This window comes from Lactuca sativa, chromosome 2, assembly GCF_002870075.4.
Source record: "Lactuca sativa cultivar Salinas chromosome 2, Lsat_Salinas_v11, whole genome shotgun sequence".
In the NCBI taxonomy this organism is placed as follows: domain Eukaryota; kingdom Viridiplantae; phylum Streptophyta; class Magnoliopsida; order Asterales; family Asteraceae; genus Lactuca; species Lactuca sativa.
In genome coordinates this window covers 44627035-44771213 of record NC_056624.2, presented here as the reverse complement: position 1 = coordinate 44771213, position 144179 = coordinate 44627035, and the positions used below count along the sequence as shown (strand labels likewise).

At 37.1% G+C, this 144179-nt stretch overlaps 6 pseudogenes; all 6 read left to right on the top strand.

Moving 5' to 3' along the window:
* Nucleotides 1–34579: 34579 nt before the first annotated feature.
* On the top strand, nt 34580–89955 carry LOC111887172 (uncharacterized; annotated as a pseudogene).
* A 409-nt stretch (nt 89956–90364) lies between these two features.
* Nucleotides 90365–91361, top strand: LOC128132296 (AUGMIN subunit 2-like; annotated as a pseudogene).
* Nucleotides 91362–106298: 14937 nt separating this feature from the next.
* LOC128132295 (uncharacterized) lies at nt 106299–107277 on the top strand (annotated as a pseudogene).
* Nucleotides 107278–107686: 409 nt separating this feature from the next.
* LOC111887171 (AUGMIN subunit 2-like) lies at nt 107687–108683 on the top strand (annotated as a pseudogene).
* A 14965-nt stretch (nt 108684–123648) lies between these two features.
* Nucleotides 123649–124627, top strand: LOC111887170 (uncharacterized; annotated as a pseudogene).
* A 409-nt stretch (nt 124628–125036) lies between these two features.
* On the top strand, nt 125037–137115 carry LOC111887169 (AUGMIN subunit 2-like; annotated as a pseudogene).
* Nucleotides 137116–144179: the final 7064 nt, after the last annotated feature.

Genomic DNA, 144179 nt, shown 5'->3' with positions numbered 1-144179 from the left:
AGAACTATCTCATGAATCATAGTATATAAACAATTTCAATTATAATACCATAGACTAAACATTTGGGAAAAGAGTTGTCTTTTGATCTCATGAATAGTATTAAGGGCTTGACATTCATGATCAAATTATATTCTCCATGTTTCAGTCTTCTTACATCATTTTAGTCACTGCACATTCTTGCAAATGTCAGTACTTAATCCTTAATAAAAATACTGAAAGGATTTAAAGCAATTTTCAATGGTATTATCAATTAGTATATCTGATTAAAAAGCAAACATATGAGAACTAGTTGTGTTTTGATCCTATGGATAGTAGCAGTAGCTCGTAATCCATGATCAAATTACTTTCTCCACATTTTAGTCCTTTCACTTCATATATATATATATATATATATATATATATATATATATATATATATATATATATATATTGGGCATGTATGCTTTCTTATTCTTATCTTATTATGGAAAAGAATAGCTATCAAAACAATGATAACAAATGTGAACCAAAAATGTGAAAGAATGTATGATGCTTATTCAATAACAACAAAACTTCCATCAAAAACTTTATACAAGCACTACAAATAGTCAACAAAGAATTGGAAATCCTTGAAATCCCGGTTTAAATCCATTTTGGACTAGGATTCCCTTATTGGGCCCAATAGGCCAATAAGTTTCCAATTTGACTATTTTGGGCTTAGAACTCTTAAATGGGCTCTAATTGGACCCACTTCCATTTATTTTAATAATTTGGGCCATATTTGGCCTAGATTGAAATAAGTACCCTAATGGACCTTATTGGGCGATAACTAACCTAATTAGCCCTAATGAGCCATAAAAATCATTTCTTGATTTATTTTGGGCCGTGAACCCTCTCCCAAGACCAATTAGGCCGAAAATAATTTAATTGGGCCATAAAATGGACTTAAGCACAAAAAGTACAAAAAACCCAAATTTCTTTTCTTCCTTCTTCTCTCGGCGCAACCACACAAATGAAGGAGGGAGAGTTTACGTTCCACTTGCCACCTCCTTATTATATTATGGTTCTCCATGCAATTTCTCATATTTCCAAGCAACCATCCTATCAACACTCTCTCTTCTCCTCTCTCTTTTTCTTCTTCAGCCGAGAACCACAAGCGGAAATACATACACACACAATTCACTCAAACACTCTCAAAGAAACACTCTTGCTTGTTCATCCACAAATTTCGAGATTTAAGGGCACTTCAAGGAAGTTATTCTACAAAAATCATCATCTTAGGTAAGTTCATGCTTGGATCCATGGTCTATATTCTTTGTTTTATCAAAAATCTCTTCTTAACTCATTTAAACTCATGATTCCCATCTTAGAAACCTCTAAGTTCGAGATCTTCCAAGAAGGCTTGCTAGGACCAAATTTTATTCATTTCTTCCTTCTAAATTAAAAACAACAAGCAAAGGTGAGTTCATACCCCTCTTTTTCGCTTTTTACAAGTTTTATGGGGGATAATACAAGTAAAATGTGTAGATTAATGTGTATGTGTGTGATATGTATGATTTTATGCATGTATGTGTGATTGTAAGTGTTTATGTGGTAAATATGCAACAAAAAGAGAAGAAATCGCGAGATCTATGATATAAGAAGGAAAAAAAACATGATCTAAGGTATACCACACTAAACAAGTCAAGAAAAATACCTTCTAAGATTTAAAATAGACATATTGTAACATAAAACAAATTTTTGGAGCTTAAATTGTCAAATAAACAAAAGTTGGGTGAAAAGTTGCCATTCATGGTTTTCTTTAGGGTTAAAAGAGTCAAAACAGTTAAAATAAATGTTTTTGTGACAATTATGCTCTTCCAAGGACTTGAAATGTAAATAATAGCTCAATGGGCCAATTTTTGGGCTTTTTGGCCCATTAAGCCCAAAGTTGCGAAAATTCTGTTTTTCAAAGGGCTACAATGAAAATTTTCTCAAAACAGGGGATAAAAAGGTAAACAAAATTATTTCAAGGGTTAAAATGCGTTTCTTTACTAAAAAGGACCAAAAATGTAAAGTTTTTGGATTTTGGGCCAAAATTGTAAAAGTTGCAAAAGTTTGGGCTTTGACCAAAAAATACTTTTCTGGAAAGGCTGAAACTGTCAAAGAGTAAATTTTGGGCTAAAAGTATCAATTGAGTAAGTCTATAGGTCGAGTGTTTCAAGAAAATGATTTAAGGACTTAAAATGTCATTTTTTTATAAAAGGGACTAAAATTGTCATCTTTATTAAAGAAGGGCTAAAATGGGTCAAACCAATATTTAGAGTCAATTATTTTATCATTAAGATATTTGGGTCAAAAATACCAAACTACAATTTATGAAAAATGACAAGATGAATATACATAAATTTCTAAATATTGTTATAAATGACCAACCGGTCTCGTAACGATACAAATTTAACGATTGTTCAATTAAACGCTCCGACAACTATACTATACCTAAAACAAGTAAACATTAAATTCTTTGGGCTTGAAAGTTTCCAAACATGCTTATTGGGCCTTTGTGAACCATTAACATGATCTTTGGGCCTAAGGGATAATTATAAATGTTACTGGGCCTTCTATGACCCAATTTCATATTTAAGGGACCCTCAATGGCTTTTAAGTGCTATTGGGCCTTAGTAGCCCATTAGCATTGCTAGTAAGGTCCAAGTAATCAAATGCGAAATGGGCCAACGTGTCCTTCATATACCCAATAGCCTAAAATAACTCACGAAAGTAGCAGGGCTTTGTATTCCTCTTCTCCTCGTTTGTTAGGCCTATGCGTAATCAAAGTAAACAAATACAAGTTGATAATTCATAGTAATCAAAGTCAATTGGGATTTAGTGAGTAATAACGGGTGGCACCAACATGTGTCGGTCGTAGTCTGTAGTTATAATCAAAGTCTCGTGGGGGGAGAGCGAGAGTTTGTGTATAGATCTATACGGGGGTGACTCCCCCACACCTCTACTGTTCGCTACAGTTAGACTTGGCCAGCCTAGGGTGACAAAATCTTAAGATCAATTCCGATGTTCACCAGAGTGCCAAGATAGACGAACTAGTCATTATCATGCATGGTTATAACGAATTACATAAATAAATCCAATATAAATCAAGTAATCAAGGTAATTCAAAATCATTCACGTGATGGATAACCATTCAAACCGTTATATGATATTTCTATTTTGGAAAACATCGAGTTTTCCGGGGAAGTTCAACATTTTCACTTGTACGTTTAATACAATGTTTTTCAATTATACATGTTTTGAAATCATCATGTATATATTTACGGATCTTCACACCTTTTTATAAACAATGGTCTTTTCAGAAAATATCGGATTTTCTAGGTTGTTTTCGTTTAAACTACACAAAACATTTTCATATCAAACATGCTTATGAACTCACCAACATTCCACATGTTGACCATTTTTCAAAATAACTTGTATTCTCAGGTAATAGGTAAGCTGAGGAATAAGTACCAAGTATGTCAGTGTGTTTTGCTTTTGAAAACTATCAAACAATTTATGTGTCGATTTGAAATGTTAAAACAATGTACTTGATGTGAACAATGTCGGTTGTAATATATTGATGCATGGTGATGTTTATGTTATGATTCATGTACATTCATTGTGATGATATTAATTTAAGTCACATGAGCCCTCGGACATTTCCGCCGTCTGGTTCGGGGGTGTGACAGGTTGGTATCAGAGCTCTGTTTATAGTGAACTAGCATATGTAACCACACATTGATATCAAAACTATAAACCAAAGAGGGACAAAACAACTCTGAACAAAAAAAAACAAAACAAATAAAACACAACGATAAAAACACTCCTACTCGTAAGACACAGAAAAAATAACATAATACCAAATCAAACAAGATAATGCTAGCATCTCAGTTAAGCAGTGACTGTTCATAGTCGTATTAAGGAGTGAATGTAGCCCGATCAACTACGTTTCCTCTGAGGTACAACTATCACATGCCCCGAGGAAATCGCGATGGTAGGTAAACCTAAAAACATACCCCTTTATTACCAAGAAGAGAACATCAACTCAATTTATACAATAGTTAAAACATCTTAGGAGTAATAATAGTTTATTCATATACCTCCTTTCAGTCTCTATGGAAGGGGAGCAGTAGGGCATTCAGTTTTATCAGGCCCTAGTGGCCCACGGGATGATCGAGGATGAGCCCGAGGGAGAAGCACACGGCGTTGGGCCTGACGAGTACACAGACACTGACTACGAGTTTGATGAGACCGATGATGACATGGAGGAAGGACAAGACTCAGGTGAGGACTCTGCCACATCACCTATCAAAGTGGCGCAGCAGGACCACCCCGCCCCACCAGGAAATCCCACAAGGGAGAATTTCTCTCTAGAATATGAGATTGCTGCTCTACGGCAACAACTATTCACCATGGAAGCATGAGCAGTGCAAGTTGAGCAGGAGAGGGATGAAGTCATTGGAGAAATGACTGAGATGGTCCAGTTGTTGGCACAACACTTCGGTATATGACCTCCCTGCAGTCATAGGGCACCCATAGAGTGTTAGGAGTAGACTTACCTTATTAATACTATGATCTATACTATGTACCATCGACTCTATGTTTAAGTTATTACACTACTCATAGAGTCGTTACGCTGCCGAACTTGCACCATTTATGTATGCTCGTTCGAGTAAAATTTTCATGTATCAAAGTGCGGATAATATTAATGGAAAATTTTATGTGTTCTACTGTGAGGTTGTAATCTGCTATGTGTTATATATCCATGAATGTATGCTAATTTGTGAAATTACTTAAGTTCGTGCCACACACCTAGTTTATAGGACCACAATCTCACAAAAACCATAGGCACTCAACATCTTTCTGTTCCATGACAGAAAGATGCCTCAACGACCAACCCGCGGAAACCTTGGGCTAACCCCACCCGAAGTCAACTCAGTTGCATTCCAAGCTGCTATATCTGCTGCGGTCACTGCAGCCGTAGCGCAAATCCACCAAGGGAACAATGGTGGAGTCAATGGACAAGGGGCTAGAAGTTCAAACACCGGGATGAATCAAGGACCTACCAAGGCATGCTCCTAAAAAGATTTCACCAATGCCAAGCCACGAACCTTTAATGGCACTGGGGGAATGTTAACTCTAAAAAGATGGATCGAGAAGATGGAATCGGTGTTCGAGATATGTGAATGCCCTGAGGAAATGAAGGTGAAGTTTGTCGCGTGCACTTTAATTGATCAAGCTCTCACTTGGTGGAACGGACACGTAGAAGCCATGACTCTTCCCGTAGCCAACTCTATGTCGTGGGCGGAGATGAAAGAAATGTTGATGGCCGAATACTGCCCGCGACGCGAAATTCAGAAGATGGAACAAGAGTTGTGGAATCTCACTGTCCGAAATTCCGACATTGACGCATACATATCAAGGTTTAGCGAACTGTTTCTGTTGTGCCCTGGCATGATTACTTCGGAGGGAAAGAAAATCGAACGATTCATCTAGGGACTAACCTCGCCAATCCAAGGAAATGTGATAGCAGCAAATCTCGAAACTTTAAACAGTGCCAAGAGATTGGCCAAGAAGCTGTACGACCATAATAACAAGAAGGGTGAGAAACCGGTGGAGGCTGAAGGCAAGAAGGAGAGTGACAACAAGAAAGGAAAAAACAACAATAGGAAGGGATGTCAACGCTCGGAATCATCCAAGAAGCAATAAACAGTGACGGTCAATGCTGCAACCACCCAAGTTCCCTCCGCACCACATGCTCCAGTCTCAACTGCTCCAAGTGCTCCTAGACAGTATTCTGGAACTCTTCCAAAGTGCAACAAGTGCAGTCTCCATCATAATGGAGAATGCAGAGAGATGCATTGCACCAGCTGCAATCGAAAGGGTCACACATCAAAATATTGTAGGACCTATCCTCCCCAGAATCAGCAGCAAGGAAACAACAACAGTAACAACCGCAACAACAACACCAACAACAGTGGCAAGAATGCAGGACCGAGCCACACCTGCTATAGATGTGGAATGACTGGGCATTTCCGTCGAAACTGCCCCAACAACAACAACCCTGGGAATGGATGAATAGGAAGAGTGTTGACCATGGGACAGGGAGAAGCGGTTCAGGATCCCGCTGTTGTCACCGGTACGTTTCTCCTAAATCACACTTATGCATGCATGCTATTTCATACCGGAGCAGAACGAAGTTTTGTGAGCAATAAATTTAAACACTTGTTAAAACAACAACCCCAGAAGCTTAGTGAAACCTTTACGATGGAAATGGAAAATAGGAAAACAGAATCCACTGGGGAAATCTATATCGGATGTACCCTAGCCTTAAACCAACACGTCTTTCGAATAAACTTAATGCCTGTTTCCATTAGGAGTTTTGATGTGATTGTTGGCATGGATTGGTTGAACCCCCACCATGCTGAGATTATGTGTCACGAGAAGGCCGTTCGCCTTCACCTTCCGAATCACAAAACCCTAATATATACGGAGACAAACCTAGCACAAGCCTTCGTCTTATATCGTGCATTAAGGCACAGAAGTATCTGCGAAAGAAGGACTGGACGTTTCTGGCTCATATAGTGGATAAATCCAAGGAAGAGGTCAACATTCAAGACATCCGAGTAGCTTGTGAGTTCCCAGATGTCTTTCCTGAAGATCTTCCGGGGATACCCCTAGAAAGACAAGTCGAGTTTCGAATTGGTCTTGTGCCAGGAGCTACTCCCATCGCCAAATCGCCTTACAGATTGGCTCCTGCAGAGATGTAAGAATTGTCCAGCCGACTCATTGAACTTTTGGACAAAGGATTCATCTGACCCAGTTTCTCACCATGGGGAGCTCCAATTCTCATTGTTAAGAAGAAAGAAGGATCTTTTAGGATATGCATTGACTACAGGGAACTAAATAAGCTCACTTTCAAAAATCGCTATCCACTCCCACAAATCGACGATCTATTTGACCAACTTCAAGTCTCAAGCTATTTCTCTAAGATAGATCTGCGATCTGGGTACCATAAACTCAAGGTCCGAGAAGAGGACATCCCCAAAACCGCTTTCCGAACTCTTTATGGACATTATGACTTTGTCGTAATGCCCTTTGGTCTAACGAATGCCCCTACCGCCTTCATGGACCTAATGAATCGAATCTGCCGACCATTCCTCGACAACTTTGTCATCGTTTTCATTGACGACATTTTAATCTATTCTCAAAGTGAAGAGGAGCATGGCCAGCACCTCCGGCAAATTCTGGAAACCCTGAGAACTGAAAGGTTATACACGAAACTCTCTAAGTGTGAGTTCTGGCTCCGTAGTGTGAACTTTTTGGGTCATGTTGTTAGTCAAGAAGGGATACACGTGGATCCTTCTATGGTCAAAGCCATCAAAGGATGGGCAATCCCAATGACACCCATAGAAATTCGCCAATTTTTAGGCCTTGTAGGTTATTACAGGTGGTTCATCCAGAACTTCTCTAAGACAGCCAAGCCACTTACCACGCTTACACAAAAGGGTGTTCCCTTCGAATGGACAGATAAGCAAGAGGTTGCATTTAGAACTCTGAAACAAGCACTATGAAGTACACCAATACTATCACTACCAGAAGGAACACATGACTTTGTAGTTTACTACGATGCGTCGAATCAGGGTCTACGTTGCGTACTTATGCAGCGTGGGAAGGTGATAGCTTATGCATCCTGACAACTAAAAACACATGAAGTGAATTATACAACCCACGATCTGGAATTGGTAGCTGTGGTCTTACCCTTGAAAATTTGGAGGCACTACCTTTATGGTACAAAGTGCATAATTTCACGGACCACAAGAGCCTCCAACACACCCTAAATCAAAAAGAGTTGAACATGAGGCAACGAAGATGGGTCGAGTTGCTAAACGATTATGAGTGTGAAATCAAGTACCACCCAAGCAAGGCTAACGTGGTAGCTGATGCCTTGAGTAGGAAAGAATACTCGAATCGTCGAGTGAAAACTCTCTCGATAACCATCCAGTCCCACCTGACCTCACAAATCAGAACAGCCCAGTCAGATGCCATGAAGGCAGAAAACATAACGAGTGAAGCGTTACTTGGAATGGAAAAGAATCTCGGAGTGAAAGAGGGCGGAGCATATTATTTCATGAACCGCATTTGGGTCCCTAAACTTGGGGGATTCATAGAGGTAGTCATGAATGAAGCCCACAAGACACTATACTCTATCCATCCGAGTTCAGACAAAATGTACTTGGATATTAAGCAACACTATTGGTGGCCCAACATGAAGGCAGAGATTGCCACCTATGTTAGCAAATTCCTTACTTACGCTAAAGTAAAGGTGGAAGATCAGAAGCCCTCGGGATTATTACAGCAACCAGTAATTCCCGAGTGGAAATGGGAAAGGATTACTATGGACTTTGTGACCAAATTACCTAAATCAACAGATGGATTGGACACCATATGGGTAATAGTCGACAGATTGACGAAATCCGCTCATTTCCTGCCAATAAAAGAATCCTAAAAGATAGAGAGGTTGACAAGGTTATACATCAAGGAAATTGTGAGACTCCACGGAGTGCCAGTATCTATCATCTCGGATAAAGATAGTAGATTCACTTCACACTTTTGGCAATCACTTCAAAAAGCACTGGGAACACATCTCGACATGAGCACTGCTTATCGTCCGCAAATGGATGGTCAAAGAGAGCGAACCATTCAAACGCTTGAAGACATACTTCGTGCATGTGTGATAGACTTTGGAAAGTCATGGGATACCCACTTACCCTTAATCGAATTCTCGTACAACAACAGTTATCACTCGAGCATCAAAGTTGCTCCTTTCGAGGCGTTGTATGGGACGAAATTCCCTTTAACGGGGGGATGATGTCACAACTAGGAATATTGATGCTTTGTAACAACAACAATGATAACAAATGTGAACCAAAAATGTGAAAGCACGTATGATGCTTATTCAATAACAACAAAACTTCCATCAAACATTTTATACAAGCACTGCAAATAGTTAACAAGCAATTGGAAATCCTTGAAATCCCGGTTTAAATCCATTTTGGACTAGGATTCCCTTATTGGGCCCAATGGGCCAATAAGTTTCCAATTTGACTATTTTGGGCTTAGAACTCTTAAATGGGCTCTAATTGGACCCACTTCCATTTATTTTAATAATTTGGGCCATATTGGGCCTAGAATGAAATAAATACCCTAATGGACCTTATTGGGCCATAACTAACCTAATTACCCCTACTGCACCATAAAAATCATTTCTTGATTTATTTCGGGACGTGAACCCTCTCCCAATACCAATTGGGCTAAAGATCATTTAATTGGTCCATAAAATGGACTTAAGCACAAAAATCCCAAATTTCTTTTCTTCCTTCTCCTTCTCTCGACCCAACCACACAAATGAAGGAGGGAGAGTTGACTTTCCACTTGCCACCTCTTTATTATATTATGGTTCTCCATGCAATATCTCATATTTCCAAGCAACCATCCTATCAATACTCTCTCTTTTTCTTCTTCGTCCGAGAACCACAAGGGGAAATACACACACACACACAATTCACTCAAACACTCTCAAAGAAACACTCTTTCTTGTTCATCCAAAAATTTCGAGACTTAAGGGCTCTTCAAGGAAGTTATTCTACAAAAATCATCATCTTAGGTAAGTTCATGCTAGGATCCGTGGTCTAGATTCTTTGTTTTATCAAAAGTCACTTCTTAACTCATTTAAACTCATGATTCCCATCATAGAAACCTCTAAGTTCGAGATCTTCCAAGAAGGCTTGCTAGGACCAAATTTTCTTCATTTATTCCTTCTAAATCAAAAACAACAAGCAAACGTGAGTTCATACCCCTCTTTTTCGGTTTTTACAAGTTTTATGGGGGAGAATACAAGTAAAATGTGTAGATCTATGTATATATGTGTGCTATGTATGATTTAATGCATGTATGTGTGATTGTAAGTGTTTATGTGGTAAATATGCAACAAAAAGAGAAGAAATCTCGAGATCTATGATATAAGAAGGAAAACACACATGATCTAAGGTATACCACACTAAACAAGTCAAGAAAAATATCCTTTAAGATTTAAAATAGACATATTGTAACATAAAACAATTTTTTGGGGCTTAAATTGTCAAATAAACAAAAGTTGGGTGAAAAGTTGCGATTCACGGTTTTCTTGAGGGTCAAAAGAGTCAAAAAGTAAAAATAAATTTTTTTGTGACAATTATGCTCTTCCAAGTACTTGAAATGTAAATAATAGCTCAATGGGCCAATTTTTGGGCTTTTCGGCCCACTAAGCCCAAAGTTGCGAAAATTCTGATTTTCAAAGGGCTAAAATGAACATTTTCTCAAAACAGGGAATAAAAAGGTAAACAAAATTATTTCAAGGGTTAAAATGCGTTTCTTTACTAAAAAGGACCAAAAATGTAACGTTTTTGGATTTTGGGCCAAAATTGTAAAAGTTGCAAAAGTTTGGGCTTTGACTGAAAAAATACTTTTCTGGAAGGGCTGAAACTGTCAAAGAGTAAATTGTGGGCTAAAAAAATCAATTCAGTAAGTCTATAGGTCAAATGTGTCAAGAAAATGATTTAAGGACTTAAAATGTCATTTTTTATAAAAGGGACTAAAATTGTCATCTTTATTAAAGAAGGGTTCAAATGGGTCAAACCAATATTTAGAGTCAATTATTTTATCATTAAGATATTTGGGTCAAAAATACCAAACTACAATTTATGAAAAATGACAAGATGAATATACATAAATTTCCAAATATCGTTATAAATGACCAATCGGTCTCGTAACGATACAAATTTAACAAGTGTTCAATTAAACGTTCCGACAACTATACTATACCTAAAACAAGTAAACATTAAATTCTTTGGGCTTGAAAGTTTCCAAACATGCTTATTGGGCCTTTTTGACCCATTAACATGATCTTTGGGCCCAATGGATAATTATAAATGTTATTAGGCCTTCTATGACCCAATTTCATATTTAAGGGACCCTCAATGGCTTTTAAGGGCTATTGGCCTTAGTGGCCCATTAGCATTGCTAGTAAGGTCCAAGTAATCAAATGTGAAATGGGCCAACGTGTCCTTCGTATACCCAATAGCCTAAAATAACTCACGAAAGTAGCAGGGCTTTATATTCCTCTTCTCATCGTTTGTTAGGCCTATGCATAATCAAAGTAAACAAATACAGGTTGATAATCAATAGTAATCAAAGTCAATTGGGATTTAGTGAGTAATAACGGGTGGCACCAACGTGTGTCGGTCGTAGTCTGTAGTTATAATCAAAGTCTCCTGGAGGGAGAGCGAGAGTTTGTGTATAGATTTATACGGGGGTGACTCCCCCACACCTCAATTGTTCGTTACAGTTAGACTCGGCCAGTCTAGGGTGACAAAATCTTAAGATCAATTCCGGTGTTCACTAGAGTGCAAAGACAGACGAACTAGTTATTATCATGCATGGTTATAACGACTCACATAAATAAATCCAATATAAATCAAGTAATCAAGGTAATTCAAAATCATTCACGTGATGGATAACCATTCAAGCCGTTATATGATATTTCTATTTTGGAAAACATCGGGTTTTCCGGGGAAGTTCAACATTTTCACTTGTACGTTTAATACAAGGTTTTTCAATTATACATGTTTTGAAATCATCATACATATATTCACGAATCTTCACACCTTTTTATAAACAATGGTCTTTTCAGAAAATATCGGATTTTCTAGGTTGTTTTCGTTCAAACTGCCCAAAACATTTTCATATCAAACATGCTTATGGACTCACCAACATTGCATATGTTGACCATTTTTCAAAATAACTTGTATTCTCAGGTAACAGGTAAGCTGAGGAATAAGTACCAAGTATGTTAGTCTGTTTTGCTTTTCAAAACTATCAAACAATTTATGTATGGATTTGAAATGTTAAAACAATGTACTTGATGTGAACAATGTCAGTTGTAATATATTGATTCATGGTGATGTTTATGTTATGACTCATGTATATTCATTGTGATGATATTCAATTTAAGTCACAAGAGCCCTCGGACATTTACGTCGTCTGCTTCGGGGGTGTGACAACACGTCTCAGAATAGGCCTTCCTTTGTGATTGGCATTTAGGCCTAGATTAGGTTTACCAACACTAATCGCCTTTGAACCCATGGGCAATTGGCTTTCTTCTTCTTGACACTTCTATTCATGATAGCAAAAATGTGGGAGTGTTTTGAAGTTTGAGTTTCTATGACTGGCCATGTTAGTTCTAGAAATAAACCTCAACATGCTCATAACTCCTTCATGGACATTCCAAGTTGTTCATATCAGAATCAGAGTGAACTGATTATATGTAGACGTTAGCAAGTCAACTAACCCTAGTCAACTCCTAACTCAAGGAAATTCCATTTTTCTTCAATATGTCAGTTTACAATGTACACTTTATAATTGCTCTTTCTGATTGATTAGAATGCAGTGATTGGATGAACCTCAGGAAGAGCTTTGCCAAAGGAATGATCTTTCCTTTCGTTTATGAGAATTATTCCCAAACTACGAATTTGGACAAGATTGATAATCCTAATAGCTAATCCTTTTGAAGGCTTTAAAACATTAGACTTTAGTGGATAAGGTTATAAACATCATTCAATATCAAATTCCATTATAGTTTGTTTTAATTATCCTTAGAAAATAATCACCCTAAATAAAATGATTTAAGAAGGCTACGATCCATATTTGGCTTCATGATGTGTAAAAGGATGCCATAAAAACACCATAAAGTTATTTAGGTAGGCAAAGCCCTTTCCCAATATCGATCACTACAAAATTCCTAGATCTTTGAGATTCATTGACTATCAATGGCATTTAATCTTGGATTATGTTCATCTCGAATTCAATGACTGGGTCGTCACAGATCATTAAACAGATTGTGAATCGACCATACAAAATCGCATGGTACCTGGCTCAAGTTACGCTTGATATTTGCGAGTTCCACATCATTCTCTACCTATACCTTCAAATTGACGTGTCGGTTAACCACACGAGCTCCATCAACAAGTTATAAAGAGAATGTACAACTTTTATGGATAACATAAAATTCACATTAAATAGATTATGAATTAACCATGCAAAAATTTCTTGGTCCCTGGCTCAAGTTATGCTTGGGATTTGCGAGTTCCATATCATTCTCAACTATACTCTAGATTGATGGGTCGGTTAACCACATGAGCTCCACCAACAATATATAAAGAGAATGTGTGATTTTCATGGATAATATGAGACTCACATTCTATTAGTAAAATAGCATTTTGTTTTATTCTTGTATCTAGAATACTTTTAGATTGACCATTATTACTATCAAACCCTTTCGGTAACTCCATTCTCAAAATGCAATAGGGCGGTGAGGGTGGTAAGCGAGAAGCATATTAAAAACCGACCTCATTAGGAATCATAGAGACCTCCTTCAACCCATGCATCATAATGGATGAGCGTAGTCATGGTAAGGCTAATGATGTTAATATTTAAACTTGCGAGGACAGATGTTGTAACTTTCTTATACATATAATAAATACAATTCTAATATATATATATATATATATATATATATATATATATATATATATATATAATTAAAGTGTAAATTTAAAAATCTTTAAATTTAGTTTTCTTTTATTAATTCTAATTAATTTCGAGGACGCGATGTAAGAATTAATAACTCACGAGGGGTTAATATCCAAAATTATAAATCTCTATTATAAATAATATTAAGTATTTAAATTCACTATTTAAATAATAAATAAATAAATATTCAAATTTAAATATCTATTAAATAATATTTATTATTTTCCAAATTGAAGACATTTTAAATTTCGCATTTATCCATATTTAACAAACCTCCAAATTTGAAAAAAGAAAAATTAAGCAAACCCTAAAATTTGTCAAGCTCACGTCGTGAGCTCCTAGCTCTCACGTCGTTAGCTACAACTACAAGTTTTATTAATTACAAAAATTTCAATTTTCTTTCTTTCATTCAATTTCAAACAAGTATTTTCAGAAAACATGGATCTAGGGTGAATGTAATCATGAACCAATGGCTCGGATACACTGTTGGGTTTTCTATGCATCAAATACACTCTAAGCAGGTAGTGAAAAAATCGAAACAACAATATACCTAAGTGTACATCAAACATATGGATCTATGGTTTCATGCTAATTACATCTACCTTAGAAAACAAAAAACATAATGAAGAAAAACATACCTCTTATGTAGCCCTTTGTCTCCATGCTTGAGATCTTGATCCTCCATGAAGTTTCTTGGATGAAAGGACCCAAACCAGAATCTCTTTAATAGTATGACACCTAATGACACCAAATTGTGGAAAAAAATAACTAGGAGAATGGTCAATTTCATAAACCCTAAGAGGGTTAGAAATCGTCCCTAAGAAGGGGAGGAAGAAGGGTTGGCGAAACTTCAAGCCAACGTGCTAGAAAGAATGAAATCCGTATGACCTTATTTATAATCTTGGATCTCTTCCTAGGTTTTGTACTCCCTCTCATGTGGGATAGGAGGCTAACAACGAAATTCACTCCTTTTACCATGTGGAATTGAGTGATTTTTATCCGACCCTAATTCCATAAGGCATCTGGAACATTACTAATTAACCAACTATCGATTAATGAATATTCAACCCTTTGATTAATTAAACTATTAATTAATTTCCCCAAAATATATTTCTAGTTAGTTTCTAATTAACTATTAACCATAATAATTAATAAACCAATTTCTCCTTTATTTATTCTACTCAATTTGGGTCAGGAGGGCAACCTGAAAGGACCCTGTTAAATATTGACAATAGTTAATGACCTTAGATACATTTTCCAACACTTATTTACATGTTTACCCATAAATTAGTTTTATATTATTTTTTGAAAGAAAAAAGAAATGTATTAAAGACAATGTTAAAAAAAACAGAAAAGAGAGAAAGTGCCTTGAATTTTTTTTACCATTTATAATAGTATCTAGGTCTATAAAAAAACTCAATAACACATATAATATTATATCGAAAAGTATGTTGATTTTATTATTTTTAACACTTTCAAATTTTTTTTTCCTAAAAACGGACCCTTAAGGATAATCTTACCAGATGAAAAGAATAAATTGTATTATACAATGAACAGGAAAAGGAACTTTTTAAAGCTATTTCTTTCTCCAATCTCTTTCTCATAAAGGAATTATTGATAACATTTTGTTGTTTGGTATAAAAACCGAATTCTCCCTTCAAAATTTTAATCACCGTAAATTATAGTTTTGGTCGTGTGGTTTATAATCTTTATCTAGTTTTAGTTTTGTTTTTAAACTTTTGACATGACTTGTTTTCATGGCTTTCAATTGTTACAAGTCTCGTTCTTGATGTTGTTACTTCTAATGAAATCCATAAAATGTTTGTAAAACGCTAACCCATCACCCACATGTTGCCGGAAAAACATATCGGGTAAACTCAACGAAAAAAATCACCAACAAATCAGAAAAAGTCGTCGGAAAAACTAGCCCCAAAAATGATAGAAAAGGTGTGTCATTGGTTGTTGGAGAGAGAGAGAGATATGGGTTACAATGTTGATGTTAGAGATAACAGCAGATGAGAGGAACTATGGATCTACAAGAGATGGAGATGTCAGCGTTGTAACATTGGATATGCAACGTTGGAGAGGTCATGGGGACGAATGCATGTGTAGTGAAGGTGGGTCCTAGGACCCACCAAAATTTTTAAAATGTATTATATATTATATATAAAAAAAAATATAGACCATCCTTACAAATTACCAAGGACCTACCTATTTATGTCTAAAAAAATATATATCAAACTTGTTGAAGTCATATCTTATATCTCAATCCATCACATCATATCATATCATATCATATCATATCATATCCTATCATATCATATCGTATCATATCATATCATATCATATCATACTATATTATAAATGAAACATTTTTCTTTTCACGACATTCATTTGAAGCTCCCATGCATTTTTTCTTTCACTACATTCATTTGAAACTCCTATTACTTTTCAATTTTTTTCTAATAATAATTATAAGTTGGTTAATAAGGTTAAATAAATATCAATCTAAAGTGTAATCATATATAAACTAAATTTCAATATTAAAATAATATATTTGCTTCTACTTATAAAGTTATGTTTTTTTTTCACTTTTAACATATTATACTTAATTTATTAGTTTTAATATATTGTTGGACGTAAACCATTATCATTTTAAAGATACAATTTTGGAACAATTTGTATAAAATATTTACATTATTAATTTGAATATAACATTAAATGGTCAGCTTAAATATAAATTTTAGTTTAACTTAAACAATACAAAGAATATTTTGTAAATAGTTAAAAGTGATTAATTGTAGTGTCTCTCTAATAATGATTATCAGTTGGTTAATAAGGTTAAATAAATATCAAACCTAAAGTGTAATCATAAATATACTAAATTTCAATTTTAAAATAATATCTTTACTTCTACTTATAAAATTATGTTTTTTTCCTTTAACATATTATACTTAATTTATTAGATTTAATATGTTATTGAATGTAAACCATTATTAGCTTAAAGCTACGACTTTTGAACAGTTTGCACAAAATACTTAAATTGTTAATTTAAATATAACATTACAATGTCAACTTAAATATAAATTTTAGTTCCACTTAAAAAATCATAGAATATTTTGTAAATAGTTCAAAGTGATAAATTGTAGTGATAAATGCAAAAACTAAATTATAATATCAATTTAACTAAAATATTCCCTAAAGATATTTTTATAATCGTTAAAAATTTTCAAAAAAGTAGCTTAAAATAACATACAATAACAATAGTTAAAAATAACTCTATATAAATGATTATATTGTTACCTATAAAATCAAAAAACAATGTTTGATGTATTAAATAATTATAATGATAGAAATTAAAACATTAATCAAATAAATTTTAAAAAATTAATTAACAATAACAACAACTATAAATAACATTAAACCATATATTATATTTAATTTTATTCATGTGTAACTCGTAGATAAAAGTCATTCAAACCATTGAGATTATGCAGTTATAATAGATGTATATATTATCATATAATTCAAAATAATCAATATATTATATCAATTTAGTATATGAATTATTATATCAAATTTAACAACAACGTTATTGCTATATTTAAAAAAAAATTGTAAAGACTTCAACTATATAGGTGTTTCTGTGCAACGCGCGGACATTCGCCTAGTTTAGAATAGTCTAATGCCACATTTCACTTAAAACTTAATCAATTGGTAATAGCCATGTCTATTTAAACTTAAACAAAAGATTAAAAAAAAAAACTAACATATTTTTTTTGTGAAACGTCGCTTATCAGCAACACCGACTTCGAGACATACATGCGACAAGATGCCTTTGATTTAGATAATATAATGAAAATGACTATAATTGTTAGAACTTTAATATAAATTTTGAAGTTATGTTTAAATATTTTAAGACATTTGATCTGGCCCGCTTTTATTTTGTTTATTTTTCATTTTTTTATTTTATTTATATAAAAAAACCATGTGATTTTCGATTCTAAATTCACCACTGCATGTCACTGTAAAAAAATGAGATGCGATAAGAATCACACCTTGGAGTTGTTGTCGTAAAAACAATCCTAAGAGGCTAAGAACACAAGGTGAAAAAAGGGGTGTTGAATGGGGCTGATCTCTCTTCTAAGACTTTTTTAGTATTTAAATGGTCAGATAACAATATATATATATATATATATATATATATATATATATATATATATAAATATATATATATATATATATATATATATATATATATATATATATATATATATGTATATATCATTTTGTAGCTATTTCACGAAGACCCATTCAGAGTAACTGTCTTAGGGACTATCTGTGCAACCTGTTGGAAATCATATCTGAATGGTAACTATCTTAGGGACTATTTGTGCAACTTGTTGGAAAGCATATGGAGGAGCCATGTCAAAATTTAAATATTGGACTAAAACTACATATTGATGTAAACCATACTTTCACGGGATGACTCAATTACCGTTTGCCACATAGTGTTTCTTCGACTAAGTCAGATTAACTCGACGATCTATACGTACCAACGAACTTGGAAATCAACAGACATGACAAGGAACACTTCAAGTATGAAAAAAATTTCCTTTTATAGGACTCAACTTCTTTACAAGGCAACTTTTCGATGATTTTGAAACAAATGACTACACCCCTGTTTATAGGGCCATTACACCTCTTAATTGGAAGATTCTAAATGCTACTACTTTTAATTTTTCTTTGTACAAGACTATTCTAGATTATTCTATCTAGATATTTACATGCTTACATGCTTCAAAAAAGATCTATCTAAGTCTTCAATGTCCTAGAGAATTCTAGGACGTTCCATGATCTTTCGGGTTAATCTAGCATGCTTCATCGGCTTTTCGACTACTCCGGAAAATTTTAGATATGGTATGTGACACCCTCCCCCACCCAAGTCCTTGACATCCTTGTTGTGCTTGTCTTCTTTTAAAAACTAGTATTAGATCATATGTATATATATATATATATATATATATATATATATATATATATATATATATTATAGGTACTAGTGTATGTATAAGTAAATTTTGGTAAGGAAATCTATGTATTTCAAGATGAAATAAGTTTTGGGTTTTATTCAAAAATTAATTTCAAAAACAAGATTTTAGCAACGGAATATTTTAGTATTTTTGAACAATTATAAACTAGTTATAACCAACCATAGATCTTTTTGCAATGTTTGAAAAGAAAACAAGCACCAAAGAAGAAAAAGTGTTTAACAACCTTTGTAGACTTACGATCTTCTAAGGGTGGTTTGGAAGTTGATGGAGAATGTGGAGCCTTTGAGAAACCAACATGAAGCCAACTTGATTTAAGATGCTAGTCTTGTAAAACTCTTATAACTATTAACCTTATAGGTCATATCCAAATATGAACTTCAAGAGAGTAAATAAACAATTTCTCTTTCAAGTGTTCCTGTAAAACTAGAGAGAATGAGAGGGAGAAAGGATGCTACGGTTCTAGAGCATAAAACCAAAGAAAGATTAAAGCTAATCCTTGGAACATAAGTCCTTAACATTTTAAGAACATTATGTCCATATATCCTAATTGTCCCTCATGCCTTAAGACATGTATTCTTTTCATTATTATAAGCAAAAGTCCATCACTTGTTCTCTAAAGAAACAAGCCACTGTTTTATAAATAGAAAGGTAGTCAAACTCGGTAATTTTATAAACTCTTTTATAAAATATAAACCTTGACCTTTTACTAAAAGACAAAAGTCCTATATTCCAAAAAGTTGTACATGACTAGATAAATCATACCATATGATGTGTGTGTGTGTATATATATATATATATATATATATATATATATATATATACATAATGTTACTTGCTTATGAAAATTATTATTTCAATGAAATAAATAATTTCCAATTAATTATAAGAGTTTATTGAATATTTATTAAAATCGATTTCGAATAAATAATCAACTATATCAAGTTGTTGTTACTGTGACCCTTAGGATCATACGTTAATTACTAATATCACTTTAATATGACTATTGAGCATACTAGATCTTTCAAGAAGTGTCGAATAAAGATAGCATGAGTATGGTAGCTTTAAGTTTTAAAACATAAGAAAAACTCATTATGCTATAGCCACGACGTGATGAAGATTGGGTCACGACATAGCAAAAGAACAATGATTTAAAATACGTAAGTTAAATGGTGGAGGCAGTTTACTTTCAGAAAAACCACGACGTGGGGATATTTCTCACGGCGTGGCCAAAGTTATTTGTGACGATCTGCTGGTGACGAGAATAATAAGGCGTCAAGATATGTAGCCAAAGTTGATTACATCCTTTTATGTGAAAAGGGTTAGAGTTAGAAGGATAACTTATACTAATGAATTCTTGGTTGCAAAAAATGATGTTTTGTGCGTAAAAGATTAATCTATGTAAGCTAAGTTATATGAACAACTTGATTGGTGATTAGTGTAAGGAATGTTTGATTAGGTAAACGAGAGGAGGAAGCAATTAAGGAAGGAAGTAAAAGTTTTGGAATATCACCCGCACAATCCTTAACAACTTGAGTAATCTTAACCCTTTCCTACACTGTTGATGATTTGTAGGTAGCTTTAAGTTTTAAAACATAAGAAAAACTCATTATGCTATAGCCACGACGTGACGAAGATTGGGTCACGACGTAGCTAAAGAACGATGATTTAAAATACATAAGTTAAACAGTGGAGGCAGTTTACTTTCAGAAAAACCACGACGTGGGGATATTTCTCACGGCGTGACCAAAGTTGATTACCTAAAGTTATTTGTGACGATCTGCTGGTGACGAGAATAATAAGGCGTCAGGATATGTAGCCAAAGTTGATTACATCCTTTTATGTGAAAAGGGTTAGAGTTAGAAGGATAACTTATACTAATGAATTATTGGTTGCAAAAAATGTTGTTTTGTGCGTAAAAGATTAATCTATGTAAGCTAAGTTATATGAACAACTTGATTGGTGATTAGTGTGAGGAATGTTTGATTAGGTAAACGAGAGGAGGAAGCAATCAAGGAAGGAAGTAAAAGTTTTGGAACATCACCCGCACAATCCTTAACAACTTGAGTAATCTTAACCCTTTCCTACACTATTGATGATTTGTAGGTATAATATCTATATAAAATACTTTAGAATGAAAAGTTTGTGAATAATATCATGATTTGTATATTGAAGATTTATGTTAAAATTTCGCATGTTAACATTGAAATTATTATTGTTGAAATTTCACAAGTTGACATCTAGATTATTGTTGTTGAATTGTCACGGGTTGACATCAGGATTGTTATCGTTGAAATGTCACAGGCTGACATTCAGTTCATGATTGTTGGGATGTCACTGGATGACATCAGGTTTGATAATGTTAGGATGTCACGGGCTGACATCGAATTCGTTATTGTTTAACTGTTATGAGATGATAGATGACAAAGATAATTATAAAGTAAAAGAGCTATTGTGAATAATGTATGTGTTGTACTTTATAAATATCAAAATAGTTCTGATTTATGGGTTATTACTCAGTAAGCAATTAGCTTAATTGTTGTTAATTTGTGTTTTAGGACTAGTCCATACATATGAAGGAAATAAAGCGGTGGAGTAGCCTTATAATGGAACTTAAAACTAGTATAAATAGATATTATAATCTTTTGCAAAAAAATTGTAACCCAACTTGATCCTGATAAGTTTATTTTGTTGTAAATTGATAACTACTCGCTAATGTTGGGCTAAATATTTTGTAACCTCTTTTGATATGTATATAAAAAAAATTTCGGGTATACTTTATATTTTTTCCAGGTGTTACATTCCTAGTCAAGCTTTGGACTTGCATGCTTTAATCTTGTCTCGGAATTTCCACAAGCCATGTTCTCGTTCCTAACTAGATTCTGCATTGTTTTGTCCCTTCCATAGAACATAGTACTCGGTCTAGTTGGGTAATCCTCTTTTGCGAATTACCCGGTCGACTAGAATTTCGTCAACTTCTTTATCAAATCAGATCACATTTGCGAATGGAGCCTGATGTGACTTACTCCTAGTAGATTTCCCTTTATCTTAATTATAAGCTTAAAGGAGACATACATGGAATACAAGGTGGATCTTCAGATGTGATGGTAAGTATAGCTTATATGATCGGGTCCTATATTTTTGTATCACCTAATATGGCCCTTCGTTTCTTCGTGTTAAGACCTTGTGCACCTTTCGGGTGGCTTTAAACATTCTTTATGGGAATTTTACCATTACCTCATCGCCTACTGAGAATTCATGTGGCTGCCTCTTCTTATCTGCGCATTTCTTCAAATGTTTGGCTGCCTTTTTTAAGTATGATATTTCTATATCAAGTTCTTTGTTCCACCATTTTGCAAATTTATATGCAAGCGAACTAGTCCCTTTATAAGCTCTGGCCAACTCCTTGGGTGTCAATAGTTGTTGCCCCATTATGATTTGGAAGGGACTTCATCCTATAGCCTCGCTCCACTAAAAGTTATACGAAAATTAGGAGACATCTAGTAACTTCACCCAATCCTTCTTACTTGAACTAACAAAGTGCCTACAGTAAATTTCTAGAGGATGGTTCACCCTTTCCATTTAGCCATTAGTTTGTGGGTGGAAGCTTGTTGAGAAGTGGAGATTGATCCCCATGAGTTTAAATAACTCCTTCAAGAACTTTCCTGTGAATCACGGGTCTCGATCACTGATAATAATTTGAGGAAGTCCCCAATACTTTACTACATGCTTGAAAAATAACCGACCGGCTTCCTCAGTGGTGCAGTTTCTTGGAGCGACAATTAAATTCATGTAGTTTGATAAGTGATCAACAATCACCATTATCAAGTTGCATTGTTCTGATATGTGTACGGCCGAGATGAAATCAATTGTAATTCTCTCCCAAGGACGTAAAGCAATCGGAATTGGTTCTAACAAACCTGCTCGCTTGGCTTTCTCGACCTTGTCTAGTTGACAGATAAGGCAAGTTCATACGTAAGCATCAATATCATCTCGCATTCTTGGCCAATAGTAACTTCTTTCTATGATGCCATTGGTTCGATGTGTTCCTAGATTCCCTTCCCACTTTGAGTCATGAAATTTTCTTAAGACTTCCCACCTTAGGTTATCCTTCTTTGGAACGTACATATGATTTTTTATTGTGAGTAGAAGTTCATCTTCGACCCCGAACTTCCTGGTTTTGCCATCCCTAGCCATCTCCATCAAGTTTTTTTATAGGATATTGGCTCAAACCTTTCTTAATTTGATCAACCAAATCACATATTACTCGTGCAAGGATTGCTAACTCCGACTTACGACTTAGTGTATCTGCAATTATGTTGGCTTTTCCTGGCTTATACTCCATGATATAGTCAAATTAGGCCAAAAAATCTTGCCATCGAGCCTGTTTGGGAGTATGTTTCTTCTAATCTTGAAAATAACTCGTGGTCACATTGTTTTTTGGATTACGAATCGGCCTCCCAGCAAGTAATGTATCCAAACATGAAGCCAATATATGATGGCTGTCATCTCTTTGTCATGTATCGGATATCCTCTTTCAGTATCATTTTGTTTCCGACTTTCATAAGCAATCGGGTGGTCATCTTGTATTAATAATTCAGATATAACAAAGTTGGAAGCGTTAGTTTGTACTTGGAAGGGCCTCAAATAATCTGGAAACTTCATAATCGGTTCCTCCATGGTTGTCTTCTTTAGCTCATCGAACATTGATTGACACATTTCCGACCATTCCCATTTTATGTTCTATTTAAGAAGGTCGGTCAACAATGTAGCTTTAACTTAGTATCTCTATATAAATTTTCAATAGTAGTTGACCAACCCTGGTAAAAATCGCAACCCTGACACGTTCTTAGGTGATTCCAAATCTACGATGGCTTTCACCTTATTTTCCTCCATCCAGATCTTCTTGTTAGTGATCTTATGCCTAATAAACGTTACTTACGATTGAGCAAAGGAGCATTTTTTGATTTTCTCGTAAAACTGATTATTTTTTAATGATTGGAAGATTGAACACAAGTGTCCAACATGTTCCTCTAACATCTCTGATTAAACTACAATGTCATCCAAGTGTACTACTACAAATTTTTCCAAGAACGGGTGGAAGATCTTGTTGATAAGGGTGAAGAATGTTACGGGTACATTGGTTAGTCCAAAGGGCATGACCAACAATTCAAATAATCCATTCCTGGTCATACATGTTGTCTTTGGTTCGTAACATGCTGCTATTCGAACTTTCCAGTACCCCTAATATTAATTCTATCTTCGTGAACCACCGTCTAGTTGTAATACAATCGAAGAGATCAACTAGGGATGAGCAACGGAAGCAGGTACATGCTTTCGGAACCGGAGTCGCCTCAGAACTGCTGGTTCTGGAACTAAAACTACCATAGGTAGTTCTGGTTCTGGTTCCTAAAGTCTAGGAACCACCTTAATCGGTTCCAGTTCCAATTCTCATTTTTACAAAACCGATACCCATTGGTTCCGGTTCCAACACTTGGTAGCCGGAACTCAAGGTTAACCAGAACCGGTACAAACGGGTACCTGCCTTTTTTCTTTTATATATATATATATATATATATATATATATATATATATATATATATATATATATATATATATATAGTTTTTATATTTTGGTCATTTTGTATTTAAAAATATGGAAAAATACTTATACTTGATTACCTTAGACCTTACTAGTTTTTAGGGGTTTTGTGATTCATTCTTACAAAATAACACCGACACCCTAACTCTCTTCTTCAGTTCTTCTCGTCACTCTCCCCTCTCAAACCAGTCATCGTCGGCGCTCACATTACCGATTAACTAGAAATACCACATTGATCTCTTTTCAATTGTCATACAATCAACATCAAATGCCATCCGTTGTCACTCTCGTCAAAGTCGTAACCTAGGATATCCAATTGCCACTGAATTGAAGGTTTAATCTGCAACTATTCTCCCAGTCCAGTTATCACCACACTCCACTCACATCGGTTAGATTAAAGACGACCAGCTCATAAGACGTCAATACCTGTCTTCATCTCTCTATCCTCCCCAATGTTGTTAAATCTCCGGTCATTGTAACATCCCAATACCAGGATATTTGTTTCATTTTAATTAAGATTTATAATCATAAATTTGTTCCGAAAATCCATTACATAATCATCATATCAAATCATTAGAGTGACAATATCAATAAGTACGGAAAATAGTGGGGAGTGAATATACTGGGCAAAAGCTTAGTGAGTTTTCCTAAAGTACCACATACCAAACATACAATTGGGCCTACCTCTAGGTATATTCAAACCCAATAAGCAAGTATGGACCCTGCTCTGCAATATATTTTAAGTCAATCGTATGATAGTGGGCCCCACCCTGGGGTATACTTCAACCCGAACATGCCATAATGGGCCCCGCCCTGGGGTATATTTCAACCCCATATGCTATATTGGGCCCCACCCTAAGGTATATTTCAACTTGGTTATAAACACACACACACACACACACACATATATATATATATATATATATATATATATATATATATATATATATATATATATATGTCACACCACAGCTAGCATTCTACATAACCGAATAATGGGCCAGCATTGGTGCCTTTGACCCATGGATATAGGGAGATGACTCACCTCGGTCTTCTGGTAAATACTATCTGCTCGGCTACTGATCCGGAAAATCCCACACTAAACATACACAAATTACCGTAATTAGGAATGGTTTAAAAATCATGACTATGGGCCTAAATTCCAATCCAATTCCTAAGGCTAGGCCCCCTACACCTTACCCATAATGGACTTAATCAATCCTGGCCCATAACACAATAACGAGTCCTAAGGCCCAAAAGGCCCAACTCATAACACTTAAGGACCACAACATAAATCCAAGGTCCACTTACCTTAAACAGGCAGAGGCCTAAAACCAAGCTAAGGCCCAAAAGCCACAAAATTCCAATGATTTTCAAAAGGCCTACTGGGGCATACGCACGACGTAATTACAAGTATGCTTGGCATACTTAATCCTAAGCAGTACATGTGGCGTACATCTTAGTACACTCAACTTACTAAGTTGTTAAGCACTTTCAGCTATTAAGTACTTAATCCATGCAATCACTTACGCCAAATTCCAGATCTTGATCATTTAGGGGTCCTAGGGCATAAATTTGGCAACTTTAACCCTTTGCATGCCTTATGGGAGTCCAACATCCAATTTTGTCCATCAAGACTCACTTTAAGGTCCTAAATCTATTCATGGTGTCATAACAACCATCAAGCTAACATTTTTATGCTTCTAACATATCAAAAGGACTAAGATTTAGCATTTCAAGCCTCTGGAGTTGCCCAAACTCATGAAATAGAATCCATGGACCCAAAAGAACTCATAAACACCCTAACTCTAGATATCAAAGGAAACAACAAGGTATGAGCCTTTTACCTTCAAAAGCTTCCTAATATGATGTAGATCAGGATCTTGAAGCTCAACCACGTCCAGTGCTTGCACACCAAGTTCTTCTTTTTGCAAACACACCAAAAAGGCCACCAAAGTTACTTTCAAGCTCAAAGATCACTCTGAAAGGAAAACTAGGGTTTTAAGGACGTTAATAAGTAGTAGAGGCTGATAAGGGTGAGGGTCCAAGATTCATAAGTGAGCTTAAATAGGGCCCATGCCCTAAAATTAGGGTTTTAGCATTGGCCACATACGCCCCATGTACGTGGCTCAGGTTCTCGCTTCCACCTGCCCATGTATGCTAAGCATACATGAACGTATGTCCAACGTACATTGAGACTCCTTTCAAAATTTAATTTTTGCTTCAAGGGTTAAAAGGGGAAATACCTAGGTCTCAGTGTTACAAATCTCCCCTACTTGAATCAGACTTCGTCCTCAAAGTCCGCTGATGCAAATAAATCTATGTAGTGCTCTTTCATCTCGTCCTTCAGCTCCCATGTCCACTCAGAGCCCTTACGGTGCTGTCATTGCACCTTTACTAGGTTCACCACGTTGTTACTCAGATTTTTAGTTTTCTTGTCAACAATCGCGACTGACTTCTCCACATAACTCAAGCGCTCAATCTACATGAATATCATCCAACGAGATCACCAATGAATCATCGACTACACATTTCAATAACTGGGACACATGGAAAATGTTATGGATCTTATTGACCTCATCAGGAAGATCCAATCGGTATGCAACCCTACCCACTCGAGCAGTAATCCTAAATGGACCAATGAATCGGGGATCCAACTTTCCCCGCTTCTAAAATCGGATGACACCTTTCCAAGGTAACACCTTCAACAACACAAAGTCTCCCACCCAAAACTCAAGGACCGAATGACGTCGGTTAGCATAACTCTTCTAGTGACTCTACGCAACCCGCAACCTGTCACACACCTGCTGAATGAACTCAGTGGTCTTAAGCACCACCTTGGTGCTCCCCATGACCCAATGACCAACCTCCCCCCAACAAATCGGGGTCCTACACCTCCTTCCATATAGGATCTCGAATGGTGGTCAGTCAATACTAGCATCATAACTGTTGTTGTAGGAGAACTTCGCCAATAGAAGTTAAGTATCCCAACTCCCTCCAAAATCAAACAAACAAGCCCGAGTTAAGTCTGCTCGCTCTGTCCGTCAGTATGGGGGTGGTATGTTGTACTGAAATGAAGCTGAGTTCCCAACTCCTCGTGGAGCTTCCTCCAACATCGGGAGGTGAAACAGACATCTCGATCTGAAACCACTAACACAGGCACCACATGCCTAACCACCACCTCCCGGATATAAATCTTAGCTAGCTTCTCAATGGATATACTCTCGACAATCGAGATAAAATGTGTACTCTTGTTCAGTCTGTCCATAACAACCCAGATTGACTCAACACCCTGCACCGTCCTGGGCAATTTGATGATGAAATCTATAATGATCTCCTCCCACTTCCACATAGGGATGGGAAATGGCTGAACCTTGTCGTAAGGTCTCTAATGTTCGGCTTTGACCTCCCTATAAGTCAAACACTGCTCAACAAACCAAGCAATAGGGCCACCAGTAGCATAATCTTAACTCCCAGTACATCTTCATGGCCCCAGATTGATAGAGTACTTTGATTTATGTGCCTCCTCTAAAATCGTCTGTCTCACCCAACCTGATTACAGAATCAAGACCTTACCACATTGAGTCAATAACCCCCAACCGTCCCTAACAAAAAAAGATATATGCCCTGTAATTCACTCAGTCTTCCAATTTTCATTTTTCAATCCTTCTACTGAGTCTCCTTGATCATATCCATCAAAGGTGAAGTAACAGTCATCCTCAAACAAATATCTCGGATCAATGAGCACACCGCCTTACGGATCAAAGCATTGGCCACCACATTAGCCTTCCTGGGGTGGTACAAAATCTCACATCCATAGTCTTTTACCATATCCAACCACCTCCATTGCCGCATATTCAAGTTTGGGTGATCCATTAAATACTTCAAACTTTTATGATCGATGTAAATAGTGCATCGGAACCTGTACAAATAGTGCCTCCATATCTTGAGGGTAAACTAAAGCCTCTCCCTCCTCAAGGTCTCCAACACCTCTCGTAAATGTTGCTCGTGTTGCTCCTTGGTCTTAGAGTAGACCAGAATATCATCAATGAAAACAATCATAAACCCATCCAGCATCAACCTGAAACTCGGTTCATGAGATCCATGAACAGTGCTGGTGCATTGGTGAGCCCGAAAGGCATCACCACAAACCCGTAATGACCATAACGAGTTCTCAAGGTCGTCTTATGTATATCCTCATACCTGATCCTAATATGGTGGTATCTTGACCATAGATCAATCTTGGAGAACTAAGATGCACCCTGAAGTTGATCAAATAGATTGTCAATCCTCGGAAGTGGGTAACGTTTCTTAACCGTCAGCTTGTTCAATTCACGATAATCGATACACATCCTGTATGACATGTCCTTCTTTTTCATGAATAGGATCGGTGCTCCCATCGGGGAATTGCTCGGACAGATAAAACCCTTGTCTAGTAGCTCCTACAGCTGCGTAGACAACTCCTAAATCTCAGGCAACGCTAGATGAGATGGCACCTTGGACATTGAAGTCGAACTAGGCATCAATCAATCTGAAGCTTGACCTGCCTCTCGGGAGGTACTCCCGGCAACTCCTCGGAAAAAACATCGGGAAAATCTCGTACAATAGATACCTGGTCAACTCTGTCATGGCCTCAACCTGTGAATCTGAAACATAAGCCAAAAATCTAGAACAACCCTGTTGAAGAAACCTCCTAGCCCTAGCAGATGAATAGATAGCTGGTCCATACGAAGCCCTCTCACCAGGAATGACCAGTTCTCCCCCGCTTGGGGTTTGAACTCTCACCAACTGCCGCTCACAATCAATCACGACCCCATTGGGCCCTAACCAGTCCATCCCAATGATCACCTTCAAACCCCTCAAGGGGATCAGTACCAAATCAATAGGAAACCATTCACTGAACATGTTCAAAAAACATCCTCAAAATACCCTCGCAGCACTCACAGTATGATCATCTGCGATCTCCACCTCCAGAGGGGAGTCCAAAGTCCTCGGAGCGTCTCGAAGCTTCATGTTGAGTGCAATAGATACAAAGGATCTGGTAGCCCCCAAATCAAAAAAACATGAGCACACAACCCATTGAACAAAAAGGTCCCTATACAAGATCATAATAAACATGATCATAACAAGAAAGCAACAACAGATATAATTAAGTCACATAATAGTAACTACATCTGGCACTACACGGGCCTCATCGATGGTCAACTGAAACGCCCTACTCTTCTCCACAGGAGCCTCCGCCTTGCCCTGGCGGCCATCAGTAATCCTCTAGGTGGCTAGCGTAGGCGCCACCACTGCTCCACAAACCATCTCGGACAATCGGCCTTTTTATGGTCGGTTTGGTTACAATGAAAACAAATCAGAGTCCTCTTGAGGCAGTCCTTTTTATGGCCGGTTTGGTTATAGCTGTCAATTCAGGTCATTCTCGGACTCATGCATCTTTATAAAAACCATTCATGCACAACCTGCCATGGCCTAGTAGTATAAATTAGGTCAAAATCTTGCATAAACTAGGATCCAACAAAAATCTAGGACTAATATACTTGACTCTTACGATTCTAGTAAGTTGTTTAGGTACAATAGCAAATGCCAATACCATAATTAGAATAAAACTCCAAACATTTGTTACAATTGAAAAGGGGTATAAAACCCTAAAAATAAATTAAAATATTCTAATTTCATTCCAATATGATGGTGAATATCAAACAATGTTCCAAAAACTCTAAAGAGCCAAAAATCCAAATTTCTAAACTTTAAAGCTTAAAAACTTTATAAAATTTGCTATAAACTTCCTAATATAAAATTTTTATTAATCAAATTATGGATTATAATCAATGAGATAGAAATTTAAATTATCATACATTAATCATAATTTATTAGTTAAAAACAAGATTTTTAAATAAATCAAGAATTGCTTAAAGAAGCATTTTTATAAAAATTTGAGTTTTATAAAAATTGAAGGGAAATTTATTTAATTTGAATTAGGAGAGAGAGGGCCTCTCTTACACTCATAAAATCTGCCACCCTCTCCCCCATGCTCTCTTTTCCCCAAAAATCTTAATCATTTTATCCTTCTCTTACACTTCAACTTCCCATTCTCTCTCTCTCTCTCTCTCTCTCACACACACACACACTCCACCCTTACAACTCTCAAACTCTCTCTTCCTCTCTCCAAACCCACGAAAATAAGCAGCCAAGAACACCTCTCCACACTCAAATCTTCATCTTCTAAAGTTGTTCTTCAAGGTATTCATGAAAATCCTTCATCTTCCCTTACTTTTCTTTCTTGTTTTAAAGAGTTTTCTTGTACTTCTCTTCCTTCTACACCATTCTTTATGAACATTCATGAACATTTTCATGAATGTCGAGTTTGATGATGATGGTGGTAGGGTTTCACCCAAGAACAACGTGCATGTTGTTTAATGGTGAAATCCAAGGACTAAAACCTATGTCAAACACTAAAGTTCGGATTTTTACAAGTTTTAAAGGTTCATACACCTTATGCATTCAAGTATTTCCTTTAAAAACATCACTATGACAAACATATGTCCATGCATGGTCTTCAAACCGTGATGCATGTGATGAACACCAAGCTAAAGAGCTTGATGATCAAAGTACATTGTTAATAGTGCATGTAAATGATTTTATTTATAAAAATATCTAAAAGTTCTTTTCTGTTCAAAATAAAAACTTTCCAGATTCCCATTAAGATAATATGAATATCTGGAAAATTCCAAGAGTTTTTATCATTTCCTTGATTTATTAAAATTGTTACAAGAAAACAAGGGCATAAATCACATAAAATACTTTCAGAGGTCTATAAATTCTGAATAAATTCTTGGATTACCCCTATGGTGAATAATGACCTCTCATTAAGTTTCATCGATTTATGTTTCTGTTTAGTATGACTTTTGATTTTCTTTTTGTTTGGGCTCCAATAAACCACAAAACCACTTTATAGAGTGTAAAAATTGTATCTAACAGTTTCCGCAGCTCTTTCCTAAGGTTGGAGACTCAGAAACATAATTTCAGAATTTTTCATCATGCCTTTCTATTTTTCCCAATATTTGGTGATTACAATGGCCTAAAAATAGGAAAAATAGTTCTGATTATCCACAATTCATGCACATTTACCAGAACATCATGTTGTACATTAGGAGGTTACATAAAAATTTTTATGATTTGTCTCTTCTGTATAATATTTTTCTCCTATTTTCTAAGGGTAAATACACTTAAATACCCAAAACCGAATTATACAATTTGAAAACCACCTTTGGTATTTTTCCTAGATCACTTACACTGTAAATGATGTTATAAAATTTTTTGGTGTTTACTTTAACTGTTTATTATTTATTCTTCAATTAATGATTATTTAAGGGGATAAAAACAAAGAAAAATAGAACGACCAACTGAAAAATATCTTTTATATTTTTCCCAGCTTCTATATGTACAAAAACATTAAAGTAAAAAGTTTGGGTAATTTTGAAAACTGTTTTCTATTTATTTCAATTTTTATTGGAATAAATGATCAAAAATCATAAAATTGGGTTAAACAGCTTGGAAATCCATTTTTATATTTTTCCTAGCTTATTAATGTGTAATAACAGTAATATAAAAAGTTTGAGAATTTTTATCCTTTGGATGCTATTTTTCATGAATTTATGTTGTTATGAAGGCTTAGAAATTTGGAAAAATAGTTAACCATATAAAAAATTCAAAGGAAAATTTCTGGAAGACCTCTACTGTATTTAGAATGAAAATACAAGGGTTGACAATTTTTGGAAACTGTTTGATAATATTTTACATTTTTAGGAATTTAAAACACCTTTAAATGTGTTGAAATACCGACAATTTATATTACTAAATCTGGAAAATTAATATCCAAAATTGTCTTAATCACATGACTTGTAGAATTTCATCATTTTAGAAAAATTGTAACCAATTAATATAAAACCGATATTAGAACATAATTTTGGCATTTCTCTATATGTAGAGTTTAGTATATTAGCATTAGATTTCGACATGGAAACTCACTAGTGTGTGTTTGATGTCGTAGGATCCCGGTATTAAGACGTTGGTGTATTCCGAGGCACCACTTGTACCTACTCGAAACATTGTGAGTATTCACACACTCCTCTATTTTTAGTTTTTATGTTTTTGGGGTGGAAAAGCATAACCAGAAAAACTATTATTTACATGTTGTATTTAAATTGATTTGTATCAAAGACGATTGCTATTGTATTGCTATGTCTCTCTATGTATGTCTATGCAACACGGAACATGAGAACTTATCGTACTAAGGCCCTTCCCTTATCTCTAACCGTTAACTCTTTGAGCCAATGGTCATTATGGATAGTGCTATTAGGAATTGACAACTCCTCACTCGCCCTATTGCTGGAGTGCATGATACCATATTCATCTATGGAACGATAAGCATAGATCTTGATAGGGCTTCAGTCATAGGTTTGGTTGAGACTCATTGTTTGCTCATACACATACAAACTCGTTTCTCGTTATAGCAATAAACTTGTTATCAATAATAGCAATCAACTTGTTTCTCATTAAAGCAATGTACTTGTATTTATGAAAAGCCTTATTCCAAATCTTGATTTTATAAACTTGTGAACTCACCAACTATTTTCATACTTGACGCTCGTTTTACATGCTTTTTCAGGAAATCATTAGTAAGTGGATATAAAGATTCATCATCATAGAGCATGCTGCATCGTGTGGAAGTTATTTTATTAAGTTATATTTTGAACAATGTTATTTTGGGAAAACTTGTACTTTGTTTTGTTTAAGCTATGGGTTGTAAAGTTTTAAATATTGCTATGGTGATGTATATTTATCTTTTGCAATGAAACCGTTATCGCTGTCATATCTTGCGTTTCTGCTTTAGCGGGGCGTGACAGAGTCCGAGATGTCCTGTGGAAATCTTGGCTCAAAATGACCTGAGCTACTTCTCCATGATCTCCATAACCGTCTCCTCTACGACACCAAAAATCACCAAGATGTCATGTGGAAATCTTGGATTTTCTAAGTTTGCAATCGTCTTGGGTACAAGTCTCGTGCTTCCAGTAGTACGGGCCCAATACTACCTTCCACACCTACATGTACCTTCCTCAAGGTCAGACCTGATTCCTCCAATCCGCCATACTACACTTAGAAACATAACTCATACAACACATCACACACATACTAGACTCCTATAGAATTTCTCAACCCCCACAGAACCGGAAACCTCAATCAACACTAATGGTTGCCTTGTGCATGCAACTTATACACAAATAGAATCACATAGACTGTCAAATAAAGTTTCTACCCTAAATCCACAACCAAATAAGGAACGGGAAATGAGATAGAATACATCATTCTAGGGTTATGCAATCCTAATCGTATATAACTTTCAAAGCATACACTTAGCAAATACAGAGTCAACATCGATTCCAAGAAATATATGGCATATAATTTTCCTAGGCTATAAGGCATCACACAAATCATTCAATTTCCCGTTTTAGCCCTACTCTAGCATGCCATTCACATATCAAGCATACTAATCGTAATACATAAGCATGCGTAATTTGGGAAACACTTAGTTGAGCTCAGCCGACCGCACGCATTGCACTCTCCCTTTTTACTTAAGAAAACCTTTTTTTAGAAAAATTCAATTCTTTTTTTCTTTTGGAAAGATTATCGTTTCCTCAGTTTGAGTTCTGACACACCTGAGAGAACGCCTCGTACGCCCCGCGTATGTGGCTCAGGTTCCTGCTTCTACCTGCCCATGTACGCTAAGTGTACATAAACGTATGCCCAGCGTACGTGGGGGCTCCTTTTGAAATTTAATTTTTTCTTCAAGGGTTAAAATGGGAAATACCTAGGTCCAAGTGTTACAATCATCATCTTCAATCGCCGACTAAACCTCGTAAATCAGTAAGATTCATATGTTATGTAATACCTTTTTTATATATTTTACTTCCATATCAAAGATACAATAATCATAATTTCTATTTATTAATCATATCACTTGGTTTTTACTTGCATGTCGAAGGTACAATAATTTTTTTTGTTCTATAGTATGTAACGACCGAGTAGTTGTTTTGGTTTTTACACACACAAACAGACACATGTGTGGATTTTGTATCTTCTTCCATTTTAGGCTTGTTCAATATTTGGTAGAAGATGTAAGGTTGAAATGATGCATTTTGGTTTGGATTTCCATGACAATACTTTTAATGGAACACACATAAAGCCTTTAGGTTTTTAAACTTTCAATGCCTTTTACTAACCTACCATGGAGTCAAGCTCTAATTGTGTTGCAATAATTCCAGGGTATCGCTTCTTTGAAGAACTGGTCATATTTACTGAGATATGGGTGCATAGGGAAGCCACGGTTCTTCCCCCTTTCAAATTTCTAATGTAAGTCCATCAATCTGATGTATCATAATCATGGATTTTCTAGTACAACTATGTTGCATTATTAATGGGTGATTAGATAGATATGTTTTTGTAGAACAACCTTAAACAATTTTGAGCTTTGTATTTTACTTTAATACTTAGAGATCATTATAAATAGGGAGCTAATCCTTACACAACAATTTTTCTCCATACACAACAATTGGTGCTTTAAAATGTTGTACTATACAACTATATGATGAATAAATTATTGTGTATGGCTAAAAACTATTGTGTACGAATAACTTCACTTATAAATATGCTTATTTTGTACTACTAAGTAGCTTATAAAATCTTATTATCTAGGATGAAACAACACTAATGTGGTGTGTTAAAAGGGAGGAGAAACAACTTCCATTGATTCAGGTTTACAAGGTTAGGCCTGGACAACGAACGGTAAACTTATACACATTTCATCTCCATGTTAATACAACACATCACCTCATAATACACTATGCCAGTTTTACTTTTTGAAGAAAAAACTTTCATGTATATGTTTTTTACTATGTTTCTTTATTTTCATAATGTTTAAATTGTTTTTAGTTCACAAACAAGTTGAAAATGGTGAGCCTAAGTGTAGTGCTTGTTTCCACCTTCTTGAGTCAAAGCATCTAGTCCAGTTGACCAAGAGGAGTCAAAGCAGTTGGATTCACTTGTTTTGCTTTGTTTAAAAGATGCTCTATGTTTACATCGTTTAAAATATGTGATTCAGGTGTGACTATTGCCCTTTTTCAACTTTTTTATTTCATTATTTTCGTGGTGATGATGATCTAATAACTTCTATTTTTTTGTAAGGGAATGAACAAAATTTATGCAAAGTAAAACTTGCAAAGCCTTTTTGTTGGACTTCAACTTTTAAAAAAGATGAAAAAAACTTGTTGATTGGTGTTACTCTATCAATCTGGAGAATTAGAAATCAGGTTTCTCTCTCGCATAAGTGAAGGTTTTCTCCATCAAATTTTCATTTTATTTATGTAGATAAATGGATCTGAAGTGGCGTTTATCTCTGTACTAAATAGTGGTGATGATTTCAGGTATTGTAACTTTCTATCTATGTCTATTATATAATCCATTTAAAATATTTATAGCATAAATTTACTCTTAATATATAATTATGCAGACGACATTGAAATTGATGAACAGTCATCCATGCCTATGCCTACTACTTCATTGCATACAAAACAAAATGAGGAAACTGGTATGTATGTTTAGAAATCATTCTTCAATCCATTATATATTTTTAACCTCTAATGAACAGATTAAAGTTTATGGAATGTTTGTTGTTATTGCTTGCTATTTTTGCTGCTGCTGATTGTTGTTGTTGTTGTTGTTGCAATTTTTCGATGTTGTTGTTTTTGTTGTTATGTATTGTTGTTGTTGTTGCAGATTTGTGTTGTTGCTAATTTGTGTTGTGGATCTTTTGTTGTTGTTGTTTTTTTTTTTGCGGTTTTTGCTTTTATGAATTACAATTTCAGTCTCCTGTTTCTATTTTATAGTTTGTAGTTTGTTTTTTTATTGTTGTTGTTTATAGTTTGTAGTTCGCTGTTTTTATTGTTGTTGTTTTGATTCTTGCTATTGTGTTATATAAAAGTGGGAAATGTTTTTAATAGCTTGTTATTTAAAAGACCAATTTTTTTTTTTTGTAAATGTTTTGGTTTTATATCTTGTACTTATTTTGTTTTATAAGTTAATTTACATAATTTACATGACATGTATAAAATAATAAGTTTTAATACTCAAGAAACCGGGTACCCGAAACCGAAACCGGTTCCGACAGTTTCAGGAGCGATTCCAATTTTTCTAGGAACTGGTTCCGGCGGTTTCGGTTCCAATACAAAAAACTTAAGAACCGCCGGTTCCGGTTCCAGCTAAAATAGGCGGGTACCCGGTTATGCTCATCCCTATGACCAACTACTAGTGGAATGGGATATTTGTTCTTATCGTCACTTTGTTCAACACTCGATAGTCTATGCACATTCTTATACCATCATGTTTTTTATGAAATAATAATGGCGAACCAAAAGGGGCTTTGAGGGCCTTATAAATCCAGCATCAAACAAATCTTTTAATTGCCTCCTTAATTCCTCTAACGTGGGAGGTGCCATTCGATAAGGCCCTATTATTAGTGGTCTTGCTCCTTTTTCTAATTCGATTTCATGATCAACTTCTTGTATAGGGGGTAACTTATTTAGTTCTTTGGTAACTCCAGTGACATTACATCTTTAAATTATCAAGAACTTTATTTATCTCTATCGGTACTTCTGTCTAGGATGCGAGTCTCTCCTCTTTAAGAGTTGCCAAGAATGTCATTTCACCTTTTTAGAGTGCTTTCCATGAGTAGCATGGGTGATAGGACTTGAGACTCTGTTTTTCTTCTTTCCAAGGGTACTATGTGTATCGTTGAACCCTTGGTGATACGCATAGTCTTATCTTCGAATGAAAAAGAGGATACATGGTCAAAGAACTCCATTTATAGCACCATGAAGTAATCATCTATTGGTACTACAGTTAGATTGATAGGATCCTTCCATCCTCCTATCTCGATGACTACTCCATAAGCGGCTGCAAGAATAGGCTCTAAAGGAGAGTTGACAACTTTCAACCAGCCTACTTCGATATTCATATTTTCATCTTAACGTTTTGAAAGGAAATTATGGGACGCACCTGTATCGATCAAGGTTATAGTGACTTGGTCATTTGCTTTTACTTTCACAAACATTAGTTCTCCTCCTTTCTTTTAATGGGTTTCTTCTTTTGCCACCAATTTGAGGAGATGTATGGAGCTTAGTTGTGCTACGTCCTTTTCCTCCTTTTCATCTTCAAAGACCATGGCAATGAAGCTTTTCTTCTTAGGAAAAATCCCTAATAAGATAGGGGTTGTTACATATGTAGCACTTTAGCTGCCTTTGGGTTCCTCCTTTAATTGCCTCTCCCTTAAAGGTAGAGGGTTTGACAGTGAGCCTTTCTTCCCTTAGTGGCATCCTAGGTGTGGTTTTATCTCCCCCACTAGTCTTTCTAGTCGAAGCATCTCTTTGAAAATACATAAGCTCTTCCGTTACGACTATAGCTTCATCAGTGTCTTGGACATTCCTCCTCTTGAGCTCGTTATAAGCCGAAGATTATAGTCCATACTGGAAGTAGAATGACTTATCATTCTATGGTAAGTCGGGAAACTTAAGCATCAAATTCATGAAATCAGCATCATAAACTTTAATTGACCCAATGTGCTTCAACCCATGAAGTTTCTTTATTGCAATATCCTTAACGTTATAGGGACATAATTGTTTTTTGAGTTGATTCTTGAACCCATCCCAAGTGTCTATGGTGTATAGGTCATTATCTATGTCGTTATATTTCTCATCCACCCAAGAGCATCATTTTCACACAAATATAGGATGACTGTGTCAATCTTGGACTTGTCATCCTTAACTCCCATATCATTAAGATAGCATTCTAGGTACCATAAGAACTCATGTATTAGTTTAGGGTCGCGCTTACCTTCGTATTTCAATAGCTGAGGTGCCTCAGTGTGTGGCCACGTCTTCAGAACAGCCATCTTGCTATCGCTGATTTGCCTAGATTTACATCGGATTCTAAGTCACCTATTTTCTCCCTTGAGGTGGATCTAAATAGATCATAAAAACATGTACAAGACCCATTAATCCGTCACTTGCATCACATAACATGTGAACAATGACTTTGTCATAATTTCTCCAATGAACAAAACTCCCATGCATCATCCAATTCAAATTGTATGACTCCAAGCACAATATTTTAAGAATCACATCCACAATTAATAATTCTATTCTTAGAAACACACCCATTAATGCCAGTGAAGGGAACTATAAAATAACAAAACTTCATTTTATTGATAAAAGAAAACTGGAACTTATCCTTACAATGCATAAAAGAAAACTATGTTTTAGACATCTCCGGAGAATAATAGTAAACTATTAAAGCTATCATAACTCCTTAGTAGTAGCTAAAATTCAGACCATCGAACCATGCAACAAAAGTCCATTTCTCAGGATCAAATTTAGCTTCCTCTGCTCAAGCTTCTTTCTTTCTCTTATATCCTATAATATCATCAAAATGTGATCATCACATCATGTATTAAGATTCTATGAATATGAACTTATAAAACAATAGAGTTAGATAACGGATGTACCTGAAGTAGAGTCACATGACTTGACTTTACTATCTCTACGATCTCTCAAGTATATTGGACAACTTCGTTTCCAATTTCCCTTCAATTGGCAATAAAACAAATGGACTCATTGGAGGTTAACGCATTGAATGACCTCAGAATGTGCCTTTCTCTTTAACATATGATCAAACTATTTGATCTTGGCCGATCCCTTTTCATTGGGAAGGGAAATCTTTTCTTGATTACCATTGTTAACGTCCAATGAATTCTTGGTATTAGATCCTTCAAGCATTTTTCTTTAGTTGTACTCTTAATAATTTTTTCTTCTATAGCTATGAACATCTCAGTTAGATCAATTAGGGTCACATCAAGATTCCTCATATGAAATTTTTCAACAAACTGACCATATGACTTAGGAAGCGAGATAAGAACCAAATCATTGGCTTGCTCCTTTGGAAACTCAATACCTATTCTTCTAGTTTTTCAATGTACGAATTCATTTTTAGAACATGTTCACACATAGAATTTCCATCTTTGTGTTTACATGCCAATAGGGCTTGAATACTTTGATATCTTTCAACTTAAGGAAAATGTGATGTTCGGAGAGTCACTGGAGGAGGAGGTGGAAGATTTGAAGAGATATGGTGTACATTTCTACCATTACCTAAGGAAGGGAAGACAATTTTACCTTTACTTGCATGTGAAAGGCCATCTCCAGAAGATTGAGGAAAACCATTTACATAAGAAAGAGGAACACCATTTCTATCTTCATAAAACATTTATAAGCGGGAAAAGAAAGAATTCATGTTATTTGATTTTAATCCTTAATTAATAACCCAAACTTTAAATTAAGGCTAGGATCCATATTTATAATTAGAAGCTTGAAGAGGGATGTCGTAATCAAATTCCAAATATGTTTTAGGTAGGTAAGGCTTTTACCAAGTTTAATCTTATGAAACTCCTCAATCTTTTGAGATTAATTGAATCTTATCAAGCATGTTTAATCTCGAATTACGCTCTTACCAATTGTGATTGGGATGCCAAGGATCACAATTAAGATGTGAATAAGCATGCAAACCCACTTAAACACCCTCGATCAATTTACAATCTCTCATTGATGTGCCCGCTAACCACACATGCTCCGTCAAAACTTATAAACATGAGTTGTTTCATCATTTCATCTTTATAGTTCCAAATTCGTGTATCGGTTAACCACACACGCTCCACTAACAAATCATAAAGAAATGATGTGCTTTTTCATGGATTAGCATAAAACTTTAAATTTTTCCTAAGTAAAGAATGGGGTTTTAAAAGAAGGTTATAGTACTTTATAGATTATACTTTTAATCTGAGTGTCCTATCGAATCCATTCAGCTAATGACCCTCCAGCACATAGGAGAGTGGTTGGTGAAAAGAACCCCCATTCAACCGTCATTGTATAGTCTTTATAGCATGGCTTCGTGAATGAGGCTTACAATTGATTCAACTATCTTTTCTTACGTATATAGTATTAAACGTTTAATATATATATATATATATATATATATATATATATATATATATATATATATATATATATATATAAGGTGTATTTTAAACTTTTCAATATACAAGGTTTAAATATTAATTATCTTAATTAAATATTTAATTAATTTTTTAATCAATTATTATTTATCTTTATCTTTTAATTAAACAATTATCCTTAATTATACTATTACAAATTTACTCCCTATCCTTCTAATTTTTGAAATTTAGGTTTAGGGTTACCAAGTTTTAATTATTCAAATTTTAAAGCGTTTAAAATAATAATTAAGGAAACTAGAAACCCTAAGACATTTTTGAAAATAAGGTAAGGAGGATAGGGTTTCAAGAAACCCTAGCAAAAGTCAAAATTTGCAATAACAAATGTTTAATTTTGATAAACTCTAATCATGACCAATTCATCTCAAGCACTAGTCAATAGAAAACAATTGTTTCGATACTAATGATGGGTTTTGTAAGTTACTAAAACATCTAAAGCATAAAATCTTAGCCCTTAAGCTCACATGCAACCAACTTTGCTTCTATGTTTTCTCCAATTGATAGCAATAATCAATGAACATCAAGAACCCTAAGAATCCCTGGTATTTCAAAAATATAAGAAGGATTTGGGTTACATACTTTAGATTTATTATAGCAAATAAATATTATTCCTTTCCTTATTAGTCTTTAGAAGGCAAGCACCAAAATCTTAGTGCTCCTAATGGTTTGTACCCAAAACCCTAGAATGAAGAGAAGAGGGATAGAAGTTTCGATTCAAAGCTTGTAGGTAAAGGTATGAACGAAATTTGTTGGTCTTGGGATCCTAATTATAGTTTAGGCAACTTGAAGGCAAAGTAAATTCGAATTAATTAAATAACAGATTTAATTCCAATTCCAATTCTTTCCTTATCTGTATCCAGGAGGCTTCCAGAAACCTTGGGAATCAAGCCAAAACCGTCCATACCCTGGATGGTTCTAGAATTGTTTCTTTTGTTAAACTATTGAAAAATTACTATTCACTGGTTACACCTTTAAATAATTCCAATAATCCCAAATTAATTTTAGATTAATTCTTATTAAAAATTAATTAATTCTTATTGCGTTTTCATTAATTTGTCAATTAATAATTTTTTATTTAACTATTGATCTCAAGTTAATTTGTTAATCACATAACAAATTAACAGATCAATTATCTTATATATTAATCACATATATCAACAAATCATATCTCTCTCCCACCTAATATCATCTATAGCTATTTATAGTTATGATGGAATCCCAAAAAGGACTTTACTTCTATTTCCAAGTTTATACCAATTTAGTTATGAGCTTAGACACCTTAATCTGTAAAACCTAGATCCATGTATTTTCCATTTATACCCTTACTGTGAAATTTATTTGTGAATTGGTCCCTTTGGCTCTTTAAAGTGAAATATGTGGGTTTGTTAAGTACGTTGGGTGTACTCAATGTATACTCGGCGTGCATAGCTAAAACCCAAACCCTAATTTTTAGGGTTTGAACCCTATTTAAGCATCATTATCCCATTGAGACCCCTTCATTCATCAGCTTCCATTCCTTTTTCATCCCTAACAAACCCTAATTCCTTGTGTGAGCCTTTGTGAGCTTTAGAGTGCATTTGTGGCGTTCTTTAAGGAAGGTGACGGAAAGTCATATAGTTGGAAACTTTATGACTTATAATGTTAATTAGAACTAGATATGAGTTTAGGACGTTGTAATAGCCCAAAAACAATAATAAAATTTTTCATTGAAAAACCATCAATTAATTGTTTCAAAACCATCACTAGATATGATATCTAAAATATCATAGTACAATTATTCAAAATGCAGAACTTGTGAGGGGAGGATGTTGTGTCATCACGTCAGACCCTTCCCTATTGAACCAGAAGTACTTGTAAGCACAAACTTTAGTGAGTTCCCCAAAGTACCACATACCAGACCTACGCATAGGGGCCCCACATTAGGGTATATTTCAACCCAATAAATAAATATGGGCCCCTCCATGGGATATATTTCAATCCAAAAAGGCTATAATGGGCCCCACCTTGGGGTATGTTTCAACACGGCATAACATAGTAGGCCTGCCCTGGGGTATATTTCAACCCGATCAATCAAACAAGATACATCACATAACAGGTAACATTCTATATAACTGAAAGATGGGCCATCATTGTTTCCTTCGACCCATGGATATAGTGAGAAACTCACCTCACAGACAGATGAAAAAACGAAAATAGCATGCTGCTCTGAAATCAACTCTACCAGCAACCTTTACAAATACAGTGACTAATTCCCCTAGGCCAATCCTTAGTCAAAATCCAGGTCAAATTCAACCGGGTCAACTCGATAAGTACGATAGGCGTACTCAACACGTACGCGAGGCATACTGAGTGCTTGACCAAACCATGAAGGGTTGACCACGTATGCGCAGTGTACCCTTTGGTATGCCCAGCTTACACGGATGTCACCATCTCAACCCATTAAGTGCTTAATCCTTAATCACTTTTGTCGAAAATCCAAATCTAGACCCTAACAGGTGTTCTGAACCATAAAGTTCTCAACTTTGTGGTTTTGCATAGCTAATAAGACCTTAACATGAAAAACCCTAGCTTCTTAACCCATTAAGACAACCTGTATCGTGCATGGTAAGAAAATAATGTACACGATCATATTTTTATGACTTCACACACCTTATAACATCTGAAAGGACAACTCAAACATCTTGGAGTACACCATACTCACAAGGATCATTGGGACAAAAAGGTGCCAACTTTATGCTTAAATCTAAATGAAATACTCATCAATGTTGGATCTTTATACATCCAAATGGTGCACAAGGGAGTGTAGATGTTGGATCCAAGGTCTTGAGGGAAACTCTACAACTTCAAAGCTCTTCCTTCACCTCCAAAAGCTCCAAAATGGTACCAAAAGACTCTCCAAGCTTCAAAATGCACTCACACACTTTAAGGTTTCGAAATGAGGAAGGATGTTGGACTTAAGAGAGTGCATGATGCCATAAAGACATTTAAATAGGATCCAAACCCTAAAAGTTAGGGTTTGCACCTTGGGTACGTACACCCAGCGTAAGCAAGCCTTACCAAATAATTATGAAATTGCCGTTAGGGACTAGTTTTGCAAATCATTCGGAAACCAAGGGTCAATTATAAAATACTTGGAAATCAAGATGTTACAGACGTTGTTTCTTAATAGATTAAGCATTGAATATAAAGGAAAAGGTGGTAGTCTAGTATGTTAGGCATACTTGAGGGTACGTTGTGCGTACCTGGTCGAGATCATGTAATCTGGCCAAGTGAATGCACTACGCGGGGCATAGTGGCTGAGTACGCCAAGCGTACTCAACCTTAGTTAACTCGTTGAATTTTTGACTTTTGACCTTTGACCAGGATTTTGACCAAGTATGACCTAAGGTTATTTTCGGTATTTTGAACTATAGTTTGAGTTTAGGTTACTTTTTTTATATAGGTGACCTGTAGAGTTGACTTTCGGAGCAACATTCTTTCCTGCTATCTTTTCATAGTATGAGGTGAGTTTCCTAACTATACTTGTTGGTCAAAGCACGAATGTCGGCCCTGTAGATTATGTATCCAGATTTAGGATGTTGTTATGCTATAGTGATATGTTAGATGTGTATGATTATCTATTTGTTGTTTATATGTTTACCTATTGCATATGTCGACGTAGTGTGGTTGGGTTGAGGCAATATTGCTTTGTGCGGAATTCAACAAACTTGAGAGCAAGTCAGACATAAGTTGTGGGCCAGAAAGGTAAGCCAGACTTATGTTGTAGGCTTAGGAGTAGTCTAGACATGAGTTGTGGGCTAGAAAGGCAAGTCAGACTCATGATGTGGGCTCAACGGTAATCCAACCCGATGGTTGTGGGCCCGGTATCCATGCTTTTATATGTTTGTGTAGTAGTATTTTGGGGAACTCACTAAGATTTGGCTTGCATTTTAAGTATTATGTTTCAGGTACTTAACATGATCGGGGAAAATCAAAGGTGTGAGCGTACATATCCTACAGCGACATATTTTGGAGTTATTATGATACATTAATTTTGGAACAATTATACTTGATATTATGATTTTATTACTTGGGTTTGATTAAAAACAATGATTTCTCTTTAATTAAAAATGAAAAAATTTGTTGTGATTGTGGGATGTTACAAATTAGTATCAGAGCCCCAGTTTGAGAGAATTTGATGAGCATTCATGTTAATGCAGACTCAAACTATGGATCTATAAAAGTTTTAAAAATAAATTATAAAATTGTTTTCAAGGATGATCAAGAAGGATGAGATGCGTACAATCAACCGGACCAGGAAACTATACCCCAAGATACCCACACTGTTATTTATCATGACATTTATGATAGAACTAAATGCTAGTAGTAGGCTGGGGATCTTCAAAAATTCCATGCTAGAATTGCCTAATATATGATGCATAATATCCTATGAGAATTTATTATATGTTAGATGGAATTGACATCACTACTATAATGGCTTAGTGTGTGCATCATAGTTGAACATAACTAAGATTCTATAGCTTAAGAATGTTTGATTTAGCTTTATTTCTTGTTCCTTGTTTAGTTGTGGGATTAGGGTAGAATCAAGTATTTGAATGTCTATGGAATCCAGTATTGTGTATGATTAGCATACATGAGCGGATATAGGGTTGGTGGAAGTTTCATGAGTTAGTATGTGAGCAGTCGGCCAGATGAGGAATTATTAGCCGCTCTCGAGAGTGTGAGTATAGGATGCATGTGTATCCTAGTTATAGGTTTGTTTCGGGTAGTTAGTGTTTATCCAAAGAGACAAATACGGGTAGGTGTATAAGGTAGTATGGCCTCGTACTACTGAAAGCACATGACCTATACACTTAGCAAGGAAGTCCAAAACCCTGAGGGTTTAGTCCTTCTGTGATGATTGTAATAGTATGAATTGGGGAATTTATGATATATTTTTGTTCATTTTTAGTATGGTGTTCACGAGAGGATCTGGTGGCTAGGATAGGCCAGGATTGACAGATGATGACATCCATCAGTTGATCGCTACTGACGTAGTTGCTGCTCTTCGGGGTGCGATCCCCTAGGTTTTTGGGTATATCAATACCGCTATGATCGAATTGTTTGATGATCAGTACGCCGCTATGACTAAGGCGGTTGCTGCTGCAGCTACTGCGGCTATTGCTGTTGCAGAGGTTCAAGGGGGGAGATCATTCCAGTACCAGGACTTCAACAACACGAAGCCCCCTAGATTTTGACGGGGTCAAGGACCCGATTATGGCGATGAGATGGTTGTCTGATGTGGAGGGTTGATTATTCACATGTTCGTGCCCGGATGACCAGAAGGTCAAGTGCGCTCTGAACCTTCTTCCATTGGGGGCGAAGGATTGGTGGAGGCTAGCGACTAGCACTTATTCTCCTACGGAGAAGGCTATAGTGACTTGGGAGTTGTTTATTGAGATGTTCCACACTATGTATGTTCCTTTGGTGGATATATATATATATATATATATATATATATATATATATATATATATATATATATAGAGAGAGAGAGAGAGAGAGAGGTTAGGTCAAGAGTATCCCTCTTTGAGATAGATGACAAAGACGGTAATAGAGATCACCAAGATGTTTACTGAGAGGGCTCTCTTGTGTCCTGTTTATGCTTCATCAGAGGAGGCTCAGATGTCACGATACTTGAGCATGATCAAGACCCAGATTTGGGATTTTATGTATACCCAGTTATATAATACCCTCGTCGAGCTTTTTGATGCTGCGAGGAGGCGAGAGATTGTGATAGAGACCCAGACGAGGGAGCAGCGTCAAGCTCCGGTTTAGTCCTAACCTTCAACTAAGCGGTTCTAGCCCGCTAATTAACGATCAGGAGGCCAGAGGGGCCACACTTGTGGCAAGTGCGACAAGGTTCATGAGGGTGTTTGTCAATTTTCTTTAGGGTGGCACATATGTGGTAGGGAGGGACATATTTCTAGGGATTGTAGTCAGCAGGCCCCAGTACCGAGCACTAGGATTTGCTATCACTATGATTAGGTTGGTCATGTGAAGGCCAACTACTCCTTGCTCATAGCAAGACCGGTCCACGCTCCAACATCAGCTACTTTGAGGATCATGGATGAACACCAGGGACTGACAGAGCCCCCGAGGGTTCGAGGTCATGCATTTTAGCTGATAGTAGAGGAGGCCAGGGCAGCGCCAGATGTTGTTACTAGTATGTTTTCATTTACTATTAAAATTATTTTATGGTATGCTTATGTTTATAATTTTATTAGGTACCTTCTTAGTGAACTCATTGCTTGCTCTTGTAGTTTTTGACTTAGGAGTGAGTCGGTCCTTTATGTCTCAGTCCTTCAGTAGGAGTTTCAATATGTCCCTTAAATAAAAGCAGTCTTCTACCAAGACCCGACATACTTATGTTTTAAGGAGTAATTTTCCCCAAAATACTATCATTATCAAAATACGGTGTTGACTTTAAGTAAAATATGAGAATATCACTAGTAAAAATACTAGGGGGAAAATAACATATCTCTCAGCAGTAATACTGCTGACTAAGGCAAAAGAAATCATAGAATCCAGGAGAGTATCGAATGAATGATACACCTGGCTCAGTCTAACAAAATGAAGCAAAGTCTAAAACAAGGAAATACAGACTCTAGACAGTATAGAATGAACGACACAGCCAGCAAAGTCTAAAACAAGGAAATACAGACTCTAGACACTATCGAATGAACAACACAGCTAGCAAAGTCTAAAACAAGGAAATAACAGACTCCAGACAGTATCGAATGAACGACACAGCTAGCAAAATCTAAAACAAGGAAATACAGACTCCAGACAGTATCGAATGAACGACACATCTAGCAAAGTCCAAAACAAGGAAATACATACTCCAAACAGTATCGAATGAACGAAACAGCTAGCAAAGTCTAAAACATCCGGTAATCCTAAGTGGGTTGTTTCAAAAATACCGTGTTACCTTAAGGACATGAATTATAAGCTAAACATAGAGATACTCGTAACCATACTGATTGACAATAGAGTACTTGACGCCCTGAAAGCGTCAGAATAAATGTGACATTTGTCACCCCTTGGCTCGGTCGGCCGGGGACTGTAGCTAGCAGTCAGGGTGTGGGAGTGTCAGTCCCGTATAGATCTATACACACAATGCCCGCTCTCCCTCCAGGAGACACTGGTTACCAACTTGACAACGGTGGAATCCGTGTCGTGAAGATGCATCTCTTATTTTGAATTCTATTATAAGTACTGGAATAATGATATAGACTCACGAATGAACTGACTCCTTTGGAATTCTCCGTATTAGAAAGAGTAAATATAATCTCCTAACTATTCCTATAATAGTTACTAGTGTTTCTAGTCTATGAATGATGAATGGAAGGATGTCCTTGCTACCCAAGGGAAATGAACTGGTCGATGTAAACCTTTATGTCTATACATGTATACATGATATATAACTAATGTTTAAACGAACTTCGGACGGATAACCGATACCCACCAGACCACATCCCAACGAGGAAAAGGAAATAGGGCGAACTAGCCTTCCTAAGTCCTTTAAACATTATTTATATAACTATACAAATGTAGACATGCATTTAACGAAGTAAAAGCATAGAAGGAAAACTTTGATGAAACCTTTGGAAAACTTTCATACATAAGAAATTTACGACTTGATGTCATTTTGTAAAACAAGTTTTGAAATCCTTTGAAAAACCTTTCATAAACAGCTTTGAAAATGATTTGTATAAAACGGTTTAAGTGAAGAAAACTTTTGATAAGAAATTATGAATGGATGTCTCTTAAGTAAACAAACTTTGAAAAAAACTTTGGATAACCTTTAATAATCTAAAAAAAGGATATTCATACTTTAACAAGATTCGAAAACATGATTTGGAAACCTTTGATCTGGATAAACAGTTTAACATGCAAAATTTATTTTGCTATACAGTTATTAATCACATGTGATTCATATAATAACTTTACAGTTCAACTTGTATTCCCTCCCTATAAAAGCAGTTAAAATCATTTAAAAGGTTAATTCAGGGGTATGAACTCACTTGTCGTGGGCGATTCAGATGAATGGACGGTATAGGATGCTAAGTGTCAAGTGAGGACTTGACCACACACGTGAATCATTTAAAAGGTTAATTCAGGGGTATGAACTCACTTGTCGTGGGCGATTCGGAAGAATGGACGATATAGGATGCTAAGTGTCAAGTGAGGACTTGACCACACACGCGAATCCTATTTAACATTTAATGGTACATTTAAGTATCAGATTAGTCATTTAATAACTAATCAAGCAATTAAGGATGTCCAACTACATGAAAACACTTTACTACAAGTGCTAGGAGTACTAAGGGTTGCATATAAGGAGAGTATTGACTCACATTGGAGTTTACTCCTCAAATAGTAATACCTAGGGGTGTTTACGGCTTCAATACCACTTCCCCCCTGAGTTTACGGCCGTAAACTCATGGTTGTGGTGCCATTGGGTTTTTTGAACGTCTTATATCACTCAAGGAATTATGCTAGACTCGAATCAAGGGATAAGGAAGTGATTAGGGCTTGAAATGGACACCTTTTACAGTTTACGGTCCGTGGACCACTCCCTTGGGAGTTTACGGCCGTAAACACATGAGTTTACGGTCGTAAACTCATGTTTGTCCATTTCACTTGTGCTTTGGTGGTTCTAGGCTATGCATGCAAAGTTCTAGTCATTTATACAAGCATAGGAAGGTGTTATGGGCACTTAAACACCTTGGAAAGGTTATTACGGTTTTGGGAGGTGTTCTAAACCGCAAAGTCATGTTTGTCCCTTCATTACATGTTCTTGGGGTCCCTAGTTCATGCAAGCAAGGTTCTACTCCATTACACAACCATTTGAAGGCATTAGGGGCATCTAAACACCTCTTGGAGGTGTTTACAGTTTTGGGATGAACTCCCCAAACTGTAAACTCATATAAACATGGGGAAAATGATGACTTTCGAATGTTAAACTCATCTAGGAAGGGATCTATGCTAGTTGTCAAGGCTTAGAATGAACCAAGGCACACTTTGGCACGCATTTAAGGGTTTATGGTCCAAGAATGTTCTTGGGCCGTAAACACCTTGTTCTTCGTGTTCTTGGATGATTTCAAGTGTAAACAAGTTTCTATTAAGCACACAAGAAGCTAGGGTAAGTGCACTTACGTTCTAGGAGCTTGGATGATCATTTTTGGCGGATTTGACGGGATGAACTTATGATAGTTGAGAGGATTTCTTGAGTGTTCTTGAGGTGGAAGTTGGAAAAATGAGAGAAAATTACTAAGTGTCATATTTATACCCTCAGGGGTTCGCGGTCAAAAACTCCAAGTTTTTGTCCGTAAATTCCAAATTTTTGGAGTTCCGCGACTTACGCTAAACACGGCAACACAAAATTTTACTTCTTTATTTTTGGTTCGCTTGACGAATATTATTTAAAATATTCCAACGGACTTAAGCCCGGTCAAAAATATTTTGGGATAAATTTGGCAAATTTTTGACGTGCTTAATTACGACGTTAAAACAAACGGAAATTTTGGGTTGTCACATCATCCCCCCGTTAGAGGGAATTTCGTCCAGAAATTAGAGTTTAGTCTAGGAAGTAAGTATTGTCACACCCCGAAAACCGAAGGCGGAAACATTTCCGGGGTTGACTCCACGTTGAGTATCAAATCCAATGCACATAGTAAGTAAAGTAGAACAACCATTACATTACATTATAAAGTTTTACAGTTATTTCAAAAAAATAAAGTTTGTACAGTTGTGATACATAGTATATATAGACAAAAGAAACGGATCTTCATGTACTCCATCTTCTGATCAAAAGAAATCTCTGGGTACCTGTTCTAACGTTGACCTGAGAACACAAGCGGTTTGAAAATCAGCATAAAGCTGGTGAGTTCATAAGTAGTTTTGTTTTGTGAAAATGTTTATGATTCCTTTCTGTTTCTGAAAATGTATCAGTGTATTCCCAGGAAAGTCCCATACTATCCTGAATAGTTAGTTATTGTAAAAGATGTAATGATATACAATTGGTTACACTTTTCTGGTTATAGGAATGTTACCCAGGAATGCCCCATGCTTTCCTGTATGTTGGTTTTTAATGTGAAAGATGTATTCTATCAAACCTGGTTATGTACAAAGTTTTCCCCAGGAAGGTCCCATACCTTCCTGAATGTTGGTTATTGTTTGTAAAAGTTGTAAAAGATGTTAAAGATGTAAACTGAATCCTGATTATCTGCAAAAATGTCGTATATAGTTCATTATTACTGTAAGTAAACCTCTGTTATCCTAATTGCGAGTTCCATAACCATACTAAAGACTGAACCTGTGGCAATAAGTAGTCCACAATTCTCATGACTTTCGTCACCCTTGAACCATTTCAGTTCGGCTGTAGCTAGCAGCCAGGTGTGGGGTAGTCAACCCCGTATAGATCTATACACTTAAGTCACGCTCTCTAAATTCCAGAGATTCTGGTTACGGGTGTAGTCCTCCACTCGCGTATCTCTGTGGAGTGTTCGCCGAGGACGTGTCTCCAATCATACGGAATAACAATTTACTAGTAATAATAGAATAATCCTCCATTCGCGTATCTCTGTGGAATGTTACCGAGGACAAGACAGTGTACGAATTATATTGTTCATGTGTTATAATGTCATGCTTTTAACTGGTAAAATGTGGAAATCATTTGTGAAATATATATATACATAACCATTTATAAAATCCATTTCACAAATAAATGTTTAAGTGAACTGTATGATCTACTGGTTATCAGTTATGTATATCAGTATTAAAAGCATAAGAAATGTGAAACACACACACGAAAAATAAGTTTTGAGTACAAGAAAACCCTTGTACTTTACTTGTGTTCCCCCCCTGAAAACAGTGAAAAACAGTGAAAAAGGTAGGGGTATGAACTCACCGGACTCGGAAACGTGTCTGGTTTGAATGCTAGACGTTGGTTCGGGGTTTGATTATTCGCAATGACCCTATGTAAAATGAAATAATGTCCATATATATACAATTAGGGATACATTCACTAATCATATGGAACATTACACTCCAATGAGGTTAAACACCTTAAAATGAGCGTTTGGAGTGACCCGGGTGGCGTTTAAAGACTTGCAATGGCACTAGGGACTTGGGACATGAGTTTTCTCCCCATAAGTAAACATTTTAAAGAGTTCACAACAATGGAACACCCACATACATGAGTTTACGGCCGTAAACTCATGTGGGTGAGGTTTTGGTGTTTTAAGGACTCAAATGGACTTAGGGATTGCTAGGAATGACTATCTAGACACCTTGGAACACTTGGAATGGATTTAAAACATTTAAAGCATGAGTTTACGGCCACACTCATAGAGTTTACGGCCGTAAACTCACCAAGGCTAAGAAAAATTGATTTGAGCTATTTAGGGCAATCACATGTGATTCAAACTAATTTTCTAAGCATTGTTATGAATTTAGAACATCAATAAAGACATTTATTGGAGTTTACGGCCTAGAGATATGTTCTAAGGCCGTAAACTCTCCTTTACAATTGAAAAAAGTAGTTTTTGGTGCTTAAAACAATCACATGTGATTCTAGAAATTTACACAAGACATTTGAGTGTGTTTAATGCCTCATAAACATTGTTTTATGAGTTTACGGCCAAGAATATGTTCTTAGGCCGTAAACTCCCATAAATCATACTTTTGTTGTGTTTTAATCCTTTAAACCATTTTTAGATGCATCTAGATTTTACCACAAAGCCATATATTGAGTTTGGAAGCATTTGAACATGTTTAAAGGCCTTAAATCACTCTTTTTAGAGGAGTTTACGGCCCAAGAGAGTGTCTTGGCCGTAAACTCTTCTTTGTTACACAAAAATCAAGTTTAAAGTGGTCCAAGTCTAGATTAGCAAGTCCAAAGTTCATGTCTAAGTCTCAACTAGGTTTTGGAAGGGTTAATTGGCTTAAATATCCCTTGTATATGAGTTTACGGCCCAAGAATGTTCCTTGGCCGTAAACTCACTTTTGTCCCTCTAAATCCATGTTCTACATGTTATAATTTCTTCCCTTTAAGTCCTTAAGTCATATCTAGTGTCCAACTAAGCAAAGGAAGGGTTTTAGGGCTTAAAAACCCTTGAAATATGAGTTTACGGCCCATGAATGTTCTATGGCCGTAAACTCATGAATGTTAGGCCTAATTCATGTCTTAAACTCGAAATTGGATGTCAAATATGTTATAGGTTAGGGCTAGGAAGGTACCTTAGAGATTAGAAGCCTTAATTTGAGTTTTGATCCCTTAAACTTGGATTAGGAGAGAGGTGGGAAATGTTTAGTGATAATTTGGCCAAAGGCTTCAAATGGAGTCTTAAACATGTTTATATAATGTTCGGGAATTGGACACGATAGAATTCTACCCGATACCGACGTTAATTGAGGTTTTTGGTCGTACCCGATTGATTTATCGTAACCCGATATGGTAGTTTCTAGAAATATTCCGATCACTAAAGTTAGGTGTTTAAAATGATTTCTAATATATTAAGACACCTATTAAGTCATTTTAAATAAATATAAATTAATGACCTAATAAAATGGCGAATATTGGGAACTAAATTGAGAATGACGTTTGGTTGATCGACTCGAGTTACAAGTTGTGGTACGGGAATTTACATGATATTTCGGGTTGTTACAAGTATGAACAATCAAGTAAGAGATGAGGGTACTTCCTATTCGGTTGGTCCTCGCGCTCCCAAGTGAACTCAGGTCTTCGCTTGGCGATCTAGCGACCCTTCACTAATGGAATGTGGGTTTGGTTCGTTCGGTTCGTGATTCCTACAGGTTCCTCTACGAAGTTAGGGTTCCCAATGATCTCTATCAAGACAAGTGGAATTTCAAGAGTTACGGCGGGCAAATACTTTTTGACGTCTAAGACATGGATCGATTTGGGGTGAAACTTATGGAATTCTGAAAGTAGTCGTGGTCTGACAAGGGTTGGACCAATTCTTATAAAGAATCTCGGATGGTCCTAAGCTCTCGGAAAGATAGAGCTTTTTCAGTACTTAGAATGTAATGTACTTCTATGACGAGATCATCACTGGTGTGATCGCCATGTCGAAGTTCCAAAAGTTCTCTCTTACCGGAGTGGGGTTCCCGGGTTGGTTCTTAGAAGGCTCATGTTGTTTTCGGATTCGTGCCTCCTGCTGATTGGCCCTCGGAGGTTTTTCTAGATTATCGGATGTATTGACTACACGCTGACATCTATCGGTTATGGGACATCTATCTCGATTCAGTGCAAAAATGGGCCTGCACTTCTGACTCTCGAGGTGTTACTATCGGAAATTCTCAAAGTCGATGAGATAGGGTTTTACCAGACGGTGGTTAGAGGGTTTTCAAACTCCTCATCATCGTCTAGTTGACGCTTTCACAATATGATTCCTAACGGGAAAGAATCATGCTCTTACTTGCTTTGCTGTTTCATGAATAGCAATCTCTGCTCAGGGCTAACTCAGTCCTTAGAGATTTTCTGAAGTGTTGGACTATCTCGGGAGGTGGCTTTACTATTTCTGTGTGAGATGGTATTCTTGGAACACCTAGTAGTCCAATGAATCTCTAAGACATGCCCTATTCTCTAAGGCGTCGGTTTATTTCAATTATAGAAAGCGCAAGCTCTTGTATAACCCATCGACTAACACCTAGACTGGTGTCAAGTCTATAATCTCTTCGGGATTAGGGTTATAAGGATTAACGCCACCTACTTTCGTACTTTATACAAGTTTTCTTGGCTGCGGAGGTTATCCTGTGGTTCTTGGCATTCTGGTATTCACTTTGGAGAATGCAATCTATCGTCTACAGGGCGATGGTGACTTCTTCCACGTGAGGAGGCGGAGTGTCCTAGGCACTAGTCGTCGGTAACAGGGTGGACGAAGTGCCTAAGTAGTGCGAGCATCTTCTGCAACTACTCTTCCGGTGGTTCCGAGTTTCCTTGATATAGATTAAGTCTAGGAAGTATAGGGTTCCGTCACTCGGAGCTTCAAATTTCCTCATCCATTCTTCTCAGAGTTTAACTTATCGCAACTTCCAGGTTTCCGGGATATCTGCTGAGATGCTTAATTTGTGGGATTAAGCGTGAATGGATGGTCGCAATCAATGTCATTGACTCTTACGACTCAGATTTCTTTACCAACCGAGGGTGTTAGCTACTATATTGGCTTAACCGGGATGATAACAAATTTCAGATTTGCGGTCATTTTAGTAGCTCAACCCGCAGTGGTTCTCTTGACTCTAGTTCCTATTCTATGGGATAGGATGAAGGGTTTTACTATGAGGTTCGTGGTAGAGCTCAAACTTGGCTTAACCACTAATACTTGGTGTATGCAAGCCGTATATAATTGAGATCGACGGGATGTTCAATTGTGAGACTCCACCCCAGACCCACAACCCAACGAGGAACAGGGAGTAGGGAGGAAGCACACATCTTAAATCTTTTTGATCTAAATTATATACCACTCTTATGCATATACTCAGTTAATAGTAGTTAATACCATGAGTTCTTTCCTCTTGATTCATGAACCTGATTGTGAAGTGCTAAGGGTCTTTCTGGGGGATCTACGGAGTAGGTTTCAGGTGTTCATCGTCTCCTGGAATGCCTGTAGTGTCTTTCGCTTCGGGTTCTATCTATCTAAGAAAGGGTTGGTTACCAGCGCGCGATACCCTACTCAGGGGTATTTCGGAAGGTTTTAGATAAGAGAGACGACTGGTGGATCGCATTAGGTTTTATTATTAGGTTCGGAAGAACCTTTATTTGCCGAAATGGCTACGGTGAAAGTTCTTTGTACACAGCACTAAGACTTTACACATGGTTGCGCTAAGTCGAACCATGATTGATAGAGGCGTCGAAGCTGGTATACATCAACATGACATAGAATGAGGGTCGATAGGGCCATGTGCTGAACAGGCACATAAGTTCTTGGCGTCTCAGGTTTCGTCTCGTGTATCACTGTCGCGGATACTTGGACCGATAGAGTTGACGCGAAACTATAGAGGGTCTTGAGGTTTTGGAATAATGTACTTCTCATGAATGGATTCTCACGAGACCTCTCTATAATCGCCTAGTATACACTAGTCACGTATAATTAAGGTGGAAAGGACTGTTGACTGAGCGACTCCACCCTAAATCCACAACCAAATGAGGAACAGGAAATGAGGCAGCATCACTCACTCGAGGTCTATCCATCTTAATTATACATGGCTTTAGCGTATATACCGAGCCATTATAGCTTTACCTGATGAAATTTTGAATTCTTACAACAGTGCTGCGACTTTCGCCTTATCGGGAGAGTAATTACATTCAGAATTAGCCTTTTAATGTTTTCGGTTAGTTATCTAGGATTGAGAGACGTACAAAAATTCTACCGGGATACTTGATGCTTCTTCCAAGGCATTAGAGTTAGACTCCTCCTGCGCCATTGTCGTTCCTTTCAGTTGGGTAGTCCCTCTTGAGGTGCCCAGTCTCACCACATAGATGGCATATTGGATTGGTCGCCACATTGGTGGTAGATGTAATGAACTCACCCAGGGTTCTGCAGAAGCGAGCAATATGTCCCTTCATGTTGCACCTAACATAAAGGAGTTCTTGACAGATACCATGATGATGGTAGCTACACTTGCTGCAATGGGGGAGGTTTCCTAGGTGTGGTCTTCTTAAAGTCGGGATGGAAGGGTTGACAGGGGTATTGACTGCCTCAGCTCATTGCTCTTCGGAAGGTCCTTGAGTCGAGGTACTTCCCTCTTCTCTCTTGAACTTTCTTTTCAGTAGGTTTGGTTGGGGTTCTTGGGTGGCTGGGTACGCAGGTGTTGGTTGCTGCTGTCCATTGCTAGGTTCGAAAATCTCGTTAGGGCTCCTGCTAACCTTGGCGTTGTTAGCATTCATGTGAGCCATGACAGCTGCTGAGACTGCATCTTGAAACGTAGCTTCATCGAATAAGAGATTCGGTTTCTTGCCAACGGATTGGTTACGTTTCCTTGGAGGCATGGTTTTTCCTACATGGAAAAGGAACACAAGCTAATGAGAGATGATGGTTAACCCTGGCCGTATCTATTCTGACTGTATTAGGCAGAGATTTTATCGCGCCTCGAATATTGGTTATATGAGTGTCGACCTACATCCCTATGATGCAGTCCGGGTATCAAGGTAGGAGTAAGAGTATCGGAAAGCCATAAGATGAGGTTGTTCCTACTAATTTATCTTTATGCTGGAAAGTTTCACTCTCTGGCTTGGAAAGATTTGAGGGGAGTTCGGAATGAAAATCACAAAAGAAAAGGCTCATGAAGGCTTATGGATATACATTCTCAATCGAGGCTTTGAGATCCGATCTAATCGTATTACTTGCGACGGGAAAAGGCGATTTACCTAACACATAGTGTGAGTAGTGTAATCACTAACTCACTAAATTGTATTATTTTATGGGTGTATTAGCGCGACGAATACGAGGAAAAGACACTTCTCGGGTTCAATGTATTGGCTCCCTCTGTCTACTTCTTATCCTTGACTGGGACCGACGTTGGTTTTCTTCGGGTAGTTACCTAGGGTTCTCTTCTCGTAAGGACATATTGAATTTCTACTCCGTCTTACTTCCGATCCTGACTCTAGGTGTCATCGCTTCATGATGGATGACTGGAATTCTCGGAAGTTCAGGCAAATTTCCCACCGGTGTCCCTAAAAGGTATAGGCACTTGGTGGTTTCAATAGTCTCGTCCTGGTTCATTTATTTCAGAACTAGAAATCTTCTCAATGAACTTCTTCTGGGTCTAAATCCACTCTTCGGTTGAACACTGAAGTGGATAGGCTTTTCTACAGGGTTTGTGCGAGAATGGAAATGTCTAGAGAATCCTAAGAGATTATTAACATTTCACTGGGTGATCCATATCGAGTCCTACTACAATTACATAGGGTACACAAATTATATATAGCTTAGATCCGATAGGCCTTCAAATATGTGATACTACTCTAAATCCACATCCCAACGAGGAAAAGGAAGTAGAGCGAAACCACACATTCTTGGTCTATGGGATCCTTATTATATATAACATTGGAAGTATACCCTTTGTAATCATAGGTGTATCAATAACGATCTTTTTAGTTCTTCACAAAAGGTTATCTATGGATCCTAAAATACCCCTATGGTATTTTAATTTCTTGTTTGATTCTTAACTTCTGAATATGATTCTGGGATTAATGTGAGTCTTTTAGTATTCCAAAATACTCCCATAGTATTTTAAACTTTATGTTTGGCTCTAGCATTCCTATTTGGTAAGTTTCAGATTCATTGCAACACCACCATCACTCCCAAGCACACGTTGTCGCATCTCGAATAAATGTAGTTGATCAGGTTACATTTATTCCAGCTTACAATTACATAACTGCTCAGGTTTGACGGTAGTGGTCAACATCCAAATACTTTTATTTTGTTCTTCTTGTGATACTTTTGTTCGAGTGTTTAGATTCAGGATGTTCTTATACTTTGGTAAAATATGGTTATATTTTAAAGTATAATTCTTGGTCAGAGTGTTTTATCCCTATGTATTTATAGGCTGTATATCTTTTATGAATTGATATACTGAGCTCACTATAAACAATGCTCTGATACCAATCTATCACACCCCAAAACTGGAACGGCGGAAACGTTCTGGGGTGGATGACGTCATGTCAAGTGTCACAACATATGCAGTATAGTAATCAAAGTACAACAACCATTGCATTAATAGTAATAATTTTACATCGGTTGCATCTTATAGTAATATCAAAGTAATTACAGAACATAACATAGATGCAGCTCAGTACTAGGCTGAATCTACATAAGCTCCAGGGATGTACCTGTCTATCGCTGACCTGAGAATACAAGTGATTTTGAAAGTGAGTATCAGCATTTTTATAATGCTGGTGAGTCCATAAGTATTTAGTGTCATTGGTATAAGTAGGCATTTTTATTCAAAATAACATTATGAAAGATAGTAGTTTAGAATCTACGGTGTATTAGCGTCCTTTCCATAAAATCCTATATTTTCTAAATAAAAGCAGTCTTCTACCGAGACCTGACAGACTTATGTTTTAAGGAGTAATTTTCCCCGAAATACTATCATTATCAAAATACAGTGTTGACTTTAAGTAAAATATGAGAATATCACTAGTAAAAATACTAGGGGGAAAATAACATATGCCGCAGTAGTAATACTGCTGACTAAGGCATAAGAATTCATAGACTCCAGGAGAGTATCGAATGAATGATACACCTAACTCAGTCTAACAAAAGGAAGCACAGACTCCAGACAGTATCGAATGAATGACACAGCTAGCAAAGTCTAAAACAAGGAAATACAGACTCCAGACAGTATCAAATGAACGACACAGCTAGCAAAGTCTAAAACATCCAGTAATCCTAAGTGGTTTGTTTCAAAATTATCGTGTTACCTTAAGGCCATGAATTATAAGGTAAACATAGAGATACTCGTAACCATACTGATTGACAATAGAGTACTTGACGCCCTGCAAGCGTCGGAATAAATGTGACATTTGTCACCCCTTGGCTTGGTCGGCCGGGGACTGTAGCTAGCGGTCAGGATGTGGGAGTATCAGTCTCGTATAGATCTATACACACAATGCCCGCTCTCCCTCTAGGAGACTCTGGTTACCAACTTGACAACAGTGGAATCCGTGTCGTGAAGATGCATCTCGTATTTTGAATTCTATTATAAGTACTAGAATAATGATATAGACTCACGAATGAACTGACTCCTTTGGAATTCTCGGTACTAGAAAGAGTAAATATAATCTCCTAACTATTCCTATAATAGTTACTAGTGTTTCTAGTCTATGAATGATGAATGGAAGGATGTCCTTGCTACCCAAGGGAAATGAACTGGTCGATGTAAACCTTTATGTCTATACATGTATACATGATATATAACTAATGTTTAAATGAACTTCGGAAGGATAACCGATACCCACCAGACCACATCCCAACGAGGAAAAGGAAATAGGGCGAACTAGCCTTCCTAAGTCCTTTAAACATTATTTATATAACTATACAAACATAGACATGCATTTAACGAAGTAAAAGCATAGAAGGAAAACTTTGATGAAACCTTTGGAAAACTTTCATACATAAGAAATTTACGACTTGATGTCATTTTGTAAAACAAGTTTTGAAATCCCTTGAAAAACCTTTCATAAACAGCTTTGAAAATGATTTGTATAAAATGGTTTAAGTGAAGAAAACTTTTGATAAGAAATTACGAATGGATGTCTCTTAAGTAAACAAACTTTGAAAAAAACTTTGGATAACCTTTAATAATCTAAAAAAAGGATATTCATACTTTAACAAGATTCAAAAACATGATTTGGAAACCTTTGATCTGGATAAACAGTTTAACATGCAAAATTTATTTTGCTATACAGTTATTAATCACATGTGATTCATAACTTTACAGTTCAACTTGTATTCCCTCCCTATAAAAGCAGTTAAAATCATTTAAAAGGTTAATTCAGGGGTATGAACTCACTTGTCGTGGGCAATTCGGATGAATGGACGGTATACGATGCTAAGTGTCAAGTGAGGACTTGAACACACACGCGAATCCTATTAAAAGGTTAATTCAAGGGTATGAACTCACTTGTCGTGGGTGATTCGGATGAATGGACATTTAAATGTACATTCTAAGATTAAATACATTTAAATACACAAAATCGGATTTCAGTATATAAAAACCACATTTTGTATTTTTCCCAGATTATTTACTCTGTAAATGAAGTGTACAAATTTTTTGGTAATTTACTTTAACTGTTTAATAATTATTATTCAATTAATGATTATTTAAGAGGATTAAACAAGGAAAAATAGCAACACTAATTGAATAAAATATCTTTTATATTTTTCACAGCTTCTATATATGTAATAACAGTGTTATAAAAATTTTGGACAATTTTGGAAACTGTTTTCTATTTATCTCCATTTTTATTAGAATAAATGCACAAAAATCATAAAATTGGTTTAAACAGTTTAGAAACCCATTTTTATATTTTTAAAAGATTAAGTATGTGTAATAACACTTGTAAAAAACGTTTGGTGAATTTTTGAAACTGTTACATATTTATTTCTATTTTTATAGAATAAATACTCAAAAATTAGAAAAATTGTATTAAACTTTTTGAAATCACATATTATTATTTTTCCTAGATTATGTACACTGTAGAATAGTTACACAAAAATTAGAAGAGTTTTTGATGATAATTTACTATTTTTCCATGATTTTATGATTATTCATGGAATTAAATGGTGAAAAATAGTTAGACAAATCAAAAATTCAAGAAAATTTATCTTAAGGTCTTTGACTTCAATTAAAACTGAAATGCAAACTTTGGGAAATTTTAGAACTAAATTGATTTAGTTCTTGAATATTTAATCATTGGAACACCTCTAAAATGTTAAATATTAACATTTCAATAATGGAAAATTTTCCACTCAAATTGTTATATAACAATTGATTCATTGAAAGTTAATTTCCACAGAAAAATGTTTGTAACTTATCAATATTAAATTTTAATACATTATTGGCATAATTCTATTGTAGTAGTAACTATACTAGTATTAAATTTCGATTAGAGACTCATTAGTGTGTAACATCGTTGTAGGAAAACGATAGTGGTACCAGTGGAGCATAGATCAATGCACCATTTGCATCGTCTCAATGCATTGTGAGTATTCGCCACTCCCCTTTTTCGGTTTTTATGTTTTGGGGTGGAAAAGCATGTCCTAAACTACTTATGTTCGTTGTATTTATTTGACTCGTATAAATTTGGTTACTATATTTTGCATATTGTGAGTATTCACGCACTCCCCTATTTTCAATTTTTATGTTTTGGGGTGGAAAAGCATGTCTAAGAAAAGTATTATTTGCATGTTGTATTTAAATTGATTTGTATCAAACACGATTGCTATTGTATTGCTATGTCTCTCTATGTATGTCTATGCAATAGGTAACATGAGAACTTATCGTATTAAGGCCCTTCCCTTATCTCTAACCATTAACTCTTTGAGCCAATGCTCATTATGGATAGCGCTATTAGGAATTGACAACTCCTCACTCGCCCTATTGCTGGAGTGCATGATACCATATTCATCTATGGAACGATAAGCATAGATCTTGATAGGGCTTCAGTCATAGGTTTGGTTGAGACTCATTGTTTGCTCATACACATACAAACTCGTTTCTCGTTATAGCAATAAACTTGTTATAAATAATAGCAATCAACTTTGTTTCTCATTATAGCAATGAACTTTGTTTCTCATTACAACAACGAACTTTTATTACTGAAAACTTATATACATGTTTTAGCAATGAAATTGTTTGCTCCTTGTAGAAATGAAATTGATTGCTCATTTTAGCAATGAAACTTGTTTACTCGTTTGAGTAACGAACTTTATCTTCCATGAGAATATGAATGTTGCATCGTATTCGGGCAACATACTTTATCTCTCATGATGACAAAGAACTTTGTTTTTACAAACTTATTTACTCCTTTTAACAATATACTTTTATTATTGGAAACTTTTATCAAAACTTTGATTTCAATTCATGAACCAATATTATTTTGTTAAACTTGTGAGTACTCACCAACTATTTTTATAGTTGACGCTCATTTTACATGCTTTTTCAGGAATCATTGAGTATGTGGCACTTAGGGACACTTCACTTTTAGGAGCATTCACATGTGTTGTATTTTAATTTACATTGTAATTTCTTTTAAAATTTGTTCAAACCCGTTTTAAATTTGTAATGATTTTTAATACGATGCTTGGTGTTATCTTTTAACTTTTGCTATGAAACCCTTTATACTGCCACACCTCGTGTTTTCGCTTTAGCGGGGTGTGACATTATGGGAGTCATGAGGCAAGAACGGTTGTATGTAAGTTCTCGAAGTTTGAGTTTTGGTTACGAGAGGTCCAGTTCTTGAGACACATCGTTAACCATAACAGGATTTTGGTCGACCCAGCCAAGATTGAGGCTGTTATGCAATAGGAGGTCCCAAAGTCTCCCTCGCAGACCAGGGGTTTTGTATGTTTTACTGGTGATTATCGGAGATTTATTTAGGATTTCTCCAAGGTTGTTGTACCCCTCATTCGCCTGAAGAGGAAGGGCGTAGATTTCCGATGGGGGCCTGAGCAGCACGCTACACTTGAGACATTAAGATAGAACCTATGTGAGGCCCCAGTGTTGACCCTCCTTGAGGGTGTCAAGGATTTTGTTGTATATTATGATGCATACATCACCAGTATGGGGATGGTACTCATGTAGAAAGGGAGGGAGGTTGCTTATGCTTCTAGGCAGTTGAAGTTGCATGTGGTTCAGTAAACGATGCATGATCTAGAGTTGGGGGTGGTGTTGTTTGACCTCAAGATTTGGCGACATTATCTATATAGGTTCCGGTATGCTATTTAAATTGACCACAAGAGTTTGAGGTATCTCATCGATCATCCGAATCTGAATATGAATATGAGGCAGCCTAGATGGCTGGACGTAGTTAAGGATTATGACTGTGAGATTCTTTATCACCCGTGGAAGGCAAATGTGGTTGTTGATGCCTTGAGCTACAAGTCAGCTAGTTCGTTAGTTGGGAGCTTATGTATCAGGATTTCGATTGCTTCGCCACAATTAGATTTGATTAGGGAGGCTCATGATGAGGGTGTCAAGAAAGATAATTGTAAGCAGGAGCCAATTAGGAGTGAGATTGATAGATTTTGTACCAATAGTTATGGGTTGTTGACTTGGTGCGATCGGGTTTGGGTGCCAAATTTGGGCAGGATCAGGTAGACTGTGTTGGAAGAGGCACATAAGTCCAGATTTTCGATACACCCTGGAGCCACCAAGATGTATCGGGATTTGAGACTTAGTTACTGTAGTTGTGTATAAAGAGGGAGATAGTATGGTATGTTGAGGGGTGTTTGATCTGTCGGATGGTCAAGGCAGAGCAACAAAGACTGCATGGCAAGCTTCAGCCCTTGGAGGTTCCCATGTGGAAATAGGAACCAGTACTAGAATATATGCCTTTAATGACACTCAAACCACAACACGCATTGATTTATGTTATGCAAAATAGAGTGACCTTAAAATAGTGTCATCTCTCCAAAAATTTTAAGGATTTTGGTCACACATTATTGCGTGCCCTTAAATTAATGTCACAAGAAAAAAAATTAAAAACACGGAGGGTGATGTATCTTAAATGAGCGTCCTCTATAGGTATCGATTTATAATTTTAATGAAACGTGCATTTAGTAGATACGGGGGAAACAAAATCCCCAAAATTTTGAAACCCGCCTTGTTCTTTTCTACTTTCTTTCTATCTTTCATCTTCGCAATCGAGAAATATAGGGAGGATCATCATCATTTGCTTTTGATCCTCTAATTTTATGAAACGGTATACTCATTATCATCGTGTTCCATGACTTTTGTTTAATAACGAAGAGGTTTAATCGGTGACGACTACCACTGCTTCTTTCCCTCGTACTACGACTGCCACTGCCTTCTCTTTCCGATTGTCGGCATCCATAAAGGCAACAACATGCATGTCATCGCCAAATTTCTTCTTTGATCTACCTGGTTTCCCCTCTTATTACACACTTTCATTACCGCTTCCAACCCACTTTCCTTGAGACAAACCCACCTCCGCCCACCATCGCCAACACACCACTGCCAACCCTCCCAGTGTCACACCCCCTCTAGCTACTTCTATCCTAGATTCGGTGATTTATGGCATTGCGAGTTCTAATCCCCCACAATGTTTGTTACTCATGATTTTTTGTCATCCTTACAAGTCCTAGGTCCGATTGCACAAAGGTATGCTTTCCTAGTCGTCCTTTTTTGCATTGATATTGACTTATTCAAAAGGCTTACAAGCCCTAGGTATGGTTTTCTGGTCTCACTATCTTTGAATTGAATATAACAAGAAACCTAATTATCATATCATGTGGTTACCTCAACTCTAAGGCTTTGAACACACGTTTCTAATGAGCTCTAATTGACTGTGAGGGTTTGTTGGTATTAAACCTAATGTCAAATATACGGATCATGGGGTCCGCTAAACCCGAGGTTAGGTACAAACCATCTGGATGGACTTGTAAATCTGTGGAAAATTCAATCCATAGGATATGTTCTTTACCTTTTATTTGTTTCATGTTACTATTTTTGAATTTTTATTATGATTCTTCTTTATGTAAGAGACACGAAAGATGATATGTAGACAACACCCAATGGCATGTTGGTAAAATTCATGAACTTTTTGTTCTTAATGTTGACATCATAAATGAAGGCTAAAATAGAACATTATGCAGTTCAAATTGTGTACCAAGTAACACCAAAACTTTAGGTGAAGGAAGGAAAGAAGCATATTCTTTGATTTTATAAGTTTCTAATTTGGTGTGTTTTTAAAAAAAAAGAAACAGATCAAGTGCATATATTCTTAGTACAGCAGACTGTGCATCCACCAAACATACAAGGCGGCGGGAAGATATTGTTGGATTAATGTCTAAGTCCATAACTATAATTGTTAAGACTTGACCCGACTCGGCATGGTCCATTTGAGTTGCATGGCATCATGCATTTAGATAGACTATAATGAGAGAAATAACACTTAAGGTTTGTTAATATATTACAAGTTCTAATATATTAAAAAGATTATTTAATTAGTATTGATCAAGAATTAATCTAGGATTAATTAAGTGATCAAAAGAAGACTAATTAAATATATGGGTTGATTGTGTAAATCATCCATACTTGTATAGTGGGCTAAGACTCCATGATTATCAAGTTGGGCTAAAACCCATAGGATGCTCCATGGTGTATTTGAACCCATGGATCCAAGGAAATGGAAATCCACGACAATTAGGGTTTACCCTAATTGTGACACTATATAAAGATCATATTCTTGGGAAAATCGTCCACTAGAGTATGTAAGAAAAAGGGCTAGCCGATTTTCATGAAATGTGTATATTCTCTCAAGTTATTCCAAGTGTATTTAATGTCGTGTGAACCATTTGAGGTGTCACCCTTGGGGCACTAGGCACTCAAGCTTCATGAAGACATTCTACATCAAAGAGGTATGTAATTCTAACTTGATATATTCATATGAATCAATGTTATTATGCTAGTTAGGATGAATACCTTGGAAAGTTCATATTTGCATGTATAATAGAGAAAACATAGATCCAAGGTATTTAGGGTTGAATGTACACTTAAGAGTGTTAGAATGCTCAAAACACAACAGTGGTGTCAGAGAATAGGCTTGTTTTCAATTATACTCGATGCAAATTGATGAAAAATGTTGAAAAAATCGATTTTCTGGCTTTCTGGGCACTGGACTCGCCGAGTCCATGAAGAAAATCATCATACTCGTCTAGTAGGTTGATACACTCGACGAGTAGGAGGCCCAAACAACATATTTTCGATTTTTTCTTTGGCTAGAAATGGACTAGGAACATTACCCTAAGCTGTTTTTGGACTTATAAACTTTTTTTTGATGTGGTAATGTTCAAGCTAATCCAATTTCAAAGATAATTGTCAATAGATTCATGTTTTGTGTTAGTTTAAAAGTTATGCTAATTACATGAAAAAGATTGATGTGAATTATCTTTGTTCATATGAGTTGCTTAGATTAATAGATAAGGTAATTCATTATGTGTTTTCAATCCATTTTAATCTAAGAGATGATTCTAAAATGTGTTTGTGTAACTTGTCCTCAAGTTGCATGAAAGGTCACATTCAAGTTTCTTAAAACTCATAAAAGATGGGAAAGGTTACAAAATGAAGAGTCTTGTTCTCATTAAATGGTTTTATGACTCCATAACTTGTCCTCAAGTTATGGATGTTCAAGAGTCACTTCATTAAGTAATAAAATGTGTAACTTTAATTAATTCCATAAACAACAAAATAAAGAAAAGGTACATTCTTTTATTAGTTTAAAGTCTTCCATAACTTGTCCTTAAGTTATGAAACTTGAAGAGTCTTTTAATTAAAACTACTTTAACGACATAAGTTATGGAATTAATTAGTTTTTGAATAGTTTCAAAACTTGCCCTCAAGTTTTGGAATTTGAAAAGTTTTCACTTATGAATACTTTAATTCCAAGTTAGCCCTTATAATTTTAAAAGTTAAAATGCAACCCTTATACTTTATAATATTATAAGTTAATAATATATATATATATATATATATATATATATATATATATATATATATATATATATATATATATATATATATGTATAAGAGTAAAGTCAGTCTTACCGTTAGTAGGCATCATTCACGAAGTCGGTCTATAAGGGGGGTATAAAGTTACTGCCTATAAAATGGCAGTTCAACGGGTGTCCACTCTCACCCACCGCTTCTTTGATTGGTGGAGGGTCATTAGCCGAACGGGTAGGACAAGGACTATAATTCTCCCTTCATTAAAAGTATTAATGATAAATACTAAGTAACTAAACCTTTTATAAATACCCAATCTTAGTTACTTATGAAAATGTGAATAAGGTGCTAATCCATGACATTTCACTTTGCACTTTGTTTAAGTCGGTTAGTGGAGTGTGTGTAGTTAACCGACACACTAACTCATATTTAACAAGGTAGGAAAAGGATAACTTAATGCTTATCATAGTATCGATGGAGCGTGTGTGGTTAACCGGCACATTGATTGAGGGCTAAACACTTAAGAGTACCAAGTAATTTGCATGGTTACTTCACACCTTGTTTTGTGATCCACGGCATCCCAGTCACAAAACCTGAAGGGCACACTCGAGATTGAAACATGCCATTGAAAAGCTCAATGAATCTCAAAAGAATGTAGGAGTTTCAAAACCAATTAAAACCTAATAATACATTTAGTTTATCTTGGTGGATATTGGTGAATCTTCATTCACTTACCTTCAAATATTTTATAGCTTGGATTACGACATCCCTCTTCCAAGGTATAAAAGTATTGTGTTGGCTCCTAGCCTTAATATTTCATATTGGGTGTTATATTAGGGACTTTAAATCAACTATCTTAAATATCTCCCAAAAGATGTCTAGTTCAGACTTCTATGATCTTCCCAAATCTCTTGAAACAAGTTTTCCTAAATGAAGATGATATCCCATGGAAATCATACTTCTTTCACCTCCTCCAATTATTCTCCCTAACCCATAAGTTCTTGAAAAGTTTAAGGTCACTCAAGCCCTATTGGTAAGCAAAGGTCTATGTGTGATCACATCTTGGAGATGTTGTCACATATTGACGAGCCGGGAGAGTTGGGTGTCAAAGTCTTGAGAAAGTTGGTGGCTCAACTACTTTCTAAGTCACGTAGTGAGTTCCTTTGGGACTCCTATGAAACAGACTATGACAAGACCCTTAATGATCTTATCTATTTGCTAAGATCAACTTCCAAAACTTTATGGACATTGACAATGATGACATTGGATATCCAGTAAAGCTCTCTCTTCCCAATGGAAAGGGATCAACCATAGCCAAAGGAAGGGGCATTAGTTGCGAAGCTGCCAATTTTACCTAAGGATGTTAAAGTCAATAAGTTTGACTCTACTTCAGGTAAAGTCCACTATCTAACTCTGCTAACTTTATATTCTGAGATTCTTATTACATGATGTGACTGGGTCACATGTTGGTGGTTAAGAATCAAAGGAAAAGTGTAGAAAATTAAAAGAAGTATATGCAGATTCTGATCGCGAAGATGGATTTCACTCGCATGGTTCGGTGATCAGAATTTTTGGGCTGTTACTTAAGAGTTATGATATATATATATATATATATATATATATATATATATATATATATATATATATATATATATATATATATATATATTTCTTAGTAATAGATAACAGCAAGTTTTCATATGGATTGTAAGGATAAGTTTTTCCGCAAAGTTTTAAAATAAAAGGTAAATCTTTTGATTTTAGGTATTTTATGTATCCTTACAATGGAGTTTGTGGAAAATTGTTGCTTATAAGATTCCACTGATAGCAATATTGGAAAGTGAATTTGATTCTTTCATTTGTGGTAATGCCTAAATTTACCAAATAAGGAAAGATTCTCGTCACCCAAGGTTTCAATTGGACCGAAACTTGGAATCATGCAAGTTGTATAGTATGATGAATGAGAACTTTCAAACATTGGAAAATTAAGACTAATTACTTGTTCACATGGATATGTGAGTCAAGTAAAGGACTAAGGGATTGAGTACACTTTCTTGTGCACTGATTAAGTCCACCACAAAAGATCGATAAGACTATCCGTCATGATTTACTAAAGTTTAGTAAATATGGTTATACTTACAAGCTTATGTGTAATTCTGAGACATTGGAAAAGGTTCCAACGTATGACAGAGCGAATAAGAAGAATCAAATTAGGAAGAAAGATAAAAGTTTCTCAAATCTGAAAAGATGGGAGAGTACTTTAGTATCACGTTTTAAGACCATCTTAATGATTTTGAGACCTTATCATAATTCATCCTCTAAGTGGATTCTGATAGTTAAGAAGAGGAGTTATGAATGGTTGAAGTGGTTAAATCAAGAAGATGAGTCATACTTCATTCCAAAACAAGTCTTAGAGTCATACTCCAAGATTGTAACTTGAGTGACATATCTTAAAGGAAGGTTTCTTAACACAAGTCAAATGTAAGAGTAAAAGTATCCTACTCTTGTACATTTGAAATTGGTAAGTTGTGATGCTTTGGATAAAACAAAGACCAAATAAGGCCAATTGTGTGAAGTGTTTGTCTTGATTAGAATCCACACTATCTCTTGAATATCCGACAAGAAAGTCTTATATGTCAAGAGGACAGTGGGAGTCTTAGAGGTCTTGAAAGTCTCAAGAACTAATCAAGAATAAAACCTGAAGTTCTTCACTAGCACACGACTTGAGGTTTATAACCTATCGTGTTGACATATTTTGTGCCCATTCCAATTAAAGTTGGCTTTGCATATGAGTTCTTAGAGTTCTCAATTGGTTGCATAACAACTTGGAAGCAATGGCAGGCCCTTGAGCTGCCAGATGGCAAGAAATTAAGATTGAGTTCAGTTCATATGAGTTTGGATTTGTCATTATCCTTGTCTTGTGACTATGGTTTTGACAATTCACATGGATAAGAACACATACACCATTAAATCTATGTGTCATAAGGTTTCTCTCTGATTCATGAAAATGATGGTGAGGAAATGTCACACCCCTAACCCGGAACGGCGGAAACGTTCGGGGGCGGATGACTTCATGTGGTAACGTAACAAATGAATACATAGTAAAGAAAGCAATACAACCATCATATATATATTTGAAAGTTTACATTTGTCAAAACTTACATGTTCAAAACCAATTACAATATGATGTCAAAATATGAGATTAAACTGGCGCCGCAGTGTCCCTTCTCCAAAAGCATATTGATACCTGAAATTACTGAATCCCTGGGACATACAAGTAGTTTTGAAAGAGTAGATCAACATTTAAGCTGGTGAGTTTCATAAGTATTAAATGACAATGTTTGTATGAAATGAAATGTTTTGTCCTTGTTTGTTTGATTCTAGAAAATCCTATATTTTCTACTAGTATAAAAGTAGCCTTCTCTCAAGACCAATGTTTGTTTCAAAAATGTATGTAAGTGTAAAATAACCAATGTATTTGAAAACCTCATAAATCAATGTATTTTTAATACCCCATGTGAGTTTTATAACCATACTATTGACTCAGAATGCCTATACACAACGTTCTTCAGGCGTTGGAATGTTATGACGTTTGTCACCCCAAATGGAGGACTGTAGCTAACAGTCAAGGCGCAGGTTGTCAAGCCCGTATAGATCAATACACAAACACCATGCTCCCCCTCCAAGGGATTCTAGTATATAATACAGGACTTCAAATGTGTACTCGAACGTACGTGAAGTTAATGTCTCACAAATCTTAGTATAAAAATAGATTTACTTGTTAAAATGTTCGTTTGTTCTTGTATATGAAAGTGACTTCTTCAAAATGGTGTTTCTAGTATGTAAAAGTTAGAAAAATTCTCGTAAAACTATACCTATTATATCTTTCTAAAAGTGTGTCTCATTTGTTTTGAAATCCCTAGAAAACGAATCACTTGATGTGAAAGTATAGATTTTTATAGTGTCTAAGATAGACACGTATACATATAATCTAAGCAAAATGTTTAGTTTATACATGCATTACAAAAATTTTATATTTCAATAGATAGAATGCTATTGTAATATATTTTATATACGAGAGTTCCCTATAAAGTTTATAAATCACATATGATTCTATTTAGTAAAAGTGTATAATAAAACTTTATATATAACACCCGATAATAATCATGTGTTTTACTTGTATTCCCCCCCCCCCCACTTGAAAGCATATAAAAGCATTTACAATATTTAAAAAGGTTGATTAAGGGGTATGAACTCACTTGAAAGTTTGAAGAAAGCGAGATTGAAACCGGGCAGAATTTCGTCTCGGGAAAACGGATTTTCTCGGGATTCTCGGGAATCTCGGGAGTACAAACGATCTTCGGGAATTGAGCAAAATGACCAGGGCTTCGGGTTAGCATGGGCACGGAAAATGAGGTAAGAACGCAAAGGAAATGAGAGAAATGGAGCCCTTTCTTCGGAACCCTCGCATCCCTTTTATAGGGGCTGGAACCGCCTTGGTACGCGGGGCGTACGCGTACGTCATGCATGACTGAGTCCTCGACTGCCTCGGACTTCGGATGGGACAAGGCTAGTTTCGCATAGACCGGGACGTGGACGATCTGATGCCTTGGCCTTGAGTACGCGGGGCGTATGAGGGTACGCAGGGCGTACTTCGGCCCTATCTGCTGACTCCTCTTCGGATATTACCAAGAGTTTATAATTAAATTTATATTTAATTTAATTAATAAACTTCTAAAATTCATATCTTCTTCGTACGAATTCCGTTTTCGATGGTCTTTATATCTACGCGTAGGTGAGACTACGCTCTACAACTTTCGTTTAGATTCCGTCGGCAAATTTCGAAATTATTTTTATTATTTATTTTTAAAATGTCGTGTTTAAGGAATTTCTTTAGAAATTCATAACTTCTTTATCTGAAGTCGGTTTTTGCCAGACTTTTTACCGCTGAATTACCATTGTCGAGACCTTCGATTCTCGTTTAGGTCATTCCGGCCAAAAGTCGCTCGATCTCCGATTCGAGTTTTTAGCTGTCTGCTGCTAAGCCGAACTTAGAAAAATCATAACTTCAATATACGAAGTCGGATTTGGGCGTTCTTTTTACGTACGATCACAGTTTAATGACATCTAACATAGTAGGTAATTAAATAGAAACTTTTTGGACATTATATTTTCGAAGTTAATTTCATTATCACAAAAGTAGTTACAATAATTGACTTTTTAGGTCATTACATAGAGTTGAAATATCGGGTTGTCACATCATCCCCCCGTTAGAGGGAATTTCGTCCCGAAATTTAAAGTAGTAAGGATACCAGTGAATATGAAAAAGGTGAGGGTACTTTTGTTTCATCTGATCTTCGCGTTCCCCTGTGAATTCAGGTCCCCGCTTGGCGTTCCAACGAACATTCATGATGTGTATGCGACTTTGTTTTGTTTGTTTGACCTCTCGGTCCATGATTTCTACCGGTTCTTCCACAAAGTTGAGGCTCTCGTTGATCTCGATATCGTCGAGTGGAATAACAAGAGTCTCATCGGACAAACACTTTTTCAAGTTCGAGACATGGAAGGTTGGATGTATGTTACTAAGTTCACGCGGTAGGTTAAGTTTGTAAGCCACTGGGCCGATTCTAGCAAGAATCTCAAAAGGCCCTATGTATCTTGGATTTAGTTTCCCACGCTTCCCAAAGCATATTAAACCCTTCCACGGTGAGACCTTCAATAAAACGTGGTCTCCTACCTGGAATTCCAAAGGTTTCCTCCTTTGGTCCGCGTAGCTTTTCTGCCGGTCTCTGGAGGCTTTCAACCGTTCACGAATCTGAACAATCTTCTCTGTCGTTTCCCGTATGATTTCCAGACCGGTGAGAGTGCTTTCAGGAACTCGTCCTCTAGCTAACTGGGTATCGCCAACTTCAGTCCAGCACAGAGGGGATCTGCACTTTCGCCCATAGAGGGCTTCAAACGGAGCAGCCTTTATGCTTGTATGATAACAATTGTTGTATGAAAATTCGACAAGGGGTAAATGGATATCCCATGCCTTTCCAAAGTCAATCACACAGGCTCTCAGCATATCTTCCAAGGTTTGTATCGTTCACTCACTTTGCCCGTCTGTTTGTGGGTGGTAGGCTGTACTCATGTCTAGCCTAGTCCCCAGGGAACTTTGTAGTGACTGCCAGAATCTTGAAGTGAATCTACTATCTCTATCGGAGATAATGGATATTGGAACACCATGCAGTCGAAGTATTTCCCTTATGTAAGTTCTAGTAAGCTTTTCCATCTTGTCAGTCTCTTTGATTGGTAGGAAATGCGCGGATTTAGTCAATCTGTCGACGATGACCCATATGGTATCGAGTCCACTCGTCGTCTTGGGCAACTTGGCTATGAAGTCCATAGCAATCCGCTCCCATTTCCATTCTGGTATCTCCGGTTGCTGTAGTAATTCTGACGGTTTCTGATACTCGACCTTAACCTTAGCACAAGTAAGGCATTTACTTACGAAGGTAGCAATTTCTGCTTTCATGTTAGGCCACCAGTACAGTTTCTTAAGATCCAGATACATTTTATCTGAACCTGGGTGAACAGAATATCTTGTGTTGTGTGCTTCGGTCATGACTACGTCTCTAAAACCACCATGTTTCGGCGTCCAGATTCGGTCCTTGAGATAATATGCCCCGCCACCCTTGATTTCTAGATTCTTGTCCATTCCTCTCAGGGATTCACTCGCCACATTTTCAGGTTGCAAAGCTTCCAATTGAGCCTCCTTAATTTGCGTGGATAAGTGGGAATGGATAGTCATAGTCAGAGATTTGACTCTCCGTCCAGTGTATTCTTTTCGGCTTAGGGCGTCAACTACCACGTTGGCCTTGCCAGGATGATAACGAATTTCACATTCGTAGTCATTGAGTAACTCGACCCATCGTCGTTGTCGCATGTTAAGTTCCTTCTAATCAAAAATGTGTTGAATGTTCTTGTGATCGGTGAAGATAGTACTCTTTGTTCCGTATAAGTAGTGTCTCCAGATCTTCAGAGCAAATACCACTGCTCCTAACTCAAGATTGTGGGTCGTATAGTTCACTTCGTGTGTCTTAAGCTGTCGGGAGGCATAAGCAATAACCTTCCCTCTCTGCATAAGAACACAACCAAGTCCTTGGTTTGATGCATCGCAATACACTACGAAATCTTCTATTCCTTCGGGGAGGGATAGTATCGGTGCGGTGCACAAGGCCTGTTTCAGCGTTTGGAACGCCTTCTCTTGTTTCGCTTCCCAGTCAAAGGCCACGCCTTTCTGGGTTAATGTAGCAAGAGGTTTCGCAATGCTAGAGAAGTTCTTTATGAATCTGCGATAGTAGTCGGCGATACCTAGAAATTGACGAATCTCTGTAGGTGTCTTTGGTGCCGACCAGTTCTTAATGGCCTTAATTTTGGAGGGGTCCACGTGTATCCCCTTCTCGCTAACAACGTGGCCCAAAAATTCGACTCTTCGAATCCAAAATTCGCATTTAGAGAATTTCGCATAGAGCTTCTCCGATCGCAATGTTTCTAAGACTTTTTTCGTAAGTGCTGACTATGCTCTTCCTTACTTCGGGAGTAGATAAGTATGTCATCGATGAAGACGATGATGAACTGATCTAAGTAGGGACGGCACACCCTATTCATTAGGTCCATAAATACTGCTGGTGCGTTGGTTAATCCGAACGGAATCACTACAAATTCGTAGTGTCCATAACGAGTTCGGAAGGCGGTCTTGGGAATATCCCCCTCTAGTACTCGTAATTGGTGATATCCGGATCGTAGATCTATCTTTGAGAAGTTGTTTGCTCCTTGAAGTTGATCAAATAGGTCGTAAATACGGGGTAGAGGATAGCGATTTTTGACAGTAAGCTTGTTCAGTTCTTTGTAGTCGATGCACATGCGGAACGATCCGTCTTTCTTCTTTACAAACAGGACCGGTGCTCCCCAAGGTGAGAAACTTGGTCTAATGAATCCTTTTTGAAGGAGTTCGTTAAGCTGACTGGAAAGTTCTTGCATCTCTGTTGGTGCTAGGTGATAAGGCGACTTCGCTACTGGGGTAGCCCCTGGAACTAAGTCGATTCTAAACTCGACTTGGCGTTGTGGTGGTAATCTCGGTAGTTCTTCTGGAAAGATATAAGGAAAGTTGCATACTTCTGGAATGTTCTTGATGTCCTTCAGTTCCTGACTCGTATCAACGATGTGCACTAGGAATGCTCGACAATCCTTCCATAAACACTTTCGAGCTTGGATGCACGAAATGATACGAAGGTGTGCACTTGATTTTTCGCCGTAAATAACTAATGTTTCGTTGTTAGGGAGATTAATACGAACTGCTTTCTCAAAGCACAGGATGTTAGCGCGAAGAAGACTTAACCAATCCATGCTGACTATGACGTCGAAACTTTTAATTTGGACCGGCATGAGGTTGATTGGGAAAGAATGACCGTCTAAAGTTAACGTACAGTCCATGTATATGCAGTTAGTGTTTTCCGTTTTTCCATTGGACATCTCTACAGTGAATGATTTTTCTAAATTGCTACGTTGATGTTTAAGTAAGTGAATAAAGTTTTGACTCACGAAGCTTCTCTCCGCTCCACTATCGAATAATATGCATGCATATGAATTATCGAGAAGGAACGTACCAGCAACTACAGTCGGATCAGCTATGGCTTCATCGTGGCCTATAGCCAAAACTCGTCCCACCCCGCCGGTATTTACTGCCTTTGGACAGTTTCTCTTGTAGTGGCCTACCTCGCCGTAACCGTAGCAAGTTTGGCCTACACCCGCTCTGGGAACTTGAGTGATCGGCTTTCCGGGATCCTTGCAGAAATGGACAGTGTGTCCCTTTCTGTTGCAGTTGGAACACTGCATTTCCCGACAAGGTCCATGATGGTGATAAGTGCATTTCGTGCACTTTGGAAGGTTACCCCCATAAGGCTTTGTTGGGTAGGGATTCGTAGGAACGGTAGTAGGTACAATGGCAGCATTCACTGAAACCAGTTGCTTCTTCGCGGGTTCTTGGGAAGACCCTCCCTTCCCTTTATTCCATACCCTCTTTTTGTTATTGTTGTTGTTGTTGTTGTTTCCCTTTTGTGGTTCCGGTGTAGCAACCGTTGAGTTCTGATGACCTCCGTAGTCAACAAGAGATTGTGCCAGTTCCTTGGCACTTTCAAAAGTGTCAGGTTTTGAAGCTAACACGCTTGACCTAATTTGGGGCGACAGTCCCCAAATGTATCTCTCTATTTTCTTGCTCTCAGGAGCAATCATATATGGACAGAGGATTGCTAGATCGCAGAATCTGTTGGTATAAGTTGCGATGTCGGTACCAACCATTCCAAGAGTCCAGAGTTCGTGCTCGAGTTTTTGAATCTCTCCTCGTGGACAGTATTCTCTCATCAGCATGACTTTTAAGCTCTCCCAACTAATGGAGTTTGCCACTATCAGGGTAAGTACCTTAACGTGGCCATTCCACCAAGCTAAAGCTCTATCAATAAGGGTGAAGGTTGCAAACTTGACTTTGCTGTGCTCGGGACAGGAGCAGATTTCAAAGACTGATTCTGTCCTTTCGATCCACTGCCTCAGAGCCATCACGCCACCAGTTCCATAAAACATCCGGGGTTTGGCATTAGTAAAGTCCTTATAGGTGCATTCTCGGGGTTGCCCATGACTCTCGCCATGGTTGGATAGGTGTGTGCCAGTTCCCGAGCCAGTAGTACTCGAGTTATTGATCTGTGACATGGCAGCTGCTACCGCTGCGGTGACTGCTGCTTGGAACATGACAGCATCAAACTGAGGAGGTGGTGGTATAGGTGCTTCCCCACCGTTGTTTCACCTTGGGTTCCTACGCGGAGGCATCCTTCAACTATAGGTTGAAAAGATAAAGATAAGAATTCCATAGCATAGAAACTGTATGTGACTCATGAACTATATTGCTATAGCCCAACAACAGATGATAGTACGAGTCTCAAATAGAAGAATGAAAGTTATTTGTAAGACTGAAAATATGAAACAAGCATTTTGTTTTTCCATAACTTTTTAGGGATTGAATGAAATACTCCATGTATTAATAATAGTGCCACTTATATTAATATAATAGTTGATACAATGATCACGAAAATTTGACCCCTATAAGGGTCTCTGGTTACAAAGTTTAAGAAAAATTAAAAACTTTTAGCCGAGGTCCTAACTTATAAAAAAATTTGAGATTTTGGCAAGCACTACTTGCGACGTAGGTTGCGCTTGGAGCTTGACTCCGCATCCGATTGCTTCGATTACATAAGACGCCTATCAAAAGCGGCTTGTTGTCCCCTCAATTCGGCTAGGGCCGCAATCATTTGCGCTTGGAATGCCTCGGTTTGGAGTTGGGCATTGTCCTGAATTTTGTCCAACCTACGGATGTTAGAAGTATGAACCTGTACTTCCACGTTGACATCCCAAATCTGGCTAGCTTGAACTCCGGATTGGTAGGATTGATTGGCTAGTTTGCCAACCATTACTGGTGTAACAACCCGAAATTCATATCCCTAAATGTAACCCTTTTCGCGACTCGTTCCGATCATCCAATCGTCGTTTCCGATTTCATTTCCGATTTCGGCATTTTATTAAGTCATTATTGAATATTTTATTTAATGACTTAATGAGTGCCCAAATACCCTTAGAACTCATTTTAACGCCTCGTATTAGTGATCGGAACATGATTAAAAACAACCATATCGGGTTACGGCAAATTGGTCGGGTGCGACCAAAAGCCCCGACTAACGCCGGTATCGGGTAGAATTTTACCGTGTCCCAAACTTGGACACTATTTAAAGTGATCCAAATGTTCATTTTTAAGGTTTTGCTTCATTCTACAACTATCACTTCAACTTCTCTCCTCAAACTAGATTTAAAGGTCCAAATCATCAATTTAAGGCTTCAAATCTTTGAGGTATTAGAGCCCTTGTTTATAGTGAACTGGTATACCGAAACTTACATGGTATAAGATTATAAACATTAAAGGGCCTAAGCGCTGTGAACTAAAAGTATACTCTACGAATATAAGAATTTTCTAAAGTATACAAGTATACCGACCGTCGAAATCCATAACTACAAGTAGAACAAAATATAAGTAAATGGGTGTTGTACACTGCGGTTAAACCTGGGCAGTTATGTAGTCGTGTCTAGGATCAATATAGCCTGGCCAACTATATTAATTCGAGACACGGCCAACATGTGTTTGGGAGTCACTGTGGTACGCAGCATACCTAAAACTTACCTAATATCCCAAACAACGAGTCGTCGTTGCAGCGAACCATGAAATACTATAGGAGTATTTCTCGAACCAATCCTTTGTAGAAATCCTCGTATACGTGTTGTTCCTTGATTATTCCTCTAGCGATAAAATTTTCTGCCTTGATCACTCTTTCTTGCCTTATCACTCAATATAATGTTATATCGGTCTCGATGAGATATCCCCTGATTCATATCTCTTGATTCAATTCAGAGGACTTATGATCCTCTCTTTCCTGACCTTTTTAGATCAAGATGCCTCCGAGGAAAAAGACCCAGCTCAAAGAACACCAACAACCCTCCGCCGCCACCACCTCCTCTTCAAATCGATCTAGAAACACTTCAGGCAACCATTTCTGCCACCATATCAGCTCTCCTACCTCAACTAAACCCCAATGGTTCAGGAGGTGGTTCCCAAAACCAAAACCAAGAAGGTAATCAGGGACACCGGAAGGAGTGTTCCTATAAAGACTTCATGAACGCAAAACCGACATTCTTCGATGGCATAGGGGGTGTCATTGCTCTAACTCGGTGGTTAGAGAAAATCGAATGTATCTTCGAGATTTGCGCCTGTTCAGAATCTGATAAGGTGAAATTTGCCGCCTGTACGCTCATCGATAAGGATTTGACTTGGTGGAACGGCCGTGTCAAATCCCTGACTTTACCTGTAGCCAATGCTATGGGATAGGAGGTTATGAAGGAACTACTACGTGCAGAATATTGCCCTCGGGGTGAAATCTAGAAGTTGGAACATGGGCTATGGAACCAGAAGATGAAAGGTTTCGATATCGCCTCTTACACTTCAAGGTTTGATGACCTGGCACTCCATTGTCCGGGAATGGTTACCCCGGAAAGCAAAAAGGTAGAAAGATTCATCTGGGGATTAACTCAGCCAACCAAAGGGAACGTTATAGCAGCAAAGCCAGATACCTATGACAGCGCCAAGTGTCTGGCTCAAACTTTGATCGATCACAATGATGATCAAGAGGAAGCAGACACCACTCCCAAGCCAACAGAAAAGAGTGGCGAGAAAAGAAAGTTTTGGAGAAAGAAGAAGAAGAGTCAGTCTTCCCCAGAACCCTCAAAGAAACAACAAATAATGGCATTCCACGCTGCCACTACCCCTGCTTCTGTTTCGGTTGTCAATTCCACATCTCAAGTACCTGTTACCGGATATGTCGGTACCCTCCCGTGGTGTGACCGATGTAACTACCACCATCGCATCCATGGGCCTTGTCGTGCAAAGTTCTGTAGAACTTGTGGCCAGGAAGGTCATCTCTCACGAACCTGCAAAACCCCAACCCCGTCAACAAGTCAAGCTTCCGGAGCTGGTATCGGTCAAACCTGCTATAGCTAGGGAGAGGTCGGGCACTATAAGCGAAACTGTCCAAAGGCAGTAACATCTGGCAACACCGGGAGAGTCCTAACTATGGGGAAAGAAAGGACAGCCGCCGATCCCACCGTTGCCACAGGTATACTTCTTCTCGATGAATCTTGTGCATGTGATCCTATTTGATTCTAATGCTTAAAGAATTTACTAACCATTCATTCAAATATCTTTCTAAACTAAATCCTTCGTTAGTAATTGAAACATGTATCGTCGAGATGACCAACCAGTGAGAAAGAGAATGTTAACGTCATACCTATAGATCGTATCCTCAATCCGGATAATTATTCCTTTCCATTCGATCTAATGATAAACTTTTCATGGAAAACTTTGATGCAAACTCGGCATGGAATGCTTTAGAAAAGCGAAATACTTCCCTCATGGTAGATTAGACCCTTCGCGACCCTTATGAACTCGATTATGTAACCTTCAAACTTCGATTTCCCTCGGAACTTAGTAGCACCCATTTGATACTTCACGTCTCGGTCTTTGAGAAGTATCTACCTAAAGAAGTCAAGATGCGTCCCGATAGTGAGGGTTCGCTAAGACGTCAAGCGGAGACCCGATGTCACGTAGGAGCACGAAAACCCGAAGCAACAAATCCAACTGTATCTCATTCAAATTCGTGTCTTGTATCATAATCATTGAATTTTGGGACGAAATTCCCTCTAACGGGGGGATAATGAAACAACCCGAAATTCATATCCCTAAATGTAACCCTTTTCGCGACTCGTTCCGATCATCCAATCGCCGTTTCCGATTTCATTTTCGATTTCGGCATTTTATTAAGTCATTATTGAATATTTTATTTTATGACTTAATGAGTGCCCAAATACCCTTAGAACTCATTTTAACGCCTCGTATTAGTGATTGGAACATGATTAAAAACAACCATATCGGGTTACGGCAAATTGGCCGGGTGCGACCAAAAGCCCCGTCTAACGCCGGTATCGGGTAGAATTTTACCGTGTCCCAAATGTGGACACTATTTAAAGTGATCCAAGTCTTCATTTTTAAGCTTTTGCTTAATTCTACAACTATCACTTCAACCTCTCTCCTCAAACTAGATTTAAAGGTCCAAATTATCAATTCAATGCTTCAAATCTTTGAGGTAACTTCCCTAACTTGCTATACAACCCCTCTAGCCTTCAAATTCAAGTTCAAACCATGGATTAGGACCATTATAATGGGTTTATGGCCCTAGAACTATCCTAGGCCGTAAACTCATTTAAAGGGGGTTTTTGAGCAACAAAACCCTTCCAAACCACAACTAGATTTTAGATATGGCTAAATGACTTCATGGATTGGACTTAGAACACTTTAGACATGGATTTTGAGGGATTTGAATGAGTTTATGGCCCAGGATGGTGCCTAGGCCGTAAACACTAAATTAAAAGGGTTTTGAGCCCTTAAACCCTTCCTAGACTCAAACAAGGCTTAGATATGAATTTTGGAATAATGGTATTTGCCTTAGAACATCATGAACATAATATTTGAGGAGTAAATAGGAGTTTACGGCCAAGGCTCATGCTTAGGCCATAAACCCCTCAAAAATTGACAGTAAACCCCTTTTAACATGTCCAAATGCCTTGAAACTCAACCAATAGCCTTGTGGTAAATCCTAGAACCATCTAAAAATAGTTTGGGGGTCTTAAACATATCAAAATGCAACATATAAGAGTTTACGGCCATAGCTCATACCCTTAGGCTGTAAACTCCCAAATATGTGTTAAAAGGTGCCCTAAATTCATAACAAGGCTTGGAAAAATTACTAGAATCACATGTGATTGTTCCTTGTGCCCCAAAATAATTATTCAAGACCATGGGAGAGTTTACGGCCGTAAACTCCAAGTTTACAGCCGTGAACTCCCTTAAACATGGTATAAGTCCCCTTAAATTAATCCAAGGCATTTTAGAAGTCCATTCCAACATTTCCCAAGTCCAAACAAGCCATTAAGCACTCAAAATCACACCAACATGAGTTCACGGCCGTGAACTTATGTATGTATGTGTTTTATGGTTGTAAACTCCCTAAAATGTTTACTCTTGGGGAGTAAACTCAAATCCCAAGTCCTTAGTAACATTACACGTCCGTAGATGTCACCCGGGTCACTCCAAACACTCGTTTTGAGGTGTTTAATCTCATTGGAGTATAATGTTCCATATAATTAGTGATTGTAAATCTAATTAGATATATATGGACATTATTTCATTTTACATAGGGACATCGCGAGTAATCAGGCCCCGAACCGACATTTAGTGTCCGAAATCGTCACATTTCCGCGTCCGGTGAGTTCATACCTTTACCCTTTTTCATGTGTTTTTCAAATGGTTTTAAACATTTTCAGGGGGGAATACAAGCAAAAGTACAAGGAATCTTGTACTTAAACGTATTTTCAGTTCAATTGTTTTATTTCATGTATGATTCTAATAATGAAAATTGTGATAACTAATGGTTCAAATTGCAGGTTAAACAGTTAGACTAAAGCCAGATTTCTTTAAAAAGTCTTTTGATCTATATTACTTTTTGTAAAAGAAATCATACTAATTATAACTAAGATTAATACTAAATGAATACGAACGCGAATACGAATATAACTAATAGGATAGAACGAATACGAATATAACTAATAGGATAGAACGAATACGAATATAACTATTAGGTTAGTACGAATACGAATGCAAATACGAATATAACTAACAGGATAGAACGAATACGAATATAACTATTAGGTTAGTACGAATACGAATGTGAATACGAATATAACTAATAGGATAGAACGAATACGAATACGAATCTAACCAATAGCATAGTACGAATACGAATAGAAATAGGAATACGAATGCGAATTAACGCCTTTGGATGACACCAAGACTTCGAATATACAGCTAGTGTACCCCTTGAGTGTCACCAGAGTTTCGAATTAAATACGAAAATACGCCTCTGGACCTCTACTGAGTTTCGAATATATCCGCCTCAAAATGTCGACAGAGCTTCGATTATACAACTAATGTACTCTTTTGGAACTCAACAGAACTTCAAAAATACTGTAATGTACGCTTCTATGTGATTCCAAATATTCAAAAATAAAACTAAGTTAGTAGATAATAGTCATTCGAATGTAGAATATCTAAGGGTTTAGAATACTTAACTAATACTATACACATGGTAATTACTAGTACTTCGAAATCAAACCTAAGAACCAACCAGTAACGAACTTAGATACAAATAGGCAAATCAACACATAGGAAAATATGAGATTTTCCTAGGTAGCACATCAACTCATAAAATGGATAAAGTAACAAACAAATAACTAAAACTATAAGGAAAATATGGGATTTCCTGGAATGACATAACCAACCGTTTTTGAAATTGTAACAAAGGAAACTCGATCTTTTCAAAACTAAACCGCTTATGAACTCACCAGCTTTATGCTGATTTTCAAACCGCTTGTATTCTCAGGTCTTTACTTTTGTTCATATTACATATGTAATACACTTGTACAACTTTACTTTCAAACAAATGTAAACAATATTATGTAATGTAATGTTTTGTGATTACTGCTTTTCTATGTGCATTGGATTTGATACTCAACGTGGAGTCAACCCCGGAAATGTTTCCGCCTTTGGTTTTCGGGGTGTGACAACTGGGAGTGCCCGATCAGCCGAACCTCCGCCTCGGACATCGTAGAAGTCTCGACACATTCCGTAGGGAGGGCGTAGGTTTTGTTGTTGGCTCCAATGGTGGAGGTGACTTCCCCAGATGGGAGTCGGTCCTTGAAAGTTCCTGACAAAGACGGGAGGTTGTGTGGGAGGTGGATTGATCACTTCCGGCTCTAAGTCGGTACCGAAGTCGTCATCCAATTCTATAGGTTCTTCGTCCTCCTTGGGATCATCTTTGATCCATCCCCTGTTGCCTTGGTTGGGATAGTAGGGGTCGCCGGGGTGGTGAAATCCAGCCATTTGACTGTATGAGAATAGGGTTATATGAATTGAAATAAAGTTGGAACGTGTAAGAATTAAACATGTAAGTTAAACTAGTTTATGTAGCAAATACTCCTATAGTATTTAAATTCTTGTGTTTGATTCTTGTGATGTTTTGGTAAGTTTTGACTTGTTGCTTACTACGAGCAATCCTCGATATATATTGGTCCGATCTCGGACAAATATAGTTGATCATGCTATATTTGTCCCAAATCCGATTACATATATCACGTCTTAATCGTAGTGTCCAACTTGTCTAAATACTTCTTGTATAGCTATAATCATAAAAATAGTTTGTTGTATGCATGTATTTGTACTTAAATGAACTAACAATTTAAGATAAACATAACGCTGCTTAAGCGTAAAAACAAAAGAAAAATGTTTTGTCAGAGAGTATTAGTCCCTTAAGCATTTATAGTTTGTATATCTTATGTGGTTCAATATACTTAGTTCACTATAAACATTGCTCTGATACCAATCCGTCACACCCCCGAACCGGAACGGCGGAAACGTTCGGGGGCGGATGACTTCATGTGGTAACGTAACAAATGAATACATAGTAAAGAAAGCAATACAACCATCATATATATAATTGAAAGTTTACATTTGTCAAAAGCTACATGTTCAAAACCAATTACAATATGATGTCAAAATATGAGATTAAACTGGCCCCACGGCGTCCCTTCTCCAAAAGCATATTGATACCTGAAATTACTGAATCCCTGGGACATACAAGTAGTTTTGAAAGAGTAGATAAGCATTTAAGCTGGTGAGTTTCATAAGTATTAAATGACAATGTTTGTATGAAATGAAATGTTTTGTCCTTGTTTGTTTGATTCTAGAAATCCTATATTTTCTACTAGTATAAAAGTAGCCTTCTCTCAAGACCAATGTTTGTTTCTAAAAATGTATGTAAGTGTAAAATAACCAATGTATTTGAAAACCTCATAAATCAATGTATTTTTAATACCCCATGTGAGTTTTATAACCATACTATTGACTCAGAATGCCTATACACAACGTTCTTCAGGCGTTGGAATGTTATGACGCTTGTCACCCTAAATGGTGGACTGTAGCTAACAGTCAAGGCGCGGGTTGTCAAGCTCGTATAGATCTATACACAAACACCATACTCCCCCTCCAATGGATTCTAGTATATAATACAGGACATGAAATGTGTACTCGAACGTACGTGAAGTTAATGTCTCACAAATCTTAGTATAAAAACAGATTTACGTGTTAAAATGTTCGTTTGTTCCTGTATATGAAAGTGACTTCTTGAAAATGGTGTTTCTAGAATGTAAAAGTTAGAAAAATTCTCGTAAAACTATACCTTTTATAGCTTTCTAAAAGTGTGTCTCATTTGTTTTGAAATCCCTAGAAAATGAATCACTTGATGTGAAAGTATAGATTTTTATAGTGTCTAAGATAGACACGTATACATATAATCTAAGCAAAATGTTTATTTTATACATGCATTACAACAATTTAATATTTCAAAAGATAAAATGCTATTGTAATATATTTTATATACGAGAGTTCCCTATAAAATTTATAAATCACATATGATTCTATTTAATAAAAGTGTATAATAAAACTTTATATATAACACCCGATAATAATTGTGTGTTTTACTTGTATTCCCCCCCCCCCCTTGAAAGCATATAAAAGCATTCACAATATTTAAAAAGGTTGATTAAGGGGTATGAACTCACTTGAAACTTTGAAGAAAGTGAGATGGAAAGCGGGCAGAATTTCGTCTCGGGAAAACGGATTTTCTCGGGATTCTCGGGAATCTCGGGAGTACAAACGATCTTCGGGACTTGAGCAAAATGACCAGGGCTTCGGGTTAGCACGGGTACGGAAAACGAGGCAAGAACGCGAAGGAAATGAGAGAAATGGAGCCCTTTCTTCGGAACCCTCGCATCCCTTTTATAGGGGCTAGAACCGCCTCGGTACGCGGGGCGTACGCGTACGTCATGCATGACCGAGTCCTCGACTGCCTCAAACTTCGGATGGGACAAGGCTAGTTTCGCATAGACCGGGACGTGGACGATCCGAGGCCTTGGCTTTGAGTACGCGGGGTGTACGAGGGTACGCAGAGTTTATAATTAAATTTATATTTAATTTAATTAATAAACTTCTAAAATTCATATCTTCTTCATATAATTCCGTTTTCGATGGTCTTTATATCCACGCGTAGATGAGACTACGCTCTACAACTTTCGTTTAGATTCCGTCGGCAAATTTCAAAATTATTTTTATTATTTATTTTTAAAATGTCGTGTTTAGGGAATTTCTTTAGAAATTCATAACTTCTTTATCTGAAGTCGGTTTTTGCCAGAGTTTTTACCGCTGAATTACCATTGTCGACACCTTCGATTCTCGTTTAGGTCATTCCGGCCAAAAGTTGCTCGATCTCCGATTCGAGTTTTTAGTTGTCTGCTGCTAAGCCGAACTTGGAAAAATCATAACTTCAATATACGAAGTCGGATTTGGGCGTTCTTTTTACGTACGATCACGGTTTAATGACATCTAACATAGTAGGTAATTAAATAGAAACTTTTTGGACATTTTACTTTCGAAGTTAATTTCATTATCACAAAAGTAGTTACAATAATTGACTTTTTAGGTCATTACATAAAGTTGAAATATCGGGTTGTCACAGGAAACACTTTCACAAAGTAGATTTTAGTTAGATAGCAATTGTGATATTTGCATTCTCAAAGTTGGTAGTGGAGCGTGTGTGGTTAACCGGCACACTAACATGGACTTGTGAGAAGTGGAAAAGGTCTAAACAATCGAGACTATGATTACGGCATCCCTTTTCATAGTTCTTAAAATTGTTTAGACACACCTGTGAGTTATCTAAGATAAGGTGTATGATATTGATAAAGTTTTATCAAAGCAATCTAGTATCAGAAATCTGAACTTTGGTAATAAAGTCAATAAAGTATTGATTTTTAGAAGTCCAGCTGATTTCTGATCACATGTCAAAGCTAGTGGGAGCAAAAGTGTTATGCCAATAATCATCATGTTAGTAGGAGCATGATAATTATGATAAAGGTTGCAAGTTAGCAATGTTAATTATAGAAAACAAAAGGTTTCAATTGGGAAAGAGTTGTTTTGCTATAATTAAAGGAGAAAAAATTATACTTCATCTCAAATCTAAAAGCTTAGATTGAGGTTTAAATCGTATTTAGTCATGTGTGTATATATATATATATATATATATATATATATATATATATATATATATATATATATATATATATATATATATATATATATATGAATGTTATGTTAGAATGGCTCAACATAAGAAAACTCTATATAGGGGTCAATTATTTGCGTTCTAAAATTCGATTATGATTACGACATCCCTTTTCATATTCTAAATTATGAGAACTTGGAAAATTGAAATGGAAATATTATAGCAAAAGACCAGTTTAGTCTTTATGTGAGACATCATGAATCGTCTCCCATATGCTTCGGATATACGATCGATTACATGTGCTATATTCATCCTTTCCAAAATTTTCCAAATGCCTGGGGCATTAAGAAGGGAAAAGGTCTAGAAATGGATATGACTAAAATGATTAAGTAATTGTCGAGGACAATCTAAGGTTTACCAAAGATTGGTTGCTCAAGGACAGTTGGAAGTATGGTGTTAATTGTTGAAAGGACCATATTGACATATTCTGAAAAAAGGCAACTCTTGTTCAGAAGTGATAGTCAAAAGGAGAATATGGAAATGATTCCATAGGTGGAAGTTGTTCAATAAATATATGTAAGATTAGGATACTTAATGCAAGAAGGATGTTTCCATGAAGTTGATCTCCTTTGGAATGCTCTGTAATGTTTGTTGTCAAGTCTTTGTGATTTTGTGCATAATCATTACAAGAGGATCAATGTATATAAGTTTAGAATTTAACTGATTTCAGCAAATGGCATGAATTTGGAATTCTTGCATTTGCAGTAAGGAGTTGGGACTGTGAAATGAGAATCATTGGAGTTATGTTCAATTGGTCTATTTCGCAAAGCAAAGATCATAGACAAACATAGTATGCATACTTGGTGTGTGGCATGACTAGTCTTTAGAAAAACATAGAGTAAATGCTTGGAGCATGGGACAACTATTGTTTTAATTCAAAATAAAGTTGATAGCCGAAACAGTATGCAATGAATAATGTGTAATCATATGGTGATAAATAAAGGGTGTTTTATTTCTATTCAAAAGTTCTAAGACCATATTGGATTCAATTATTCTTGTGTTTCATTTTGCATGTTTTGACTTCCAGACTAACTAGGTCATTCTTCCTGATTGACTAAGTTATTCAAACCATCCACAGTCGGTCATATGTTGGAAGTAGATATGAATCAAGACTGTCATGGGTTGGCTTGTAGAGATCTAAGATGTTGGACAAAGCGGTGCTACAACACTCATGAGTGCTCATAAGTTCTGAGTATTGGATTCAACCCATGCTCATTGGAATCACTTCATGGATTTTATCACGAGTGATCATGAGATGATAATATCTTATATTCTTCAAACCTAGAGATATGAGTTGTTACTATGATTTGGTTATACATTGATTGCACGAAAACGCATTGGCAACTCGATGTTATAAAACGTGCCTTGTGTATTCAACAGGTAGTAGAACAATCCATATGATGACAAATGTAAGTGCTCGGTCGGGCCTGGACTGATTTGCTTTGTTCAATTAGTCAGTCATCATAAATCGGAAATCGGGAAACAACAAATAGACAGAGAGAATGATTATAATCCATGTCTCAGTCCATATGATATCTAGAATGGAGGAATATATGATCCCTTATCTAATGGACAAGTCATTGACAAAGGTCAGAGATCATCGGCAAGGTCAGAGTTCGACAGAAGCTTTGGAGAGCTACAATTGCCAGTCGGTTCTTGATGTCATACAATAATAGTTTTAAACTTATCCAAGTGGGAGAATGTTGGATTCATGTCTAAGTCCATAACTATAATTGGTAAGACTTGACCCGACCCGGCATGGTCCATTTGGGTTGCATGGCATCATGCATTTGGATAGACTATAATGAGAGAAATAACACTTAAGGTTTGTTAATATACTATAAGTTCAAATATATTAATAAGATTATTTAATTAGTATTGATCAAGAATTAATCTTGGATTAATTAAGTGATCAAAAGAAGACTAATTAAATATATGGGTTGATTGTGTAAATCATCCATACTTGTATAGTGGGCTAAGACTCCATGGATTATCAAGTTGGGTTAAACCTATAGGATACTCCATGGTGTATTTGAACCCATGGATCCAAGGAAATGGAAATCCATGACAGTTAGGGTTTACGCTAATTGTGACACTATATAAAGATCATATTCTTGGGAAAATCGGCCACTAGAGTATGTAAGAAAAATGGCTAGCCGATTTTCATGAAGTGTGTATATTCTCTCAAGTTATTCCAAGTGTATTTGATGTTGTGTGAACCATTTGAGGTGTCACACTTGGGGCACTAGGCACTCAAGCTTCATGAAGACATTCTACATCAAAGAGGTATGTAATTCTAACTTGATATATTCATATGAATCAATGTTAATATGCCAGTTTGGATGAATACCTTGGAAAGTTCATATTTGCATGTATAATAGAGAAAACATAGATCCAAGGTATTTAGGGTTGCATGTACACTTAAGAGTGTTAGGATGCTCAAAACCAACAGATATAACATGGCATCCACATGGCAATAGCCTATTTGGTGCCTGCACTGCTGATGGTGGCGACCCTCATATATATCAGTCCTCAACCTGAATAAACCAAAAGAGAAAAACCATGTAACTTTCCTTGAAGATAAACCACATGTGAAGGGCATCATCAACACCATATCATTCATTCCATGGGAAGATACTTGTTTTGTAAATGGTGGAAGTGATCATGTTGTTGTTCAATGGAGTGATAAAAACGGGAGTTGCACAGAAGTATGCACTCTTCAGCTGTTATGGGAGTTACAGGGACGCAAAAAAAACAAATGGTGGTTTCTGTAGGTGCTGATAAAAGGATAATTGGATTCGATTTACAAACTGGAAGAGCAGATTACAAGCATCAGATTGAAAGCAAGTATATGAGTGTTCTACCAAATCCTTGTGACTTCAATCTTTTCATGGTTCAAACCAGGTGAAAATGAATGTGAAAACACAGTTAATATAAAAAAATTTGAATATTTTATTAATTTTTTATATTACAATTTGTATGTATTTGCAGTACTCCAGCGAGGCAGATCAGATTGTTTGACATCATATTAAGGCTAACTGAAATACATGAATTCAGTTGGAAACAAGAAAGTAGTGAATCACAATCGGCTTTGGTCAACCAGACGTCGTCCCCAGATGGTTTGTACCTAACCTCGGGTTCAGCGGACCCATGATCCATATATTTGACATTAGGTTTAATGCCAACAAACCCTTACAGTCAATTAGAGCTCATCGGACACGTGTGTTCAAATCCTCTTGGCACCACTCACTGCCTCTCCTCATTTCCATATCCTCATATCTCAATATAGGGTTGCACAAAATCATATGAAAATTTTGAACACTTGACCTTTTATAGCATATTAGGTAAATCTATTTTATCCTTAAATTAAGTTTTATCAATTGAAACTAATGATTTGTAGTTGGGCTTGATATTTTTAATGAAACATGTTTTATTAAAATGAGTTTTGTTTGTCATGGTCATGACAGATTGGTCCTCTGAGATGCTGGCCTAGTGGCTTTTGTCTTTCAAGGTCTATTGGAGATCTGGAGACATGAAACCAAATAACCCTTGCTTGTGTTGGTGGCTTATGTTTCTTCAAGTTGCTAATGATGTTATTTTTAAGGATATGAAACCAAATAATCTATTGATAGGACCTCATGGACAACTAAAACTTGCGGATTTTGGTTCTTTTTGCTAAAAGCAACCCCTCAAATGCTTTTATGAGTTATAAGCATTTATGTGCTTATCTTTGAAGTTAACAGAAGAAGTAATTTATCATCACTTGTTACTTAATATTCTCAAAATACTAGACTCCATGCATTCCCCTAAAAAAATTATTTTCTTGTTTAGGAAGACTTGCTGAATTTATCAGGTGGAGGTGAAAAAGGTGATGATTTGATACGAGTCTTGAGGGAACTTACCTCTGTACAAAGAAAAATTGCAGTTTTGCAAGTGGAACTTCATGGCCGCAAGGTGAAGTCATCAATCTTTCTATATTGATTTTAGAATTTTATTTTCTGTAAAAAAAACAAAAGGAAAAAAAAAATCCCAACTTACATTTGGTGAATGCTGATTTCATTTGCACTTTCAGGAAGATAAAAATGTTGCACACTTGACACACGTAAGTGAAATGGAGAAAAAGATAGAAAATTTATTAAGAATCACTACTATATTAAAAGATGTTATCTAGAATAAGGTAATAATAATAACATTACATTTTCTGCCTTCTCTCAAATCTTTTTTCAAACACTTTTTTTGAGATTTCTCATTTGTTCTGTATTTGACTTTCAGGACCGAATTATTGCCCGTCTTTAACAGCCATATTCTTTAGACTACATTCCTGTGGAAGTAGAATATCAGGTTAATCTTTTAATACTTTGCAACATCTTATTTTAATATCAAGTAAAATTTTATGTTTAACAATATTCAACATTTTACAGAAACAATTCTCCGAAATATTGATGAAGGTTGCTAGTTATTATGGTGCTCTAACAACATCTACATCTGTTGCAGATTTTCAGTGGACTCAAAACTTTAAAGAACCACCATCTGTTTGGGGGGTATGTCTATAACAATCTTTCTATGGCTATGAGGGCATTTATGCAGATTTTGGTAGTCCTGACGGAAGGTTCATCCACCAGGTATCATTTTTTATTCAATTTTATAAAAATACTAAATGAAAAAAAAACATGTTTTTAAAAAATAATTTCTGATAGAAAGCTTCACATCTCTAGTAAGATATCGTTTCTTTTTTACTTAATGAATACAAGACTTAACTTTTTAGTTTTTACATATTACCCCTTATTTCTTTTTCTTCCATTTCTCCAACTGTGCCTTGTTTTTCTAATATTTTCTAGAAATCATTTATCCAAACGAAACTTAATCTAAAAAAAGGAAAATTCGGCTTATATTTTATATTGGAAACTTGAATCATATTCTTCTTTCTCACATAAATTCTGTTGAAAACAGGTATGTAAGTTTATCGGGGCTTCAAAGTTATCCTTTTGTCTAGAGTATGGCTCCAAGCTAAATTTTAATATTTTATACCAGTATGGGCTGTATTGAATTGTTGCAATGACAATTGGCAAAAGGTATTTTACTATTTCACTCTTTCATATTAACTTTTATAATCTACATGTGTATTGAATTTTAATATTTTATACATGTATGGGTTGTATTGAAGTCTGGATTCTTGGCAAAAGATATTTTACTACATGTGTATTAAGTGTTAATATTTTATAACATAGATTGATGATGCTTGAGGCCTTTCTGAATACTAATGTGTTGATTGTTGAAAACAGGTATCATGTGGAAACAAAAGCATAACAATAAGAAGTAGAAACAAGAAGGTGGCCCGTAATAGCAATGTAGTATTATGTTATATAGTTAGGGAAAACCTCTTAACAACAATGTACAATAAGATCCCCTTAATACCAAAGTATTACAAATTTTTGACATGATTTTATTGGATGAGATTGATTGTTTTGGCATATATTTGTTTCCATATTTTTGTATTATGCCTAAATGAGTATCGTAAAGACACGTCATAAATGTATATCGTAAGTGGTTGCTGAAGATTATGACACGCAAATGTGTAGCATCTTCATTTATGACAAGGGATTTAATGATATGCAATGCTTGTCCTAATAAAGTGCCGTAAGGTTACGACATGCAAATGCATGTCAAATTCCTTTATGACGAGGCCTTCCTTGACATACAATGTGTGTCGTAAATGCGTGTCATAATTGTGCGTCATAAATGTGTGTCGTAAATAGACGACGCACAAATGCGTGTCGTCTTTTGTTATAACAGGGCCTTGCTTGACACGCATTTACGTGTCATCTAAGCGTTTTACAACACACATTGTGTGTCAGAAAAGGCTATTTTTGTAGTAGTGAGCAAACCACCATGGATTTCATCACCAAGTTACATTGGACGGCTAAGGGGCTTGATGCGATTTGGGTTATATTGGATCGTCTGGCCAACCGTGCCCACTTTGAAGCTACTCGGGAGAGCTCCTTGGCCGAGAAATTGTCTGATGTATATGTGTGTGATATTGTCGCTTGAAATGGTGTTCTGGTTTCTATTGTATCATGTAACGACCTAAAAATTATATGGTAAAATTTTCATTTTTAATTCAAAATATAAACACCATTTATTCTTATCAACCAATTAAAAGCATGTCATAGTGAAAATATTTATCAGAGTACAATCCCAAAATCATAGAGTACATAAAACATGGGTGGATGCACTGCTATCTAGTCGTGCCCCTCCCTTTCAAATTGGAAGTAACTGAAACCATAAACATAAACCATAAGCATAAAGCTTAAGGAGTTCCCCTAAATACCGGATACCATACATATCCTTGAGTGTAACCCTGGGGTATATTCCAACCCAATAAGCAATATGGGTCATGCCCTTGGGCCACGCCCTGGGTTATAACCCAATAAACAATATGGGTCCCTCCCCGGGGTATATTTCAACCCAATAAACAAATGTGGACCCCGTCTGAGGTTTATTTCAACCCAAGCATGCAACACATATAAGTCACATGACATCAATCACACCATGCAAGTGACACAAAGACAACTAGCATATAACCGATCCTGGTGGGCAGGTATTGGTGCCTTCGACCCACGGTTACAGTGAGGAGACTCACCTCTTAGTCTGAAAAGATCGCTGAATAGGACAATGCTCCGAATATCAGCTCTATTGGTCAATTATTCATTGGAACATAACCAAACTTAAATTATAATCAAAATACCCCTAAGTCAAGTTGGTCAAAAACAGGTCAATACCGAAAAGTCAAAAAGTCAACCAAGTCAACTCAGCTAAGTACGAAAAGCGTACTCAGCTTGTACACTTAGCATACTCAAACCTTTACCAGAAACGGTGTGTTGATCTCATAGGCCATGCGTACCATAGCATATGTCGAACGTACGTTCAACCATCATTTCCTTTTATTAAGAGCTTTGTCTAAATTCGAAATCTAGTCCTCAAATGATATCCTTAACCATAAAGTTTCCAACTTTATGATCTTGCATGGGTATTAAGTGCTCAATACAAAAAACCGTAACTTCTTAACTCTTTAAGACATCCTAGCTCACACATGGAAGGAAACTAAGGTCCAAGATTACATATTTATGGCTCCTAATAACTCCATAATGGATAAATTTTCCAACTTATTTCGTTAGAATGGTCCAACCAACCAAGATCTAGTCTTTAAGTCTCAAAGGGACCAAAAGTGTATCTTTTCCAACTTAATCCATTAAGTCTAAGTCTCAAACCTTTAGATCTAAATCAATATAATGTTTAGATGGATAAAGTTTCCAACTTTATCCATAACAAGGTCACAAACTTTCAAGATCTAAACTTTATGCACTAAAGTGACAAAAAGCTCATAACACCCAAAACCAGCTAGATCTAACAAATACATCATCAAGATTCATGCTTTATACCTCAAGAAGAAAGATCAAGGTGAACAAAGTCTGGGTCTACAAGATCCAATTCTCCAAAGAGATCATTCTTCTCCAAGATGCACCAAGAACACTACAAAGCACTCAAGAACACTTTCTTTTGCTCAAAAGGCTCAAACTAGGGTTACAGTTTTCAAGGGAGGGTGTTGGAGAGGTGGAGGTTGAGAATGGAATGGGTTTGGGGAAGTTAAGGAGCTTAAATATGGCTCACACCATGAAAATAGGGTTTCGGCACTGATCGCATATGCCCACTGTACTCCCTGTAAGTATACCATGGATACCCTAGTACGCCCAACGTACTAGACTTAGTCCAAAACCTTTGTAACTTCTAAAGCTCATAACTTCTTCGTTCCAACTCTGTTTTCGATTATCTTTATATCCACGGAAAGGTATTGAGGAGATCTACAACCCTATCTAATTAATTTTGACTTAAAATATGTTGAACTAAAATCGTTAATTCATAAAAGAATTTCGAAACACAACTTTTCTTATTTTACCCTTTGACTTCAAAGCACAAACCGAACTCTTGGATCACATAGTCTACATTACCCACATCCAAATGGGTCTAAACCTCTCTTTCCCAAATCCTTAAGCCTTATGATACTTGATCTTTGACTCACAGCCGTGAGTTATGAAATGACTCGGAACAGGGTGTTACAACTTCCCCACCCACTTAAACTAGATTTCGTCCTCGAAATCACTCCTTGCTACATTCCAGGAAATCATATGATTCGAACATATCTTCCAGATGCCTGATAATAGTCGAACCTAACATATGATGGCCTTCCAATAATCAAACTCGTCCTTAGAAGAACTCACATACTTACGATGAACGAATCCTTGCTCCCGCTGACCTTAACTAGTAAAGGATAACCATCACTACTCAGCTCAAAACCACAAATCCAGTACCTTATCTGACTTCCCGACATACAAAACCATTATGAATCACAGCCAATATGGCTCCACTTCGCAAGCTAATCCGAATGAAATTCTTACGACCCTAAATTATCTTGCTGACCAACATTCTCATTTTCAATCTATCCAAGATCTTTTGAGATCCGAGCTGATCTGCAAATTATCTGAAGCGTCGGATTTCCGACCGGTCGCTGAAACCGACATCATTTCAAACAAATGCACCACGAGACTTTATCCAAGACTCTTTCTGGAAAAGCTACCCTAACCCACTTGTATATAAAGCTTCAACAACCCTCCTGTAGTCTTATATCTTGACCGGCCCCATACGGCCCACAACCTTACTTAATACCACGAAATTTGTGTCTTCCCATAAACTCACTACCCATCTTGCCATGGTCTAATCCCCCTAGAGGAAACTATGAGCCAAATCATGGATTCACCACACTCTCACAACTGCTCATGGACCAGGTGAATGCTACGGGTCACCCCAGAGTCTTACAACACCTCAATTACTATCTGTCAACCTAGTGAATGTTGCTGCCACCCTGTAGTCTTACAACTCCTATCACTACCTGCCAAACTAGTGAATTCTATGGCCACCCCATAGTATTACAACACTTATATCACTACCTACCAACCTAGTGAATGATACGACCACCCCGCAATCTTACAAAACTTCTATCACCACCTGCCAACCTAGGGAATACTACGACCACCTCGCAATCTTACAACACCTCCATCACTACCTACCAACCAAGTAAATCATGGGTCAAAACCTCATTCGACTATACTCCAATCAGGTATTCGGGTCATGCTTCGAGTCCCAAAGCCTTTATCAGACAAGAGCAGGCAGAGAGGCTCTATCACAACCCTCAACCTGAACCGATTCACATACCCACTATGTTCCACCACTGATGCACAAGGTAACCTAAAATATCATTCCTTGTGCAATCCCTTAGTCCAAGCGGTTCTCCCCCACTTGGATTTAACTTTGCTCTTCCAACCACAAAATTGTTAGATTTTCAATCTACCTTGCAGCCTGACTATTTGAAGTTGTCGACAACCTGAGCTCACAAGTACTAGTGTTCCACTACTAGCCAATCCTAGTGAACACATACCTGCCAAAATTGAATTAATACTCCCTGAAATCTCAATGAGCTCAATATTCCTGAGAACTTTCCACTAAATCCACTATAAGTCCTCGGTTACTTCATCAGATGACGAAGAACAAAATCTCAACTATCGAAACGGGTACCCAACTAATTCGATGACCTACTTGCACTACAGTACTTCCCATGTGAACCTGCAACTGAACACACTTCGAAGGTATGAACTAGACAATTATCCATCTTACAACCATGATCAAAATAATTCCTTATTGCCTCGTATCCTCAAAAGACCCCTACAAATCATGCATTCAAACCCAACATGCTCACCTTTTGGATTTCTTGATTTACTTGCGGATACCCCCAAAAATCGAACCAACGATTGGTATTCTCTCATTTAAAGCTTACTCTAATGGCGTTCAATGCTTCCCACATCAAAATTCAAAATCGAATCACCCGAATATCCTCTAGGCACGACTCTCGGTATGCAAAATGGCATATGAAGATTCTCAAAACAAATGTCTACGACGTCAACTGGTGGAACTTGAATCTCCTTAGCCTATGACTGCAATGCTCGCCTCCTCACCATAGGAACATCCACCCTGCCCTCGAAACCATTAGTAATCCTCAGATTGGCTGGAGCAGGTTCCCTCATTTCCCCCCTCATCAACACCGGATAATCGGCCTTCTTGTGGCCCACTTGGTTCTAGTGGAAACATAAAGGACTCATCCCCTAGGGACAATCTCTGCTGACATGACCAAGCCTACCGCACTTGTAGCAACCTAAACTCCTAGATCGATAAACTCCATCTACTTCCCACACGTGTTGCACTGCCCTCGTCCTTGATAGCCTCTCACTCGCTGATCAGAAGTATTGGGTCTCTTTGCAGGACTCCCAACTATCTGCACCTGTTCTGGCTTCCTCTTCCTGATGTGCTCCAAATCAATATTTTGCTTCCAGGATCTAGTTATCATATAATTCAAGGTCTTACACCCTAAGAAGCTCACAAACTCCCTAATGTCATCCCTCAACATATCATGATACCTAACCTTCTTCATCTCCTCGTCCGCTGCATACTGCTGAGCCAACAAAGCCCTCTCCCGAAACTTGTCATTCATCTGTGTCACAGTCTCAGTAGTATGGCAAAGGCCCTAAAACCCCCTCTCCAGCTATTCCACCTAAATTTCCAGTGAAAACTCCTCATGGAATCTCGTGAAAAACTCTTCTCAAGACATGGCCACTACGGCCGCAGATCCCAAGGCCCTACTGACGTAATCCCATCAAAAACGGGCTCGGTCCCTCAAAAGACAAGATGCAAAACCCACCTTCACCCTCTCAGGGCGAAAGCTCATTCGTTGAGCATTATCCATGTCAATGTTCCATCAACGACTAGCAATGGGGTCCTTAGCCGTAAAGAACTCTGGAGCTCCACAAACCTTAAACTCCCAAAATCAGGGTGTTCGCGCTGCCAACTGTCCTGTTGTGATCGCGGCCAAAAAATCCCCGAGTCGCTCATCCAACAACTCCATAATCCCAGAACGGTATGCATCCAGATGCTCCTGTATAATCTCCATGATCCCCTCCTTGATCGTACCAAATATCACAGGAGTCTACTCTAAAATACCACGGGTGATCTCCAACGAGATGAACTCCCGCATATGCTCATCAATTGGCTTAGTTCCTGCACCTGATTATAAACCAAATCATTTGCCACGATTGCTCACTGCCATACTCAAAGAATTCTTATCCCTCATGATTTTTAGATCCTCTGTAACTCCCTCTGATTCGAGTATAGGTATTGTGCTTTCAGTGGTATGGGCCCAATACTACCTTCCACACCCACCCATACTTTTCTCAAGAGTTATCTTGAATCCCCTAGATCACCTTCTCAAATCAGTACTCCAAATACTTACTAAATAGCACAACCCAACCCATTAATGCACTTCCTATGGTCTCGTAGGTTCCTGACCTCACCCTGACATCACCTGTTGAAGAACTCCCACTAATGATAGCTAACGACTTCATGAATACAATCACATGCAAAAATTCTTAAATAATCCTTCGATTAAAAGACTTAATCCCTACAACAGTTGGACTCAAACAAGAGTTGCGCAATAGGGTCAAACCATCACTTTGGGTTTATTTAACCTTTGCAGCATGCAACTTAACATATTCACTTAATAGTTAAATCCAATCACTAAGAGATCCCATAAAGCACAAAGCAAGAAACATTTGTGTAGTAATATTCCAAGCCACAAAACAACGAGAGGGCATTTCAAGCTCACTTACTACTACCATGCTAGGAACTTCTATTCTCACTTCCGGTTGCCTTATGCATGCAAATTGTACATAATATAGGAAATACGATCCTAATCGTATAAAATTTTTAAATCATACACTTAGCAATCACTTCTACCAATACAGATTCCAAATCTAGCATATCATCCAATTCTCCTAAGATACAAGGCATCACATCTCAGGTCCATCTATCATGTCATTCCTGATTGCATGCATCACACCCCTTTTCTATATAAAAAACTTATCAGAAACTTATTTTCATTACAAAAATGTTTTTATAAACTTTTTTTTCAAAAGATTACCAATTCCTTGAGTTTAGACAAACCCGAGAGAGTGCCTGAATCCCTCAAACCAAGGCTCTGATACCGACTTGTAACGACCAAAAAAGTCATAAGGTAAAAATTTCTTTTTTAATTCAACATATAAACACCATTTGTTCTTATCAACCATTTAAAAGTATGTCATAGTGAAAATAGTTATGAGAGTACAATCCCAAAAACATAAAGTGTAGAAAACATGGTTGGACGCGTTGCGATCAAGCCGGACCCCTCCCTTTCGAACCGGAAGTACCTGAAACCATAAACATAAACTGTAAGCATCTAGCTTACTGAGTTCCCCAAAATACCTCATATTATACATATCCTTGGGCCTAACCCTAGGGTATATTCTAACCCAATAAGCAATATGGGCCCCGCCCTTGGGCCTCGCCTTGGGGTATAGTTTAACCCAATAAACAATATGGGCCGCACCCTGGGGTATATTTTAACCTAAAACAATGTGAACCCTGCCCTAAGGCATATTTCAACTCGAGTATGCCATAATGGGCCCTGCCCTGGGGTTTATTTTAACCCGAGCATGAAGCACATATAAGTCACATAACAACAATCATACCATGCAAGAGTCATAAAGATAGCTAGCATATAATACATCCTAGTAGGCCGACATTAGTGCCTTCAACCCATGATTACAATGAAGAGACTTGCCTCTCAATCTGAAAATATTGTTGAGCAGGACACTGCTCTGAATATCAGCTCTACTGGTCACCTATTCATTGGAACATGACCAAAATTAACTTATAATCAAAATGCCCCTAAGTCAACTTGGTCAAAAAAAGGTTAATGTCGATAAATCAAAAAGTCAACCGAATCAACTTAGCTGAGTATGCCTAGCGTACCAAGCCTTGACTAGAAATTGGGTGTTAACCTCGTACACCCTGTGTACCATAGTGTACGCACAGCGTACGTTCAACCATTATTTCCTTTTATTAAGAGCATAACCCCTTAATCTCTTTTCTCCAAATTCTAGATCTAGTCCTCAAATGATTTCCTTAACCATAAAGTTTCCAACTTTATGGTCTTGCATTGAGATTAATTGCTCAATCGCAAAACCCTTGCTTCTTGACTCTTTTAGACATGCTGGCTCATGCATGGAGGGATACTAAGGTCCAATACTACAATTTTATGCGTCCTAATAACTCCATAATGGATAAAGTTTCCAAATTTATCCATTCGAGTGGTCCAACAAACCAAGATCTAGTTTTTTAGTCTCAAAGGGACCAAAAGTGCATCTTTTCCAACTTAATCCATTAAGTCCAAGTCTCAAACCTTTAGATCTGAATCAATATGATGTTTAGATGGATAAAGTTTCAAATTTTATCCATAACAAGGACACAAACATTCAAGATATAACCTTTATGCACTAAGGTGACCAAAAGCTCATAACACCCAAAACTAGCTAGATCTCACAAATACATCATCAAGATTCAAGCTTTATACCTCAAGAAGAAAGATCATTGTGAACAAAGTCTGGACCTACAAGATTCAATGTAACCAACCCTTCTCTAAAGAGTTCTTTCTTCTCGAATAGGCACCAAGAACACTCCAATGCACTCAAGAACACCTTTTTTGCTCAAAAGGATCAAACTAGGGTTAGGGTTTTCAAGGGATGGTGTTGGGGAGGTGGAAGCTGAGAATGGAATAGGTTTAGGGAAGTTAAGGAGCTTAAATAGACCTCAAACCATGAAATTGTGGTTTGGGCACTAATTACGTATACCCACGGTACTCCTGGTATCCCCAACATACCAGGGATACCCTAGTACACCCAACGTACAAGACTAAGTCCAAAACCTTCATTCCAACTCTGTTTTTGATGTTCTTTATATCCACGGAAAGCGGGAAAGGTATTGTAGAGCTCTACAACCCTATCTAATTAATTTTAACTTAAATACATCAAACTCAAATACTTAATTTATAAAAGAGTTATGAAACACCACTTTTTGATATTTACCCTTTGACTTCAAAGCATAAACTGAACTATTGGATCATATAATCTACATTACCCACATCCAAATGAGTCTAAGCCTCTCTTTCCCAAAACCCGAAGTCTTATGATACTTTATTTTGGGGTCACGACCCCAAATTATGAAACAACTCAGAACAAGGTGTTACATATCTGATGGACATGTTCGGTTCACTTATCAATTTTGGCAGAGGTTCCATGAGGAACTGGGTATGAGGTTGCACTTTAGCACTACTTATCATCCGAAGATTGACAAACATAGAGAGAGAACCATCCAGATGCTTAAGGATGTGTTGAGAGCTTGTATCATAGATTTCAGTGGTAATTGGGGCTCCCACCTTTCCCTTCATGAGTTTTCTCACAACAACAACTATCACTCCAGTATCGGTGCACCGCCTTTTGAGCTTTTTTATGGGAGGAAGTGTCGTACCCCAGTCTGTTCGGGAGAGGTCGATCATACGATTATCAGAAGGATCGAGGTAGTCCTTCAAATAACATATCTTATTCAACAGATCAAACAGGGGTTGCAAACAGCATAGAGTCGGCAGAAAATTTATGCCGACAAACATCGATTTGAGTTGGAGTTCCAGGTTGGCGATATGGTTTTACTGAAGGTATCATAGTGGAAGGGTGTAATACGCTTCTGGAAGAGGGGAAAGTTGGGGCCCCAGTATAATGGGTCGTTTCGAGTGAATACTAGAGTTGGCAGGGCAGCCTATCGACTAGATCTGCCCGAGGAGCATAGTCAGATTCATAACACCTTTCACGTTTCTCAGCTACGGAAGTGTGTAACTGATGATTCAGCAGTGATTCTTTTAGATGATATTCAGGTTGATGATCACATGAACTATGTTGAGAGACCAGTGGCAATTTTGGATAGGAAGACAAAGGTATTGCGCAACAACGTGGTATCTTTGGAAGGGCTCAAATAGACTTAGGAACCCAGGGAAGAGATTCAAGATCACTACCCTGAGTTATTCGCAACACCGTACTTAGTGGATAAAGTTTGATTCAAGTGGGGAGAATTATAACACCTCGATCTAGGTATTTTCCATTTATACCCTTAGTATGAAGTTTATTTGAAAATTGGTCCCTTTAGCTCTTTAAGTGAAATGTATGGTTGTATTAAGTATGTTAGGCATACGTAACTAAAACCCAAACCGTAATTTTTAGGGTTTGAACCCTATTTAATCATCATTATCCCATTGAGACCCCTACATTCATCAACCTCCATTCCCCTTTTCGTCCCTAACAAACCCTAATTCCTTTAATGACCCTTTGTGAGCTAAAGAGTGCATTTGTGGTGTACTTGAAGGAAGGAGAAGTATAGGAAACCATCTTTGAAGCTTAAGGCACTTTGGATCTAGAAGGGATGTCCTTGGTGAAATAATTGATGGAGATTATCCCATTGAGACCCCTACCACCTACTAGTCCTCACATTACACATTGTCTTGCTACCATCTAACCTCCATGAAGTGCGTAACCATAAGTAACCAGAGGCGAGATAGCCACCCAAACAGATGATCCTACTCTAGAGCCACAACCGAAAAAGGAACAAGCAAGAAAGCCTAGATCAAGAGTTCTCAGGATATCCTACATGACCACATATAGTCCCTCGGGCACTCCACAAGATGATAACTAGCAAGTACATGTAAACATACAGTTCTACAGATCACTACAATGTAGCAACATGCTATATACTAGGATACATATCTAATAGATCACTACAGCTATAGCAACATACTCGATACCAGGATACAGATCTAACAGCATAGCAGCCTACTAAATACCAACAATCCAAGGAATGCATAAACTTATATACTTAGAGGTGATATAGACATCCGAACAGGTGATCCTACTCTAAAACCACAACCAAAGAAGAAACTGGTAAAAAAGACTAGATCAAGAGTCCTCAGTCTATCCTACATGACTACATACAATCCCTAAGGCATCCCTCTACTAACAGATAACCAAAACAAGTGGGCCTGCCTTCGACCCATGGGTATAATGTTGCAAAACACACATGAATCAAGGAACTCTAAACACTGCAATATGATCCTTTTTTTAGAATTGCTTGTTCCCGCGAATCCACTAACACCCGAACAAAATAGAATCTCAATCAATAGCCCAAAATCCTCAAGTTTGACCAAATGTCAAACTTGGTCAAAAAGTCAACGGAAACGGTCAACGAAAGTCAATAGACAGACCCTCACGATGTGACCATCTATGGCCTCATGTTGAGAGCTACTATAGGATAAAATAGTCGGGTCTTACACTAATCACAACGTGACATGCATCTTCCTCACATCGTGAGATTCATTTGTATGCCATTTTGATCCAAAAACCTCTTATCCATTAAGCCATCAGTCCATCTTTTCCAGGAGGCTTCTTAACACTCCTAGGATCTTAAAAATTGATGCTTTAAGGTCTTGTAAACTAAGTCATTCATGAAGAAAAAAGAGATAATTTCTCAATCATGGACTCAAACACCTACAAAGAAGGTTGCCAAAACACCTCACAAGATGTGGAGAGGGAAAGCTCCCTCGTTGGCACATATCAAGGTTTGGGGTTGCGAGGCTTTCGTAAGACGAGAGACTCACGACAAGCTCGAACCTCGTAGTGAGCGGTGAATTTTCATCGGATACCCACAGAAATCCTTTGGATATCTCTTCTATAGACCGAGTAGATTTTAGCTAGATAGCAATTGTGATATTTGCATTCTCAAAGTCGGTAGTGGAGCGTGTGTGGTTAACCGGCACACTAACATGGACTTGTGAGAAGTGGAAAAGGTTTAAACAATCGAGACTATGATTACGGCATCCCTTTTCATAGTTCTTAAAATTGTTTAGACACACCTGTGAGTTATCTAAGATAAGGTGTATGATATTGATAAAGTTTTATCAAAGCAATCTAGTATCAGAAATCTAAACTTTGGTAAGAAAGTCAATAAAGTATTGATTTTTAGAAGTCCAGCTGATTTCTGAGCACATGTCAAAGCTAGTGGGAGCAAAAGTGTTATGCCAATAATCATCATGTTAGTAGGAGCATGATAATTATGATAAAGGTTGCAAGTTAGCAATGTTAATTATAGAAATCAAAAGGTTTCAATTGGGAAAGAGTTGTTTTGCTATAATTAAAGGAGAAGAAATTATACTTCATCTCAAATCTAAAAGCTTAGATTGAGGTTTAAATCGTATTTAGTCATGTATATATATATATATATATATATATATATATATATATATATATATATATATATATATATGAATGTTATGTTAGAATGGCTCAACATAAGAAAACTCTATATATGGGTCAATTATTTGCGTTCTAAAATTCGATTATGATTACGACATCCCTTTTCATATTCTAAATTATGAGAACTTGCAAAATTGAAATGGAAATATTATAGCAAAAGACTGGTTTAGTCTTTATGTGAGACATCATGAATCGTCTCCCATATGCTTCGGATATAGGATCGATTACATGTGCTATATTCATCCTTTCTAAAATTTTCCAAATGTCTGGGGCATTAAGAAGGGAAAAGGTCTAGAAATGGATATGACTAAAATGATTAAGCAATTGTCGAGGACAATCTAAGGTTTACCAAAGATTGGTTGCTCAAGGACAGTTGGAAGTATGGTGTTAATTGTTGAAAGGACCATATTGACATATTCTGAAAAAAGGCAACTCTTGTTCAGAAGTGATAGTCAAAAGGGGAATATGGAAATGATTCCATAGGTGGAAGTTGTTCAATAAATATGTGTAAGATTAGGAAACTTAATGCAAGAAGGATGTTTCCATGAAGTTGATCTCCTTTGGAATGCTCTGTAATGTTTGTTGTCAAGTCTTTGTGATTTTGTGCATAATCATTACAAGAGGATCAATGTATATAAGTTTAGAATTTAACTGATTTCAGCAAATGGCATGAATTTGGAATTCTTGCATTTGTAGTAAGGAGTTGGGACTGTGAAATGAGAATCATTGGAGTTATGTTCAATTGGTCTATTTCGCAAAGCAAAGATCATAGACAAACATAGTATGCATACTTGGTGTGTGGCATGACTAGTCTTTAGAAAAACATAGAGTAAATGCTTGGAGCATGGGACAACTATTGTTTTAATTCAAAATAAAGTTGATAGCCGAAACATTATGCAATGAATAATGTGTAATCATATGGTGATAAATAAAGGGTGTTTTATTTCTATTCATAAGTTCTAAGACCATATTGGATTCAATTATTCTTGTGTTTCATTTTGCATGTTTTGACTTCCAGACTAACTAGGTCATTCTTCCTGATTGACTAAGTTATTCAAACCATCCACAGTCGGTCATATGTTGGAAGTAGATATGAATCAAGACTGTCATGGGTTGGCTTGTAGAGATCTAAGATGTTGGACAAAGCGATGCTACAACACTCATGAGTGCTCATAAGTTCTGAGTATTGGATTCAACCCATGCTCATTGGAATCACTTCATGGATTTTATCACGAGTGATCATGAGATGATAATATCTTATATTCTTCAAACCTAGAGATATGAGTTGTTACTATGAGTTTGTTATACATTGATTGCACGAAAATGCATTGGCAACTCGATGTTATAAAACATGCCTTGTGTATTCAACAGGTAGTAGAACAATCCATATGATGACAAATGTAAGTGCTCGGTCGGGCCTGGACTGATTTGCTTTGTTCAATTAGTCAGTCATCATAAATTGGAAATCGGCAAACAACAAATGGACAGAGAGAATGATTATAATCCATGTCTCAGTCCATATGATATCTAGAATGGAGGAATATATGATCCCTTATCTAATGGACAAGTCATTGACAAAGGTCAGAGATCATCGGCAAGGTCAGAGTTCGACAGAAGCTTTGGAGAGCTACAATTGCCAGTCGGTTCTTGATGTCATACAATAATAGTTTTAAACTTATCCAAGTGGGAGAATGTTGGATTCATGTCTAAGTCCATAACTATAATTGGTAAGACTTGACCCGACCCGGCATGGTCCATTTGGGTTGCATGGCATCATGCATTTGGATAGACTATAATGAGAGAAATAACACTTAAGGTTTGTTAATATACTATAAGTTCTAATATATTATTAAGATTATTTAATTAGTATTGATCAAGAATTAATCTCGGATTAATTAAGTGATCAAAAGAAGACTAATTAAATATATGGGTTGATTGTGTAAATCATCCATACTTGTATAGTGGGCTAAGACTCCATGGATTATCAATTTGGGCTAAAACCTATAGGATACTCCATGGTGTATTTGAACCCATGGATCCAAGGAAATGGAAATCCATGACAGTTAGGGTTTACGCTAATTGTGACACTATATAAAGATCATATTCTTGGGAAAATCGGCCACTAGAGTATGTAAGAAAAAGGGCTAGCCGATTTTCATGAAGTGTGTATATTATCTCAAGTTATTCCAAGTGTATTTGATGTTGTGTGAACCATTTGAGGTGTCACACTTGGGGCACTAGGCACTCAAGCTTCATGAAGACATTCTACATCAAAGAGGTATGTAATTCTAACTTGATATATTCATATGAATCAATGTTAATATGCCAGTTTGGATGAATACCTTGGAAAGTTCATATTTGCATGTATAATAGAGAAAACATAGATCCAAGGTATTTAGGGTTGCATGTACACTTAAGAGTGTTAGAATGCTCAAAACCAACAGATATAGCATGGCATCCACATGGCAATAGCCTATTTGGTGCCTGCACTGCTGATGGTGGCGACCCTCATATATATCAGTCCTCAACCTGAATAAACCAAAAGAGAAAAACCATGTAACTTTCCTTGAAGATAAACCACATGTGAAGGGCATCATCAACACCATATCATTCATTCCATGGGAAGATACTTGTTTTGTAAATGGTGGAAGTGATCATGTTGTTGTTCAATGGAGTGATAAAAACGGGAGTTGCACAGAAGTATGCACTCTTCAGCTGTTATGGGAGTTACAGGGACGCAAAAAAAACAAATGGTGGTTTCTGTAGGTGCTGATAAAAGGATAATTGGATTCGATTTACAAACTGGAAGAGCAGATTACAAGCATCAGATTGAAAGCAAGTATATGAGTGTTCTACCAAATCCTTGTGACTTCAATCTTTTCATGGTTCAAATCAGGTGAAAATGAATGTGAAAACACAGTTAATATAAAAAAATTTGAATATTTTATTAATTTTTTATATTACAATTTGTATGTATTTGCAGTACTCCGGCGAGGCAGATCAGATTGTTTGACATCATATTAAGGCTAACTGAAATACATGAATTCAGTTGGAAACAAGAAAGTAGTGAATCACAATCGGCTTTGGTCAACCAGACGTCGTCCCCAGATGGTTTGTACCTAACCTCGGGTTCAGCGGACCCATGATCCATATATTTGACATTAGGTTTAATGCCAACAAACCCTTACAGTCAATTAGAGCTCATCGGACACGTGTGTTCAAATCCTCTTGGCACCACTCACTGCCTCTCCTCATTTCCATATCCTCATATCTCAATATAGGGTTGCACAAAATCATATGAAAATTTTGAACACTTGACCTTTTATAGCATATTAGGTAAATCTATTTTATCCTTAAATTAAGTTTTATCAATTGAAACTAATGATTTGTAGTTGGGCTTGATATTTTTAATGAAACATGTTTTATTAAAATGAGTTTTGTTTGTCATGGTCATGACAGATTGGTCCTCTGAGATGCTGGCCTAGTGGCTTTTGTCTTTCAAGGTCTATTGGAGATCTGGAGACATGAAACCAAATAACCCTTGCTTGTGTTGGTGGCTTATGTTTCTTCAAGTTGCTAATGATGTTATTTTTAAGGATATGAAACCAAATAATCTATTGATAGGACCTCATGGACAACTAAAACTTGCGGATTTTGGTTCTTTTTGCTAAAAGCAACCCCTCAAATGCTTTTATGAGTTATAAGCATTTATGTGCTTATCTTTGAAGTTAACAGAAGAAGTAATTTATCATCACTTGTTACTTAATATTCTCAAAATACTAGACTCCATGCATTCCCCTAAAAAAATTATTTTCTTGTTTAGGAAGACTTGCTGAATTTATCAGGTGGAGGTGAAAAAGGTGATGATTTGATACGAGTCTTGAGGGAACTTACCTCTGTACAAAGAAAAATTGCAGTTTTGCAAGTGGAACTTCATGGCCGCAAGGTGAAGTCATCAATCTTTCTATATTGATTTTAGAATTTTATTTTCTGTAAAAAAAACAAAAGGAAAAAAAAAATCCCAACTTACATTTGGTGAATGCTGATTTCATTTGCACTTTCAGGAAGATAAAAATGTTGCACACTTGACACACGTAAGTGAAATGGAGAAAAAGATAGAAAATTTATTAAGAATCACTACTATATTAAAAGATGTTATCTAGAATAAGGTAATAATAATAACATTACATTTTCTGCCTTCTCTCAAATCTTTTTTCAAACACTTTTTTTGAGATTTCTCATTTGTTCTGTATTTGACTTTCAGGACCGAATTATTGCCCGTCTTTAACAGCCATATTCTTTAGACTACATTCCTGTGGAAGTAGAATATCAGGTTAATCTTTTAATACTTTGCAACATCTTATTTTAGTATCAAGTAAAATTTTATGTTTAACAATATTCAACATTTTACAGAAACAATTCTCCGAAATATTGATGAAGGTTGCTAGTTATTATGGTGCTCTAACAACATCTACATCTGTTGCAGATTTTCAGTGGACTCAAAACTTTAAAGAACCACCATCTGTTTGGGGGGTATGTCTATAACAATCTTTCTATGGCTATGAGGGCATTTATGCAGATTTTGGTAGTCCTGACGGAAGGTTCATCCACCAGGTATCATTTTTTATTCAATTTTATAAAAATACTAAATGAAAAAAAAACATGTTTTTAAAAAATAATTTCTGATAGAAAGCTTCACATCTCTAGTAAGATATCGTTTCTTTTTTACTTAATGAATACAAGACTTAACTTTTTAGTTTTTACATATTACCCCTTATTTCTTTTTCTTCCATTTCTCCAACTGTGCCTTGTTTTTCTAATATTTTCTAGAAATCATTTATCCAAACGAAACTTAATCTAAAAAAAGGAAAATTCGGCTTATATTTTATATTGGAAACTTGAATCATATTCTTCTTTCTCACATAAATTCTGTTGAAAACAGGTATGTAAGTTTATCGGGGCTTCAAAGTTATCCTTTTGTCTAGAGTATGGCTCCAAGCTAAATTTTAATATTTTATACCAGTATGGGCTGTATTGAATTGTTGCAATGACAATTGGCAAAAGGTATTTTACTATTTCACTCTTTCATATTAACTTTTATAATCTACATGTGTATTGAATTTTAATATTTTATACATGTATGGGTTGTATTGAAGTCTGGATTCTTGGCAAAAGATATTTTACTACATGTGTATTAAGTGTTAATATTTTATAACATAGATTGATGATGCTTGAGGCCTTTCTGAATACTAATGTGTTGATTGTTGAAAACAGGTATCATGTGGAAACAAAAGCATAACAATAAGAAGTAGAAACAAGAAGGTGGCCCGTAATAGCAATGTAGTATTATGTTATATAGTTAGGGAAAACCTCTTAACAACAATGTACAATAAGATCCCCTTAATACCAAAGTATTACAAATTTTTGACATGATTTTATTGGATGAGATTGATTGTTTTGGCATATATTTGTTTCCATATTTTTGTATTATGCCTAAATGAGTATCGTAAAGACACGTCATAAATGTATATCGTAAGTGGTTGCTGAAGATTATGACACGCAAATGTGTAGCATCTTCATTTATGACAAGGGATTTAATGATATGCAATGCTTGTCCTAATAAAGTGCCGTAAGGTTACGACATGCAAATGCATGTCAAATTCCTTTATGACGAGGCCTTCCTTGACATACAATGTGTGTCGTAAATGCGTGTCATAATTGTGCGTCATAAATGTGTGTCGTAAATAGACGACGCACAAATGCGTGTCGTCTTTTGTTATAACAGGGCCTTGCTTGACACGCATTTACGTGTCATCTAAGCGTTTTACAACACACATTGTGTGTCAGAAAAGGCTATTTTTGTAGTAGTGAGCAAACCACCATGGATTTCATCACCAAGTTACATTGGACGGCTAAGGGGCTTGATGCGATTTGGGTTATATTGGATCGTCTGGCCAACCGTGCCCACTTTGAAGCTACTCGGGAGAGCTCCTTGGCCGAGAAATTGTCTGATGTATATGTGTGTGATATTGTCGCTTGAAATGGTGTTCTGGTTTCTATTGTATCATGTAACGACCTAAAAATTATATGGTAAAATTTTCATTTTTAATTCAAAATATAAACACCATTTATTCTTATCAACCAATTAAAAGCATGTCATAGTGAAAATATTTATCAGAGTACAATCCCAAAATCATAGAGTACATAAAACATGGGTGGATGCACTGCTATCTAGTCGTGCCCCTCCCTTTCAAATTGGAAGTAACTGAAACCATAAACATAAACCATAAGCATAAAGCTTAAGGAGTTCCCCTAAATACCGGATACCATACATATCCTTGAGTGTAACCCTGGGGTATATTCCAACCCAATAAGCAATATGGGTCATGCCCTTGGGCCACGCCCTGGGTTATAACCCAATAAACAATATGGGTCCCTCCCCGGGGTATATTTCAACCCAATAAACAAATGTGGACCCCGTCTGAGGTTTATTTCAACCCAAGCATGCAACACATATAAGTCACATGACATCAATCACACCATGCAAGTGACACAAAGACAACTAGCATATAACCGATCCTGGTGGGCAGGTATTGGTGCCTTCGACCCACGGTTACAGTGAGGAGACTCACCTCTTAGTCTGAAAAGATCGCTGAATAGGACAATGCTCCGAATATCAGCTCTATTGGTCAATTATTCATTGGAACATAACCAAACTTAAATTATAATCAAAATACCCCTAAGTCAAGTTGGTCAAAAACAGGTCAATACCGAAAAGTCAAAAAGTCAACCAAGTCAACTCAGCTAAGTACGAAAAGCGTACTCAGCTTGTACACTTAGCATACTCAAACCTTTACCAGAAACGGTGTGTTGATCTCATAGGCCATGCGTACCATAGCATATGTCGAACGTACGTTCAACCATCATTTCCTTTTATTAAGAGCTTTGTCTAAATTCGAAATCTAGTCCTCAAATGATATCCTTAACCATAAAGTTTCCAACTTTATGATCTTGCATGGGTATTAAGTGCTCAATACAAAAAACCGTAACTTCTTAACTCTTTAAGACATCCTAGCTCACACATGGAAGGAAACTAAGGTCCAAGATTACATATTTATGGCTCCTAATAACTCCATAATGGATAAATTTTCCAACTTATTTCGTTAGAATGGTCCAACCAACCAAGATCTAGTCTTTAAGTCTCAAAGGGACCAAAAGTGTATCTTTTCCAACTTAATCCATTAAGTCTAAGTCTCAAACCTTTAGATCTAAATCAATATAATGTTTAGATGGATAAAGTTTCCAACTTTATCCATAACAAGGTCACAAACTTTCAAGATCTAAACTTTATGCACTAAAGTGACAAAAAGCTCATAACACCCAAAACCAGCTAGATCTAACAAATACATCATCAAGATTCATGCTTTATACCTCAAGAAGAAAGATCAAGGTGAACAAAGTCTGGGTCTACAAGATCCAATTCTCCAAAGAGATCATTCTTCTCCAAGATGCACCAAGAACACTACAAAGCACTCAAGAACACTTTCTTTTGCTCAAAAGGCTCAAACTAGGGTTACAGTTTTCAAGGGAGGGTGTTGGAGAGGTGGAGGTTGAGAATGGAATGGGTTTGGGGAAGTTAAGGAGCTTAAATATGGCTCACACCATGAAAATAGGGTTTCGGCACTGATCGCATATGCCCACTGTACTCCCTGTAAGTATACCATGGATACCCTAGTACGCCCAACGTACTAGACTTAGTCCAAAACCTTTGTAACTTCTAAAGCTCATAACTTCTTCGTTCCAACTCTGTTTTCGATTATCTTTATATCCACGGAAAGGTATTGAGGAGATCTACAACCCTATCTAATTAATTTTGACTTAAAATATGTTGAACTAAAATCGTTAATTCATAAAAGAATTTCGAAACACAACTTTTCTTATTTTACCCTTTGACTTCAAAGCACAAACCGAACTCTTGGATCACATAGTCTACATTACCCACATCCAAATGGGTCTAAACCTCTCTTTCCCAAATCCTTAAGCCTTATGATACTTGATCTTTGACTCACAGCCGTGAGTTATGAAATGACTCGGAACAGGGTGTTACAACTTCCCCACCCACTTAAACTAGATTTCGTCCTCGAAATCACTCCTTGCTACATTCCAGGAAATCATATGATTCGAACATATCTTCCAGATGCCTGATAATAGTCGAACCTAACATATGATGGCCTTCCAATAATCAAACTCGTCCTTAGAAGAACTCACATACTTACGATGAACGAATCCTTGCTCCCGCTGACCTTAACTAGTAAAGGATAACCATCACTACTCAGCTCAAAACCACAAATCCAGTACCTTATCTGACTTCCCGACATACAAAACCATTATGAATCACAGCCAATATGGCTCCACTTCGCAAGCTAATCCGAATGAAATTCTTACGACCCTAAATTATCTTGCTGACCAACATTCTCATTTTCAATCTATCCAAGATCTTTTGAGATCCGAGCTGATCTGCAAATTATCTGAAGCGTCGGATTTCCGACCGGTCGCTGAAACCGACATCATTTCAAACAAATGCACCACGAGACTTTATCCAAGACTCTTTCTGGAAAAGCTACCCTAACCCACTTGTATATAAAGCTTCAACAACCCTCCTGTAGTCTTATATCTTGACCGGCCCCATACGGCCCACAACCTTACTTAATACCACGAAATTTGTGTCTTCCCATAAACTCACTACCCATCTTGCCATGGTCTAATCCCCCTAGAGGAAACTATGAGCCAAATCATGGATTCACCACACTCTCACAACTGCTCATGGACCAGGTGAATGCTACGGGTCACCCCAGAGTCTTACAACACCTCAATTACTATCTGTCAACCTAGTGAATGTTGCTGCCACCCTGTAGTCTTACAACTCCTATCACTACCTGCCAAACTAGTGAATTCTATGGCCACCCCATAGTATTACAACACTTATATCACTACCTACCAACCTAGTGAATGATACGACCACCCCGCAATCTTACAAAACTTCTATCACCACCTGCCAACCTAGGGAATACTACGACCACCTCGCAATCTTACAACACCTCCATCACTACCTACCAACCAAGTAAATCATGGGTCAAAACCTCATTCGACTATACTCCAATCAGGTATTCGGGTCATGCTTCGAGTCCCAAAGCCTTTATCAGACAAGAGCAGGCAGAGAGGCTCTATCACAACCCTCAACCTGAACCGATTCACATACCCACTATGTTCCACCACTGATGCACAAGGTAACCTAAAATATCATTCCTTGTGCAATCCCTTAGTCCAAGCGGTTCTCCCCCACTTGGATTTAACTTTGCTCTTCCAACCACAAAATTGTTAGATTTTCAATCTACCTTGCAGCCTGACTATTTGAAGTTGTCGACAACCTGAGCTCACAAGTACTAGTGTTCCACTACTAGCCAATCCTAGTGAACACATACCTGCCAAAATTGAATTAATACTCCCTGAAATCTCAATGAGCTCAATATTCCTGAGAACTTTCCACTAAATCCACTATAAGTCCTCGGTTACTTCATCAGATGACGAAGAACAAAATCTCAACTATCGAAACGGGTACCCAACTAATTCGATGACCTACTTGCACTACAGTACTTCCCATGTGAACCTGCAACTGAACACACTTCGAAGGTATGAACTAGACAATTATCCATCTTACAACCATGATCAAAATAATTCCTTATTGCCTCGTATCCTCAAAAGACCCCTACAAATCATGCATTCAAACCCAACATGCTCACCTTTTGGATTTCTTGATTTACTTGCGGATACCCCCAAAAATCGAACCAACGATTGGTATTCTCTCATTTAAAGCTTACTCTAATGGCGTTCAATGCTTCCCACATCAAAATTCAAAATCGAATCACCCGAATATCCTCTAGGCACGACTCTCGGTATGCAAAATGGCATATGAAGATTCTCAAAACAAATGTCTACGACGTCAACTGGTGGAACTTGAATCTCCTTAGCCTATGACTGCAATGCTCGCCTCCTCACCATAGGAACATCCACCCTGCCCTCGAAACCATTAGTAATCCTCAGATTGGCTGGAGCAGGTTCCCTCATTTCCCCCCTCATCAACACCGGATAATCGGCCTTCTTGTGGCCCACTTGGTTCTAGTGGAAACATAAAGGACTCATCCCCTAGGGACAATCTCTGCTGACATGACCAAGCCTACCGCACTTGTAGCAACCTAAACTCCTAGATCGATAAACTCCATCTACTTCCCACACGTGTTGCACTGCCCTCGTCCTTGATAGCCTCTCACTCGCTGATCAGAAGTATTGGGTCTCTTTGCAGGACTCCCAACTATCTGCACCTGTTCTGGCTTCCTCTTCCTGATGTGCTCCAAATCAATATTTTGCTTCCAGGATCTAGTTATCATATAATTCAAGGTCTTACACCCTAAGAAGCTCACAAACTCCCTAATGTCATCCCTCAACATATCATGATACCTAACCTTCTTCATCTCCTCGTCCGCTGCATACTGCTGAGCCAACAAAGCCCTCTCCCGAAACTTGTCATTCATCTGTGTCACAGTCTCAGTAGTATGGCAAAGGCCCTAAAACCCCCTCTCCAGCTATTCCACCTAAATTTCCAGTGAAAACTCCTCATGGAATCTCGTGAAAAACTCTTCTCAAGACATGGCCACTACGGCCGCAGATCCCAAGGCCCTACTGACGTAATCCCATCAAAAACGGGCTCGGTCCCTCAAAAGACAAGATGCAAAACCCACCTTCACCCTCTCAGGGCGAAAGCTCATTCGTTGAGCATTATCCATGTCAATGTTCCATCAACGACTAGCAATGGGGTCCTTAGCCGTAAAGAACTCTGGAGCTCCACAAACCTTAAACTCCCAAAATCAGGGTGTTCGCGCTGCCAACTGTCCTGTTGTGATCGCGGCCAAAAAATCCCCGAGTCGCTCATCCAACAACTCCATAATCCCAGAACGGTATGCATCCAGATGCTCCTGTATAATCTCCATGATCCCCTCCTTGATCGTACCAAATATCACAGGAGTCTACTCTAAAATACCACGGGTGATCTCCAACGAGATGAACTCCCGCATATGCTCATCAATTGGCTTAGTTCCTGCACCTGATTATAAACCAAATCATTTGCCACGATTGCTCACTGCCATACTCAAAGAATTCTTATCCCTCATGATTTTTAGATCCTCTGTAACTCCCTCTGATTCGAGTATAGGTATTGTGCTTTCAGTGGTATGGGCCCAATACTACCTTCCACACCCACCCATACTTTTCTCAAGAGTTATCTTGAATCCCCTAGATCACCTTCTCAAATCAGTACTCCAAATACTTACTAAATAGCACAACCCAACCCATTAATGCACTTCCTATGGTCTCGTAGGTTCCTGACCTCACCCTGACATCACCTGTTGAAGAACTCCCACTAATGATAGCTAACGACTTCATGAATACAATCACATGCAAAAATTCTTAAATAATCCTTCGATTAAAAGACTCAATCCCTACAACAGTTGGACTCAAACAAGAGTTGCGCAATAGGGTCAAACCATCACTTTGGGTTTATTTAACCTTTGCAGCATGCAACTTAACATATTCACTTAATAGTTAAATCCAATCACTAAGAGATCCCATAAAGCACAAAGCAAGAAACATTTGTGTAGTAATATTCCAAGCCACAAAACAACGAGAGGGCATTTCAAGCTCACTTACTACTACCATGCTAGGAACTTCTATTCTCACTTCCGGTTGCCTTATGCATGCAAATTGTACATAATATAGGAAATACGATCCTAATCGTATAAAATTTTTAAATCATACACTTAGCAATCACTTCTACCAATACAGATTCCAAATCTAGCATATCATCCAATTCTCCTAAGATACAAGGCATCACATCTCAGGTCCATCTATCATGTCATTCCTGATTGCATGCATCACACCCCTTTTCTATATAAAAAACTTATCAGAAACTTATTTTCATTACAAAAATGTTTTTATAAACTTTTTTTTCAAAAGATTACCAATTCCTTGAGTTTAGACAAACCCGAGAGAGTGCCTGAATCCCTCAAACCAAGGCTCTGATACCGACTTGTAACGACCAAAAAAGTCATAAGGTAAAAATTTCTTTTTTAATTCAACATATAAACACCATTTGTTCTTATCAACCATTTAAAAGTATGTCATAGTGAAAATAGTTATGAGAGTACAATCCCAAAAACATAAAGTGTAGAAAACATGGTTGGACGCGTTGCGATCAAGCCGGACCCCTCCCTTTCGAACCGGAAGTACCTGAAACCATAAACATAAACTGTAAGCATCTAGCTTACTGAGTTCCCCAAAATACCTCATATTATACATATCCTTGGGCCTAACCCTAGGGTATATTCTAACCCAATAAGCAATATGGGCCCCGCCCTTGGGCCTCGCCTTGGGGTATAGTTTAACCCAATAAACAATATGGGCCGCACCCTGGGGTATATTTTAACCTAAAACAATGTGAGCCCTGCCCTAAGGCATATTTCAACTCGAGTATGCCATAATGGGCCCTGCCCTGGGGTTTATTTTAACCCGAGCATGAAGCACATATAAGTCACATAACAACAATCATACCATGCAAGAGTCATAAAGATAGCTAGCATATAATACATCCTAGTAGGCCGACATTAGTGCCTTCAACCCATGATTACAATGAAGAGACTTGCCTCTCAATCTGAAAATATTGTTGAGCAGGACACTGCTCTGAATATCAGCTCTACTGGTCACCTATTCATTGGAACATGACCAAAATTAACTTATAATCAAAATGCCCCTAAGTCAACTTGGTCAAAAAAAGGTTAATGTCGATAAATCAAAAAGTCAACCGAATCAACTTAGCTGAGTATGCCTAGCGTACCAAGCCTTGACTAGAAATTGGGTGTTAACCTCGTACACCCTGTGTACCATAGTGTACGCACAGCGTACGTTCAACCATTATTTCCTTTTATTAAGAGCATAACCCCTTAATCTCTTTTCTCCAAATTCTAGATCTAGTCCTCAAATGATTTCCTTAACCATAAAGTTTCCAACTTTATGGTCTTGCATTGAGATTAATTGCTCAATCGCAAAACCCTTGCTTCTTGACTCTTTTAGACATGCTGGCTCATGCATGGAGGGATACTAAGGTCCAATACTACAATTTTATGCGTCCTAATAACTCCATAATGGATAAAGTTTCCAAATTTATCCATTCGAGTGGTCCAACAAACCAAGATCTAGTTTTTTAGTCTCAAAGGGACCAAAAGTGCATCTTTTCCAACTTAATCCATTAAGTCCAAGTCTCAAACCTTTAGATCTGAATCAATATGATGTTTAGATGGATAAAGTTTCAAATTTTATCCATAACAAGGACACAAACATTCAAGATATAACCTTTATGCACTAAGGTGACCAAAAGCTCATAACACCCAAAACTAGCTAGATCTCACAAATACATCATCAAGATTCAAGCTTTATACCTCAAGAAGAAAGATCATTGTGAACAAAGTCTGGACCTACAAGATTCAATGTAACCAACCCTTCTCTAAAGAGTTCTTTCTTCTCGAATAGGCACCAAGAACACTCCAATGCACTCAAGAACACCTTTTTTGCTCAAAAGGATCAAACTAGGGTTAGGGTTTTCAAGGGATGGTGTTGGGGAGGTGGAAGCTGAGAATGGAATAGGTTTAGGGAAGTTAAGGAGCTTAAATAGACCTCAAACCATGAAATTGTGGTTTGGGCACTAATTACGTATACCCACGGTACTCCTGGTATCCCCAACATACCAGGGATACCCTAGTACACCCAACGTACAAGACTAAGTCCAAAACCTTCATTCCAACTCTGTTTTTGATGTTCTTTATATCCACGGAAAGCGGGAAAGGTATTGTAGAGCTCTACAACCCTATCTAATTAATTTTAACTTAAATACATCAAACTCAAATACTTAATTTATAAAAGAGTTATGAAACACCACTTTTTGATATTTACCCTTTGACTTCAAAGCATAAACTGAACTATTGGATCATATAATCTACATTACCCACATCCAAATGAGTCTAAGCCTCTATTTCCCAAAACCCGAAGTCTTATGATACTTTATTTTGGGGTCACGACCCCAAATTATGAAACAACTCAGAACAAGGTGTTACATATCTGATGGACATGTTCGGTTCACTTATCAATTTTGGCAGAGGTTCCATGAGGAACTGGGTATGAGGTTGCACTTTAGCACTACTTATCATCCGAAGATTGACAAACATAGAGAGAGAACCATCCAGATGCTTAAGGATGTGTTGAGAGCTTGTATCATAGATTTCAGTGGTAATTGGGGCTCCCACCTTTCCCTTCATGAGTTTTCTCACAACAACAACTATCACTCCAGTATCGGTGCACCGCCTTTTGAGCTTTTTTATGGGAGGAAGTGTCGTACCCCAGTCTGTTCGGGAGAGGTCGATCATACGATTATCAGAAGGATCGAGGTAGTCCTTCAAATAACATATCTTATTCAACAGATCAAACAGGGGTTGCAAACAGCATAGAGTCGGCAGAAAATTTATGCCGACAAACATCGATTTGAGTTGGAGTTCCAGGTTGGCGATATGGTTTTACTGAAGGTATCATAGTGGAAGGGTGTAATACGCTTCTGGAAGAGGGGAAAGTTGGGGCCCCAGTATAATGGGTCGTTTCGAGTGAATACTAGAGTTGGCAGGGCAGCCTATCGACTAGATCTGCCCGAGGAGCATAGTCAGATTCATAACACCTTTCACGTTTCTCAGCTACGGAAGTGTGTAACTGATGATTCAGCAGTGATTCTTTTAGATGATATTCAGGTTGATGATCACATGAACTATGTTGAGAGACCAGTGGCAATTTTGGATAGGAAGACAAAGGTATTGCGCAACAACGTGGTATCTTTGGAAGGGCTCAAATAGACTTAGGAACCCAGGGAAGAGATTCAAGATCACTACCCTGAGTTATTCGCAACACCGTACTTAGTGGATAAAGTTTGATTCAAGTGGGGAGAATTATAACACCTCGATCTAGGTATTTTCCATTTATACCCTTAGTATGAAGTTTATTTGAAAATTGGTCCCTTTAGCTCTTTAAGTGAAATGTATGGTTGTATTAAGTATGTTAGGCATACGTAACTAAAACCCAAACCGTAATTTTTAGGGTTTGAACCCTATTTAATCATCATTATCCCATTGAGACCCCTACATTCATCAACCTCCATTCCCCTTTTCGTCCCTAACAAACCCTAATTCCTTTAATGACCCTTTGTGAGCTAAAGAGTGCATTTGTGGTGTACTTGAAGGAAGGAGAAGTATAGGAAACCATCTTTGAAGCTTAAGGCACTTTGGATCTAGAAGGGATGTCCTTGGTGAAATAATTGATGGAGATTATCCCATTGAGACCCCTACCACCTACTAGTCCTCACATTACACATTGTCTTGCTACCATCTAACCTCCATGAAGTGCGTAACCATAAGTAACCAGAGGCGAGATAGCCACCCAAACAGATGATCCTACTCTAGAGCCACAACCGAAAAAGGAACAAGCAAGAAAGCCTAGATCAAGAGTTCTCAGGATATCCTACATGACCACATATAGTCCCTCGGGCACTCCACAAGATGATAACTAGCAAGTACATGTAAACATACAGTTCTACAGATCACTACAATGTAGCAACATGCTATATACTAGGATACATATCTAATAGATCACTACAGCTATAGCAACATACTCGATACCAGGATACAGATCTAACAGCATAGCAGCCTACTAAATACCAACAATCCAAGGAATGCATAAACTTATATACTTAGAGGTGATATAGACATCCGAACAGGTGATCCTACTCTAAAACCACAACCAAAGAAGAAACTGGTAAAAAAGACTAGATCAAGAGTCCTCAGTCTATCCTACATGACTACATACAATCCCTAAGGCATCCCTCTACTAACAGATAACCAAAACAAGTGGGCCTGCCTTCGACCCATGGGTATAATGTTGCAAAACACACATGAATCAAGGAACTCTAAACACTGCAATATGATCCTTTTTTTAGAATTGCTTGTTCCCGCGAATCCACTAACACCCGAACAAAATAGAATCTCAATCAATAGCCCAAAATCCTCAAGTTTGACCAAATGTCAAACTTGGTCAAAAAGTCAACGGAAACGGTCAACGAAAGTCAATAGACAGACCCTCACGATGTGACCATCTATGGCCTCATGTTGAGAGCTACTATAGGATAAAATAGTCGGGTCTTACACTAATCACAACGTGACATGCATCTTCCTCACATCGTGAGATTCATTTGTATGCCATTTTGATCCAAAAACCTCTTATCCATTAAGCCATCAGTCCATCTTTTCCAGGAGGCTTCTTAACACTCCTAGGATCTTAAAAATTGATGCTTTAAGGTCTTGTAAACTAAGTCATTCATGAAGAAAAAAGAGATAATTTCTCAATCATGGACTCAAACACCTACAAAGAAGGTTGCCAAAACACCTCACAAGATGTGGAGAGGGAAAGCTCCCTCGTTGGCACATATCAAGGTTTGGGGTTGCGAGGCTTTCGTAAGACGAGAGACTCACGACAAGCTCGAACCTCGTAGTGAGCGGTGAATTTTCATCGGATACCCACAGAAATCCTTTGGATATCTCTTCTATAGACCGAGTAGATTTTAGCTAGATAGCAATTGTGATATTTGCATTCTCAAAGTCGGTAGTGGAGCGTGTGTGGTTAACCGGCACACTAACATGGACTTGTGAGAAGTGGAAAAGGTTTAAACAATCGAGACTATGATTACGGCATCCCTTTTCATAGTTCTTAAAATTGTTTAGACACACCTGTGAGTTATCTAAGATAAGGTGTATGATATTGATAAAGTTTTATCAAAGCAATCTAGTATCAGAAATCTAAACTTTGGTAAGAAAGTCAATAAAGTATTGATTTTTAGAAGTCCAGCTGATTTCTGAGCACATGTCAAAGCTAGTGGGAGCAAAAGTGTTATGCCAATAATCATCATGTTAGTAGGAGCATGATAATTATGATAAAGGTTGCAAGTTAGCAATGTTAATTATAGAAATCAAAAGGTTTCAATTGGGAAAGAGTTGTTTTGCTATAATTAAAGGAGAAGAAATTATACTTCATCTCAAATCTAAAAGCTTAGATTGAGGTTTAAATCGTATTTAGTCATGTATATATATATATATATATATATATATATATATATATATATATATATATATATATATATATATATATATATATATATATATATATATGAATGTTATGTTAGAATGGCTCAACATAAGAAAACTCTATATATGGGTCAATTATTTGCGTTCTAAAATTCGATTATGATTACGACATCCCTTTTCATATTCTAAATTATGAGAACTTGCAAAATTGAAATGGAAATATTATAGCAAAAGACTGGTTTAGTCTTTATGTGAGACATCATGAATCGTCTCCCATATGCTTCGGATATAGGATCGATTACATGTGCTATATTCATCCTTTCTAAAATTTTCCAAATGTCTGGGGCATTAAGAAGGGAAAAGGTCTAGAAATGGATATGACTAAAATGATTAAGCAATTGTCGAGGACAATCTAAGGTTTACCAAAGATTGGTTGCTCAAGGACAGTTGGAAGTATGGTGTTAATTGTTGAAAGGACCATATTGACATATTCTGAAAAAAGGCAACTCTTGTTCAGAAGTGATAGTCAAAAGGGGAATATGGAAATGATTCCATAGGTGGAAGTTGTTCAATAAATATGTGTAAGATTAGGAAACTTAATGCAAGAAGGATGTTTCCATGAAGTTGATCTCCTTTGGAATGCTCTGTAATGTTTGTTGTCAAGTCTTTGTGATTTTGTGCATAATCATTACAAGAGGATCAATGTATATAAGTTTAGAATTTAACTGATTTCAGCAAATGGCATGAATTTGGAATTCTTGCATTTGTAGTAAGGAGTTGGGACTGTGAAATGAGAATCATTGGAGTTATGTTCAATTGGTCTATTTCGCAAAGCAAAGATCATAGACAAACATAGTATGCATACTTGGTGTGTGGCATGACTAGTCTTTAGAAAAACATAGAGTAAATGCTTGGAGCATGGGACAACTATTGTTTTAATTCAAAATAAAGTTGATAGCCGAAACATTATGCAATGAATAATGTGTAATCATATGGTGATAAATAAAGGGTGTTTTATTTCTATTCATAAGTTCTAAGACCATATTGGATTCAATTATTCTTGTGTTTCATTTTGCATGTTTTGACTTCCAGACTAACTAGGTCATTCTTCCTGATTGACTAAGTTATTCAAACCATCCACAGTCGGTCATATGTTGGAAGTAGATATGAATCAAGACTGTCATGGGTTGGCTTGTAGAGATCTAAGATGTTGGACAAAGCGATGCTACAACACTCATGAGTGCTCATAAGTTCTGAGTATTGGATTCAACCCATGCTCATTGGAATCACTTCATGGATTTTATCACGAGTGATCATGAGATGATAATATCTTATATTCTTCAAACCTAGAGATATGAGTTGTTACTATGAGTTTGTTATACATTGATTGCACGAAAATGCATTGGCAACTCGATGTTATAAAACATGCCTTGTGTATTCAACAGGTAGTAGAACAATCCATATGATGACAAATGTAAGTGCTCGGTCGGGCCTGGACTGATTTGCTTTGTTCAATTAGTCAGTCATCATAAATTGGAAATCGGCAAACAACAAATGGACAGAGAGAATGATTATAATCCATGTCTCAGTCCATATGATATCTAGAATGGAGGAATATATGATCCCTTATCTAATGGACAAGTCATTGACAAAGGTCAGAGATCATCGGCAAGGTCAGAGTTCGACAGAAGCTTTGGAGAGCTACAATTGCCAGTCGGTTCTTGATGTCATACAATAATAGTTTTAAACTTATCCAAGTGGGAGAATGTTGGATTCATGTCTAAGTCCATAACTATAATTGGTAAGACTTGACCCGACCCGGCATGGTCCATTTGGGTTGCATGGCATCATGCATTTGGATAGACTATAATGAGAGAAATAACACTTAAGGTTTGTTAATATACTATAAGTTCTAATATATTATTAAGATTATTTAATTAGTATTGATCAAGAATTAATCTCGGATTAATTAAGTGATCAAAAGAAGACTAATTAAATATATGGGTTGATTGTGTAAATCATCCATACTTGTATAGTGGGCTAAGACTCCATGGATTATCAATTTGGGCTAAAACCTATAGGATACTCCATGGTGTATTTGAACCCATGGATCCAAGGAAATGGAAATCCATGACAGTTAGGGTTTACGCTAATTGTGACACTATATAAAGATCATATTCTTGGGAAAATCGGCCACTAGAGTATGTAAGAAAAAGGGCTAGCCGATTTTCATGAAGTGTGTATATTATCTCAAGTTATTCCAAGTGTATTTGATGTTGTGTGAACCATTTGAGGTGTCACACTTGGGGCACTAGGCACTCAAGCTTCATGAAGACATTCTACATCAAAGAGGTATGTAATTCTAACTTGATATATTCATATGAATCAATGTTAATATGCCAGTTTGGATGAATACCTTGGAAAGTTCATATTTGCATGTATAATAGAGAAAACATAGATCCAAGGTATTTAGGGTTGCATGTACACTTAAGAGTGTTAGAATGCTCAAAACCAACAGATATAGCATGGCATCCACATGGCAATAGCCTATTTGGTGCCTGCACTGCTGATGGTGGCGACCCTCATATATATCAGTCCTCAACCTGAATAAACCAAAAGAGAAAAACCATGTAACTTTCCTTGAAGATAAACCACATGTGAAGGGCATCATCAACACCATATCATTCATTCCATGGGAAGATACTTGTTTTGTAAATGGTGGAAGTGATCATGTTGTTGTTCAATGGAGTGATAAAAACGGGAGTTGCACAGAAGTATGCACTCTTCAGCTGTTATGGAAGTTACAGGGACGCAAAAAAAACAAATGGTGGTTTCTGTAGGTGCTGATAAAAGGATAATTGGATTCGATTTACAAACTGGAAGAGCAGATTACAAGCATCAGATTGAAAGCAAGTATATGAGTGTTCTACCAAATCCTTGTGACTTCAATCTTTTCATGGTTCAAATCAGGTGAAAATGAATGTGAAAACACAGTTAATATAAAAAAATTTGAATATTTTATTAATTTTTTATATTACAATTTGTATGTATTTGCAGTACTCCGGCGAGGCAGATCAGATTGTTTGACATCATATTAAGGCTAACTGAAATACATGAATTCAGTTGGAAACAAGAAAGTAGTGAATCACAATCGGCTTTGGTCAACCAGACGTCGTCCCCAGATGGTTTGTACCTAACCTCGGGTTCAGCGGACCCATGATCCATATATTTGACATTAGGTTTAATGCCAACAAACCCTTACAGTCAATTAGAGCTCATCGGACACGTGTGTTCAAATCCTCTTGGCACCACTCACTGCCTCTCCTCATTTCCATATCCTCATATCTCAATATAGGGTTGCACAAAATCATATGAAAATTTTGAACACTTGACCTTTTATAGCATATTAGGTAAATCTATTTTATCCTTAAATTAAGTTTTATCAATTGAAACTAATGATTTGTAGTTGGGCTTGATATTTTTAATGAAACATGTTTTATTAAAATGAGTTTTGTTTGTCATGGTCATGACAGATTGGTCCTCTGAGATGCTGGCCTAGTGGCTTTTGTCTTTCAAGGTCTATTGGAGATCTGGAGACATGAAACCAAATAACCCTTGCTTGTGTTGGTGGCTTATGTTTCTTCAAGTTGCTAATGATGTTATTTTTAAGGATATGAAACCAAATAATCTATTGATAGGACCTCATGGACAACTAAAACTTGCGGATTTTGGTTCTTTTTGCTAAAAGCAACACCTCAAATGCTTTTATGAGTTATAAGCATTTATGTGCTTATCTTTGAAGTTAACAGAAGAAGTAATTTATCATCACTTGTTACTTAATATTCTCAAAATACTAGACTCCATGCATTACCCTAAAAAAATTATTTTCTTGTTTAGGAAGACTTGCTGAATTTATCAGGTGGAGGTGAAAAAGGTGATGATTTGATACGAGTCTTGAGGGAACTTACCTATGTACAAAGAAAAATTGCAGTTTTGCAAGTGGAACTTCATGGCCGCAAGGTGAAGTCATCAATCTTTCTATATTGATTTTAGAATTTTATTTTTTGTAAAAAAAACAAAAGGAAAAAAAAATCCCAACTTACATTTGGTGAATGCTGATTTCATTTGCACTTTCAGGAAGATAAAAATGTTGCACACTTGACACACGTAAGTGAAATGGAGAAAAAGATAGAAAATTTATTAAGAATCACTACTATATTAAAAGATGTTATCTAGAATAAGGTAATAATAATAACAATACATTTTCTGCCTTCTCTCAAATCTTTTTTTCAAACACTTTTTTTGAGATTTCTCATTTGTTCTTTATTTGACTTTCAGGACCGAATTATTACCCGTCTTTAACAGCCATATTCTTTAGACTACATTCCTGTGGAAGTAGAATATCAGGTTAATCTTTTAATACTTTGAAACATCTTATTTTAATATCAAGTAAAATTTTATGTTTAACAATATTCAACATTTTACAGAAACAATTCTCCGAAATATTGATGAAGGTTGCTAGTTATTATGGTGCTCTAACAACATCTACATCTGTTGCAGATTTTCAGTGGACTCAAAACTTTAAAGAACCACCATCCGTTTGGGGGGTATGTCTATAACAATCTTTCTATGGCTATGAGGGCATTTATGCAGATTTTGGTAGTCCTGACGGAAGGTTCACCCACCAGGTATCATTTTTTCATTCAATTTTATAAAAATACTAAATGAAAAAAAAATCATGTTTTTAAGGTGCAAGTGGATCTTCAAGAAGAAGACCGACATGGATGGGAAGGTGCACACATATAAGGTGCAATTGGTTGCGAAGGGTTTTACTCAAACTCCCAGAGTTGACTATGATGAGACCTTCTCACCAGTTGACAAAATAAAGTCTATTAGGGTGATGTTGGCCATTGCTGCATTTCATGATTATGAAACATGGCAAATGGATGTCAAAACCCCTTTCCTTTACGGGAAGTTAGCTGAGGATGTTTAGATGGCTCAGCCAGAGGGTTTTGTCAATGCGAAGCATCCTAATAGGGTGTGCAAGCTTGAGAAGTCCATTTATGGACTTAAGCAAGCATCTCGCAGATGGAATCTTTGCTTCGATGAGAAAGTCAAAGAGTTTGGGTTTGTATGAAGCGAAGATGAATCATGTGTATATGTCAAAGCCAATGGGATTATAGTTAGCTTCCTCATATTCTATGTCGATGACATACTACTCTTAGGAAACGACATCCCGACACTGCAGGAAGTTAAGTCCTGGCTCAGTAAGTGCTTCACTATGAAGGACCTCGGAAAGGCCTCCTATATTCTGGGAATAAGGATAGTGTGAGACCGAAGTAAGAGACTAATAGGAATTTGTCAAAATACTTACTTGGAGAAAGTACTAAAACGTTTTAGTATGGAAAACTCAAAGAAGGGAGAGTTACCAATCCAAATTAATGCCAAGTTGAGTAAGACTCAATGCCCGAGTACCGAAGTCGAGATAGCAGAAATGAGCCAAGTACCATAGCTTCCACAGTTGGCTCGATTATGTATGCTATGAATTGTACTCACCTTGATGTGGCCTTCACTTTGAGCATGGTCAGTAGATATCAAGGGAACCCTGGTAGAGCACATTAGACCGCAGTCAAGAACATTCTTAATTACCTTCGGAGGACCAAGGAATGGTTTCTAGTCCTCGGAGGGAGTGACGACTGAAAAGTGCGATGGTATAGTGACGCCAGCTTTTAGACCGATAGGGACAACTATCGTTTGCAGTCGGGCTAGGTCTTTACCTTAATGGAGGAGCAGTGACTTGGAAAAGTTCCAAGGAAGAAACCATAGTTGATTCAACGTGCGAATCAGAGTACATTGCAGCAAGCGAAGCGTCAAAGGAGGCGATATGGTTGAAGAACTTCATTGGAGACCTTGGAGTTGTACCTGCTATAAAGGAGCCTATGGAAATTTTCTGTGATAATGAAGGAGCGGTTGCCTTAACCAAGGAACCGAGGGATCATGGTAGATCTCGACATATCGACATAAAATATCAATTTATTCGACATCGGGTAGGACTCCTCGTAGTAAAGAGGGTATCGTCAGAGGACAATATTAGTTCACATTAGATAGTTTAGAAATGTGTAATAGATAAATGTAATTAACATTTGATGATTAAATAAAGGAGTATTATTTATAAGTAAAGTTACTGTCTTATGTTAATTGTTTAACTATTGTTTCACTTTGCATGTTTTGACTTCCAGGATAATTGAGCTATTTAAGAATAATCGAATTATTCGAATGGTCCACAATCATTCATATGTTGGAAGTAGGTATAAATCAAGATTGTCATGAATTGGTGTGTAGATTGTCTGAAAGGTATTAGACATAGCAAAGGTTTGCTACAACGTTCATGAGTGCTTATGAACAAGTTTTGAGCATTGGAATAAACTCGAGCTTGCTGGAATCACTTCATGGAATTTGTCACAAGTGATCGCAAGACGATAAGATCATATGGTCTTAAAACCAAGATATATGGTTTATTGTTTGCTAATTGGTTGTGCGTTGATAATGCAAAAACGCATCAATAACTTGATGTTATAAAACGCATTGTTGTGTATGATTTGATTACTGAATAGTAAATGCATATAAGTCGAAGTTCATCTGTTCCTTTTATCCTAAGAGTGTAAAAGAGATATCTGGGCCCCTCGATGATTTGATTTGACTTATGTGTCGGGCCCGGTCAGGACTGAATTGATGTGTTCAATTAAGTTCTATGTCAAATGTATCTGGTATCGAGAAAACCGAAATGTTGGACGATAAGTATAACTATGTTCCATGTGATTGTCCGCAAGATATCTAGAACAGAGGACTATACGATCCCTTATCTAAAGGACAGGTTACTGATAAGATCTGATTACAACAACGTCTTTGAGAGCTACGATTGCTAACCGGAATATACTTACATTATAGTTACTAGACTTATCCATGTGGGTGACTGTTGGATTAGTGTCTAAGCCCGTAACTATATTTGGTAAGCAATTGACCCGGTGGTGCATGGTCCTTTTAGGTTGCCTTCACCAGAGCAATATTACAGGATGATTTATGAATAAAGAGGTTATTATGATTTATCAATATATTATATGATTAATATATTAAAAGATAAATCATACAATTTAATTAATATTAGACAAGAATTAATTAAGAGTTAATTTTGTGGCTAAAAGAGATTAATTAAATAAAGGGGACTAGAACTGTCAATTGTGTGATAGTTGGTTTTGGGCTGTGGATCCTTATGGATCTTGGGGTGGACGAAAATAAGGTTCATGGGCTCCTTGAAATCATCCAAGCCCTAATCTAGAAGGATCCTGGATTGCTTAAGGCCTAAGTAATCCAATTAGGGTTTCAGGCTATAACCCTAGCAGCTCATGTATTTAAAGGACCCAGGGGATATAGAAATCGGCTACCAGAAACCCTAAGGAGTTCCTAGAGCCGATTTTATCCCCTCAACCTCTCTCCATATCATCCTCTTGCTTCTTGGTGTTTGTAATCCATTAGAGGAGTGACAATTGTGACTCTAAGCTCCAAGGATAACAAGATTCAAGCTTCCAAGAAAGAGGTAATCATCTAGATCTACTTTGTCTTGTCAATTTCGAATTGTATATCATAGATCTGGGGTTTGCAAGTCTTGGATGAAAAGCATGTTCATTAGAGAAACCTAGATCCAAGCATTAGGGTTTGCATGTGCACATAGGAATGTTCTTATGGCTCAAACCCATCAGTGGTATCAAAGCCTTGATTGGCTTCTCTTGAATTTGATGCTTTGTGTTTTGATTCTTGCTTAAAATTGTCTTTTCTTGCTCTTTGCTTGATGAACTCGGCGAGTCCCATTGTGGACTAGACGAGTAGGATGAACTCGACGAGTCCATATGGGGACTCGGCGAGTCAGAGCGTCGAACAGAGGGAATTTTGGGATTTCTTGCAGTTTTGCTTGTGGATAATTACCTAAATAGTTTTAGTCTAATAAAATCCGAATTTATTACTTTTTTATCAATATCCTCATCAAAACAAAAGATAATTACCAATTGTTTAAATAATAATTTCCTTATTTGATAATACTTGATTATTTGAATTAATTATTGAATTATCTTGCTAGAAATATTGACTAGGTCAAATACAGATAATTATGAAATTAATTGTTTAATTCAAATTATTTGTTGTTTGATCCCTAGTGTTTTGAAAAGGTTCAAAAACTTGCCCTCAAGTTTTGAAATTTAATTTTTGTGATTAAAAGTTTAATTTTGAATAATTTAAATTTCAAACACTAGAATTATACTAGTTTAAAATTCAACCCTACACTATTATATTATTACAAGCTTAATAAATATATATATGTATAATTTAAAATGCTAGTCTTACCGTTAGTAGGCCTTATTCACGAAGCCGGTCTATAAGGTGGGTATAAGGTTGCTGCCTATAAAATGGCGCTTAATGGGTGTACACTCACACCCACCGCTTGCTTGACTGGTGGAGGGTCGTTAGCCGAACGGGTAGGATAGGGCAATCCTCTCCTCATTAAGTATAATGAATCTATACAAAGTAACTAAATGTTTTTTTTTTAATTCCCAATCTTACTTACTTTAGGCAAAGTGAATTGATACAATCCCATGAAATTACACTTTGTACCGTTGCTAAGAAGTTAGTGGAGCATGTGTGGTTAACCGGCACACTAATTGGTTCTAAGAAAAGGTGGCAAAGGGTGACTCATTGTTTGTCATAGTTCGATGGGGCGTGTGTGGTTAACTGGCACATCGAATAGGTGACTGTAACAGTGAGGACACCGTGTATATTTGCATGGTTATTCACACCCGCTTTGTGATCCTCGGCATCCCAGTCAAAAACTAGAGGGCATATCGATATTTTAACATGCCATTGAAAAGTTCAATGAATCTCAAAGGAATCTAGGAGTTTTTCAACACATTTAAAACTTTTATTTATTTTTCATTGTGAAGAACTAGTGAATCGTCATTCACTTACCTTCAAATTATTTGCGTGTTAGATTACGACATCCCTTTTCTAATGTGTAAATAATGTTGTTGGGTCCTAGCCCTAATTTCTGTTTTTGGGTGTTTAATTAGGTATTCATTTCTAATCAAACTTTGTTCTTTTCTATTTCAGATGTCAAACTCAAACAACAATGCTTCTGGCTCGAACTCCTCCGGCTCGTTCTCACTCATGAATTTGTGTGGGAGAGTGATATTTGACGGGTCCAATTTCAATGATTGGATCTGTAACATCCGAATGGTCACTCGTTACGAGGACAAAGAGTATGTCCTCAATAAGGAGCTGAAGGAGGTGAACATCAACACTGCTACTCCTGAAGAGATTGCTGCCTTTGAGGCCCATGAACGTGATGCTACGAAAGTCCATTGCATCATGCTAGTGACCATGACTGCTGAACTCTAAAAGTCCTATGAGGACTACTATCCCTATGAGATGCATCAAGACTTGGTGGACTGTTACCACCAAAGTGCGACGCAAGAGAGGTATGAGATCATCACTTCGATGATCACTGCAAAAATGGGCAGTGGAGAGTCCCTTACCGCTCATCTGCAAAAGATGCAAAGATATGTCGATCGTCTGCTGAAGTTGAATGTTAACTTCGATGAAGAGATGGCAATTGACATTATCCTTCACTCCTTGCCTCCCTGCTATAACCAATCCCGCATGACCTATCACATGAATAAGGAAGAGGTCACCTTGAGCAAGCTCCAAGGATTGCTTAGAACTGCTGCGAGCAATCTCAAAGACAAGTTTGTTGCATCAACTCCCACTCCAACCGTTGCTCCTGTTTTGGCCATAGGGCAAGGGAGGGGCAAGAAGAGGAAGGCTCCCTCCAAGAGCCACCACAAGCGTAAATCCAAAGATGGTACCTCTTCTAGTGGGACCAAAGTTGGTTCTGCTAAGCCCAACTCAAACCCAAAGGAGGCAGAGTGCCACCACTGCTACAAAATAGGGCATTGGAAGAGAAGCTTCCAGGAATATCTGCAAGCCATCAAGGATGGGAAGATCAAGCCGTTTTTCGCAGGTATTTACACAATTAACTCTAATGATTGATCACATGTTATTTCTTCGGTTCTTGATATAGGATGTGGTTTTCACATATGTTCTGATTTGCAGGGACTAAGAAGACATAGGGATGTGGAGAGTGGAAGAATAAATCTAATCCTGGGGAACAAAAGATCGTCGCCTGCACCAAGATTAGAGTGTATTCCTTAGTTCTTAGTAATGGATTAGGTTTAGATTTAAATAATTGTTGCTATTCGCCAGATATGGCAAGAAACATCATTTCATTTCATGGTTTGTTTAGACAAGGATTTAGATATTCGTTTGATAATGAGAAAGGTTCGATTTATGCTTATCTAAATGGTGTTTTGTATTTTGAAGCATTGCCTTGTAATGGAATTTATGAAACTGTTATGGTTGTAGATAACCTAGGAAATGATGTATTGTGTGTGGATTCTTCCAATAGTATGGATAAAGCATGCTTGTGGCATTGTCGTCTTGGACATGTCAACAAGAAACGCATAGCCCAACTCCAAAAGGATGGAGTGTTGGAGTCATTCGACCTTAGGGATGATGACGTGTGCGACTCTTGTTTACTTGGAAAGATGACCAAGTCACCCTTCACTGGCACTTGTGCAAGGGGTGAGGGTGTATTGGATCTCATACACACCGATGTGTGTGGGCCCTTTAGATCCACCACAAGGGATGCAAACCGCTTCTATGTGACTTTCACCAATGACTATAGTAGATATGGGCATATCTATTTAATCAAGCACAAGTCAGAAACCTTTGAAAAATTCAAAGAGTTTAAACAAGAAGTGGAGAATCAATTGGGCAGGAAAATCAAGATGCTTAGATCCGATCGAGGAGGAGAGTACCTAAGTCTTGAATTCCATGACTACCTCAAGGAATGCGGAATAGTTTCGCAATTGCCGCCACCTAGGACACTGCAATTGAACGGTCTGGCTGAGAGGCGTAATCGAAACTTGTTGGGCATGGTTCGTTCCACGATGAGTTGTGCTTCACTACCTATCTCATTCTGGGGGTATACCTTAGAGACTGTCGCCCATATCCTTAACTCGGTCCCTACAAAGAAGGTTGCCAAAACACCTCACAAGATGTGTACAGGGAAAGCTCCCTCATTGGCACATATCAAGGTTTGGGGTTGCGAGGCTTTCGTAAGACGAGAGACTCACGACAAGCTCGAACCTCGTAGTGAGCGGTGAATTTTCATCGGCTACCCACAGAAATCCTTTGGATATCTCTTCTATAGACCGAGTGACAATGTTGTCTTCATTGCAAGGAGAGGGGTTTTTCGAGAGCGAGAACTCATAAGCCAAGGGGACAGTGGGAGGAAAATTGATCTTGAAGAGATTCAAGAGTCGAGCGATGAACGAACCTCTAACGCTGGCGCTCAACCCAAGGAGGAAACTCCAGTTGAACTGATTGACGAGTCCTTACCTCTTAGACGTTCCGAAAGAGTTAGAGTTCAACCCCAGTTATATGGTTTTCATATTACTACAGAAGCGGACACGTATATTAGTGATAGTACACTAATAAATTTAGATGAACCAACCAGCTATAAGGAAGCCATGGCACGCCCGGAGTCTGGAATTTGGTTGACCATGTGCCCGGACGTAAGACGGTTGGGTGCAAGTGGATCTTCAAGAAGAAGACCGACATGGATGGGAAGGTGCACACATATAAGGTGCGATTGGTTGCGAAGGGTTTTACTCAAACTCCCGGAGTTGACTATGATGAGACCTTCTCACCAGTTGCCAAAATAAAGTCTATTAGGGTGATGTTGGCCATTGTTGCATTTCATGATTATGAAACATGAAAAATGGATGTCAAAACCGCTTTCCTTTACGGGAAGTTAGCTGAGGATGTTTAGATGGCTCAGCCAGAGGGTTTTGTCAATGCGAAGCATCCTAATAGGGTGTGCAAGCTTGAGAAGTCCATTTATGGACTTAAGCAAGCATCTCGCAGATGGAATCTTTGCTTCGATGAGAAAGTCAAAGAGTTTGGGTTTGTATGAAGCGAAGATGAATCATGTGTATATGTCAAAGCCAATGGGATTATAGTTAGCTTCCTCATATTCTATGTCGATGACATACTACTCTTAGGAAACGACATCCCGACACTGCAGGAAGTTAAGTCCTGGCTCAGTAAGTGCTTCACTATGAAGGACCTCGGAAAGGCCTCCTATATTCTGGGAATAAGGATAGTGTGAGACCGAAGTAAGAGACTAATAGGAATTTGTCAAAATACTTACTTGGAGAAAGTACTAAAACGTTTTAGTATGGAAAACTCAAAGAAGGGAGAGTTACCAATCCAAATTAATGCCAAGTTGAGTAAGACTCAATGCCCGAGTACCAAAGTCGAGATAGCAGAAATGAGCCGAGTACCATAGCTTCCGCAGTTGGCTCGATTATGTATGCTATGACTTGTACTCACCCTGATGTTGCCTTCGCTTTGAGCATGGTCAGTAGATATCAAGGGAACCCTGGTAGAGCACATTAGACCGCAGTCAAGAACATTCTTAATTACCTTCGGAGGACCAAGGAATGGTTTCTAGTCCTCGGAGGGAGTGACGACTGAAAGGTGCGATGGTATAGTGACGCCAACTTTTAGACCGACAGGGACAACTATCGTTTGCAGTCGGGCTAGGTCTTTACCTTAATGGAGGAGCAGTGACTTGGAAAAGTTCCAAGCAAGAAACCATAGCTGATTCAACGTGCGAATCAGAGTACATTGCAGCAAGCGAAGCGTCAAAGGAGGCGATATGGTTGAAGAACTTCATTGGAGACCTTGGAGTTGTACCTGTTATAAAGGAGCCTATGGAAATTTTCTGTGATAATGAAGGAGCGGTTGCCTTAACCAAGGAACCGAGGGATCATGGTAGATCTCGACATATCGACATAAAATATCAATTTATTCGACATCGGGTAGAAGAAGGACTCCTCGTAGTAAAGAGGGTATCGTCAGAGGACGATATTAGTTTAGATTAGATAGTTTAGAAATGTGTAATAGATAAATGTAATTGACATTTGATGATTAAATAAAGGAGTATTATTTATAAGTAAAGTTACTGTCTTATGTTAATCGTTTAACTATTGTTTCACTTTGCATGTTTTGACTTCCTGGATAATTGAGCTATTTAAGAATAATCGAATTATTCGAATAGTCCACAATCATTCATATGTTGGAAGTAGGTATGAATCATGATTGTCATGAATTGGTGTGTAGATTTTCTGAAAGGCATTAGACATAGCAAAGGTTTGCTACAACGTTCATGAGTGCTTATGAACAAGTTTTGAGCATTGGAATAAACTCGAGCTTGCTGGAATCACTTCATGGAATTTGTCACAAGTGATCGCAAGACGATAAGATCATATGGTCTTAAAACCAAGATATATGGTTTATTGTTTGCTAATTGGTTGTGCGTTGATAATGCAAAAACACATCAATAACTTGATGTTATAAAACGCATTGTTGTGTATGATTTGATTACTGAATAGTAAATGCATATAAGTCGAAGTTCATCTGTTCCTTTTATCCTAAGAGTGTAAAAGCGATATCTGGGCCCCTCGATGATTTGATTTGACTTATGTGTCGGGCCCGGTCAGGACTGAATTGATGTGTTCAATTAAGTTCTATGTCAAATGTATCTGGTATCGAGAAAACCGAAATGTTGGACGATAAGTATAACTATGTTCCATGTGATTGTCCGCACGATATCTAGAACAGAGGACTGTACGATCCCTTATCTAAAGGACAGGTTACTAATAAGATCTGATTACGACAACGTCTTTGAGAGCTACGATTGCTAATCGGAATATACTTACATTATAGTTACTAGACTTATCCATGTGGGTGACTGTTGGATTAGTGTCTAAGCTCGTAACTATATTTGGTAAGCAATTGACCCGGTGGTGCATGGTCCTTTTAGGTTGCCTTCACCAGAGCAATATTACAGGATGATTTATGAATAAAGAGGTTATTATGATTTATCAATATATTATATGATTAATATATTAAAAGATAAATCATACAATTTAATTAATATTAGACAAGAATTAATTAAGAGTTAATTTTGTGGCTAAAAGAGATTAATTAAATAAAGGGGACTAGAACTGTCAATTGTGTGATAGTTGGTTTTGGGCTGTGGATCCTTATGGATCTTGGGGTGGACGAAAATAAGGTTCATGGGCTCCTTGAAATCATCCAAGCCCTAATCTAGAAGGATCCTGGATTGCTTAAGGCCTAAGTAATCCAATTAGGGTTTCAGGCTATAACCCTAGCAGCTCATGTATTTAAAGGACCCAGGGGATATAGAAATTGGCTACCAGAAACCCTAAGGAGTTCCTAGAGTCGATTTTATCCCCTCAACCTCTCTCCATATCATCCTCTTGCTTCTTGGTGTTTGTAAGCCATTAGAGGAGTGACAATTGTGACTCTAAGCTCCAAGGATAACAAGATTCAAGCTTCCAAGAAAGAGGTAATCATCTAGATCTACTTTGTCTTGTCAATTTCGAATTGTATATCATAGATCTGGGTTTTGCAAGTCTTGGATGAAAAGCATGTTCATTAGAGAAACCTAGATCCAAGCATTAGGGTTTGCATGTGCACATAGGAATGTTCTTATGGCTCAAACCCATCATGAATATGAAGCATGGGCGTTGAATTTTGAAGACTACGTCCTTGGCCTGGAAGACAATCGCTATCTGATCTGGGATACCATCACAGGTGGAACATTTGCTCATACTTTTACAAGGAGAGTAATTAAAACTCAAGTTGACTATAACTTGCTTCTTCTTGAAGTGAAGGATGTTCCACAAGATGAGAAGGATAAGTTAATTATCAACGTCAAGGCAACGAGGATTATTAGGTTTGACCTACCGCCAAACACCTTTTTTTTGGTTAGTTCATATGACACATCAAAAGGTATCTAGGATAGGCTTAAGGAATTGTACTCTACTGACGCTGATCTGGAGCATTCCACTCAAACATTACTGTTGTCAGAGTTTGGAGCCTTTGTGCAAATTCCTGAAGAAAGTTTAGATTAGACCTTCAATCGCTATAATCATCTTCTTAGTAGGACGATGAAACATAAGATTGGATGTGAGCTTATTGAGCAAAAGGTCACGTTCATGAATGATCTGAGGTTTGAATGGTAGGCTGTTGTTTCTACAATAAAAGCACATGAGCAGTTTAAGAACTACATATTGGCTAAGCTTGTTGTTACCCTAAGGTCACATGAAGAGGAAGTGACAAAAGAAGGGAAATTTTTTTCTGGAGTAGGTTCGATGGCACTTGTAGCTAAGGGTAAGAAGGCTACAGAAGATGATGATTCGGATTTTGAGCTCTCTGATTGTAAACTTTCAAAAGAAGAGTTTGCAATGATGGTGTCTAACCCAAGGAGGTTCGCAAATAACTTTAGCAGGAACAAGAACCAAAACTGGTAGGGAAGCTACAACTCTGAGAAGGTAAAAGAGGACAGTGCAAACAATTCCTAAAAAGAAGAGGACAAGAAGGAGAAGAAGCTCGTAGGTGACTCTGGCTATGATCGTAACTACTGTCATGGAAAAAACCGCCTAGCCAAGGAGTTTATGCTGCGAAGGTTGAACTAGAAAAAAGAAGGAGAAGACAATGAGACATACCATCTTTGAAAGATTTAGGAGATAAAGAAGAAAAAGAATGTTGATAACTATAAGCCTACTTTGATTGTGTAGGAAAACAATGCTGAAGATGAATTAGGCAGGGTTGAAGTCTGGTCCACTGATTTCGAAGATGAGGAGGTTCACAGGCCTATTCATTGAATAAATTTCATAGTGAAGGAAGAAGATTCACATTCTGGAGGGAGGTTCTTGATGCTGACGAATGATGTGTCAGGACTGAGAGGATATGCTACAAATGGCGACCATGTTTCTGACAATTGCTTAGCTGTGCAAAATATTCCGGAGCAAATAAGCGAGTGCGAGCAGGTCAACAACGAGTTAAACTCTATTCTCAAAACTCTAAATATACCCTTGTCTCGTTACGAAACTGAACTAAATTACTTAAGATACACTTTTTCAAGTTTTAGTGACAGTTTAAAAAGAACTCGTTTAACAAACTCTAACCTAACCGATCAAATCATCAGGGTTTCGTCAAAGAGTGAGGAGAGACGCATATGGATAGAGAAGATTGAGTATGATTCATCTAATTCTAAGGATGAGTCGATTTATTTACAAAGTCATAATTTGAGTCTTTTAAAACAACGTAATATTTTTTGTTTGATTGCCAAAAGACTTTACTTCAGTGTCACTCAGTTGCATCTTAATTGTGGGATTGGTGACAAAATTCACAAAATGGTTTTACCCTTCCTTGAATTCAAAGAGGGTGAAATTGATGCTGACTGTTACGAGTGCGAATCCATTGTCTCATCTGATGAAACTTCAGATACGTACCAAATTGGACTAGACAAAATCAAATCATTCCTTAAGTCCAAAAATCACAAAAACATGCTCATGCAACTTTTGGATTAAAAAGACAAAGAGCAAACCAAATCCCAAACCGTTCAGAAATTTGACTCCTTAAGCACCAAGTTAAATTCAGAAAACAAACTTGATGTTGAAATTGTTTTTGAATTTGATGATGAGAGTGATATGATTGAAATCTATGTAGAGGTTGAGGTTGACTATTTTGAGTTTGTTAAAAACGAACTTGTCCCTAAAAAAGTCCTAATTTCTGAAGATTTAGTTGAGTTCTCACGTATTTCTAAAAATAAACCTGAAGTTTTAAAAGTGAAAGCGACTGTTTTTCCTAAAGTCCAAACTGTTCCTAATCAAGTTTTTCCAACTAAAGGACTGGACAAAAATCAAACAGCTGCATTCATGTCCATGGTCAATAATGACAACAAAGATGGATGTGATGAGTACTTCGGTATGCTCCAATCGTTAATGCAGATGAAACAAAAGGTTTATTTGAAATGACCTCGTGGAGAACAAAGAGCAGATACATAGCAGAACCCCTAAACAATGTCAATTCAAGCTAAAAAAAGGGAAGTCCAAGTGGATCTAAGAGTGTTCTGAGTGATACATCACCAGTTCAGACCAAAACTCCTACCAAAAAGCTAAAGCTCGGGGCCAATATTCACAAATCCTCAGAGCAGTTCGCAGCTCAAAAATGCCAAAGGGATGCATGATATAACAAGAATCTTCAAGAAAAAAGCTGTTCTAACAGTCTAAGAATCCAAATTCCGTTCGTAAAGAAAAAGTTAGTCCAAATGTGAAAGTCTCTTCATCCGTGAAACCTAATACCTTTCAACAAAATCGTGTCACTAAGGTCTCACATCAAAAAGTTTCTCAGAAACCACCTTTTCAAAATCATGTGAAACCTGCGCAGAAATCTAACTCTCACTTCTTTTCTAACAAGAATGTTTTGCATTCAGTCAAGGCTTCACAGGACGTCGAAGGCAAAGGAAAGACAGTTTCAGACCCTAAAGTTTCTCTGAAAATATCTGAAGCTAATCTTAAGCAAAAGGGTGTTAAACAGCAAATCTATACTAAACAAAAATAAACCTTCCACCAAGGATGCGAACATAAAAGATAACAGGATTACTGTTTTTAAAATCACAAAGAAAGATAAAACAACCTTAATAAAACGTACATATCTAGTTGATCCTTCTATTTCTTTTCCTGTGAAAAACTCCCGAGGGCCCAAACAACTTTGGGTTCCTAAATCTACTTAACTTTCATTGGTAATATGTGACAAGTAGTTTGACTCAGAATGGTACATCGACATTGGCAGCTCACGTCATATGACAGGAAGGAAGGAAGAGTTGTGAGACTAAAGAGAACTGAAAGATGGTGGAAGAATGAAGTTCGGAAATAACTCACTTGGAGAGAGTAAAGGATATGGGATGATCACTAATGGAGAATTTTCTATTCGCAAAGTGGCATATGTAAAGGGACAGCAACACAATCTTATAAGTGTTTCACAGTTCATTTTTGGCATAGGATTCAAAGTTTTGTTTGATGACGAAGGATCAGAAATCATTAATAAAAAGACAAATTCAGTGCTTCTAAAGTCAAAACGCAAAGGCAAAATGTACCCACTGAATATGAATCCTATCCGAGGGAAGCCTGCCATTTGCCTGCTAACGAAAGCACCTACAGATGATAGTTGGTTATGGCATCAAAGACTTTCACACCTTAACTTCAAAGATATCAACAACCTTGTTCTTGGTGATCACGTGCGAGGTCTTCCTCTCTTAAAATATGACAAGGACCATCTATGTGTTGCATGCGAAATGGGGAAGCAAACCAGGAAGAGCCATCCAACTGTAGTGAATACGAAATACATTGAACCACCCGAACTTCTACACATCGACCTTTGTGGTCCTTCTGTGATTGAAAGTATTGGTGGTAATAAGTATATTCTAGTTATTGTAGATGATTTTTCTTGTTTCACTTGGGTGTACTTTATTAAGCAGAAAGTCGAAGCCACTCCAAAGTTAAAAGACTTCATAAAGCAGATTGAGTTACAATTGTGAAAGCTGGTTCGCAAAATTCGCAGCAAAAATGGGTTGGAATTCAAAAACCAAGTGTTTGAAGAATTTCTAACTACGAAAGGAGTATCGCACAAATTTTTTGCTCCTTATACTCCACAACATAATGAGTCCATTGAAAGGCGAAATCACTCATTGTGTGAATCTGTGAGAACCATGCTTTCTTTTGCGAATCTGCCTCTTTACTTCTGCGCCGATGCGATTGGAACTGTATGCTTCACCCAAAACCGATCAATCCTCAACAAGCGATTTTCTGTCACTCCTTATGAAATCATAAACAAATGAAAACCTAACGTTAACTTTTTCCATTTGTTTGGTTCCAGGTGTCTCATTTTCAACTCTAAAGAACAAAGGAACAAATTTGATGTGAAAGCTGATGAACAAAAGATCCAAGAAGATTGAAGAAACCTACTATGTCACATTCGATGATAATTATTTAAAGAGGTTTCAGAAATTTGATTGTGAAAAAAAGGAGATCTTTCCACAAGTGAATGCAACAACAATTCCTCTCTCTACTCTCTACGACGGATTACTAAATCTTTTCGACGAACCAGAAAAAGCAATTTTGTCCGAGTCCTAGGTAGATGACAACAAAGTTGACGAATTGACAAAAATCATAGATGAAGCTATGAAAGATATGAAACAAGATTCACAAAATACGAATATCCCTTAATATACGAACATAACAGTCCAGGGGGAGCGTTCATCTTCAACCAACGCACTGAATGCACTGGTTCAGGGGGAGAATGAAACCCCTAATGTTAGATTAGAACCACCTTTCTAGGAGAGAATCTGAATCCAGGAGATCACGATCATACATCATTCGAGGGGGGGGAATGGAAATGTGAAAGATGATTCAGATATTCAATCATAATTTGAGGAACTGAATGCAGAATTGGATCCATTATATGATCCAAACTACCCTCCATTATCTAAATGGACCAAAGATCATCCGAAAACTCAAGTAATTAGAGATTCGTCCTCAGGCATTCTTACGAGAGATCAGCAAAAGGCGAAGTGAACTGCACTATTCTCTAAAGTAGAATTTTGCATGTTCAACTCGTTCATCTCCAAAATTGAATCTAAAAATGTTTAAAAAGCTCTTGATCATTCTGATTGGGTGCAAGAAATGCAGGAGGAGCTTAATAAATTTGAACAAAACAAAGTCTAGAGACTCATTCCTACTCTGAAGGATGCTTCTGTTGTTGGTCTCAAATGGGTATTTCGCAACAAGTTAGACAAAGAAGGCAACGTCATATGAAACAAGGAAGGATTGGTTGTCAAGGGGTATTCCCAAGAAGAAGGCATCAACTACAAAGAAACCTTCGCACCAGTTGCAAGGTTAGAATATGTTCGTGTATTCTTGGCTTAGGCAGCACACAAGAATTTTCAAGTATACCAGATGGATCTCAAATGTGCATTTTTAAATGGGGAACTTGAAGAAACAGTATATATGGACCAACCACCTGGGTTTATAAATGAAAAGTATCCCAACCAATGCTATATTCTGGACAAAGCGATCTATGGTCTGAAGCAAGCTCCAAGAGCCTGGTACGAAACTCTTACTCATTTGTTGAAAGAGACTAAGTTTAAACAAGGTTCGGTCGACCCAACCTTCTTTCGCAAGAAAGATGGTGACCACTTGATGATCATCCAAATATACGTTTTTGACATCATTTTCGGTTCCACTAACCCAAGCTTAATCGTTGAGTTCCAAAAATTGATGGAAACGAAGTTTGAGATGAGCTCTATGCGTCTGATTAACTTTTTCCTCGGCTTGAACATAAAGCAGGGCCAGGAAGGAATCTTTATAAATCAGGAAGCTTATACGAAGACCTTGCTTGCCAAGTTTGGATTGGTGGAAAACTCAAAGGTGAAAGTTCCAATGACATTCATAACAAAACTAACTCCTTCTCTGGAAAAACCAACTGCAGATATGACACTTTATCGTTAAATGATTGGTTCACTACTATATTTAACTACTAGTCAACTAGATATCATGTTTTCCATTTGTTATTGTGCTAGATTTCAAGCTAAGCCTCGAGAAGCTCACATGATCGTTGTCAAGAACATATTCAGGTATCTTAAACGAACATCTTCACATGGAATATGCTACCCCTCAAAGTCTAGTTTCTTTATGCAAGCATTTTCGGATACTAATCTTGGAGGATGCGAGTTAGATAGAACAAGTACAACTGGAGGATGTCAATTTCTTGATGGAAAATTAGTCAGTTGGTAATCCAAAAAGCAAAAATGTATTTCCTTATCAACTGCTGAAGTTGAGTACATTGTTGCTGCCCCATGCACTACCCAGGTCATATGGATTCCAATTCAACTTCGTGATTATGGCCTGAACATGAAACGAATCCCGCTAGATTGTGACTCCGAAAGTGCCATTCACATTTTTCACAACCCAGTGCAACACTCAAAGATGAAACATATAGCACTAAGGTATCACTTCATCAAAGATCATGTAGAAGATGGTAATGTTGAGATACATTTTGTTAGATCTGGTAATCAATTTGCTGACATATTCACAAAAGCACTATTGGAATCAACATTCAATCATATTCTTCAAGGCGTAGGCATGATGAAAGCTGAATCGGTTCCAAAACCACTTTCGCTTTCACAGTGACACTTTCGCTTTTAGTTACACTTTCGCTTTCATAGTCTCTAGGATGTCATGCGAATCGATGTGAATGCTCGTAGTAATTCGCAGTCATCTTTTTGTCCTGTGAATCAGTGTGAACGCTCGCAGTAATTCACAACCCTCCTTTATCTTGCAACTCCATACGAAAGTTTGAAGTGTCTCACAATCAACTATTCATTCGTGGTTTGGAGCGTTTTATATCCTTTTGTATATTATGTATATTTTTTTTATTTTTTATTTCCTGTTTGTTTTCATTTTTTTTTTAATTCAAAAATACAAAAATATTTATTTGTTTCTATTTCATTTTTTTTAAATATCCAAAATCCAAAAATATTTCATTTTTATTTTCTTTTTAGGAAATCAAAATTACAAAAATATTTTCTTTTCTTTTATTTTATTTTACTTATTTCAAAATAAAATAAAAATATTAGATAATTGAACAGGTTTCATGTCAAGACTCCTGATGGTCTCAATTACTAATGATGGGGCAGGTATAAACTTTCTTATCTATATACTAGTTAAGTGTCCCTAAAAGCATGTTGTCGCATGTTGTCTGAAGCCTCAATGACTCTATGTTGAAGCCTTGATCATTGGATAACACCAATCATTTCTTCCCAATTAGGCTGTTCATTCACATAAGTCTCGAGCTACTTTACTCTTCTCATTTTGAGTTAAGAGTTTGCTGCTTGGTCAATTTTAAATAGCAGGGGCACATTAATTATTTCCGTTGGAACCACCTCATACTTTCTCCATCACTCTCGCATTCCCCAATGTAACTCTTGAGACTCTCAGATATTACCACTGAGGTTTATGGTTACAAAACTTCTATGTATATGATCTTCAATTCGTTATCACTGCGAATTAACTGAACCCAAAACCTGGCACACTTATACGAATTGATGGTGAACAATACACATGTTCTAGACTTTTCACCAAGGAATTAACGAAACTCCACTTTCATGGTCTGTACCAAGAAATCACTTTTTCTTTTGTGAGATCTTAATTAAATGCTCTAGACCTAAGACATTTCTACCTAATAGATCTAGTTTTTATTTTTCTTGAGATTTCTGTGCGAATCCATGTTACTTAAAATAATTCCAAAGCTTACTTGTTCAATTGACTACACTGATCAAACAAGTACTCTATTCGAATTTTTGAACTTATATCAAGTTTCGTAGTTTCGTTGGAGACAGAACCACCTAATAAAGCCTTTTTAAGATGGCTTTCATTGTTTTTTGACAAACAGATGATCGTAGTTCAACGGGAAACCACACAGACACTTCTTAGTCTCTCTAGATTTCGAAGGAAGAAATCGTTGTCCGAGTTCCACTGTTTTGCGACTTAAACAAGACATCACTAAAATCCTACAAATAAGTTTTGTTTTATTTCTCTATCTTTGGCACACTCTCACACAAAGATCCTTGTGATTTTCCAAAAGTTTGGTTCGTGGTACTCACATTTATTTTCAGTTTCACAGTTCAACTGGAGTTTACTTAAAAGCGAAAGTCTGTATCTGCATGTGAATGGTGGTACGTAACTCAACTGCGAAAGGTAGAAATTAAAGAGGCAATCCTAATGGATAAGAATTCAAATAGGCGCATGAAATTTGAAATGACGCTTGATTTTCCACCACCTGACACCTTTCTAAAGTAATAGTTGTCACATTACGTCTTTTTAGGCGA